This window comes from Oncorhynchus keta, chromosome 21 (genome assembly GCF_023373465.1).
Source record: "Oncorhynchus keta strain PuntledgeMale-10-30-2019 chromosome 21, Oket_V2, whole genome shotgun sequence".
Classification (NCBI taxonomy): domain Eukaryota; kingdom Metazoa; phylum Chordata; class Actinopteri; order Salmoniformes; family Salmonidae; genus Oncorhynchus; species Oncorhynchus keta.
Genome location: NC_068441.1, coordinates 38307637 through 38434106, shown reverse-complemented (window position 1 = coordinate 38434106; position 126470 = coordinate 38307637). Strand labels below are relative to the sequence as shown.

General features: G+C 42.7%; 5 protein-coding genes and 1 pseudogene across 17 annotated transcripts; 4 read left to right on the top strand and 2 right to left on the bottom strand.

The window, feature by feature from the left end:
* Positions 1-14552: 14552 nt before the first annotated feature.
* Positions 14553-18911, top strand: nudt2 (nudix (nucleoside diphosphate linked moiety X)-type motif 2). 6 transcript variants are annotated; one of them, XM_052473869.1, is made up of 3 exons: positions 14553-14612; positions 17486-17615; positions 18138-18911. In XM_052473869.1, exons 1-3 carry the CDS (start codon positions 14604-14606, stop codon positions 18458-18460), a joined length of 462 nt encoding a protein of 153 aa, XP_052329829.1. In that variant the 5' UTR covers positions 14553-14603; the 3' UTR covers positions 18461-18911. The 6 variants fall into 6 exon arrangements, with proteins under 6 accessions (XP_052329829.1, XP_035653397.1, XP_035653396.1 ...); XM_035797504.2 differs by lacking the exon at positions 14553-14612 and adding an exon at positions 15194-15362; XM_035797503.2 differs by lacking the exon at positions 14553-14612 and adding an exon at positions 15194-15362 and having other exon boundaries at positions 17483-17615.
* Positions 18912-22671: 3760 nt separating this feature from the next.
* Positions 22672-36049, bottom strand: LOC118400543 (ubiquitin-conjugating enzyme E2 R2-like). 3 transcript variants are annotated; one of them, XM_035797502.2, is made up of 6 exons: positions 36029-36049; positions 34533-34722; positions 33066-33152; positions 32868-32965; positions 31810-31944; positions 22672-25929 (listed from the first exon to the last, which is right to left on the bottom strand). In XM_035797502.2, the coding sequence occupies exons 2-6, from the start codon at positions 34707-34709 to the stop codon at positions 25638-25640; spliced, it is 789 nt and encodes a 262-aa protein (XP_035653395.1). In that variant the 5' UTR covers positions 34710-34722; positions 36029-36049; the 3' UTR covers positions 22672-25637. The 3 variants fall into 3 exon arrangements, with proteins under 3 accessions (XP_035653395.1, XP_035653393.1, XP_035653394.1); XM_035797500.2 differs by lacking the exon at positions 36029-36049 and adding an exon at positions 35688-36019; XM_035797501.2 differs by lacking the exon at positions 36029-36049 and adding an exon at positions 35382-35681.
* Positions 25041-25194, bottom strand: LOC118400654 (uncharacterized; annotated as a pseudogene).
* Positions 36050-42625: 6576 nt separating the features above from the next.
* On the top strand, positions 42626-59949 carry LOC118400542 (ubiquitin-associated protein 1-like). Of its 2 annotated transcripts, none has more exons than XM_035797497.2 (7): positions 42626-42801; positions 48607-48644; positions 48769-48893; positions 49369-50151; positions 50322-50468; positions 51394-51495; positions 57089-59949. In XM_035797497.2, the coding sequence occupies exons 2-7, from the start codon at positions 48614-48616 to the stop codon at positions 57227-57229; spliced, it is 1329 nt and encodes a 442-aa protein (XP_035653390.1). In that variant the 5' UTR covers positions 42626-42801; positions 48607-48613; the 3' UTR covers positions 57230-59949. The 2 variants fall into 2 exon arrangements, with proteins under 2 accessions (XP_035653390.1, XP_035653391.1); XM_035797498.2 differs by having other exon boundaries at positions 48517-48644.
* Positions 59950-73312: 13363 nt separating this feature from the next.
* LOC118400541 (DDB1- and CUL4-associated factor 12-like) lies at positions 73313-89885 on the top strand. Of its 2 annotated transcripts, XM_035797496.2 has the most exons (9): positions 73314-73764; positions 80135-80425; positions 80614-80889; positions 81011-81071; positions 81196-81389; positions 81518-81583; positions 83887-84049; positions 84884-85062; positions 87548-89885. In XM_035797496.2, exons 1-9 carry the CDS (start codon positions 73702-73704, stop codon positions 87704-87706), a joined length of 1452 nt encoding a protein of 483 aa, XP_035653389.1. In that variant the 5' UTR covers positions 73314-73701; the 3' UTR covers positions 87707-89885. The 2 variants fall into 2 exon arrangements, with proteins under 2 accessions (XP_052329827.1, XP_035653389.1); XM_052473867.1 differs by lacking the exon at positions 87548-89885 and having other exon boundaries at positions 73313-73764; positions 84160-85026.
* Positions 89886-90161: 276 nt separating this feature from the next.
* Positions 90162-123895, top strand: LOC118400540 (ubiquitin-associated protein 2-like). 4 transcript variants are annotated; one of them, XM_052473861.1, is made up of 27 exons: positions 90162-90243; positions 94649-94786; positions 95148-95225; positions 95724-95834; positions 100148-100316; positions 104213-104347; positions 104445-104511; positions 104634-104731; positions 105020-105072; positions 105370-105440; positions 105909-106059; positions 106236-106527; positions 106939-107204; positions 112766-112953; positions 113271-113541; positions 113833-113869; positions 113962-114130; positions 115791-115839; positions 115935-116442; positions 116564-116655; positions 119683-119733; positions 119835-119925; positions 120086-120454; positions 120563-120667; positions 122281-122351; positions 122600-122782; positions 123127-123895. In XM_052473861.1, the coding sequence occupies exons 2-27, from the start codon at positions 94691-94693 to the stop codon at positions 123220-123222; spliced, it is 3867 nt and encodes a 1288-aa protein (XP_052329821.1). In that variant the 5' UTR covers positions 90162-90243; positions 94649-94690; the 3' UTR covers positions 123223-123895. The 4 variants fall into 4 exon arrangements, with proteins under 4 accessions (XP_052329821.1, XP_052329820.1, XP_035653385.2 ...); XM_052473860.1 differs by lacking the exon at positions 90162-90243 and adding an exon at positions 90265-90838; XM_035797492.2 differs by lacking the exon at positions 90162-90243 and having other exon boundaries at positions 94203-94786.
* Positions 123896-126470: the final 2575 nt, after the last annotated feature.

Below are 126470 nucleotides of genomic sequence, written 5' to 3'. Positions count from 1 at the left end.
TTCATATTCATGACTTCAAAAGAAACAGTCGCAAACTTTGCACTGGAATGCTTACCAAATGTGCCCTTGTCTGGAACCAAATAAAGCCTAAGAGCCTATTTAACCTACCTTTCCATGACATGACTCTCCTAAAAAATAACATCTATAATTCAACAATGTTTGATTGTGCATGCCTACGTTTGTGAATTGCATTACTATATTATAATATTTAATTTCTTAGTTATTATTGTGCTCAGCTTTATGTTACCGTGGGCATTTGTCATGTCTTGATGCAATGCAATGCGTCACATAAGGGCTTGTGGCTCTATTCGCGTGCATCAGAGGTTACTGCAGATCAGCAGAAGAAAACAGGATCATTCACGCACGAGAGCATATTAATATGCCCCCCACACAAATTCCCGGACCACTGACTTCTGCTATTCAAAGGCCGATAGAGTACAACTAGGCCGATCACTCTCAACTCCAAGCATAATAATGCTCCTTTGTGGTGAGAAATTGGCTGGTAATATGTGGATTCGATTTTCAAAGGAACTATTTTCTTTTCTTTTAAATAGTACCAGATAGGGGTTATTTGTCTTGTAACCATAGCGGAACTTTTTTGGGTGCTACAGTATATAGATCCCTTTTTTTAAGGTTCAATAAAGAACCATGCTCCCAAGGTTCTAAATGGAAACTGTATGGTGCTATTATAAATAACCCTTTCATAAGGTTCTAGAAAGAAACATTAAAAAAGGTTCTATATAGCACCATAACAGGCTTTCACTATGGTTACAAACATTTTGGGGATATACAGAACCCTTTCTTATGGTACTTTATATAACCTTTATGGAGAAGGGTTCTATAAATAACCTTTCTCAATCTCAAAGGTTCTTTGTAGATCCTTTTGAAGAACCATACAGGGTTTTTTATTCTGGACAGTCATATTATATTGTTAAAATTCCATAGGTGGTATTATTGTGTTAAGGTGAATGAAGTTAGCTACCTCTGGAACAGCTGGGGGTCCCTGAGGAGGTAATTGAGAACCACTGACTGATTTAGTCAACCGTTCACAATTGACACAATTCCATTCACTGGTCATAGTCATATATAATATGTCATGGCATAACACAACAGATTAGATCAACCGGAATGAGCTATGAGTAAACCATGCTCCAAAACATTCTAATGAGCCACCTACCCTACATTTTAATTATCACAAAAAGATTTTAAAACGCTTTGGTGAACTGCAAAGCACCATTGAAGAGCTCAGAGGGTTATTTGAGGCATTATGGTTCCACATTGAACCATCACCCTTCCCAAAGAAACCCAGATTTTTTTGTGTGTACTGTCACCTCTTTAGTTTGAATTTGAAATGGCATTGCATTATTCTATAGACTATAGCTTGGCATTGCACTATTCTATAGGCTATAGCCTGGCAGGGAAATGGAACCCTGGTGTCTTAATCACATCATAGGGCCATTTATTTGGGCTTGAAACTACACTGAACTAAAATATACAGTACCAGTCAAAAGTTTGGACACACTTACTCAATCAAGGGTTTTTCTTTATTTTTACTATTTTCTACATTGTAGAGTAATAGTGAAGACATCAAAACTATGAAATAACACATATGGAATCATCATCATCTTCACTAACCAAAAAAGTATTAAACAAATCCAAATATATTCTTCAAAGTAGCCACCCTTTGCCTTGATGACAGCATTCTCTCAACCAGCTTCATAAGATTTTTTTATTTTTATTTTACCTTTATTTAACCAGGCAAGTCAGTTAAGAACATATTCTTATTTTCAATAAGAACAGTGGGTTAACTGCCTGTTCAGGGGCAGAATGACAGATTTGTACCTTGTCAGCTCGGGGGTTTGAACTCACAACCTTCCGGTTACTAGTCCAACGCTCTAACCACTAGGCTACGTTGCCGCCCCAGATAGTCACCTGGAATGCATTTCACCTGGAATGCATTACCAGGTGTGCCTTGTTAAAAGTTATTGTGTGGAATTTATTTCCTTATTAATGTGTTTCAGCCAATCAGTTATGTTTTGACAAGGTAGGGGTGGTGTACAGAAGATAGCCCTATTTGGTAAAAGACCAAGTCCATATAATGGCAAGAAAAGCTCAAATAAGCAAAGAGAAACAACAGTCCATCATTACTTTAAGACATGAAGGTCAATCAATCTGGAACATTTCAAGAACTGAAAGTTTCTTCAAGTACAGTTGCAAAAACCATTAAGCGCTATGATGAAACTGGCTCTCATGAGGACTGCCACAGCTAAGGAACCACCAGAGTTACCTCTGCAGCAGAGGATAGGTTTATTAGAGTTAACTGCACCTCAGATTGCAGCCCAAATAAATGCATCACAGAGTTCAAGTAACAGACACATCTCAACATCAACTGTGCAGAGGAGACTGCGTGAATCAGGCCTTCATGGTTGAATTGCTGCCAAGAAACCACTACTAAAGGACAACAATAAGAAGAGGAGACTTGCTTGGGCCAAGAAATACGAGCAATGAACATAAGACCTGTGGAGATCTGTCCTTTGCTCTGATGAGTCCAAATTTGAGATTTTTGGTTCCAACCGCCGTGTCTTTGTGTGACGCAGAGTAGGTGAACAGATGATCGCCGCATGGCAGCATTCGCGCAAACTGAAAGCGTGAACCACTGCATTTAACAATGGAAAGGTGACTGGGAATATGGCCGAATACAAACAGTGTAGTTATTCCCTCCACTGTCCCCACATGTTTCAAGATGGCCACCATTGTTCCTGTACCCAAGAAGGCAAAGGTAACTGAACTAAATTACTATCGCCCTGTAGCACTCACTTCTGTCATCATGAAGTGCTTTGAGAGACTAGTCAAGGATCATATCACCTCCACCTTACCTTTCACCAGAGACCCACTTCAATTTGCTTACCGCCCCAATAGGTCCACAGACGATGCAATCGCCATCACACTGCACACTGCCCTATCCCATCTGGACAAGAGGAATACCTATGTAAGAATGCTGTTCTATGACCATAGCTCAGCATTCAACACCCTCCATGCTCATCATTAAGCTTGAGGCCCTGGGTCTCAACCCCGCCCTGTGCAAGTGGGTCCTGGACTTCCTGACGGGCCGCCCCCAGGTGATGAAGGTAGGAAACAACATATCCACTTCACTGATCCTCAACACTGGGGCCCCACAAGGGTGCGTGCTCATCCCCCTCCTGTACTCCCTGTTCACCCATGACTGCATGGTCTTGCACTCCTCCAACTCAATCATCAAGTTTGCAGACGGCACAACAGTAGTAGGCTTGGGGGTGCTGGTGAGCAGCAACATGTGAAGGGCGAACAATATACTATTAATACTTGACCAACATCTCCGTCACCATGTTCATTTTGTAACATTTCATTTGGAATCGAACCCAATTTACTAATCAGGCTTTTTATCTGACATTTTTGGCCTTTTAATCGTAAAATGTCGAGACAACAACGGCTGCTAGCCACAAAGGAGCAGGTCTCTGCTGAAGTCTCGGGCTCACCTGACACGGACTCTGATCCCCCCGACCTAGCCATGGTAATGGCGGCTATCATTAAATCTGAACAGACTGCTGACTAAGGTGGAGTCACTATTCACTGACATATCCACACAAATAGCTATTCTCGCCACCGAGGTCTACATAAAGATTGACTCTGCTAAGGAAGCGAGACGTGACACTCCGTCTGAATAGCCTGAAAGATGGCGCAAATATTTTCCGAATAAGTGGTGACACTGGAAGAGCAAGTCACCCGGCTATCATCAGATGTCGTCAAACTCACTTCCAAGGTTGAGGACCTTGAGAACAGACAGCACCGGGGGAACGGTCACATTTTCGGCATGAGAGAGGGACTCGAGACTGTAGGCGGAATGCGGCCTAGCCTGTCCATAGCTAAACTTTTACAGGAAAGTCTCGGCCTCGATTACACCCCCACCCTTGACCATGCGCACAGAAGCATACAGTCCGCACTGAAGAATGGGGAGCTGTCCAGACCCATAGTAGTTAAATGCCACTATCTTCAAGAGAAGGAGGATGTCTTCCATAAGCAGCGGAAGCGGCTCCATCACCCACGACGGTAATCAAGGCCAAAAAGATCATCAAGGACAACAACCACCCAAGCCACTGCCTGTTTACCCAGCTATTATTCAGAAATCAAGGTCAGTACAGGTGCATCAAAGCTTGGACCGAGAGACTGAAAAACAGCTTCTATCTCGAAGCCATCAGACTGTTAAACAGCCATCACTAACACAGAGAGGCTGCTGCCTACATACAGACTTGAAATCATTGGCCACTTTATTTAATGGATCACTAGTCACTTTAATAATGCCACTTTAATCATGTTTACATACAGTGCCTTGTGAAAGTATTCGGTCCCCTTGAACTTTGCGACCTTTTGCCACATTTCAGGCTTCAAACATAAAGATATAAAACTGTATTTTTTACTGAAGAATCAACAACAAGTGGGACACAATCATGAAGTGGAACGACATTTATTGGATATTTCAAACTTTTTTAACAAATCAAAAACTGAAAAATTGGACGTGCAAAATTATTCAGCCCCTTTACTTTCAGTGCAGCAAACTCTCTCCAGAAGTTCAGTGAGGATCTCTGAATGATCCAATGTTGACCTAAAAGACTAATGATGATAAATACAATCCACCTGTGTGTAATCAAGTCTCTGTATGAATGCACTGTGATTGTCTCAGAGGTCCATTAAAAGCGCAGAGAGCATCATGAAGAACAAGGAACACACCAGGCAGGTCCGAGATACTGTTGTGAAGAGGTTTAAAGCCGGATTTGGATACAAAAAGATTTCCCAAGCTTTAAACATCCCAAGGAGCACTGTGCAAGCGATAATATTGAAAGGAGGAAGGAGTATCAGACCACTGCAGACCACTGCAAATCAAATCAAATCAAATCACATTTTATTTGTCACATACACATGGTTAGCAGATGTTAATGCGAGTGTAGCGAAATGCTTGTGCTTCTAGTTCCGACAATGCAGTGATAACCAACAAGTAATCTAACTAACAATTCCAAAACTACTGTCTTATACACAGTGTAAGGGGATAAAGAATATGTACATAAGGATATATGAATGAGTGATGGTACAGAGCAGCATACAGTAGATGGTATCGAGTACAGTATATACATATGAGATGAGTATGTAGACAAAGTAAACAAAGTGGCATAGTTAAAGTGGCTAGTGATACATGTATTACATAAGGATGCAGTCGATGATGTAGAGTACAGTATATACGTATGCATATGAGATGAATAATGTAGGGTAAGTAACATTATATAAGGTAGCATTGTTTAAAGTGGCTAGTGATATATTTACATCATTTCCCATCAATTCCCATTATTAAAGTGGCTGGAGTTGGGTCAGTGTCAATGACATTGTGTTGGCAGCAGCCACTCAATGTTAGTGGTGGCTGTTTAACAGTCTGATGGCCTTGAGATAGAAGCTGTTTTCAGTCTCTCGGTCCCAGCTTTGATGCACCTGTACTGACCTCGCCTTCTGGATGATAGCGGGGTGAACAGGCAGTGGTTCGGGTGGTTGATGTCCTTGATGATCTTTATGGCCTTCCTGTAACATCGGGTGGTGTAGGTGTCCTGGAGGGCAGGTAGTTTGCCCCCGGTGATGCGTTGTGCAGACCTCACTACCCTCTGGAGAGCCTTACGGTTGAGGGCGGAGCAGTTGCCGTACCAGGCGGGGATAAAGAAAATCTACCAAGACCTGGCCGTTCCTCTAAACTTTCAGCTCATACAAGGAGAAGACTGATCAGAGATGCAGCCAAGAGGCCCATGATCACTCTGGATGAACTGCAGAGATCTACAGCTGAGGTGGGACACTCTGTCCACAGGATATTGCACAAATCTGGCCTTTATGGAAGAGTGGCAAGAAGAAAGCCATTTCTTAAATATATCCATAAAAAGTGTCATTCAAAGTTTGCCACAAGCCACCTGGGAGACACACCAAACATGTGGAAGAAGGTGCTCTGGTCAGATGAAACCAAAATTGAACTTTTTGGCAACAATGCAAAACGTTATGTTTGGCGTAAAAGCAACACAGCTCATCACCCTGAACATACCTGAACATACCCACTGTCAAACATGGTGGTGGCAGCATCATGGTTTGGGCCTGCTTTTCTTCAGCAGGGACAGGGAAGATGGTTAAAATTGATGGGAAGATGGATGGAGCCAAATACAGGACCATTCTGGAAGAAAACCTGATGGAGTCTGCAAAAGACCTGAGACTGGGACAGAGATTTGTCTTCCAACAAGACAATGATCCAAAACATAAAGCAAAATCTACAATGGAATGGTTCAAAAATAAACATATCCAGGTGTTAGAATGGCCAAGTCAAAGTCCAGACCTGAATCCAATCGAGAATCTGTGGAAAGAACTGAAAACTGCTGTTCACAAATGCTCTCCATCCAACCTCACTGAGCTCGAGCTATTTTGCAAGGAGGAATGGGAAAAAATGTCAGTCTCTCGATGTGCAAAACTGATAGAGACATACCCCAAGCGACTTACAGCTGTAATCGCAGCAAACAAAGTATTAAGTATTACAAAGTATTAAGTTAAGGGGGGTGAATAATTTTGCACGCCCAATTTTTCAGTTTTTGATTTGTTAAAAAAGTTTGAAATATCCAATAAATGTCATTCCACTTCATGATTGTGTCCCACTTGTTGTTGATTCTTCACAAAAAAATCCAGTTTTATATCTTTATGTTTGAAGCCTGAAATGTGGCAAAAGGTCGCAAAGTTCAAGGGGGCCGAATACTTTCGCAAGGCACTGTATCTTGCATTACTCATCTCATATGTACACTACCATTCAAAAGTTTGGGGTCAAATGCTATTTTTTATTGAAAGAAAAGCACATTAAGAAAAGATTAAGATGGGCAAAAGAACACAGACACTGGGCAGAGGAACTCTGTGTTCTTTTGCTCATCTTAATCTTTTATTTTTATTGAGACATGGCTTTTTCTTTGCAACTCTGCCTAGAAGGCCAGCATCCCGGAGTCGCCTCTTCACTGTTGACGTCGAGACTGGTGTTTTGCGGGTACTATTTAATGAAGCTGCCAGTTGAGGACGTGTGAGGCGTCTGTTTCTCAAACCAGACACTCTAATGTACTTGACCTCTTGCTCAGTTGCAGGAATGTCCAACAGAGCTGTTGCCAGATAATTGAGGGGGTGAGGAGTATTTCTGTCTGTAATAAAGCCCTTTTGTGGTGAAAAACCTCATTCTGAATGGCTGGGCCTGACTCCGCATGGGTTAGGCCTGGGTTCCCAGTGGGTGGGCCTATGACCTCCCGGGCCCACCCACAGCTGCGCCCCTGCCCAGTCATGTGAAATCCATAGATTTCAATTGACTGATTTCCCTCTATGAAATGTAATTCAGTAAAATCTTTGAAATAGTTGCGTTTCTATTTTTGTTCAGTGTAGATTGCCAAAAAACATCCTTTATTTAAGCATGTAGCTGCCAGGAGGGCTGCAACAGCAGTTTACTAGCCCCAGGCACAAACATTCAGTAGCCTACCATGGACAGTGCCTTGATCAGTGCAAACTAAAATAACATCTCCATGACCATGCAACAATGGGTGGGGCTAGGGCTGTAGGAAGCTTGGCCTGCTGACAGACTCTGCCACGGATTTGCTATTGTTCCCATTCCCCTGACAAATTAAATTGTGAAATAAATAGGCTAAAAATCTATTGCAATATTGCTATTGGACTCTTTTTGGTAGACTCATCCCACTACTAAACATGAGTAGACCTACACATTGCGTAGGTCCACTAAGCTTACTGTCCACTATGACATCTAGATAGACATCATCTCTTTATATTATGTGAGTTGTTTTTCTTCTTCTGGTGTTGAACACCCGGGACACACTCTAGACCGTAGGCGGAATGCGGCCTAGCCTGTCCATAGGAGGAAAACAAGCCATCAGCACTCATTTTACTATCTGAACCACAGGAGTCTTGTGCTAATCAGGCAGTGGAAGCCGCTGAGGGGAGGATGGCTCATAACATAGGCACATGCACATGCACAAGCACACGCACACACACGATAACATATGCACTATACACACACGTACATGTGGATTTTGTATTGTAGATATGTGGTAGTGGTAGGGGCCTGAGGGCACACAGTGTGTTGTGAAATCTGTGAATGTATTGTAATGTTTTTAAAATAAGTGCCTTAATAAGTGCCTTAATTTTGCTGGACCCCAGGAAGAGTAGTGCTGCCTTGGCAGGAACTAATAGAGATCCTTAATACATATAAATAATAATGGACATTTGATAATGAAATACAAATAATAATTCACATTTGACTTGTAGCTCCTTCTCAAGTTGGATGAGTTAAGTCTACCTGGAAACACAGGAAGTTGGTGGCACCTTAATTGGGGAGGGCAGGCTCGTGAAATTGGCTGGACATTAACACCTGTTAATGATTTTCCATGGCGGTATAATGATGATTTAAATGATTTTACCATCTACAGTGGGGCAAAAAAGTATTTAGTCAGCCACCAATTGTGCAAGTTCTCCCACTTAAAAAGATGAGAGAGGCCTGTAAGTTTCATCATAGGTACACTTCAACTATGACAGACAAAATGAGGGAAAAAATCCAGAAAATCACATTGTAGGATTTTTAATGAATTTATTTGCAAATTATGGTGGAAAATAAGTGTTTGGTCACCTACAAACAAGCAAGATTTCTGGCTCTCACAGACCTGTAACTTCTTCTTTAAGAGGCTCCTCTGTCCTCCACTCGTTACCTGTATTAATGGCACCTGTTTGAACTTGTTATCAGTATAAAAGACACCCTGTCCACAACCTCAAACAGTCACATTCCAAACTCCACTATGGCCAAGACCAAAGAGCTGTCAAAGGACACCAGAAACAAAATTGTAGACCTGCACCAGGCTGGGAAGACTGAATCTGCAATAGGTAAGCAGCTTGGTTTGAAGAAATCAACTGTGGGAGCAATTATTAGGAAATGGAAGACATACAAAACCACTGATAATCTCCGTCGATCTGGGGCTCCACACAAAATCTCACCCTGTGGGGTCAAAATGATCACAAGAACGGTGAGCAAAAATCCCAGAACCACACGGGGGGACCTAGTGAATGACCTGCAGAGAGCTGGGACCAAAGTAACAAAGCCTGCCATCAGTAACACACTACGCCGCCAGGGACTCAAATCCTGCAGTGCCAGACGTGTCCCCCTGCTTAAGCCAGTACATGTCCAGGCCCGTCTGAAGTTTGCTAGAGAGCATTTGGATGATCCAGAAGAAGATTGGGAGAATGGCATATGGTCAGATGAAACCAATATATAACTTTTTGGTAAAAACTCAACTCGTCGTGTTTGGAGGACAAAGAATGCTGAGTTGCATCCAAAGAACACCATACCTACTGTGAAGCATGGGGGTGGAAACATCATGCTTTGGGGCTGTTTCTCTGCAAAGGGACCAGGACGACTGATCCGTGTAAAGGAAAGAATGAATGGGGCCATGTATCTTGAGATTTTGAGTGAAAAACTCCTTCCATCAGCAAGGGCATTGAAGATTAAACGTGGCTGGGTCTTTCAGCATGACAATGATCCCAAACACACCGTCCGGGCAACGAAGGAGTGGCTTCGTAAGAAGCATTTCAAGGTCCTGGAGTGGCCGAGCCAGTCTCCAAATCTCAACCCCATAGAAAATCTTTGGAGGGAGTTGAAAGTCCGTGTTGCCCAGCAACAGCCCCAAAACATCACTGCTCTAGAGATCTGCATGGAGGAATGGGCCAAAATACCAGCAACAGTGTGTGAAAACCTTGTGAAGACTTACAGAAAACTTCTGACCTCTGTCATTGCCAACAAAGGGTATATAACAAAGTATTGAGATAAACTTTTGTTATTGACCAAATACTTCATTTCCACCATAATTTGCAAATAAATTAATTAAAAATCCTACATAGTGATTTTCTGGATTTTTTTCTTCTCATTTTGTCTGTCTTAGTTGAAGTGTACCTATGATGAAAATTACAGGCCTCTCTCATCTTTTTAAGTGGGAGAACTTGCACAATTGGTGGCTGACTAAATACTTTTTTGCCCCACTGTATATCTTTTTACACTTTTAAAATATCCAGATACAATGAGTCCCTGACTACCTCCAGAGGTAGACTGGAAGATCACAATTAGATCATTATGCGTCTTTTAATCGTCTACACGTCTAAAAATGTAAGCACAATCATAATGGGGTCAAGATGAGGACAAAGGATGTATGTTAGCTCATGTATAGGGGGTTAATGACAAAGGAGTTGTAATGACAAGACGCACAAACAGATCTGGTACTCAGGCACATGAAGGAACAGTTACTCTACGGTAGCAGTGGAAGTCCAGAGCGTAGAATGTCTCCTGGTGATAGAGCACAAGTATGTCTCGCTTGGCTTTTAACAGGTCCTCCTTCTTGCCCACAAAGTGCAAACCTGTTGCAGGCTCTTGTCTTTCTTCCCTCTCCTCCATGGATATGCTGATATTCCAAACACTGCTTACATATTGTAGAATAACATGGGAGATTTTTAGCATAGTTTTCAACTGTCCTAACAGAGTTTAAACAAAGTTCAATATTTCATGGTGAGTATATAAACACTAACAAAATGCTTTGGCCTAAAAGGCAGATGCAATACATAAAGTATTTGATTTCTCACATCTTCAAAACATGAATTACAAAGTGATGACTTTGTGACGAATATGTTGTGTCTGTGAGTATGTCCATATAATTTAAGTGACAGTGTAGAAAATCTCTCATGGCTACTTGATGGAATCTGACCCTTAAGTATTTGATGTATTACAGAGCGGAATAATGAGTATATTCAATTTCAAGTTGAGTTATTTCTGAGAGTACATAAATAGTAAGAGCAGCAGGAGTCTGTGCCACATGTCCAACACCCTCTGGCAAAACCATGCCATGTAGTAAGCTGCATATTTCATGTTGCAAAAATATTAATCGCCTGATGCATTCTAAATAATATAGGCCTATTTATAGTGTCTTCAGAATGTATTAACACCCCTTGACTTTTTCCACATTTTGTTGTGAATTTAAAATGTATTAAATTGAGATTTTTTTGTCACTGATCTACACACAATACCCCATAATGTCAAAGTGGAATTGTGTTTTTAGAAGTGTTTACAAATTAATTAAAAATTAAAAGCTGAATAAGTATTCTTCCCTTATGTTATGGCAAGTCTTAATAAGTTCAGAAGTAAAAACGTGCTTAACAAGTCACATAATAGGTTGTATGGACTCACTCTGTGTGCACTAATAGTGTTTAACATGATTTTAAAATGACTTCCCCATCTCTGTAGCCCACACATACAAGTATCTGTAAGGTCCCTCAGTTGAGCAATGAATTTCAAGCACAGATTCCACTACAAAGACCAGTGAGGTTTTCAATGGTTCGCAAAGAAGGGCACCTATTTGTAGATGCTTAAAAAAACAGACATTGAATATCCTTTTGAGCATGGTGCAGTTATTAATTACACTTTGGATGGTGTATCAGTACACCCTGTCACAACAAAGATACAGGCATCCTTCCTAACTCAGTTGCCGGAGAGGAAGGAAACCACTCAGGGATTTCACCATGAGGCCAATGGTGATTGGTATGCTTGTCATCGGCAAGGACTATGGAGTTTTTTAGGATAAATAGAAACAGAATAGAGCTAAGCACAGGCAAAATCCTTCCTTACAAAAAGTCCTACGAAATCTTGCAGGATTGTATTCCTGAAGGACTACCGGCATGATTCCTACAGGATCCTGCAGGGATTGTCCAATAGGAAAGTGGCCCCAAAAATCCCGTGCGATATCCTGCAGGACTTCTTATTCTTGCAGTATATATATTCTGCAGGATTCCTGTAGGACTTTTTGTAAGGGCTAGAGGAAAACTTGGTTCAGTCCTTACAAAAATACTGTGCGATATCAAATCAAATCAAATTGATTTATATAGCCCTTCGTACATCAGCTGATATCTCAAAGTGCTGTACAGAAACCCAGCCTAAAACCCCAAACAGCAAGCAATGCAGGTGTAGAAGCACGGTGGCTAGGAAAAACTCCATAGAAAGGCCAAAACCTAGGAAGAAACCTAGAGAGGAACCAGGCTATGTGGGGTGGCCAGTCCTCTTCTGGCTGTGCTGGGTGGAGATTATAACAGAACATTGTCAAGATGTTCAAATGTTCATAAATTACCAGCATGGTCCAATAATAATAAGGCAGAACAGTTGAAACTGGAGCAGCAGCACGGCCAGGTGGACTGGGGACAGCAAGGAGTCATCATGTCAGGTAGTCCTGAGGCATGGTCCTAGGGCTCAGGTCCTCCGAGAGAGAGAAAGAAAGAGAGAAAGAGAGAATTAGAGAGCACACTTAAATTCACACAACACCGGATTGACAGGAGAAGCACTCCAGATATAACAAACTGACCCTAGCCCCCGACACACAAACTACTACAGCATAAATACTGGAGGCTGAGACAGGAGGGGTCAGGAGACACTGTGACCCCATCCGAGAACACCCCGGACAGGGCCAAACAGGAAGGATATAACCCCACCCACTTTGCCAAAGCACAGCCCCCACACCACTAGAGGGACATCTTCAACCACCAACTTACCATCCTGAGACGAGACAAGGCTGAGCCCACAAAGAACTCCGCCACGGCACAACCCAGGGGGGCCAACCCAGACAGGATGACCACATCAGTGAATGAGCCCACTCAGGTGACACACCCCTCCAAGGACAGTATGAGAGAGCCCCAGTAAGCCAGTGACTCAGCCCCTGTAATAGGGTTAGAGGCAGAGAATCCCAGTGGAAAGAGGGGAACCGGCCAGGCAGAGACAGCAAGGGCGGTTCGTTGCTCCAGAGCCTTTCCGTTCACCTTCCCACTCCTGGGCCAGACTACACTCAATCATATGACCCACTGAAGAGATGAGTCTTCAGTAAAGACTTAAAGGTTGAGACCGAGTTTGCGTCTCTGACATGGGTAGGCAGACCATTTGTTAGTGGAATTTCCAAATTCCTATATGTTTTATAGCCAAAATCAATTTCGCACTCTCTCTAGTTCATTAATGAGGTGTAAGTTCATTAATTATGCATGAAGTAGATCGAGACCCGTCTTAAAAGCCAGGTAAGAGCGTTTAATTCCAGAGAGTACTAACCACATACACATATTTCCACAGGTTATAAACTGAAAAATGACATCATCAGTTTCCCACACTCTCTCCGATTCCCACAATAGCCCAGTGTTTTCAGGTCCGGAGATGTCTTCTACTCCTCTCATAAACCAGACATTCCAATCTGTCTAAAAGATATCTTCTCCTCCACAAATGGTACATCAAGGACCATTCTTATCTGTCAGAAAAGATACATCATCCCTCTCCCTTAAACTTCCCGCAAGGTACAGACAATTAATTTGTTTTCCTTACATTTTCAGTAACAGCTTAACCAAGAGCCCATACATTTCATATCATAACATAATAGTATCAGAATAAATGGTTCTAATTGAAATGTATACATTATTAATCATTTCAACTATAATTTCCTCCAACACCATTCCATAAAAATGGAGCTCTATAGGAGAAAGCCCTGCCTCCAGCTGTTTGCTTAGAAATTCTAGGGACAATTAGGAGGCCTGCGTCTTGCGTCTTAATTCCTAATCCTGCAGTATATATATTCTACGGGATTCCTGTAGGACTTTTTGTAAGGGTTAGAGGAAAACTGGGTTCAGTCTGCTTTCCAACAGACACTGGGAACCAAATTCAACTTTCAGCAGGACAATTACCTAAAACACAAGTCCAAATATGCACTGGAGTTGCTTAGCAAGACTACATTGAATGTTCCTGAGTGGCCTAGTTACAGTTTTGACTTAAATCAGCTTTACGATGTATGGCCAGGCTTGAAAATGGCTGTCTAGCAATGATCAACAATGAACTTGACAGAGATGGAATCATTTTGTTAAAAACAATGGACAAATATTGTACAATCTAGGTTACCCAGAAAGACTCACAGCTGTAATCGCTGCCAAAGGTGATTCTATTTTACATAAATAAAAATGTAATATATATATTTATTCCACTTTGACTAGAGTATTTTGTGATTGTTGACAACAAAAAATGCTATTAAATCCAAGTTAAGGGGTGTGAATACTTTCTGAAGTATTCAGGCCCATAATCATTTGACCCAGAGAAGATGCATTTTATTTTTAAAACAAGATTTTTTTATTTAAAAACGACCCCTCCTCCTCTCCCCCTTACTCTCTACTCCCTTTTCTCTTTAATAAAGTAAAAACACATTTCCATTTTTTAATTTTATTATGTCATATAGTGTTTTCTTTTTACCTTGGTAGCAGCTTGTTCTCCTCTCTTACTGAAGTTGTAATGAACTCATTTTAGATGCACCCAGTGGCCTGGTCTAATAAGGAGGTACCCTGTCGTTATCTTGTCCCACCGGCCCATTTCCGTTGGTCATATCTACCCATCTCACTCTCCCAAGTGGGCACGTTGTTTAAAAAAAAAATCTCTAACAAAAGGTGGATATTCGCACAGAGAGACTAGAATGTTTGATGTAAGACCATTTTTTTAATACATCGAATGTTATCAGTATTATTTAGTCAATTGATTAATTGTTATCAGTCATTGCATGAATTCCGTGATAGCCTGCTAAATATTTCATAATACAAATAACATCTTAGCTATCACAATGTTATCTTTGAGATATGCGCTGTCATTTTTGTTTTTGTTAATTAAGTTTTTTTATTTTTTTTTTTATCCAACGAAATGATAACATGCCCTTTTTCCTCGAAAATACTGTAATGAAACAGGCAGGGAGCAGGTCTCGAACCCTCGACCTTCTAGCCCGAGGTCCGGCGCGCTATCGACTGTGCCGCAAAAGCATGCTCGAGCGGCAGCGTCGATTTCCGCGCTTATAAACCCAGGGTCGTTACAATACGTAATGTCACGATTCCAAAGCTATGCGATATTACAGCGAACAAGTTAATCATCTCACATCTCTGAAAATATTTGTAATGTTGTGCTTCTTGTTCACAAAATTAATGCTAATGTTTGGTTTTTGAGCTAGCGCCCAATAGACTACCATTCACGCCTTGAAGGAATGCTCCCCTTGTCCCCAAATCGCCCAAAATGCAACGCGCGGCCCATTGTGTATGCTGCCCATGCGTCGTCAATGTGCGTTAATAGTAATCAATGCAGTTTCCTATTTCCTCAAAAGTATCTTTGGACATTCAGCCTACTTTCACGCTATCCTCGAGTTGGGACATCCCTGCCCCCTTTGAAGTTACCATTTAATTTGGTTAAGGTAAGAGGTGTAGAGGTAGGAGCGTCCCAGGAATAGCACGAACTATTCAGTCAATGGGAACGCGAAATTACAATAAGGAAAGCTACGTTCAAGAGTGTCTGAAATCAAGAAATGTTCATCAACACCCGGGCTTCTTACAAGTATTTCTGATGTAACTTGAGTAATCTCACAGTAAGTTAGTGTAGTGAATGATATAACTTATTTCGGAAACATGGTTGACTAATGTGAGACCAAGCTAGCGAGCAATAGGCTAAATTCAATTTTCCCAGCGACAAGAGAACATGTCATGCTAACGCTAGTTTTACCGCATTCAGTGTTAACAGTTTACGGTTATGGCGAGACGATGTGGAATTATTGTCTTGCGTTGTCTATGTTTATTTGGGGACATTTCTAAAATCCTGTAAATTTAGTTATATAGCTTGCTGCATTTTAGAGAGGCTACTGTATGTACAGTAACCACGAACTCATAGACTAGTTTCAGTAGCCTATGATTCAACAACAGTCTTTCAAATCAATGTGCGCTCTACTAGGCCTAGTACAGCCTGCCTTAATTGTTAAATAACAAAATCATTGGAGTGTCATGAAGTAAGTCATCATGGAGTTAATGTTTGAGTGATCATAAATGCATTTGAATGTACAGTGCATTCGGAAAGTATTCAGACCCCTTCACTTTTTCCTCATTTAGTTACGTTACAGCCATATTCTAAAATGCATGTAATGATTGTTTTTCCTCATCAATCTACACACAATACCCAATAATAACAGGTTTTTAGAAATTTTAGCAAATGTATTAAAAATAACAAATAAATACTTTATTTACATAAGTATTCAGACCCTTTGCTATGAGACTCTAAATTGAGCTCAGGTGCATCCTGTTTCCAATGATCATCCTTGATATTTCTACAATTTGATTGTAGTCCACCTGTGGCAAGGCACACACCTGTCTATATAAGGTCCCACCGTTGACAGTGCATGTCAGAGCGAAAACCAAGCCATGAGGTAGAAGGAATTGTCCGTAGAGCACTGAGACAGGATTGTGTCCAGGCACTGATCTGGGGTAGGGTACCAAAAAAATGTCTGCAGTGGCCTCCACCAAGACTCTTCCGAGAGCTGGCCACCCGGCCAAACTGAGCAATCAGGGGAGAAGGGCTTTGGTCAGGGAGGTGACCAAGAACCCGATGGTCACTCTGACAGAGCTCCAGAGTCTCTGTGGAGATGGGAGAACCTTCCAGAAGGACAACCATCTCTGCAGCACTTCACCAATCAGGCCTTTATGGTAGTGTGGCCAGACAGAAGCCACTCCTCAGTAAAAAGCACATGACTTCCCACTTGGAGTTTGCCAACAGGCACCGAAAGGACTCAGACCATGAGAAACAAGATTCTCTGGTCTGACAAAACCAATATTGAACTCTTTGGCCTGAATGCCAAGCACCACATCTGGAGAAAACCAGGCACTGCTTGTCACCTGGGCAATACAATCCCTACGGTGAAGCATGGTGGTGGTGGTCTCCCAGGGACTGGGAGACTAGTCGGGATCGAGGGAAGGATGAACGGAGCAAAGTACAGCGAGGTCCTTGATGAAAACCTGTTCTATGAGTGTTCAGGACCTCAGACTGGGGTGAAGGTTCTCCTTCCAACAGGACAACGACCCTAAGCACACAGCCAAGACAATGTAGGAGCGGCTTCGGGCCAAGTCTCGGAATGACCTTGAGTGGCCAAGCCAGAGCCCGGACTTGAACTTGATCGAACATCTCTGGAGAGACCTGAAAATAGCTGTGCAGCGACGCTCCCCATCCAACCTGACAGCTTGCGAGGATCTGCAGAGAAAAATGGGAGGACCTCCCCAACTACAGGTGTGCCAAGCTTGTAGCGTCATACCGACGAAGACTTGAGGCTGTAATCGCTGCCAAAGGTGCTTCAACAAAGTACTGAGTAAAAGGTCAGAAAATTAAAAAATGTTTTTAATACATTTGCAAACATTTCTAAAAACCTGTTTTTTCTTTGTCATTAGGGGTATTGTGTGTAGATTAATGAGGGGGGGGGAAACAATTTAATCCATTTTAGAATAAGGCTTTAAAAATGTGGGAAAAGTGAAGGTCTTCACTATTTCTGTGCTTCAGCAGGTGATGGCCTTGCGTGCGTGTGGATTCATTGTGTTTCGTCGGCTGGCACAGTCTTCACCTCCCCCTGACAACATTGAGTACCTCCTCCTACAGACTTCATATGGCAAGCACCACTGGACCCCACCCAAAGGTATGGTGCATATCAGTGGCATATTAGTGTTCATACCCTTTCGGCCTGTTATAAATAACAGGCATAATATCACTCTTATGGGGGTCATAAGGGTCTATTGACAGCAGGCTACATATTTTAGTAGCTAACACTTTACTTGAGGTGTAGCCTACTGTCAATCGTCCCCTTGTGGGTTTTATAACTATGACATTACATTACGCCTGTTAAAACCGACCTGGAGTATGAAAATCAACATGCCATTCATGGCATCTGACCCATGTCATGTTTTGTGACACATGTTCTCTAATTTGCAGAATAAGGTGTAGAATACATGCTCTATTCTAGCTTGCACTATCTTTGGTCCCATATCAAATCTAGAAACACACAAATGCCTTTTGTTATGTCATTTGGGCACACTGTAGCAAAACATTTTGCAACAGAAAACAAAAAGGTTCTGATTGATCAAGGCCAGGAAGTGCCTCCCTGTTTGTCCGTTTTCTTTTGTTTGGTGCATAATGAACATAACCCTGTGCTGGTCTCTAGGCCACGTGGACCCTGGGGAGGATGATCTCACCACCGCTCTGAGGGAGACGCAGGAAGAAGCAGGGCTGCGTGAGGAGCATCTGCAGGTGGTTGATGGCTTTCTCCAGGAGCTGCGCTACGAGGTGAGAGGGCGGCCCAAGACGGTTCTGTACTGGCTCGCGGAGCTGAGGGACCCCAAGATGGCAGTCACGTTGTCGAAGGAGCACCAGGACTACCGCTGGGCCAAGCTGGAGGAGGCCTGCTCCCTGGCCCAGCATAAAGACCTACAGGACAGCCTGAGGGCAGCACAGCAACACCTAGACACAGAGCAAGGGAAACATTAAGACACTACTACACACAATGTTGTGCTAGGAATTGTGAAGAGCAAGCTGCAAAAGCAAGTCTCTAGCTTTAAAAAACGTGTTTGTAACCTCGTCCCCAGGCTATTGGGCACAGATGCGTGAGACTAGTGTCTGTGGGACTGCACAGCCTTGATAATTAATGGAACAGAAAGTGTGAATCTAAAGTGAGTTAGAATTCCTAATTCTATGGTGGTAATTTGGTCCAAGCAAGTCATTGAACCCCCGTGTCACATACTTATACCCCCAAGGAATTGCCACCAAACTAAGGGTCAGAAAAGGATAACCTCTGTACTTTATTGACTACCCCTGTGCTTGGGAATCAGTGGCCAAATCATTCAATAGACACAATAAGTGTTTTATGTGTTAACATTGTGTGATGACCAATAACCTTTTTGTCTTGCACTTTAAACAAGATTAAAAACCATCCCTTAAATATGGACCTCTCAATATGCAACTTCAGAATTGACTAACCAATCTTTCACCTTTACTCCTGAGATATATGGAAAATATACAGTAATATGATTTATGATCACAATGAGTGGGCAAATCTATACACAACTATGTGATAGTTAATTGGACAAGGCAACTACTGCTGAGAATTGCACACTCACCTATAATGTACTGCAATCCTGCAACACATCACCACCAGGGGGAGACAAAAACAAGTTGAATTTAACAGGAGGTGCACCAATTCATTCTCCGGTCAGCCAGGGCACAATTCAACCAGTGGCTCATTTCATGCTTGAGAAACCAGATGGGAGGTACTTTTGACAATAAAGAATTTAGATCAATATTTCAGGTCAAATGAGCAGCCCAACATCCAATGGGAACTCATTGAGTCCTCAGACCTACCAGTTCCAATGGCATCCTAAACAAGTTCCAGTGAATGCAAAAGGATATGGTTAAATTCACCTGAAGTAAATTCTGTTAAACTGTGTGTCCTTTTAAAGTTGCAGTAAACTCATTGTGGCATTTGATCTTTTCCTACACCAGAACCTTCACTCTTCTTTCCATAATCGCATAGCCTAGCAGCTCATTAAACTTTCATTAGGAATTGCATTAAAATGGTGAGAAGGAAACAGAGAGAGAGAGAGAGCTTGAGACCAGGACTGGCTATGTGTCCAACTAATGTTGCCTAACAATGATTGAACCAGGAATGAAAATACTTAATTTCCCCCTTTTCCAAGTCCAAAGATTGAAACCTGAACACATTTTTAAATAAGAGGGTTTTTTCAGTGCAAGGCAAACAAAGAAACATCTGATCCTCAGGTGAGAGAGAATATGATTTTGGGTAATGAAAGGAGAAAGGATGTCCAAGTGAACAAAAAATACCTACTGTAGAAAAAATGTCTTGTCCACTGACTTTGCTGATTGAGCTTTAAATTAAGATTTTAGTTACAGAAAAATGCTTTGACGGATTACCATGTGAGGGTTAAATTTAGACTCAGGAATCTGTTTTTTGCCAACCCATCCTACTTCAGGGTTCATGCAGCGTCAGGTCAGGATACCCTTCAACCCTCTGAAGAACTAAGTAATATCCTGACTGCATAATCGTAGAAAAGGGCTACATACTCTGAACTATGCAGATGTAAGAGTGCATTTTGTGCTGCCTGAACAGAGATCGAACGAGTAACCTATACAACACCACATGTAAATCAAAGCCAACCATTTTAGGCAACAGAGCAAGAGATAATCCGGTCACTTTCGATCTCATGGTGAAGGTCACTGATTCACTCCAGCCAACATGCTACTGGTGAGTTCAAATCCACTTTCACATCCACTACACAGACTGTTTTGTTCTAACCAATATTATTCTTATAAAGTTCATGTTTAACTCAGGTTGGCAGAAATCCACATGCATGGAACTGCAATGAGGTAGGAGTGAAGACAGCCTGTCTCATAGATTAGACATAACAAAGTAAATGTAAATCCGGGAAACTCAAATTACTATGATATGTTTGGTATGGTTACATAATACAGATGGTTGGGGCAAAAACTTAAGGAGCTACTTTGTGACTACTTAGCACGTTAACTAATCCTTCCCCTAAACCTACCCTTAGCCTAGATAACATTAGCCATCTAGCCAGAATTCGTAACATATTGTACGTTTTGCAAATTTGTAACATAAAAAGGAATGTGTGATGGAGATCCACAAATTAATACACACCATTCAAAGCATAACATATACTCAATGGAGTGTCTCTGCTTTACGTACAGAAAATACAATTCTTTGAGACCAGGTTGGTGAAGAATATTTATCGCATGGGGCTTTCCCTTATTCACCTGATGCAAATTAATCAAAACTTCCTCCAGCCTTGCGATCTCAAGGATCCTGTTGAAAACCTATTTAAAGCAGCCAGTCAAGACTCGGCTCTAGTCTACTCCACAAACTGGTATCAGCATCTGAACTTTTATCTCAGTGGAATAGTCTTCATGCAGGTGATGATGAGGGTGTTTATGCCAACGCATCGCTCTTCTCTTCTCTCCTGTGATCTCATGTGGTGGAGAGGTTCAGTGACGTTTCAGAGTGCCAAGGATTCTTCATGGAGGAAACTTCAAAAATCTCAAGTATTTTGGTTGATGGGAACATCCAGGACCAGAACCACTTCATGCCAATTTGTACAAGAACTACAGGTATGCAACCCTCTACGACACAAAAAAACATCCCTGTGTTCTCAGCCTACACCTTCACTGGTGCTACAAAAGGCAGACCAAATGTAACATGGATGATAGAACCTCAGCTTGAAGGGGGAAACGAGACAATGAGTCTGGAGTCAAAATGTGTAAATTACACACATCAGGCTGTGAACAAGGACTATAGGAACTCACTGAACACAACAGGGGTGAACAGAGGTCCTGTTCCTCAGGTAGAGAGTCCAACAGTGGGAGCTGGTGTCGAATGGAGTGAAAAGTCAAAGGCTTTTGGATAACTGCAATGATAACACAATAACATTTACATTACATTTAAGTCATTTAGCAGACGCTCTTATCCAGAGCGACTTACAAATTGGTGCATTCACCTTATGACATCCAGTGGAACAGCCACTTTACAATAGTGCATCTAAATCTTTAGGGGGGTGAGAAGGATTACTTATCCTATCCTAGGTATTCCTTAAAGAGGTGGGGTTTCAGGTGTCTCCGGAAGGTGGTGATTGACTCCGCTGTCCTGGTGTCGTGAGGGAGTTTGTTCCACCATTGGGGGGCCAGAGCAGCGAACAGTTTTGACTGGGCTGAGCGGGAACTGTACTTCCTCAGTGGTAGGGAGGCGAGCAGGCCAGAGGTGGATGAACGCAGTGCCCTTGTTTGGGTGTAGGGCCTGATCAGAGCCTGGAGGTACTGAGGTGCCGTTCCCCTCACAGCTCCGTAGGCAAGCACCATGGTCTTGTAGCGGATGCGAGCTTCAACTGGAAGCCAGTGGAGAGAGCGGAGGATCGGGGTGACGTGAGAGAACTTGGGAAGGTTGAACACCAGACGGGCTGCGGCGTTCTGGATGAGTTGTAGGGGTTTAATGGCACAGGCAGGGAGCCCAGCCAACAGCGAGTTGCAGTAATCCAGACGGGAGATGACAAGTGCCTGGATTAGGACCTGCGCCGCTTCCTGTGTGAGGCAGGGTCGTACTCTGCGGATGTTGTAGAGCATGAACCTACAGGAACGGGCCACCGCCTTGATGTTAGTTGAGAACGACAGGGTGTTGTTGTCCAGGATCACGCCAAGGTTCTTAGCGCTCTGGGAGGGGGACACAATGGAGTTGTCAACCGTGATGGCGAGATCATGGAACGGGCAGTCCTTCCCCGGGAGGAAGAGCAGCTCCGTCTTGTGCTTGAGTTAAGTTGATCAACCTCATTCAGAAAATATTTCAATATGGGGGGGGGGTCTAAATGTATATTCCGATACACCAACATCAGTGAAATGTTTCTTGGGATTGAGAAACGTGGGCATTTGGATACTTCCAACCTGTTCATCTCAGATCAATGTTTACCATGTAGTGGAACCCCTGCATTCACCTATACAATTGTGTTAGACCAGATATTATAGTTTAAGGAAGAAATATGCACTTAAACGTCCTGCTTTTCAAAATGATTTGTTCTTCCATTTCTTAAAGTATGTCAAAGTACAGCAGCTGCTTTCTAAGAAACAGAAATGAGTTCAATACAAACTGGTACCATTGACAACACTCCAGACAATTCTGTCAATTCAACATTTTTAGAATATAAATTTAATAGGTGACATTTGCATCCTCACAACACAATAGGAAGATATAATTAAATGAAAAACTACAAAACAAAGGAGGACTGCATCATCCATATCACTGGCTGTGGAAACAGTGAAGTAGTTTGTCCAAACGTGACCGTTTTCAGCCACAGAGGGAAAAGCTCCTCAAACACTAGTACACACACTTCGCAATAGTGAGATTTTGACAGCCTAGCATGTGGTCCTTCTAAACGAGTGTCATTTTGATCTAGGATTCAGAACCAGGTAAACGCTGTTCCAACTGCCTGCTCCACGTCAACACAGAAGGCAAAAGTCAGTGAGAATAAGAACGCTGGGTCTCAATACTCAATGGCTTCCTTCCTAGTGGAAATGTATCCATTCCTTTCACCTATCAGTGATCATGAAGAAAAAGGCGGCGAAGAGAGGAAGCCATTTAAAGAGTATTGAGACATGGTTCGTCCCGATCGTTGACATCATATCCCTGAAAGTCCAGTGGCTGAGGAGAAGAACAATCTATTTGTGATCCATCAGTCAACTATTTTTTTGACATGAAGCCAGCCCCAGTGAGGGCATAAGTTCAACAGAGCAAGGGAGGAGAAAAGTTTATTTTGATTCTGTTAGTCTTCCTCAGACTGATTTGTCAAGTCTCTCCCTTATAGTTGTTAAAAACAGGACATATTTCACACATATCCATAACTGACTGATGGTTGTGGCGTTACTGGAAGTGGTCATGAAACATTTCCTTGGCATAGAATCCAGGCCAGCACCTCCTTGTGAATGCGAGGTGTAACAGGTTCTGTGTTCCATTGAATGGGGTCATGGTAAAACACACGCACGGAAACGTGAAAACTGCAGGCCTAATGAGCACAGATGATAGGTTGACTTGTCTGTGATGTCACCTCACTTACACAACCCAAGTATTTGCAGCAGAATTCCAAGAAGCATCATTTTTTCCCACCCAAAAAATGCAATTGTGCTCCATGTGTAACTCTGAATCACCAATGCAGCATGTGCTCAGTCACGAATTAGCAAAATCTACTTTCCTGGCCGATACATGTTGTTGATGACTAAATGTGCTCTTTCAGCTATATATGTGCTAAATAACATAAACAATGGCTAATGCCTTTTGGCATGTGTAAATAGTTGATTAAAATACAGAATACCACTTATTCAATTTCACTTTCCATTTTGACCACTTGACTGGCTCGCATAGAATTCCAGGAGTTTGCGCCAATTCCAAGAAAGCATATCAAGAACACGACAAAGAACCTGGTCTGGTTTAGTTTTGTGAAGCATGGCCAACGGAACAGGGCAACACAGAAATAACAAAGAGAAGGAAACCCTGAATGGAGGTGAAAAATGTAGGAGACATGGGGATCGATAGTGCTGTTGGAGATTTGAAGTTCCCTCTGTAAACACACAACCACAAAAAAGAAAAAAAAGAATTTAAACAATACCAAGCTCAAGCTGAGGAGCAGTTTGAGTGAGCCCTCTCCAGGGATGTAGTAGTAAAGACATAAGGTGGGTAAACGCTGAATGAGTGCCAACAACACTTTTCACAACATATAGAGGTGCGTAGCTGGCGTTAAGGTGCGTTTATTCTCCACTACATCCCTGGTTCTTTCCCAGTGAGAGTCTATGGAGGCCCTGCGGCAGGGAAAGGATGGATGGAAAGAGTGAAGGAGGATGTAACTCTCCTGTGGTTCTGTGCCCGAGACGGCATATCCTCTCAGTATCTTATAAAGGCTCAGTCATAACATTTTGCTACAGAAAACAAAAATGAGCATTTCTTACTGGACAATTGAAGATGGTAGTCCATCCCTGTTTCCGTCCATTTTGGTACCTAATGAAGACCCCCCAGTTCTACAGGGATCAGAGTTCAGAGGTGAAACAGGAAGTGTGGTGTGAAGGTGGAGTCAGTCAGGGCAGAGTTTGTGTTGTGTCTGTAGGTTAAAGTTGATCGCCTTAAGAGTGAACAAACACACAAACGGACAGAACGACTGAGGCTGGCTGGCTGACAAAGCAGTGAGGGTGATGAGACAGAAAGAGGGAAACATTGACAGAACAAGACAGCATGCCACACAAAACAGAGATTCAGCCATCCAGACAGTAAGACAGACTGAGAGAAAGCGCCAGACAGCCAGACGCACAACACAAAATGAAAGATTAACATGGTATGAAGGGGCCAAGAGTGGACCCCAAAAAATTAAGATTTAAGCCCAGAACATTCTTCTAGCAAATACATCTAGTGACATGACAAAAAGCACAGTTGTTGGACATAAACAAAAGCAACCGCACCCAATGCTGTAAAGCAATACAAACACCACATTTCATTTAGCTGCATCTTTCTTGTGTGTGCTCCGTTACCAGAGAAACTGCAATACCGGGTGGTTCCGTAGAGCAGACAGATTAAGCCCATTTTCCCGTTCTAAAATTTTGTTCAGATTTTAAATTGACAATAACAGATACTACACTTGATCTTAGCCTAAAGGCAGAGATTATCTGCACATTTTGCAACAAACTAGCTCCCCTGGGGTTTGGATGTTTGTTTGTTTATGTTCAACAACTATCAGACCAGGGAGGCAGGCTTTGACTATATGACCATTGAGTAAGGAAACCAAATGCATGCGTTAAAGTCACATTTCAAAAGGAGAAATTAAAACATTTCTGACTCCATCTGTGCTAAAAATATAATTTTAACTACACAAATTATATTTCGCTGAGATATTCAATATTTGTCATTTTGTACGCGCCTTTAATTGGAATCCACTCAAATTGAGGTGTCCTATTTGTCCAGTTATTACTTGACTATCAATGTACCAGACAAAGTACATGTGTTATTCTTAGGGGATGTTCTAAGCTTAACAGGATCAGAAGGGAGGCTAGGATTGGACGTAGCAGGGTGTAAGGCGTCAATTTAGGGCGTCCATCATCATCATCATCATCATCAAGAGTCCTCGTTCCCAGAATCCTCCTGGTCGTCGTCATAGCAGCGGGTAGAGACGCCTCCTCCTTCACTTGTCCCACCTGCCTCTCCTCCTGACTCCATGTCATTATCTTCCTCCTCTTCATCCTCTTCTTCCTCCTCCTCCATGTCATCGTCGTAGAGGTCGTCATAGAGTAGGTCTGAGCTGCTGTCCTGGGAGGGAACTCGGGTCTGGACGCAGTACTCTGCCAGCGTGGTGGGTACCTTGACACCATCGCGCTCCGCCTCCGCCACTGTGGACACCACCTGCTTCCTGTGGGAGGGGAAGAGAAGTCATAAAGGTCTTACTCACTGTGTGTGTGTGTGTGTGGTAGGGCTGTCCCCGGCAAAAAAAAATATTGGTCAACCGAGAGTCATCCTGTTCTTTCGACCAATCGTTTGGTCAAAATATTTAAACTTATTGACAGACACCCTGTGTTTGAATAAAACCAACTACATACGCACTGAGCTTGTCTGATGCTTTAAGCACATTGTTTGATTAAATAATTAAGACACAAATGGCTCAAGAAAGAGTCCAATGGTCACATTGTGTTAAAAAAATGTTTTACAGTGAGAGCCTGTGTGACTGACACAAGTTGTCGCGCTCTCCTCCCTAATGCAGCAAAAGGGCACCACAGCACAGCAAGTGTGCATTGCGCAGTCCGTGCTGAAACTGCAACACTCATTACAGCCATTTAGTTGATTATTTTAACTGAAAAAAAGTCATTACCGAAAACCCTAATTTGTTTATAAACAACATTCCCTAAACGCTTGCTCTCTTTACATGCAACATGTAAGCATTGCATGCATGTGACCAATAGGCTATAGGGTCAGGCCCTATCATGATCACATTAATAAATTGTTTATAAAAAAAACTCAGAACAGTAACAGGTGAAAATGTAAAGGATGTGAAAAAGAACACCGAAACAGGCAAATGTTTACTGGTTGCTCAGGAGGGAAAATCAGATCGGTGGAAAATATTCAGTATTGTTGTAATTGTCATTTACAAATATGTTTAAAAAAAATAAAAATAAAAAAAATAAAAAAATCTGCCGATTAAACGGTATCGGTGTTGAGAAATCATAATCTGTCGACCGATTATGATTTGTCAACACCGATAACCAATTATTGGTGGACAAAAAAGCCGATTACATATTTAAACCAAATTGAACATGTTCAACAATACTGAATGAACACTTATTTTAACTTAATATAATACAGCAATAAAAATCCATTTAGCCTCAAATAAATAATGAAACATCTTCAATTTGGTTTAAATAATGCAAAAACTAAGTGTTGGAGAAGAAAGTAAAAGTGCAATATGTGCAATGTAAAAAAGCTAACGCTCAGAACATGGGAACATATGAAACTTCAATATTCCAAGGTAAGAGGTATTCCAAGGTAAGAGGTTTTAGGTTGTAGTTAATATAGTATTTATAGGACTATTTCTCTCTATACCATTTGTATTTCATATACCTTTGTCTATTGGATGTTCTTATTAGGCACTTTAGTATTGCCAGTGTAACAGTATAGCTTCCGTACCTCTCCTCACTCCTACCTGGGCTCGAACCAGGAACACATCGACAACAGACACCCTCGAAGCAGGGTTACCCATGCAGAGCAAGGGGAACAACTCCAAGAGCGAGTGACGTTTGAAACGATATTAACGCGCACCCCGCTAACTAGCTAGCCATTTCACATTGGTTACACCAACCTAATCTCGGGAGTTGATAGGCTTGAAGTCATAAACAGTTCAATGCTTGAAGCACAGCAAAGAGCTGCTGGCAAAACGCACAAAAGTGCTCTTTGAATGAATGCTTACGAGCCTGCTGGTGCCTACCATCGCTCAGTCAGATTGCTCTATCAAATCATTGACTTAATTATAACATAATAACAAACAGAAATATGAGCCTTTGGTCATTAACATGGTCGAATCCGGAAACTATCATTTCGAAAACAAAATGTTTATTATTTCAGTGAAATACAGAACCGTTTCGTATTTTATCTAACGGGTGGCATCCCTAAGTCTAAATATTGCTGTTACATTGCACAACCTTCAGTGTTGTCATAATTACGTAAATGTTTGTCATATTAGTTCGCAACGAGCCAGGCGGCCCAAACTGTTGCATATACCCTGACTCTGCGTGCAATGAACGCAAGAGAAGTGACAATTTCACCTGGTTAATATTGCCTGCTAACCTGGATTTCTTTTAGCTAAATATGCAGGTTTAAAGATATATACTTGTGTATTGATTTTAAGAAAGGCATTGGTGTTTATGGTTAGGTACAGTCGTGCAAATATTGTGCTTTTTTCGCAAATGCACTTTTGTTAAATCCTCCCGTTTGGCGAAGTTGGCCGTCTTTGTTAGGAAATAGTCTTCACAGTTCGCAACGAGCCAGGCCGCCCAAACCGCTGCATATACCCTGACTCTGTTGCAAGAGTAGTGACACAATTTACCTAGTTAAAATAAATTCATGTTAGCAGGCAATATTAACTAAATATGCAGGTTTAAAAATATATACTTGTGTATTGATTTTAAGAAAGGCATTGATGTTTATGGTTAGGTACACGTTGGAGCAATGACAGTCCTTTTTCGCAAATGCGCACCGCATCAATTATATGCAACGCAGGACACGCTAGATAAACTAGTAATATCATCAACCATGTGTAGTTAACTACTCATTATGATTGATTGTTTTTTATAAGATAAGTTTAATGCTAGCAAGCAACTTCCCTTGGCTTCTTACTGGATTCGCTTAACAGGCAGGCTCCTCGTGGAGTGCAATGAGAGGCAGGTGGTTAGAGCGTTGGACTAGTTAATTAACTGTAAGGTTGCAAGATTGAATCCTCGAGCTGATAAGGTAAAAATCTGTCGTTCTGCCCCTGAACAAGGCAGTTAAACCCACCGTTCCTAGGCTGTCATTGAAAATAAGAATGTGTTCTTAACTGACTTGCCTAGTTAAATAAAGGTGTAAAAAAAATGTTTTAAACAATCTGCCAAATTAAATCTTTTTTAAAAATCTGCCAAATCAGTGTCCAAAAATACCGATATGCGATTGTAATGAAAACTTGAAATCGTCCCTAATTAAATCGGCCATTCCGATTCCTCGGTCAACCTCATGCATGTATGTATGCATGTTTGTATATATTGCTCAAAAAAATAAAGGGAACACTAAAATAACACATCCAAGATCTGAATGAATGAAATATTCCTATTAAATACTTTTCTGTACATAGTTGAATATGCTGACAACAAAATCAAGTATTATCAATGGAAATCAAATTTATCAACCAATGGAGGTCTGGATTTGGAGTCACACTCAAAATTAAAGTGGAAAACCACACTACAGGCTGATCCAACTTTGATGTAATGTCCTTAAAACAAGTCAAAATGAGGCTCAGTAGTGTGTGTGGCCTCCACGTGCCTGTATGACCTCCCTACAACACCTGGGCATGCTCCTGATGAGGTGGCAGTTGGTCTCCTGAGGGATCTCCTCCCAGACCTGGACTAAAGCACCCGCCAACTCCTGGACAGTCTGTGGTGCAACGTGGCATTGGTGGATGGAGCGAGACATGATGTCCCAGATGTGCTCAATTGGATTCAGGCGGGCCAGTCCATAGCATCAATGCCTTCCTCTTGCAAGAACTGCTGACACACTCCAGCCACATGAGGTCTAGCATTGTCTTGCATTAGGAGGAACCCAGGGCCTACCGCACCAGCATATGGTCTCACAAGGGGTCTGAAGATCTCATCTCGGTACCTAATGGCAGTCAGGCTACCTCCGGCGAGCACATGGAGGGCTGTGCGGGCCCCCCAAAGAAATGCCACCCCACACCATGACTGACCCACCACCAAACCATTCATGCTGGAGGATGTTGCAGGCAGCAGAACGTTCTCCATGGTGTCTCCAGACTCTCACGTCTGTCATATGTGCTCAGTGTGAACCCGCTTTCATCTGTAAAGAGCACAGGGTGCCAGTGGCGAATTTGCCAATCTTGGTGTTCTCTGGCAAATGCCAAACGTCCTGCACGGTGTTGGGCTGTAAGCACAACCCCCACCTGTGGACGTCGGGCCTTCATACCACCCTCATGGAGTCTGTTTCTGACCGTTTGAGCAGACACATGCACATTGGTGGCCTGCTGGAGGTCATTTTGCAGGGCTCTGGCAGTGCTCCTCCTGCTCCTCCTTGCACAAAGGCGGAGGTAGCGGTCCTGCTGCTGGGTTGTTGCCCTCCTACGGCCTCCTCCACGTCTCCTGATGTACTGGCCTGTCTCCTGGTAGCGCCTCCATGCTCTGGACACTACGCTGACAGACACAGCAAACCTTCTTGCCACAGCTCGCATTGATGTACCATCCTGGATGAGCTGCACTACCTGAACCACTTGTGTGGGTTGTAGACTCCGTCTCATGCTACCACTAGAGTGAAAGCACCGCCAGCATTCAAAAGTGACCAAAACATCAGCCAGGAAGCATAGGAACTGAGAAGTGGTCTGTGGTCACCACCTGCAGAACCACTCCTTTATTGGGCGTGTCTTGCTAATTGCCTATAATTTCCACCTGTTGTCTATTCCATTTTCACAACAGCATGTGAAATGTATTGTCAATCAGTGTTGCTTCCCAAGTGGACAGTTTAATTTCACAGAAGTGTGATTGACTTGGAGTTACATTGTGTTGTTTAAGTGTTCCCTTTATTTCTTTGAGCAGTGTATATAGCCTTTATTACAGCATACTAATTATTCAAAGCTCCCCTTATTTGATTTCAAAACTAAAATGATTGATTGCATTTCAAAACATGAATGTCTTGTATGCTGTGTGATGACATGAACAAATTAATAATCGATTCGCCGATAAATTTTGAATTATAGGCCTAAGTAAATTACAGTATTAAGACTAAACAGGATGCGTTCTTAGGCCTAAGGCTCGATGGTGGTTATACAAGGCTGCTATACTAAGCCTACTAATGATAATGACATTAGTTATTATAATGATGATCATAATAATTGTAATAATAACAATAAGGAGATCAAGAAAAAGGAGAGTATAGCAGCGAGACCTGGGTGCATATTATGTGTGACAAATAGGTGCTGTTAAATTACAATATTATTGTTCTGCCTGTTTGGAACAGTATAAACAGTAAATAAATAAGTAATACCCGTCTGTTCTAACAAAAACAAATTGTAAAGCCTTTATTACAGCATAGCAAGGATTAAAAACAGCAGAATCTGTGAAATTGCTTTATGTGATATTTTGCATGAGGCTTGGTGCTCACGGAATAAGTAGGCTACTAAACGAGGCGGCAGGTAGCCTAGTGGTTCGAGCGTTGGACTAGTAACCGAAAGGTTGCAAGCTCGAATCCCCGAGCTGACAAGGTGAAAATCTGTGGTTCTGCCCCTGAACAAGGCAGTTAACCCACTGTGCCCATCATTGTAATTAAGAATTTGTTCTTAAATGAACTTAACTGACTTGCCTAGTTAAATAAAGGTTTTTAAAAATGTATGAAATAAATAACACTCAAACAGGCAACAGAAGCAGGATCTGTCTTACTTATCTAGACATACATATGGATGATTTATAAAGCCAGGCTATTGATTATAGACCTAATTAAGTTGGGGTTTCTTCTTCTCTCCTCAATTATCTTAGACAATTAGGATGAGGAAAAGGCTGTCTTGTCCCTGCTGCGGCAGCTGCCTCCGCTGCATTGTTCTCAATCACAATATGATGGTTAACTTTGTTATGATGCATGTAGCAACATAGGGAAAGGCTCCAATTCTACAGGGAACTGAAGATTATGTTTCAGAACAGCAGACAGCGACCGTATCCAACGCGAGAGAAAGGGCATTTGTTATAAAATCATATTTGATTTATTAGTGTTTCACCAACATTTTTACATAATATAGCCATATACAATTTCCATATCACGTCTTAGAGTGATGGACTGTGCCATCCCCACAGCCTCCACAATGGGTTAATCCACTGAGACAGGCGTCTTGTGCACCATGAAAGAAAATGAAATATTGGTTGACCAACAGCCTATCGACCAAACAATCCACCAGTAGACTAAATGAGGTCAGCCCTAGTGTGTGGGTAAGCCAACTTGTTTGTTGTGAAAAAGGTACTCAATGGTTGGGTTTGTGTGCATATGTTCTTCCTACCTGATAATCTCTGCGTACTCCTTGTCCTTGCCCTTGCTGTCTCTCCACTTGCGGAACATAACTGAGGCATCCACGTTGGCCGGGGAGAAGGTGTTGGGCTCATTCAGCAGAGAGATCACACTCAGCAAGATGGTCCTGTACACACACACACGTCACTAATATGACTTTATGTCCTCTAAAACATACCCATTACCTGAACATTACCTTAAAGTACACAATTTACCTTAGCTTACCTTCTAAGTAATGTGGCCTTCATTTTCCTTGAGTAGGTGAGTTATCTGACCTGACTTCCTCTGTGAGAGCAGTGTTACCTCACCATCCCGCAGTGTTACCTGACCATCCCCCAGTGTTGCTCCATTTGATGCAACTTCCTCTGGGTGGTTGGTTTTAACACACACTCAGAACTTTCAACCTGCCCCGGGGGTTGAGGAATTGTCCCACGAAGGGTAATGTGGTCTTTGACACTTTTACTGCTGTTAGGGACTGTGTCTATTCCTAAGCTCTGCATTTTAAACATTTGACACATATTTGAGCAGTTATGATGACACACCATATTGCATTTGTCTCCCCCAAGTAGCCAGTAAGTTGTGAAGTCAATGGCTCTTTCTGCCGATGTAATCCAGTGTCACTTGTATCTACTTATATTGTAAATGTTGATTGTCTTTTTGTGGAAAACTGCTAAAAATTGGTAAAAGTCAAATCAAATATTATTTGTCACATGCGCCGAATACAACTGGTGTAGAATTTAGCGTGAAATGCTTGCTTACGAGTCCTTCACAATGATGCAGAGTTTAAAAATAAAATAGTAACACAAAAACACAAGAATGGAGCTATACACAGGGAGCACCAATGAAGTGACCAACCTACATCAAATACATCTAATAAATAATTTCAAATAGATAAACACACTTTGGTTTTATAGCTTGACCCGCATGCAAGGTGGGGGGGACTTTTTACTTTTAAGACTATTCCATTGGTTCAGTTGTTCCATTGAGCTAAATTAAGCAAACCTCAAGTATTTATACATGTTGAACCAGGTTTGGAGCTAGGTGAGGTACCTGACATTCTGAGTGGGGTTCCACCTCTCTGAGGGGAGCTCCCCGCTCTGGGGGTCGTCGACGGGAGGGTGAAGGATGGAGATACACACGTCGCCGTTCTGTTGGAACACGACCTGTCAACTTCTGGATGGAGAAAACTCTTCAAATATGTTTGAATTCATATACATTGGGAATACATTAACTGGGCTTAACTCTTACCTCATAGATGTTGGGATGCCACATCTTTGTTAAAAAACGGAAGGTCGGAGGAGAGTAGGGGTAGTCAATGGGGAACTTGATGTGAGACTGATAGAGACACAGAAATTGCCATCAGCTTCAAACATTTAATTGACAGCCAAATAACCCTTAACCCTAATTACAGTTAGATACAATTCAGCATGAGAATGATCCTGGTTTGTAGGTCATTTTAGTGTGTATTGGATGCCATGTGTGTGTGTCTGCATGTGTACATGTACAGGAGTATGTGCATGCACGTGTGACTAAATGTACTTCTCTATCGCTACCTCCCACGATATGAATTGTGCCAATTCAGCAAAATCCAATCACACACAGTGCTTGTTATATGTGCACCATTCCAGGCCTGTGCCATCTAGACACACTACCATAGCCATTCAATTTGACACAAATATACTGTCTCTCTCCACTGTGTGTAATCCACTATATAAATGAATCCACTATCAAAATTAAACCAAAGAGAAGTGTGAGAACATTCTGTCCAGCAGCCCCAGCCCTTTGGGGAGCACTGCTCTGCTTCCAGATAGCATTAGCACCATTTCAAAACATGCCCTGTGTAGACATGTTGAGGTCAGTGTGAACTTCACCTTTGACACTTCACTACACTCCCCTTTTGGATCAGTTCCCTCTACAGCACCTATATTTTAAACCTATAACAGGTGCAAACAGTAGCTTACATGTTATAGGCATACCTCTGCCTCAACCACTAGCTGAAAACCTAGTCTACAAATCCAGAAAAAGTTGGAATGTGATAATGACATTTAATGATTCTCATTCTAACTGGATTTATGGTGGAGAAAGCATCATATAAAAGCATATTTTTGTTATCTGTAAGACAGTTTATCTGGTCCGATAGCCAGACGAAAACATATGTGGTAGCCAAAAAAACATTTACACAACCAGTATACAACCTGACCATGAGATCACTCACAAAATATGTTATAATGATCATTGCATCTCTGTCAATGCAATCAGTTTTGCCTTCTTGGAAGAGTTTGCATGCCCTGGGCTGGATGTGAACTCACACACCAAACTGATATGCTAATGTGGAGGACTAGCCACACTGAATAAGTTATACAGGGAAAAAGGAGAAGAGCCTCATCATGCCCTTCTCTCTCTACCTCTATGCTGAGATGCCATTTATATCCGTCCACAGCTAAAAATAGGAGTCTGGAGCATAACGATCACACTGCAAGGGGGAAAGAGGCCGGGTGAGTAGGGGGGGTGAGGATGAGCCCAGGGAGGAAGGGGGTGAGAAGCTGGATAGGAAAGGAGAGAGTGGGAGAATGAAAGACTGAAATAGTGACAGGGAGTGAGAAAGGAGGGAGAAACACCTGAACACGTCATACACGCACAAACATGCTACACAACTATGCGTTGTGCATCGAATGAATGACCCCTCCCCTCCCCATCCCTCCACAGTTGCCTCACCTTAAAGTAGCCTCCCTCATACAGTGTGTTAGGGGGGCCAAAGATGGCCACCTCCCAGTTGTAAAGGTCTGACTCCTCCACCAGGCCGATGCGGAAGCCCTCCACCGGCTGATCCTGCAGGGACTTGAGTTCCATCATCAGGGCCTTCTGGGAGCTGGGCGTCGAATGGTGGGCCATGGCTATCCCACTTCTGACACATAAAGAGAGGGAGAGTGGTAAATTAGGGGAAAGGAGAGAGGCGAAAGGGGTGTTCAGGTAACTTTAAGTGTACAACACTCAAATTTCAGAATTTCCTCCTTGTGGGTTGGCTAATTGAATTACGTTTTAATAATGCCACAACCAAATCAAACAATGCCAAGTTCACGTGTTAGTCAGAACTAGGAAACTCGTAAATGTCAGACTTGCTAAGTGGTTCTAGTTATACACGTGCTGCGTTCAACCAGTTAGCAAGTCAGAAATGTTCCTAGTTCAGGCAAGCAAATCAACGCGGCACAATAACTGGGCCTTGTTGGCTACAATAAATACATAGGCCTGTAACAATATTATACATGCATATACGGGAGGGGGTTAAGCTGGAAACTTCCGGGACCTAATGAGCAATATAAACAAACAATAGTTTAAGTTCGAAAAGATTTATGAGTTATGGCTATTAAGGAAAAGTTGCATGCCGTTTGAGTACAGAGGGGGCAATGACGAGACTAGCAAACGGCAACATCATATGTAATCATTAGTTACTAACTCAAAGCAGGACAAGCTCGGTCTGTATTCGTGTAGCAAAGCCTGGCGTTGACTGCAACGATTAGGCCTTTGACAACTCATACGGATTCAAGTTAATGACACACGAATTACCTCTATCCACTCAGCGTTTGTACTATATTGTACCGTTTCAATGGGATAAAGCAATACGTTTCTTTTGTTGCTAACTGCTGAAGCAAGCACAGTCAAATCAATGGTACATATCAAGTTGTTGACAGTGTTCGTTCTATCAAGCTAGGCGACAGGAACACAGTGAAATAATGTTGTCCTCGCGTGGTATTTTTCTTCTTTGTGCCACTCTTTGAACTTGGCGTGTGGGTAAACACCAACGTTAGAACACTATTTTAGCCATTATTGGGTCAAAAACTCTAGCGACGATTTGATCTCGCTGACATTTACCCAGTCTCGCCTGGTTAACGTTAGCCCCGGTTTGGACAGGCAGGCGCTCAGCTGACTCCCTGCTTGTTTGTTTATCTGCTCTTTTCTGGCAGCTCGAACTTCTCCACACGTCAGCTCAACCCCCACCAAGTAACTTGAAAAAATAAACGGCCTTCTCTCTCCACAACATTTCCTCCACCGCCACGTCAAGAGGTCTGTAATTTATCGAGCTAACTTTTCGTGGAAAAGGCAGTCCGTCGAAGCTTTGCACTTAGGAACTACACTGAATTTGATCGATTTCTATTTTCATCCTATCGATGCTTCCGGCTTTCATTGCGCGTGTCTGTCTCTCCACTACGTACTTGCGTAGATAGACTCACGTCCGACATGCGCGGTCCTCTCAGATGTGCAATTTTTTTATTGTCTGATAGGTTTTGTAATGCAATGACAGTTTACATAATTTAACGTAGTTTAGGCCTATACTTGTTGTATGTATAATTTACAGATAGAGTTGAGACTATGGACTGTCAATAGTGACATCAAAATATGGTGAATTGGAACCCATGCACAGATTCTAATCGAGGGCATGGTTACCCACACTTGGTCCTGGGGCCTCTACTGGGTGTACGTTTTGTTTTTTGCCTTAGCACTACACAGCTGATTCAAATAACCAACTCATCATCAAGCTTTGATTATTTAAATCAGCTGTGTAGTGCCTGGGCCAACACCCAAACTTGCACCCAGGGGGCTCCAGGACCAAGTTTGGGAAACCCTGATCTAGGGTATATAACCCTCAATGATAATTGGTCTGTGTAAGCCTACTCATTGTCAAACTAATACCATTAAAGCAAAAACAAGTTAGTCACTCTAGAACATGTTAGAATGCTTACGCTAGTCTTGTCACCAATGAGAGGTGCGTGTGTGATTATTTTTGGTGTGCCGGAGAGAGCATTATCGAATCCAAGAGATGGTGCATGCTCGACCCTTCAGAAAGTATTCATACCCCGTGACTCATTACACATTTTATTGTTACAGCCTGAATTCAAAATTGATTAAATAGTTTTTTCCCCTCACCCATCTACACACAATAACCCATAATAACATGATTGTGGACTTCAGGAAACAGCAGAGGGAACACCCCCCTATCCACATTGATGGAACGGTAGTGGAGGGGGTAGCAAGTTTTAAGTTCCTCGGCATACACATCACAGACAAACTGAATTGGTCCACTCACACAGACAGCATCGTGAAGAAGGCGCAGCAGCGCCTCTTCAACCTCAGGAGGCTGAAGAAATTCGGCTTGTCACCAAAAGCATTCACAAACTTCTACAGATGCACAATCGAGAGCATCCTGGCAGGCTGTATCACCGCCTGGTACGGCAACTGCTCCGCCCACAACCGTAAGTAAGGCTCTCCAGAGGGTAGTGAGGTCTGCACAACGCATCACCGGGGGCAAACTACCTGCCCTCCAGGACACCTACACCACCCGATGTTACAGGAAGGTCATAAAGATCATCAAGGACAACAACCATCCGAGCCACTGCCTGTTCACCCCGCTATCATCCAGAAGGCGAGGTCAGTACAGGTGCATCAAAGCTGGGACCGAGAGACTGAAAAACAGCTTCTATCTCAAGGCCATCAGACTGTTAAACAGCCACCACTAACATTGAGTGGCTGCTGCCAACACATTGACTCAACTCCAGCCACTTTAATAATGGGAATTGATGGGAAATTATGTAAAATATATCACTAGCCACTTTAAACAATGCTACCTAATATAATGTTTACATACCCTACATTATTAATCTCATATGTATGTATGTATGTATGTATGTATGTATGTATGTATGTATGTATGTATGTATGTATGTATGTATGTATGTACGTATATACTGTACTCTATATCATCTACTGCATCTTTATGTAATACATGTATCACTAGCCACTTTAACTATGCCACTTTGTTTACATACTCATCTCATATGTATATACTGTACTCGATACCATCTGCTGTATCTTGCCTATGCCGCTCTGTACCATCACTCATTCATATATCTTTATGTACATATTCTTTATCCCATTACACTTGTGTGTATAAGACAGTAGTTTTGGAATTGTTAGTTAGATTACTTGTTGGTTATTACTGCATTGTCGGAACTAGAAGCACAAGCATTTCGCTACACTCGCATTAACATCTGCTAACCATGTGTATGTGACAAATACAATTGGATTTGATTTGATTTGATTTGAAAACATGTTTTTAGAAATGTTTGCAAATTTATGGAAAAATTAAATACAGAAATATTGAATTTACATAAGTATTCACGTCCCTGAGTCAATACTTTGTAGAAGCACCTTTAGGCAGCAATTACATCTGTCAGTCTTTCTGAGTCTGTAAGAGCTTTCCACATTTGGATTGTGCAACATTTCCTTTGTTATTTTCAATATTCTTCAAGCTCTGTCAAATTGGTTGTTGATCATTGCTAGACAAGCATTTTCAGGTCTTCCCATAGATTTTCAAGTAGATTTAAGTCAAATCTTGGCCACTCAGGAACATTCACTTTCTTTTTGGTAGGCAACTCCAGTGAAGATTTGGCCTTTTGTTTTAGGTTATTGTCCTGCTGAAAAGTTTTTATCTCCCAGTGTCTGGTGGAAAGCAGACTGAACCAGGTTTTCCTCCAGGATTTTGCCTGTGCTTAGCTCCCTTCTGTTTATTTTTTATCCTGAACAATTCCTCAGGCCTTAACGATTACAAGCATACCCATAACATGATGCAGCCACCGCTATGCTTGAAAATATGGAGAGTGGTACTCAGTAATGTGTTGGATTGGATTTGCCCCAAACATAACACTTTGTATTCAGGACAAAAAGTTAATTGCTTTGCGACAATTTTTGCAATATTACTTCAGTGCCTTGTTTCAATCAGGATGCATGTTTTGAAATATTCGTATTATGTACAAGCTTCCTTCTTTTCACTCTGTCAATTAGGTTGGTATTGTGGAGTAACTACAATGTTGTTCATCCATCCTCAGTTTTCCCCTATCACAGCCATTAAAGTGTGTATCAGTTTTAGTCACCATTGGTCTTATGATGAAATCGTCGCCGTCAACTGAGTTAGGAAGGACACATGTATCTTTGTAGTGACTGGGTGTATTGATACACCATCCAAAGTGTAATTAATAACTTCACTATGCGCAAAGGGATATTCAATGTCTGCTTTATTGTTCTTTTTTTACCCATCTAGCAATAGGTGCCCTTCTTTACGAGGCATTGGAAAACCTTACTGGTGTTTGTGGTTGAGTTTGTGTTTGAAATTCACAGCTCGACTGAGGGACCTTACAGATAATAGTGTTTTTTTACAAATCAAATCAAATGTTATTTGTCACATGCGCCAAATACAACAGGTGTAGTAGACCTTACAGTGAAATGCTTACTTACAAGCCATTAACCAACAATGCAAGAAAAATACATCTTGAATAAAAAAATAAAGATTTATTTAAAGAGCAGTAGTAAAATAACAGTACAGGGGGTACCGGTACATAGTCAGTGTGTGGTGGCACAGGTTAGTTGAGGTGATTGAGGTAATATGTACATATAAGTAGAGTTAAAGTGACTATGCATAGATAATAAACAGAGAGTATTGGCGCTCCGGTACCGCTTGCCGTGCGGTAGCAGAGAGAACAGTCTTTGATGATTTTTAGGGCCTTCCTCTGACACCGCCTGGTATACAGGTCCTGGATGGCAGGAAGCTTGGCCCCGGTGATGTACTGGGTCGGACGCACTACCCTCTGTAGTGCCTTACAGTCGGAGGCCAAGCAGTTGCCATACCAGGCAGTGATGGTAGTGATGCAACCACAGACACATCGATGAGAATGGGGGCATCATTTAAAAATCATGTTAAACACCATAAATGCACACGGAGTGAGTCCATGCAACTTATTATGCAACTTATTATGTGACTTGTTAATCACCTTTTTACTCCTGATCATATTTAGGCTCACCATAACAAAGGGTTTGAATACTTATTGACTCAAGACATTTCAGCTTTTCATGTTTAATTAATGAATTAAAAAACATATATCAACTTTGATACAATGGGGTGTGTAGGCCAAAAAAAACAACATTTAATCTATTTCAAATTCAAGCTGTAACACAACAAAATGTGAAAAAAGTAGAGGTGTGAACACTTTCTGAAGTACATTCGTAAAGTATTCAGACCCCTTCACTATTTCCACATTTTGTTATTTTACAGCCTTATTCTAATTTTTTTTAAAAAATCCTCATCAATCTACAAACAATACCACATAATAACAAAATGAAAACATTTAAAAAAAAGTTTTACATAAGTATTTAGATCCTTCGCTATGAGACTCTAAATTGAGCTCAGGTGCATCCTTTTTTCCATTGATCATCCTTGAAATGTTTCTACAACATCATTGGGGTCCACCTGTCGTAAATTCAATTGATTGGACATGATTTGGAAAGGCACAGACCTGCTTATATAAGGTCCCACAGTTGACAGTAAATGTCAAAGAAAAAACCAAACCATGATGTCGAAGGGATTGTCTGTAGAGCTCCGAGACAGGATTGTGTCGAGGCACAGATCTGGGAAAGGGTGCCAAAAAATATCTGCAGCATTGAAGGTCCCCAAGAACACAATTGCCTCCATCATTCTTAAATGGAAGAAGTTTGGAACCACCTAGACTCTTCCTAGAGCTGGCTACCCCACCAATCTGAGCAATTGGGGGAGAAGGGCCTTGGTCAGGGAGGTGACCAAGAACCCGATGGTCACTCTGACAGAGCACCAGATATTCCACTGTAGAGAGGAGAACCTTCCAGAAGGACAACCATCTCGGCAGCACTCCACCAATCAGACCTTTATGGTAGAATGGCCAGATGGAAGCCACTCCTCAGTAAAAGTCACATGACATCCCGCTTGGAGTTTGCCAAAAGGCACCTCATGACTCTCAGACCATGAGGAACAAGATTCTCTGGTCTGATGAAACCAGGATTGGTTCAGCGTCACGTCTGAAACCTGGCATGACTACTACAGTGAATCATGGTGGTGGCAGCATCATGCAGTGGGGATGTTTTTCAGCAGCAGGGAGACTAGTCACGATCGAGGGAAAGATGAACGGAGCAAAGTACAGAGAGATCCTTGATGAAAACCTGCTCCAGCCAAGACAACGTTGGAGTGTATTTGGATCAAGTCTCTGAATGTCTTTGAGTGGCCCAGCCAGAGTCCGGACTTGAACCCGATCAAACATATCTGGAGAGACCTGAAAATAGCTGTGCAGCAAAGCTCTCCATCCAACCTGAAAGAGCTTGAGAGGATCTGCAGAGAAGAATGGGAGAAACTCCCCAAATACAGGTGTGAGAAGCATGTAGCGTCATACCCAAGAAGACTCGAGGCTGTAATCACTGCCAAACGTGCTTCAACAAAGTACTGATTAAAGGGCCTGAATACCTATGTGAATGTGAAATTTGCATTTTACATTTTTTATAATTTTGCAAACATTTCTCAAAAACTGTTTTTGCTTTGTCTTTATATGGTATTGTGTGTAGATTGGTGAGGGGAAAAAAAGCATGTAATACATTTTAGAATAAGGCTGTAACGTAACAATATGGAAAAAGTCAAGGGTTCTGAATACTTCACGAGTGCACTGTATATGGCTCTAAAGCATGCTACACAAATTAATGGGAAGGATAGACAATCCAAAATGATGATAATCTAGATCTCTCAATCATTAGGTATTGAGGCATTTTCCTAAACTGGATCTTTGCATCATAAAGGCTACTGTGGTACAGTACACTTGCATTTGACTGTTGATGATGATGACATCACTATTGATTTGATAATGTCAGTTCTGATGTTATCCTTGATCAATGCATTGGATTGGATGCAATGATTGGAAGGAATATAAGTGTGTGGCTGATCTTAGTTTCATTCAAGGCACAATCTGGGATATTACCTGCTGTTCAATTGTCATTTCAATTAGCATATCATATTGTAGGGAACATAGACTAACACCCAGCCATCTCGTCAAGAGACTCAGGATTGAGTTGGGCTACCCCCCGAATTCGTTATATTGGTGTGGGGACATGTTTTTAGAATGAAGGGTGTTGATTAGTGACCTTGGTACAACACCTTACCTGGACCTATTTATGTAATGCATAAGGTGTGGGACTAACAGTCACATGGACCTGGGTTTGGATTTGAGAGTGGTTACATTTCCCCAGCACCATCCCTTAACTTTATACCAAACCAAACCTTAGGATTGTGGCTTTAAAGAGATTTGTAGCCGTGAGCAGATGAAGCTTTAGTGCTATTTTGTTCTGAAAGGTCTTCATGCATAATGCTGATGTATCTCATGGTGATAAGCTTTTGGGCAATATCATACCAACATTGGACACCAAGCTCGTCACTATTTTATGAAAATTATCAATAAACTCAACGACATTGGCATGGTTATGGTTCTCAAGGGAACACTAACCATGTTTCCATGTAAAAACTTGATTGACTAGCCATCATGATCTCCTGATCCCTATTCAGTTCAGACAATATTCGAGGGGATTAAATAATGAATGAATCCAGAGTAGGGTGACAAAAATCTTATAAAGAAAATGTCTGGGAACATCTCTTCAGTGTTGCCAAAGGATGATAGACAAAAAAATACAATACATTGCACTGGCATGTGCCATTGTTTTATGTAATTGTTTTATGTTTTTTAAATTACATTTTGTGTTTTCTGAGAGAAATTACATTTAGTTGTCCAATTTCTGTTATGGTTGTGTCCAAAAGTGTATAATTTTCCATTTTTTATGAATAAAAATATTACAAAAACGTACACAACAAACTATTATGTGCAATTCAATGTGATGAGAGAATGCTGTGAATAAAATTACATTGCACCCTGTATGTTTATTTATCTACACTTGTGTCGTCATCAAGTGAAAACGTGACTTCAAACAGGAACCATAGGAAGGAAGGCGAATCAAGATGGCGTTCCACTATGAAGCATGAAAGAGATTTCGATTCCAATAACATTCATTTTAACATAACGTTTGAAGAAGGTGTCTTTGATTTGAGGTGTACGTACGTTTTTGGAGAAGCAAGACGGAGCAGATAATACGGGTAAGGGGGTTAATGGAAGATGTTATCTCTATTTCTTTCAGGGGCGGTGGCGGAGAGGGAGTGAACTAGCCAGCAGGCCACCAAACTAACATTAGCTAGCTAACGTTATCTAAAATGTCCACATCGGATATTCTTTATTTCTGATTGTCTTCCTAGCTAGCTAGCTATGTTCCAGACTTTGAGTTAACTTGTGAGTTATTTTGTGTCAGCTATCAAGCTAACGTTAGCTGGTCATGAAAAAGTTAGTTAGCTCATTTGTAGCTAACGTATTAACGTTAAGCTGACTAAATTACCGTCCTATGCTATGTTAGTCTGCTATCTTTCTCCTCCTGAATTATCTTAATCTAACAGTTACTCGCCAATTGTTTTCCAAGGATAAATCACTCAAAATACCAGCTAACTATGTAGATGGTCACAAGCTGAGACAACCCAGCTAGCAGTCTACAGTCAGTAAAGTATGACTCGTTCAATGTTTCCAAGATGAGATTACAGTTGGCTAGCTATAGCTGCTTGAAAATGTCACGTGTTTTTGTTGATTATGGTTTGAGTAAAGTGCACTAAAATATGTTGCTACGGACGGGTGGCCATTGCATCGACTGTCACTGCATCGACATTCTGACTGATCGAGCTATATTTTGCTCCATGGTACGCTAATAAGTCCACCCATTACTTTTTAAATGTATTTTTTATTTAACCTTTATTTACATTTACAAGTGCGACCTGGTCAAGATAAAGTAAAGCATTGCGACACAAACAACATCAGAGTTACACATGAAATTAACAAGTTTACAGTCAATATCACAATCGGGGGGAAAAAGTCTATATACAAGTGTGTGCAAATGGCGTGAGGAGGTAAGGCAATGAATAGGCCATAGTAGCGAAGTAATTACAATTTAGCAAATGAACACTGGAGTGATAGATGAGCATGTATAAATACTGGTGTGCAAAAGAGCAGAAAAGTAAATAAAAACAATATGGGGAGGAGGCAGGTAGATTGGATGGACTATTTACAGATGGGCTATGTACAGCTGCAGCGATCGGTGAGCTGCTCAGATAGCTGATGTTTAGAGTTAGTGAGGGAAATATAAGTCTCCAGCTTCAGCGATTTTTGCAATTCGTTACCGTCATTGGCAGCAGAGAACTGGAAGGAAAGGTGGCCAAATTAGGTTTTTGCTTTGGGGATGACCAGTGAGATATACATGCTGGAGCTCATGTTACGGGTGGGTGTTATCTGACCAGTGAGCTAAGGCGGCGCTTTACTTAGCATAGACTTATCAATGACCTGGAGCCAGTGGGTCTGGCGACGAATATGTAGCGAGGGCCAGCCGACGAGAGCATATACAGGTCGCAGTGGTGGGTGGTATATGGGGCTTTGGTGACGAAATTGATGGCCCTGTGATAGACTGCATCCAGTTTGGAAGCTATTTTGTAAATGACATAGCTGAAGTCGAGGATCGGTAGGATAGTCAGTTTTACGAGGGTATGTTTGGTGGCGTGAGTGAAGGAGGCTTTGTTGCAAAATAGAAAGCTGATTTGATTTTGGATTGGAGATGTTTAATATGAGTCTGGAAGGAGAGTTTAGTCTAGCCAAACACCTAGGTATTTGTAGTTGTCCACATATTCAGTCAGAACCGTCCAGAGTAGTGATGCTGGTCGGGCGGGCAGATGCAGGCAGCAAATGGTTGAAGAGCATGCATTTGGTTTTACTAGCGTTTAAGAGCAGTTGGAGGCCACAGAAGGAGAGTTGTGTGTCATTGAAGCTCGTTTAGAGGTTTGTTAACTCTAGTGTCCAGGGAAGGGCCAGAAGTATACAGAAGGGTGTCGTCTGCGTAGAGGTGGATCAGGGAATCACCCGCAGCAAGAGCGACATCTTTGATATATATACAGAGAAACGAGTCGGCCCAAAAATGGAACCCTGTGGTACCTCCCTATAGAGACTGCCAGAGGTCTGGACAACAGGCCCTCCGATTTGACACACTGAACTCTGAGAAGTAGTTGGTGAACCAGGCGAGGCTGTCATTAGAGAAAACAAGGCTGTTGAGTCTGCTGATAAGAATACGGTGATTAACAGAGTTGAAAGCCTTGGCCAGGTCGATGAAGACAGCTGCACAGTACTGTCTTTTATCGATGGCGATTATGATATCGTTTAGTACCTTGAGCGTGTCTGAGGTGCACCAGCTCGAAAACCGGATTGCATAGCAGAGAAGGTGCGGTGGGATTCGAAATGGGCAGTGATCTGTTCATTAACTTGGCTTTCGAAGACTTTAGAAAGTTAGGGCAGGATGGATATAGGTTTATAACCGTTTGGGTCTAGAGTGTCACCCCCATCGAAGAGGGGGATGACCGCGGCAGCTTTCCAATCTTTAGGGATCTCAGACTACTTGCCTAAAAAGTGTTGTGATCCCGAAGTATGATCTGCTTCTGGGGGGGCCGTCTTACATATAAGTAAACAGTGTTTTAAAAATGTGTGCAGTCTGGTTTTCTTAATATAAGGAATTTGTGTACCTTTTACATAGTACTTTTCCCACCATTGTATGTTTTAAACCAGCTGCTTTTAGACTTACTCAAGTAGAATTTTACCGGGTGACTTAAACTTTTAATTGAGTCATTTTAGGGCACTGAGTGGTGCAGTGGTCTAAGGCACCACAGTGCTAGAGGCGTCACTACACACCCGGGTTCGATCCCGGGCTGTATTACCACTGGCCGGTACCGGGAGTCCCATAGAGCGGCGCACAATTGGGCAAGCATTGTCTGGGTTAGGGGAGGGTTTGGCTGGGGTATTCCGTCATTGTAAATTAGAATTTGTTCTTAATTGACTTGCCTAGTTTAAATAAGTAAAAATACATATATGGGGTACTAGTACAGAGTGGATTTTTCCTGGGGTATGAGGAAATTGGGCTAAATATTTACATTTACAGTGCCTTCAGAAAGTATTCACACACCTTGACTTTTTCCACATTTCTTTGTTACAAATTGGTATTAATGTATTGTTATTCTTTTTCATCAATCTACACACTTCTCTGTCAGTGGAAGAAATATTAATATTTGTATAACATCTATTGAAAAAAAAATTGTATTAGGTAAGTGTCCAAACCTGTGAGTGTTAGAATGACCTTTCGCAGTGATTACAGCTGTGGGTCTTTCTGGGTAAGTCGCAAAGAGCTTCCCGCATCTTGATTGTGCAACATTGGCCAATTTTATTTTGATTATTTTTTAAATTCTACAAGGTCTGACAAATTTGATGTTGATCATTGCTAGACAATCATTTTCAGATTTTCAAGCAGATTAATATGAGCTAACTTTTAAAAATAAATAAATTTAACCAAGAACAAATTCTTATTTACAATGATGGCCTACCAGGGAACAGTGGTTTAACTGCCTTGTTAACACCCGGGTTAACTGCTTTGTTCAGGGGCAGAACAACAGATTTCTTTACCTTGTCAGCTCAGGGATTCGAGCTGGCCCAACGCTCTAACCACTAGGCTACCTGCCACCCCAGGTAACTAGGCCACTCGAACATTCACTGTCTTGGAAAGCAACTCATGTAGATTTGGCCTTGTGTTTTAGGTTGTCCTGCTGAAAGGTGAATTCATATCAGTGTCTAGTGGAAAGCAGACTGATCCCGGTTTCCACTAGGATTTTGCCTGTGCTTAGCTTCATTCCGTTTTTTTATTTTTATCATGAACAATTCCCCAGTCCATAATGATTACATGCATACCCATAATATGATAGACTGTTCTCTCTGCTACCACAAGGCAAATGGTACTGGAGCGCTAAGTACTGGACCAAAAGGCTCCTGAACAGCTTCTACCCCCCAAGTCATAAGACTGCTAAATTATTAGCCAAATATGTTACATGACCAAATGTATGTGGACACGTGATTGTCGAACATCTCATTCCAAAATCATGGGCATTAACGTGGAGTTGGTCCTCCCCTTTGCTGCTATAACAGCCTAAGGCTTTCTACTAGATGTTGGAACATTGCTACGGGGACTTGCTTCCATTCAGCCACGAGTATTAGTGAGGTCGGTAACTGATGTTGGGAAATTAGGTCTGGCTCGCAGTCAGCGTTCCAATTCATCCCAAAGGTGTTTGATAGGGTTGAGGTCAGGGCTTTGTGCAGGCTAATCATGTTCTTCCACACCGATCTCGACAAACCATTTCTGTGTGGAACTCACTTTTTGCACAGGGGCATTGTCATTCTGAAACAGGAAAGGGCCTTCCCCAAACTGTTGACAATTCTGTGCTTCCAACTTTGTGGCTAGAATGTCATTGTATGCTGTAGCATTAAGATTTCCCTTCACTGGTACTAAGGGGTCTAGCCCGAACCATGAAAAACAGCACCAGACCATTATTCCTCATCCACCAAACTTTACAGTTGACACGGCATTGGGACTGGTAGCATTCTCCTGGCATCAGATCGGATGGTGAAGCGTGATTCATCACTCCCAAGAACGCGTTTTCTCTGCTCCAGAATATAATTGTGGCGAGCTTTACACCACTCCAGCCAATGCTTGGCATTGTTCATGGTACTCTTAGGCTTGTGTGTGGCTGCTCAGCCATAGACACCCAATTTTTGAAGCTCCCGATGAACTGTTCTTGTGCTGACATTGCTTCCAGAGGCAGGTTGGAACTCGGTAGTGAGTGTTGCAACGAGGACTGATGATTTTTGCATGCTACAGCACTTGGCTATCCCGTTCTGTGAGCTTGTGTGGCCTACCACTTCACGCTGAGGTGTTGTTGCTCCTGTTCTGTGAGCTTGTTTCCATTTCACAATAACAGCACTTAGTTGACAGGGGCAGCTTTAGCAGGGCAGAAATTTGTCAGACTTGTTGGAAAGGTGGCATCCTAAGACTGCACCACATTGAAAGTCACTGAGCTCTTCAGTAAGGCCATTCTACTGTCCATGTTTTTCTATGGAGATTGCATGGCTGTGTGCCACATTTTTATATACTCGTCAGCCACAGTTGAAATATCAGAATCCACTCATTTGAATAAGTGTCCACATAGTTTTGTGTGTATAGATAGTCCAGGTAGTTACATTCTACTGTCTGCATCGACTCCTTTTTGACTCTGCACACATAATGGACACATACACAATGCACACTAGTCACACACAATACAAACATGCTTTTCTTCAAAAACAAGGACATTTCTAAGTAACCACAAACTTTTGAACGGTACTGTATAATCTGTTTTTGCTTTGTCATTATGGGGTATTGTGTGTAGATTGAGGGGATTATAAAAATAAAACATTTTAGAATAAAGCTGAAATGTAACAATGTCTAAAAAATTCTAAATAAAGTCAAGGGGTCTGTACTTCCAAATGCTCTGCATAATGGTGAATCTGGTGTTGATGTTTTGTCTTGTGTTTTAACACTTCTGTTACCAATCAAATGCAAATATTAATAGCATCTTCTGATTGCAATTCTGTCTCATATTTTAACTAAATGCTGTCAATGTATTAGCGTACAAAATGTATAGCTAGCTGTCCAATAACGCTTTCTGATTGAATGGCTTGTTCTACACATTGTAAAAACCCAGAGGCATGTTGGAAAGAGATATTAGTTCCTTTCTTAACATAGCAATGTGAATGCAAAGAGGACCACAAAATAGTTGAAGTGAACTGGCAAAAGAGTTGAGTCCTCATTCAAAGGCAAGGGCAGTGTGAATACAAAGAGAACTGACTTCTTTTGCTCTTTGTTTTTACCCCAGAGTTCACTTTAAATAGGACTGTGTGAAAACACCCTCACTGCTTCCTCTAAGGCATCTCTCGTTCATTCAAGAGCCCTTTGTGTTTTACAGACTCTAAATGGCTGCGAGGAAGTCTGATAACCACAATGGTGAGTGTGTGTCTTTCGGCCTCTTCCTCTGTTCTCCATCTGCTCATTTTGTTTTAAAATATTCCTGCATTTGCATCATGGTGTCATTTTTCATTTAGGCCATTCATTCATCCTGTTTTTTCAGGACCCATCAGCTACCTTGATGACGTTCCATTTAAAATCAACGATAAGTTCCGCTGCCCTGCCAAAGTGGGTCTTCCTGTTGGCTTCTGCCTGCCCGACTGTCTCTCTGTGCTTGCAGACCTGCAGGTAAGCCTTCTGATTTATGTCACTGTTGCATCAAGCGTTTCAATGATGGGGTGCTTGGTCATTTTTATAGCTTCCCTGTAATAATCTGTATTAGGCGGCAGGGTAGCCTAGTGGTTAGAGCGTTGGACTAGTAACCGGAAGGTTGCGAAGTCAAACCCCTGAGCTGACAAGGTACAAATCTGTCGTTCTGCCCCTGAACAGGCAGTTAACCCACTGTTCCCAGGCCGTCATTGAAAATAAGAATTTGTTCTTAACTGACTTGCCTGGTTAAATAAAGGTAAAAAAAATATATATATATATAAATATATAAATAAATATTTTTTTTTAATTAGGGGGGCACCTCTGTAAATGTTGAAAATAAGATCTCATGACTCAACCAGATTCACCTGGGTTGATTAGTCTCCATTCCTTTAGTCCTTTGTCTGCTGCGCCGCTCTAACTAGTCATGCTGGTTGTCTGTCTTTGGGCACTGCAGTATGACTTCTCCCTGGAGAGGAGGAGTGTGCGCTGGGGGGCGGAGCTGGCCGAAGCCAGGGCGGCGGAGGCCCGAGCTGCAGAGTTGGCCAGGGTGGAGTTGGAGAGCAGGGAGCACTCACCCCCCGCACAAGACCCTGATGGGGGATTGGCCGGCGGGGGCAAGAGGCCTCGCCCCGCCGAGGAGCAGGATGCTCTCCCGCCCGCATTGAATCCGCTGATGGCTGCACTGCGCCACAACGCCATCCTCACCCCGCTGCCCGCGCCCGCCAGGCAGACCACTCCCAGCATCCCGGAGCCCCAGTACCTTAACCTGGCTGACTTTGAGCGCGAGGAGGACCCCTTCGACAAGCTGGAGCTGAAAACGCTGGACGATAGAGAGGAGCTGCGCAACATCCTCCAGAGCCAGCCACAGCCCCAGCAGCAGTCTGTATCCCCACCTGGGGAACCCCAGCCCGAGCTGGCATCGCGAGGCAGCACGCCTCCACCCCAACTCTCCGCCACCAGCCTTCCGGCAAAAACTGCCTTTTCCCTCAACGGGCTGGTGGCGCAACTGGACATGGACAGAGCTGGGAGTCTGGCCCAGGGACGGACAATGGACCCAGACCGGCCCTGCAACATCCGCTCGCTGACCTTCCCCAAGCTGTCGGACCAAGGGGACTTGTTATTTGACTCCTACTCTCCAGCCCCTGTACCACCTAGCCTATCCACCGGCAGCCCACCGGCACCCCAGCAGAAGACAGAGGAGCTACCCAGGCACACTCAAAATGGGGCACCAAAGCAGGTAAGCTTACACAAAGAAGGTGAAGTGGGCTTTGCTTCGTTTCAATGACTAAATGTATTGCTTAATTATTTCAAACTTCTGAAAATCTTAGAGGTTTTGTGGACCAGATGAAGATGCTTTTTTTTGGACTCTTATACAGATGTGATGCTATAAAAACTCTCTCTGCAAAGATAAATGCAGGTCCTCTCCCGCGCGGCGCGGCACTGCTCAACCTGTCTCCCAGTGGGCTGCAATGTGTGGAGACCATCGTGTCCATGGGGTACTCCTACGAGGGGGTCCTGCGGGCCATGCAGAGGCGAGGCAAGAATGTGGAGCAGGTACGCCCCTCCGCTCTCCCTCCCGATCACAGCACGCTAGGCCCATTTTCTTTACACAGATCTGTTACAAAGAAATGTTCTATTTGATTCTGTGCTGTCATTCACTCACTGCCCATTGCGCCCAGAGAATTTTCTGTGTCATGGTTGACTGTGAAGTCATCAGGTGTCTACGTTATGTGATTGTCTGTCTTCACAAAAAAGTCCACCAGGCAACAAGTTGAGGATGGTTTTTGTGAATAAATGAATTGCATTTACGCAGTGTTTTCTTTGGTCTCAAAACACACCATCCATCACCTTTGTTTGATGCCTCAACACTATGATGGCATTGCAGTGATTGATTACAGTAGTACTGTAGGAGACACTCGTTAGGGGCTAGTTAACTCCAGAGTGGTGCAGTGGTCTAAGGCACTGCATCTCAGTGCAAGACGCGAATCCAGGCTGTATCACATCTGGCTGTGATTGGGTGTCCCATAGGGCATCGCACAATTGGCCCATCGTCATCCAGGTTGGGCTGGGGCAGGCCATCATTGTAAATAAGAATTTGTTCTTAACTGACTTGCCTAGTTAAATAAAGGTTACAAAAACACATTTGAATAAACATTAGCTAACAATGGAATGACACAGTGGTAGTTGATATGTTTGACAGCTAGCTTCCAAAATGAAAGTGTCCTCAAGCATCACGCAAGTACAATATTTTATCATGTGAATTTAGCTATCCCTCTAATCAACAATGAATATTCATGTATTTCTATTAAATGCCAACATTAGCTATTTCATAGATTCACCTCCAAGAATTTGGTCATCATATTTGCAGTCATAATTATCTTGCTCTCAGCTTGTAAAACCACCTAGCAAATAGACAGTCTGGACTTGCACACGAAGCCATCACCAAAAGATCAACAATGTCTGTCATCCTGTGACCCAGGTGCTGGAGTACCTGTTTACTCATACGCGTCTTTGTGAGCGGGGATTTGAGCCCAGTGCTGTAGAGGAGGGCTTAGAGATGTACCAGTGCTCTGAAGAGAAGGTGAGTCCACCCACAGTCTCTACCGTCACACACTAATATGCACGTTTATACAGATGAACTCAGCATGCAGAACCAAAGATGGTTAAGATGACTAGCCAGCCAACTCCATTATCTCTGTTTCAATACACAAATGTTGAGTGGCCTAAGGTAAGGTTCACTTCCAGTTTTCCCTGAACTTAGATACACCAAGCATGTTCCGTTCTCCTCCCTCCACCTTTCTTCTCAAATGTGTGGTGGCCTAGGGAAATCCTTCACATCAGGATATTGACTATTTCTGAAAATTGCAAACTGTCCCAAATCCAGATATATTTCTGACCCTGAGGACAAAATAATAAAGAATTACAACTGCATTCTAAGATAGTTATTTTTTTTAAATTCCATTAACACTTGAGAGAAGAACACCAACACTGATTGTTTCAAAATATTTGTCACTATTTATTCTGAACAAAAATATAGACACAACATTTCAAGTGTTGGTTTGTTTTTTAATGAGCTGAAGTAAAATATCCCTGATTTTTTTCCATACACACAAAGCTAATTTCTCTCAAATGTTGTGTAGAAATGTATTTACATCCATGCCAGTGAACATTAATTACTTTGGCAAGATAATCCATCCACCTGACAGGTGTGGCATATCAAGAAGCTAATTAAACAGCATGATCATTACACAGGTGCATCTTGTACTGGGGGACAAAAGGCCACTCTAAAACTTGCAGTTTTGTCACATGTGCAATTGTCATGCTCACTGTATGAATGTCCACCAGAGCTGTTGCCAGAGAATTTAATGTTAGTTTCTCGACCATAGGAGAAATGTTGTTTTTAGAGAATTTAACAGTAAGTCCAACCGGCCTCACAATTGCAGACCACGTAACTACGCCAGCCCAGGACCTTTGCATCCGCAGTGGTGGGAAAAAGTACAGTGGTCAAAGTAAAGATGCCTTCATAGAAAATGACTCAAGTAAAAGTATTGTTTTAAATATGCTTAAGTATTAAAAGTGTAAATCATTTAAAATTCCTTATATTATGCAAACCAGACCGGCACTATATATATATATATAACACACACACATCGGGGAGAACAAGTATTTGATACACTGCCGATTTAGCAGATTTTCCTACTTACGAAGCATGTAGAGGTCTGATTTTTATCATAGGTACACTTCAACTGTGAGAGACGGAATCTAAAACAAAAATCCAGAAAATCACATTGTATGATTAAGTAATTAATTTATATTTTATTGCATGACATACGTATTTGATACATCAGAAAAGCAGAACTTAATATTTGGTACCGAAACCTTTATTTGCAATTAGAGAGAATACGTTTCCTGTCATTCTTGACCATGTTTGCACACACTGCAGCAGGGATTTTGGCCCGCTCCTCCATACAGACCTTCTCCAGATCCTTCAGGTTTCGGGGCTGTCGCTGGGCAGTACGGACTTTCAGCTCCCTCCAAAGATTTTCTATTGGGTTCAGGTCTGGAGACTGGCTAGGCCACTCCAGGACCTTGAGATGCTTCTTACGGAGCCACTCCTTAGTTGCCCTGCCTGTGTGTTTCAGGTCGTTGTCATGCTGGAAGACCCAGCCACGACCCATCTTCAATGCTTTTACTGAGGGAAGGAGGTTGTTGGCCAAGATCTTGCGATACATGGCCCCATCCATCCTCCCCTCAATACGGTGCAGTCGTCCTGTCCCCTTTGCAGAAAAGCATCCACAAAGAATTAGGTTTCCACCTCCCATGCTTCACGTTTGGGATGGTGTTCTTGGGGTTGTACTCATACCTCTTCCTCCAAACACGGCGAGTGGAGTTTAGACCAAAAAGCTTTTTATTTTTGTCTCATCAGACCACATGACCTTTTCCCATTCCTCCTCTGGATCATCCAGATGGTCATTGGCAAACTTCAGACAGGCCTGGACATGCGCTGGCTTGAGCAGGGGGACCTTGCGTGCGCTGCAGGATTTTGATCCATGATGGCGTAGTGTGTTACTAATGGTTTTCTTTGAGACTGTGGTCCCAGCTCTCTTCAGGTCATTGACCAGGTCCTGCCGTGTAGTTCTGGGCTGATCCCTCACCTTCCTCATGAGCATTGATGCCCCACAAGGTGAGATCTTGCATGGAGCCCCAGACCGAGGGTGATTGACCATCATCTTGAACTTATTCCATTTTCTAATAATTGCGCCAACAGTTGTTGCCTTCTCACCAAGCTGCTTGCCTATTGTCCTGTAGCCCATCCCAGCCTTGTGCTGGTCTACAATTTTATCCCTGATGTCCTTACACAGCTCTCTGGTCTTGGCCATTGTGGAGAGGTTGGAGTCTGTTTGATTGAGTGTGTGGACAGGTGTCTTTTATACAGGTAACGAGTTCAAACAGGTGCAGTTAATACAGGTTATGAGTGGAGAACAGGAGGGCTTCTTAAAGAAAAACAGGTCTGTGAGAGCTGGAATTCTTACTGGTTGGTAGGTGATCAAATACTTATGTCATGCAATAAAATGCAAATTAATTAATTAAAAATCATACAATGTGATTTTCTGGATTTTTGTTTTAGATTCTGTCTCTCGCAGTTGAAGTGTACCTATGATACAAATTACAGACCTCTACATGCTTTGTAAGTAGGAAACACTGCCAATTTTGCAGGTTATCAAATACTTGTTCTCCCCACTGTGTGTGTGTGTGTGTGTGTATTTTTTATTTATTTAACACCAATAGCCAGTGGCCCCCTCCAGCATTGACATATTTTACAAACAAAGCATGTGTTTAGTGACTGCCAGATCAGAGTTGGATTGGAATTGGACCCTTTTACATTCAAAATGTAATCATTTTGGGTGTCAGGGAAAACATATGGAGTAAAACGTACATTATTTTTAAAAAAGAAACTAAAAGTACATTAAGTTAGTTGTCAAAAATATAAATAGTAATGTACAGATACCCCAAAAAACAACTTAAGTAAATATACTTGAAAGTACTACTTAAGTACATTACACCACTGCACATCCAGCTTCTTCACGTGCGGGATCGATTGAGACCAGTCACTTGGACAGCTGATGAAACTGAGGAGTATTTCTGCCTGTAATAAAGCCCTTTTGTGGTGGAAAGACTCATTTTATTTGCTGGGCATAGCTCCCAGTGGGTGGGCCTATACCCACCCATGGCTGCCCTCTAGCCCAGTCATGTGAAATCCATAAATTCCTTAACTAACTCAGTAAAATCGTTGAAATTGTTACATGCTGCGTTTTATTTACACAAGTGTAAAGGAATTAATAAGAATATGTACATAAAAAAAATATGAATGTGCGATGGCCGAACGGCGTATACAATATGCAGTAGATGCTATAGAGTACAGTATATACATATGAGATGAGTAATGTATGTAAACATTATATAAAGTGGCATTGTTTAAAGTGGCTAGTGATACATTTATTACCTACATTTTTTCATTGTTAAAGTGGCTAGAGATGAGTCAGTATGTTGGCAGCAGCCATGCAATGTTAGTAATGGCTATTTCTGATGGCCTTGAGATAGTATTTGTATTTATTTCGTTACCCGCTTTGCACACCCATCTGATGACGAAGTGTAAACATGTTTTTAGAAATGTTAACAAATTTATTAAATCACAAATTTCAAATTTTCGTAAGTATTCACACACATGAGTCAATACATGGTAGAATCCCCTTTCTCTCTAAGAGCATTGCACACCTGGATTGTACAATATTTGCCCATTGCTAACTCGGCCACTCGGGAATGTTTACTGTCTTGGTAAGCAACTTGTGTAGATTTGGCCTTGAATTTTAGGTTATTGTCCTGCCGAAAGGTGAATTAATCTCCCTGTGCCTGGTGGAAAGCAGACTGAACCAGGTTTTCATCTAGGATTTTGCCTGTGCTTAGCTCCATTCTGTTTTATTTTTTTTTAATCTTAAACTCCCCAGTCCAAAGCATACCCATAACATGATGCAGCTACCACTATGCTTGAAAATATGGAGAGTGGAACTCAGTAATGTTATATTTGACATAGCATTTTGTATTCAGTACAAAATGTTTTTGCAGTATTACTTATTTGCAAACAGAATGCATGTTTTGGAATATTTTATTCTGTACAGGCTTCCTTTTCACTCTGTCATTTCAGTTAGAATTGTAGAGTAACTACAATGTTGTTGATCCATCCTCAATTTTCTCCTATCACAGGCATTAAACTCTAACTGTTTTAATGTCGCCATTGGCCTCATGGTGAAATCCCTGAGTTGTTTCCTTACTCTCCGGCAATTGAGTTAGGAAGGACGCCTGTATCTTCGTAGTGACTGGGTGTATTGCTACACCATCCAAAAGTGTAATTAATAACTTCAAGTAATCTAACGGGTACTGGAAAGTGCTGCTGACGTCTCCATGGCGAGGAGGAACAATCTTGTCTGCTGAGATATTACATTTTTGTTTTTCATACATGCAAAGTAAAAACAAAAATACTACAAGACAATTGCACAAAGCATAAATATAACAGTAGAGGCAAATAAAATAGTACAGTACTAGTGTGTAAAAGCAGATAGGGACTGGGTAGTGCATGTAACTACGACCTGGTGTTGTTGAAGGCCCAGATGGCAGTGGGTAAGAAGGATTGAATTCATATTGATATTCATTAATTTGACACTCTCTGACAAACACACAGAGATTTCTAACAAACACACAAACCACTAGGTTGACATTCTTACCTTAGCCAAGTGCTCCATGGTGAAGACTACCATGTACCCAGTGCTGACAATCAGATCTTTGAGCCTGCCCATGATTTTATCAGTCTTATTTATTTGGGTCCATATTAAAGTAAATTGTCATGGAGACCATGTTGAAACCACTCAAAGTAATCCTTGATTAGCGGTTATTCAGAGCTCGAAGTAATGACAACTAACTACCTAATCAAACAAAACAACATCACTATTTATCTGAGAAGTCCGCTTCAACGATGATTGATGACTAGGTTGAAAGCGGAAAGACTGCGTGCGTTTCTTACTACTAGGCTGAATGGAGCCCAATCCCATATTGCACCCCTCACCTGCGCACTCATTCACACCGCCTCAAAGATTTAAAGCATTGGATTGGTGTAGCTGTGTTGGTAGGCAGTGAAGACAAGTGGCTAGGGCTAGCATGATGCGGCTCAAAATGACATGGCTAACGAATAACAGTAAGATGCCTCTCGCTTCCAACCAGTTTAGGATAGGGCATCGGTTGCATTGCTACCTATTTTATTTTTGAACTGCAGAAATTGCTGCAATACTGTTAATATATTTGTATCACTTAATGTCATTTTGGCCCGCTGATAGGCCTACCAACCGATCAAGCAACATTAGAAGGTGTGAAACTCATGAACGTTAGCTCCTGCGTAAGGCCACTCGAAGACAAAATGAAAAATAAATAACGACCTTATACTACTACGTTACTAACCAGATAGCTAATTATTGTCTAAACCAGCCTAATATCATTGATCTGTTCAGGTTCTCATAGATCGCCTTGCAAATGTTTAAAAAATAAAAATAAAAATCTAGTTACATTTTAAACAATACGTAACAAGAATTCCCAATTACAATGTATGTTTTTCATGATTTCTTCAGGCCTTAGAGTTCCTGTCGCTGATGACGCGGTTCGGCGAGATGGGCTTTGAAAGGGACACCATCAAGGAGGTGCTACTGGTGCACAACAACGACCAGGAAAAGGCTCTGGAGGACCTCATGTCCCGTGCCGCAGCCAGCTGAGCCCCCCCCTTCAACCATCCACCCACATGCTCCTTGCTGGCTTCCTCCCACCCCACCCACACACACACACACACACACGCACAACCCCCATGTTTCAACAGTGTTGCAGCACAGAGGGGTGAACTCCGACCCAACGCAGCTCATGACTTCCACTCATGATCCCACTCTGTTCCACTCTCACACAGTGACTCTAAGTGAGCAAATACGTACACTTCCATAGTCTATTCTTCTGTTCTTAGAGTGTGGGGGGGTAAATGGAAGAATATGAGGAGCACCTGCGAGTTGAGGTGGTTGGTTTGTGCTGACCACACCAGGGAAACTTGCCTGTTTTTTTTTCTTTTACATTTCCTAGCATGTCAGTTGACGTGTGTGCACCGTGATGGTTGGAAAGGAGGCATGAACAAAGGAGCATAGAGGAGGAGACCCAATGCTGCACAGCACTTTGGTGAGTGTGTCTGTGGATGGGGACAATGGGCCCCAAACTAGGAGGAACCACTAGCCAGGCTCTACTTTCTACAGATGCACAGTTAACACTCCCAGCTAACTAAGCTGCCATCTTCCGCTGCCCAACATAGGCCTACAAAATGGTAGAGTGGAGGGGACGCCAAGTGGCCCATGTGTGACTAACTGACCGACTGACGCCAGAACCTAAAAACACAACTGGCATCGTCACAGAACAGAGAACTGAGTTCAAGAAGTGCCCCCTCTGTTCCCGCGACTGGCGTTCACCGATCTTCCTCATCTTTTCTCTGCTGTCGTTTTGCTTGTTAATTTGTCAGTTTGTTCAAAAGGACACACATTGTTATTGTTTCCCGAGTCCTTGTATGGAGATTCTTTCTTTGCTTTCTGTTCTAGGAACTGCATTAACAAACCTTAAAAGTAATAATAACATAACTGCTACTACTGCCCGTTGGCTCGTCTGCACTGGAACGGACTGCAAGACCAGTGGAGAAGAGGTGGTCAAATTATTTTGCAGGAAATATGTCCAAACACATACTCACTGGCACAGAGAAGTGTGACAAACTGTGCAGACACACACACACCTCGCCAACATAGATATAGACTTATTTAAAATTACACTGACATTTAGTAATAAAGAGATGAAATATGATCTAAAATGAGAACCTTGTATGAGAAGCAAGAACTAGGATGCAAGCGGTGCTTTGAAATGGTCCCTTTTGGTTTTGATTCAGACTGGACAGACAGCTGGGCAAAAATAATTGTTTTTGCAAACTAAACTTTTGTGCAATATGTTTTATGATGTGTGACTGACTGGCATATTTTTGGGACCCAGTAAACCTTGGGTCTAAGCAGTGAGCAACTCCCAAAATGACAGATTGCCTTTGCTGGAGACACACTCACTGGAGGAGGAAATCTATAAAAAAAAAACATTTGATTTAATTGTCTGCTGTCATTTACTCCCCTCATTACTGAAGATCAGGCTCTGCTATCAACTATGATTGTGATCTTTGTAACACACATTCATGCTGATCTGAAAGTGTTTGCCTCTTTGCTTGGTGTCATGCATAGGAATCGGACTGGCAAATCTTCCAAGAACGGGTCAAAAGATCAAACAGCTTGTCAGTTAAATTATTAACCAAATTCATTAAGGTGATTTATTTGATTTTATAATTGTATTTCATATAGCTATGTTTTCACCTTGCATCAACCCTTTTTTATTGACCTGTGTGTATGAGTCTACAGGTGATTTTGAAGTGCCATGATGCTCTCCATTTCATGTGTGAATCTTGTGTGCAGAAAGCTGCTTTCCTCTCCCAACCAAGCAGCCAGTCGATTCAAGCTTCATGATTACTTTCCTAGTGTAATGACCAATGTCTTTAGAATACAACAGTCTTGACCTCTCTGGTAATCAAGAGGATCTTGTGACAAATTACAACAACATTTGATTTTAAGATTCAGAGTTGAGAAGTTGAATGCAGTACATGGGAATGTGACTGAAAATTGGCACTTACCTCTGAAGTTGTACCTAGTTCTACCAGAAGACATGCACAAATCATTTGTTGCAGATTTACATTATCACATAGGCCTACTATTGTAAGAAGGATCTGTTATTGAGAACATACGGTTTGTGGAGTTTGATCTTTGTATTGATAATATGTTGGCAATACGTGTGTGTGCGTCTATCTGAGAGTGGTAGAGGAGAGCAGACCAAAGAGGCTTTCTGGTATTATAAGACACTGGACCCTACGGTGTTCAGAGCGCTTTGTACACAAATGTGAACCGGTCTAGAACTTCCCCTAAATAGCTGTCTTAACGTCTAAGAGATTAAAACACCCCAGATTCCATTCTGAATTATTAGACTTGAGTATAGTGTCTAAATGCAAGACCACCTCCAGATCTTGCTCTGAACTAAGGTAAACATTTTTCCTCCTGATAACTGGGGGCACGGGGCACACAAGATGCCAAGCCACATGGAACATGGTGATGGTTGAGGGAAAATAAATTGCTGGCCTGCTTTCTGTATTGTGGACATTATTGGGTCTAATCTTAACTTGAGATCTTGGTTTTGTGTACAAGACTCGGAGTCAGTGAGAGACTTGAAGTGTGGGTCTGATATGACATCTGGATTTTGATGTCTTAATTATAAAAATAAGGAGTTGTGTTCCTGGTAGCCCCTGAAATGTGATTTAAAAAATGTCAGTTTACTCCTGAATCATTTGGCAATTCTTCAATGTGATTAAATGTACACATTTTTTCAATGGTGTGGCTGTTACTATTTATAAGGTGTATGGGTTGTTTTGTCCATGGTTATTGGAAAACTATGAATTTGTTAGTACTCAAGTAGATTAGAAATTATCACTATTTCATAGATTGGTGTTTCTTACTTAGTGTGTACAGCAGCACAATTGTGAAGAGACAATGCAAAGAGATGATTGTTCCCTGAGCATTATGGGTAATGGCAAAAAACTTTCAGTGGTGTGGTCAGCAGAAAGCAGAAATATGGCTCCATTATTGCTTTTGTCTGTCAAAGCAGATGAGCTGTTCTGTTCATATACCATTACTGTGACATCACAGAGCATATAATGGTTTTGTTCCCATGCCTGGTTCCATTTTGAACATGCCAGAGTGTAAAATTACTTTTTGTGTTCACAGAGATCTCTAAGCTGTATAGGTGAAAGCAATATGGTTACAGCTAGACTTTGCCTATTGAGCAGCTGAGTCGAGTAATAACCATACTGCTTACAACTAAGTAACCAGTCTTCTAGGACCTGTGAACACCACAAGTACTGTAGCCTGGTCTCAGATCTGTTTTTGTTATATTGCCAACTCCAATGCTGTCATTGGCAAGCCAAACATTAGGCATGATAATGAGTGACGATGAGTTTGTTTGACAGCACCGACAGACTGTGACTCAGGAAACACCAAAGAGAACTAGACTTAAATGGAACTAAGCTGAACGTGGGCTAAAAGCCATGGCATGACAATGTAGGCCATGACCTATATTTGTATTTCCTGTGTGCTTCCTTAATATACCATGTTTACTTTACTATTCCTGATCTTGACACTGTTGGGAATATAGACTTTGGTGATCAGACTAGATGATGTATTTTATTTGCAGATCGTGACCAGTTGCTCAACTGTTCCAAGGCAGCAGAGGTTGCCTCAGACTGATCACCTTTCCCAACCCTGACCCCTGTATGGTTTAGTCACTATTCTCTTGTGTAACGTAGCCTAATGTTGGACTAAAGGAGCCTAACATGACTCCTTATAGTCCAAGGACCTTACATATTCTGTTTAAAGACGAAATGGCTCTGGAAGCCAAAGCATCCAAATACTCCCTCTAAACATGAATCGATTCTCAATTGCGGTACTCTTCTATTAACATAAATCCCTCTTTCATATCACATCAAAATTATATTTGCAAAATGCACAACTACTGCAGACTGTTTTTAACCACGTTCAACACAGTTGCAGCTGACAGTATTTTTCAGTGACAACACGTTTGTGGCATCCTAACGCTTACACACAGCTGTCCGGAGATAGCTAATTAGCACAGGTAGTGCACTCTTCAGTCTGTTTTCGGTAAACAAGCGCTGGAACATGGAAATATGGCTGTATGGGAACACTAGCCATAACCTTAAAGTGTGTAGGTCTTTATATTTTTTTGAAAATTATTTCTCGCTAATATGAAAGATACAGTGTTTATGCTTCTAAAACCGTACCGCAAGCAACGCGTGTTAACATTGAGACAGAATGTCGGGGCTCTTAACACAACTCCCCCATACAGAAGATGCCTTCGTCCAATGTTTTATGTGTAATGTAATGGTTCTGAGAGTCCTAATCAAGGGCTTGTGTAACGTTGCAGTGACATGAACAGGCAAGAACCAGGGGTTCGGAACCCCATTCGCTTTTGCAGCAGCTGCTCTTCCTGGGGTGCACAAAACACACATGACAAGTAACAAAACATTGGTACACTTGTAGACATGGACATTCAAACAAATGTAAAATACAATGATATTTAAACAATACAAAAACAAAAATATAATAAACAAAACAACAAAACATGTCCCATCACAGTCCCTCCTAATTTTGTTGTTTGAAATTGGAGATGGAATGGAGTTCCATGCGATCATCATGGCTCTGTATAATACTGTGCATTGCCGTGAATTTGTTTTGGACTTGGGGACTGTAAAGAGTCTCATAGTGACAACTCCAGTGTCCCCATCCCAGAGTACAAAGAATCAAGGTGTGACCTTGGACAACACCCTGCCGTTCTCTACCAAAATCAAAGCAGTGACTCGTTCATGCTTTACAACATTCGCAGAGTACGACCCTACCTCACACAGGAAGCGCCGCAAGTCCTAATCCAGACACTTATCTCCCATCTGGACTACTGCAACTCGCTGTTGGCTGGGCACCCTGCTTGTGCCATCAAACCCCTGCAATTTATTCAGAATGCTGCAGCCTGCCTGGGGTTCAACTTACCCAAATTCTCCCATGTCACCCCGCTCCTCTGCACATTCAGCTGGATTCCAGTCAAAATTTGCATACACTAGAAGACCATTGGAACTTGCTTATGGAGCAGCAAGAGGAACTGCCCCTCCCTACCTTCAGGCTCTGCTCAAAACCTACCCGAGTACTCTGTTCTGCCACCTCTGGTCTCTTGACCCCCTCACCCCTTTGGGAGGGCAGCTCCCACTCAATCCAGTTCAAGCTCCTCTTTGTCCTCTTTTCCCAATGGTGGAACCAGCTTCCCCCTGAAGCTAGGACAGAAGAGTCCCTGTCTATCTCTTCAAAGAGTATCTTAAATAATCCCACAGAACCTCCCAAAAAAAACATGTATTCTGAACAAATATATAAATGCAACAGGTCGGTTTCATGAGCTGAAATGTAAGATCCCAGAAATGTTCCATGCGCATCAAAAGCTTATTTCTCTCTGTCTGTGAACAATTCTCCTTTGCTTAGATAATCCATGCACCTGACAGGGGTGGCATATCAAGAAGCTGATTAAACTGCATGATCATTAGACAGGTGCACCTTGTGCTGGGGACAATGGAAGGCCACTCTAAAATGTGCAGTTTTGTCACACAACACATTGCCACAGATATGTTGAGGGAGTGTGCAATTGACATGCTGACTACAGGAATGTCCACCAGAGCTGTTGCCAGAGAACTTACTGTTCATTTCTAGACCATAAACTGCCTCCAATGCGGTTTTAGAGAATTTGGCAGTATATCCAACCGGCATCACAACTGCAGACCACATGTAACCACGCCAGCCCACAACCTCCACATCCGGCTTCTTCACCTGCGGGTTCGTTTGAGACAGCAACCAGAATTTTTGCACAAGCTGTCAGAAACCGTCTCAGGGAAGCTCCTTTGCATGCTCGTTGTCCTCCACCAGGGTCTTGACCTAACTGCAGTTCGGTGTCGTAACTGACTTCAATGGTCAAATGCTCACCTTCGAAGGCCACTGGCATGCTGGAGAAGTGTGCTCTTCACGGATGAATCCCGGTTTCAACTGTACCAGGCAGATGGTGTCGTATGGGCAAGCAGCTTGCTGATGTCAACGTTGTGCACAGAGTTCCCTAAGGTAGCGGTGGAGTTATGGTATGGGAAGGCATAAGCTATGGACAACGAACACAATTGCTTTTTATCGATGGCAATTTGATTGCACAGAAATACTGTGATGTGATCCTGAGGCCCTTTGTGAAGCCCCTTTTTTATTAAGGTATCTGTGACCAACATATGCATATCTGTAGAAAGAGGGAGGGAAGCGCTACTAAGGTACACGACAGTACATTTTGGTAGATAGGTGCTCTTTGGTAAAAGGGGTAAATTGGTCATAAAAAAGGAGGACCAAGGCACTCTTCATATAATTGATTAAAATGCCTTTATTAAATGCCTTTATTAGTATGGCACGTTCAATAGAAACAAAGTTTTTTTTTTTTTTTTTTTAAACCGACGCGTTTCAGCTGCATGGCCTTCTTCAGGGAGTACAAAAAAAAAAGGAATACAAGGTCCTCTTTTTAACATCTTTTCAATTAGCCCTAATTGGAAGAGGGAGTGGTTACACAATTGATTGGACACTCCTAGTAAGCAATACTATACACATTAAAAGGTTAAATACTGTAGCTATGTTATCATAAAAATACAAGCTATGGGTATTGATCATATTCCGGCCTCTATTATAAAAGGGGACCGTCTTAAACAGTTAAACCAAAGGGAAAGTTTTGGGATTTACAAACTACAGGCCACTAAATACCCTGGTTTAAATGAAGATATGGATTTACAAACTACAGGCCACTAAATACCCTGGTTTAAATGAAGATATGGATTTCTCACCCTTCCTGTAGGGTTGTGATGGGTCCATTTGCTGTCATCTAGTGGACATTTTGCTCAATTTCCCTCAGCTATGGTTCGACTGTTGTTCATGTTTTGCTGTGTACTATGGAATATATAGCTTTCTTTTTCTTGACACTTCTCCCAGTCATATTTAAGGTTAGAACTACCCTTTAGTGTTCTGATACTTCTAGTTTGGAGTTGTATTTTTATGATAACATAGCTACAGTATTTCACCTTTTAATGTGTATAGTATTGCTTACTAGGTGTGTCCAATCAATTGTGTAACCACTCCCTCTTCCAATTAGGGCTAATTGAAAAGCTTTGTATTCCGTTTTTTGGTACTCCCCGACGAAGGCCATGCAGCCGAAACGTGTCGGTTTAAAAAAAAAAACTGTTTCTATTGAACATGCCATACTAATAAAGGCATTTTAATAAAGTATATATATATATATGAAGAGTGCCTTGGTCCTCCTTTCTTTTTTATGTGCATACGTGCATATCTGTATTCCCATCCATTGATTAGGGCCTAATGAATTTGTTTCAATTGACTGATTTCCTTATATGAACTGTAACTTAGTAAAATCTTTGAAGTTGTTGCGTTTTTATATTTTTGTTGAGTGTTATATTTCCAAAAGCCTTTTGTGAACTAACACGCACTTGAATCTTTCCCCCTTACTATATCTGACTTTGCTGATAGATACTTCATTGTGTACTTACTAGTGACTGTGATATGTGGTTGTCTCACCCAGCTATTTTAAGATGAATGCTATAAATCCTTCTGGACAAGAGTGTCTGCTAAATTACTTAAATGTAAATATCTTGTGGATAATATATGGGTGTCTGAGCTGAATTTTATTTCATTATGCAGACAATCTGGAATAATCATTACATCTCATAACCAGTAGAGAAGCACTTAATCTCTCATTAACCCTCAACCAGGAAAGACTGGCATGCATGTTGTTGATGTTAGTTCTGTATGTGCAGTTAACGGAAAGGTGTGCTGCTCTGTTATGAGTCAGCAGTAGCTTTTCGAGATCTTTCTTTTGCTGCACTTTACCATATTAACGGACAGTAATTAAGATGGGACAAGACCAGAGCCTGAACAGCTAGTACAAGTTATTGTTGTGCCAAAAAACAGAACATAAATATATATATTTTTAAACAACTTCAGAACCACTTTGTCAATATGACTTGACCATGATAATTGAGCTTCCAATGTTATACCTAGGAATTTAGCTTCCTCAACTTGCTCAATGGTTGAGGTGTAGGTCTTAGAATGTTTTAAACCAAATACAATGCTTTTAGTTGTATTTGAGACCCGTTTATTATTATCACCCATTCTGTGACTGGCTGTAATTCCTTATTTAGAATGTCAATGAGCTCACTGGGTGATGAAATGTAATGGAATCATCCACATACATAGTCATTCTAGCTTTGTGTAAGACCAGTGGCAAATCAATTGTAAAAATAGATAGGACAGTTGCCTTTGGCTGTTACTCTTAATGGACATCGCACTGTATATATCTGCTGTTAGAGAAGCTTCCATTGAAGAACACTGGGTTCTATTGCATAAATAATTCTCCCAACTATTTGATGTAAAGCCATAGCAAGTGAGTTTCTTCAATAACAATTTATGATCATTAACATCAAAAGCTGCACTTAAATCTAACAATACAGCTCCAACTATCATCTTATTATCCATGTATTTTAACCAATTAACTGTCATCTGAGTCAGAACAGTACAAGTTGAGTGCCCTTCTCTATATGCATACTGAAAGTCAGTTAATTTGTTCTCTGAAAAATAGCAAACACAATTCTCTCCATCAGTTTACTAAGAGCAGGCAGCTGTTAGAGCCAGCAAATTGGGCTTTACTATTTTTAGGCAGTGGAATTACTTTAGCTTCCTTCCACGCCTGTGGACACACACACATTTAAGCTTTAGCCAAAGATATAGCAAATATGGTTGGAAATTCAGTCTGCTACCATTTTCAATAGTATCCCATCAATGTTGTCTATACCTGGCAGCTTATGGATAACAATTGTTTTTCCACCTCCCACATTAACTTGACCAAATTCATTCATTATTAGATATTTTATACAAAAATAAAATGTTGTCATTTCACTTTCCTAGTGAAATAGTAATTGAAATATATACATTCTTATTTACAATGACAGCCTACCCCGGCCAACGCTGGGACAATTGTGCACCGCCCTACGGGACTCAAAATTAGAGCCGGATGTGATGCAGCCTGGATTCGAACCAGGGACTGCATTGACTTAGACTGCTGCACCACTCTGGTGATTGGTAATATTGAAAGATTTTGTTAGAAATGACCCATCAACTTCAATGAACGATGGAGATTAATTTGGCTTTCTGCCCATGGTATCAGGTACTCAAGTCTTTTTCCAATGTGTTTTATGTCATTTATCTTGGTTTTGTAATAGAATTTCTTTTTTTTTGTTAAGTTTAGTCAACATTTCTCAATTTAAGTTATGTCAACCAATCAGCTGAGCAGCCTGACTTCTTTGCCACCTTTTAGGCATAATTTCTTTGAACCATGCAGTTTTTCAATTCATCATCAATCCAGAGGGCTCTAACAGTTTTTTTAAATTTTATTAGGATCTCACATTCCCATTACCTATACATAATACGAGTTATACATAATACACCCCCCGACCCCCCAGAACCTCATGTGCATATATGAATTTAAACATAACATATTACAATATCCTCAAAGACCAACTCCAGTTATTGAAGACATTTGTGAATTTATCTCTTAAAACAACTATTTGGCAAGTTTTTGGAACATTCTGGCAAGACGTTCCAGGTCTTTACTGCCCTGAAACTAAAAGCTATCTTGCCCAGCTCTAATTTGGCGTTTGGTGGTCTAAAGGAGGCCACGGTTCTGCTCTGTGTTACGACAGCGTTTGTCTTTCACCATATTCAGTTTATCCTATATACCGGTTGGTGGTTAATTTTATGAAAAAGGATTTGTGTATTTTCTGTCAGTTCCTTGACAGTCGGCCATTTGAGTGCATTATGTAACTCTTTGGAAGACCTCTTGTAACCACATTATAGAACCATTCTGGCTGCCTTATTTTGCGCTATCTGCAGTCTGTTTAGGTCACCAACACTTGCATTACTCCAGATGACAGAGCAGTACAGTAGTTAATTTGACTTTGGATGAGAGCTTGAGGTTTGTTTTAAAATTTGCTCTGGCATATATTTCACAATCCTGTGAATACACGAGGTTCTGATTTTGTTGCAGAGCTGTGAAATGTGTGATGAATAAGAGAGACTGTGTGCTGCTAAACAACAAACAGCCCTGTCTCTAAATCCTCTTCTATGGGTGTCCCGCCAACTGTCAGCTGTAAGGAGGGTAGCGTCTTCCTTCTCCTCTTCGTACATATTAGCATTGCCTTGGTTTCCTTTTATATTTAGCACTAATTTGTTCTGGGTTATCCAATTATAAATACTTATGTCAGCTTCAAGAGCCTCTTTCAGCTGCCCTACAGAATTGCCTGTTACATAGACAGTGGTATCATCAGCAAACATGGTTGCCATATATTTGGATAGCAATAGAGGGAAAACAATTCTATACAGCAAGTACAACATTTTACAGCTAATTTACCTCTTAAATTAAGTGGAAAATGTTAAGGATGCCCATGAGGTCCCTTAAGTGCTTCATTCAGTATGGGTGTCAATTTAAATATCATTTTTGGAGTTGAATGTTGCTTTCCTCTGCCCTGGTTGCAAATGGAAAATATCTACCAGAAAGCTAGGTGTATAGCTGGCTAGCTACTTAGCTAAACAATGGAATGTGCACAATCCATGGCTACCTGGCTAGCTTGCAAGCTACCTACTATGTAAGCTCACCTGACATGCTAGAAAGTAATAGAAACTTGTTGAGAAAAAAGTAACTCCAAGAAACATCCTGTCTTGAATGTAGAAGTTCTATTTTGTGATCTCCTAAAATAAATGTGATTTTATTTGACGAGATCACCTTCATACAGTGAATCGTGGTAACCAGACAATTTCTGCCATACATGCCTTCAAACTACAGTAAAACCCCTTAAGTATGCCATTACCTAAGGAAAACGTTTGCGCGGCCCTATGCAACCGCCTTAAACAATTCCCCTAGGTAAGGGGAAATTATTCCTTGAGGTAAATCCTTAAGGGATACACTGAAGATGTTTCATGCAACCAGGCCCTAAGTTATTGAGTTAAGTTAAGTTAAGTTATTGCCCTAAGTTATTGATCTGTTAAATCAACAGTCGAGTGATCCGTACGGTATGCATGCTGGTAGGCTTTGAGCATTTTCATTTGTTCTATATACTCCCATACATGGTTACTGACAATTGCTTCCAAAATCTTACTAAATGACGACAGTAGGCTACTTTTTGATACACTAAAAAGTATTTTTTTTGTCTTTTGGAATTGGACACAATTTTGCATGCTTCCAATCATTTCGGAAACCTTCCCTTGAGTAATGGGAGTAAAAAATAAGCTTAATTAGCGCTGCAATATAGGGTGCTGCTAGTCAGTCATTTTTTGTCAATGAGATCGAGCCCAGGTGACTTTTCCTCAGGTAAGCACATGAACTCTTTGAGCACTTCATCAGTTGATACCTGTGGTAATGTGAAATTGCAGGCTTTTGATGCCATGATTGTTTATTCTATTGACCAAATATCCCTTTCATTGACAGAATGACTCATATTCTGCCTAACATGCTGACCAGACCGCTCGCATGTGCAAATTAATTACTTAAAAATCATACAATGTGATTTTCTGAATTTTTGTTTTAGATTCCATCTCTCACAGTTGAAGTGTACCTATGATAACAATTACAGACCTCTACATGCTTTGTAAGTAGGAAAACCTGCTAAATCGGCAGTGTATCAAATACTTGTTCTCCCCACTGTATTACTTTAGGCCAAACCTTAGGCACTTTGGCTTTCCCTTGTTATTGCCACAATGTTATGGTCACTACAGCCAGTGGGAACTGATATTTCTTTGGAGCAAAGCTCAGCAGCATTAGTGAAGATATGATCAATACAACTGGATTTCACATCTAACACTATTGGTATGCACTCTTGTTGGTTGTGCGATAACCTGGATCATATTACATACATTAGTCACAGTTAGAAGCTTCGTCTTGAGAGGACAGATAGTAGCTAATCAGTCAATTTTCAGGTCACCCAGAAAATAGACCTGTCTGTTAACATCAAACACACAATCAAGCATTGCTGCACACAAACAGTGCCTTCAGAAAGTATTCACACCCCTTGACTTTTTTTTCACATGTTGTGTTACAAGGTGGGGTTAAAATAGATTTTTTAATTTAAAAAAAATTGTCAACGATCTACACAATGCTTTGTCAAAGTGGAAAAAAAGTCTAACATTTGTAAGAAATTCATTAAAAAAAAACAAGTGTACAAAACATTATGAACACCTGCTGTTTCCATGACATACTGACCAAGTGAATCCAGGTGAAAGCTACGATCCCTTATTGATGTTACTTTTTAAATCAACTTCAATCAGTGTAGATGAAGGGGAGGAGACAGGCTAAATATGTATTTTTAAGCCTTGAGACAATTGAGACATGGATTGTGTGTGTGCCATTCAAAGGAGGAATGGGCAAGACAAAAACTGTAAGTGCCTTTAAACAGGGTATGGTAGTCAGTGCCTTTAAACAGGGTATGGTAGTAAGTGCCAGACGCACCAGTTTGTGTCAAGAACTGCAATGCTGCTTTTTTAATTGTTTTACTCTTAACGGTTTCCTGTGTATATCAAGAATGGTCCACCACCCAAAGGACATCCAGCCAACTTGACACAACTGTGGGAGTCAACATGGGCCATCATCCCTGTGGAATGCTTTTGACACCTTGTAGAGTCCATGCCCCCATGATTTGAGGCTGTTCTGAGGGCAAAAGGGGGGTTCAACACAATATTAGGAAGGTGTTCTTAATGTTTTGTACACTCAGTGTATCTTCATTAGATAAGTATTGAACTCTCTGAGTCAATCAATACATGTTAGACCTTTTGTCTTTCTGGGTAGGTCTGCAAATGATTATTTTAAAAATTGTTCAAGCTCTGTCAAGTTCGTTGTTGATCACTGCTTGTCAGCCATTTCCAAGTCTTGCTATAGATTTTCAAGCCAATTTAAATAAACTTTAACAAGGCCACTCAGGAACATTCTATGTTGTTTTGGTAAGCAACTCCAGTGTATATTTAGCCTTGTGTTTCAAGTTATAGTCCTGCTGAAAAGGTGAATTTGTCTCCCAGTGTCTGTTGGAAAGCAGACAGAACCAAGTGTTCCTTTTAAGATTTAGTCTGTGCTTGGTGCTATTCACTTTATTTTACCATAACATGATGCAGCCACCACCATGCTTGAAAATATGTAGAGTGGGACTCAGTGATGTGTTGGATTTGCTCCAAACATAACACATTGTATTCAGGACATGAAGTCAATTTCTATCCCACATTCTTTGAAGGTTAATGTTAGTGCCTTATTGCAAACAGGATGCATGTTTTGGAATATTTGCACTCTGTACAGGCTTACATCGTTTCACTCTGTCAATCAGGTTAGGATTGTGGAGTAACTACAATGTTTTCATCCATCCTTAGTTTTCTCCTATCACATCCATTAAACTCTGTAACTGTTTTAAAGTCACCGTTGTTGTTGGCCTCATGGTGAAATCCCAGAGCGGTTTCCATACTTTCCAGCAACTGAGTTAGGAAGGACGCCTGAATCTTTGTAGTGACTGGGTGTATTGATACATCTTCCAAAAGTGTAATTAATAACTTATCCATTCTCAAAGGGAATAGGCCCACACACTTTGGAACCAGGTCCAGCCAATCAGAATGAGGTTTTAACCACAGACAGAAATACGATGATCCCGCAGGTGAAGAAGCCGAATGTGGAGGTCCTGGACAGACATGGTTACACGTGGTCTGAGGTTGTGAGGGTGGTTGGACGTACAGCCAAATTCTCTAAAATGACGTTGGAAGCGGCATATGGTCGAGAAATGAACATTCAATTCTATGGCAACAGCGCTGGTGGACATTCCTGCAGTCAGCATGACAACTGCACGCTCCCTCAAAACTTGAGACATCTGTGGCATTGTGTTGTATGACAAAACTACACATTTTAGAGTGGCCTTTTATTGTCCCCAGCACCAGATGCACCTTTGTAATGGCCTTGCTGTTAAATCAGCTTCTTGTTCTCGGAGGACCTGAGCCCTAGGACCATGCCCCAGGACTACCTGACATGATGGCTCCTTGCTGTCCCCAGTCCACCTGACTGTGCTGCTGCTCCAGTTTCAACTGTTCTGCCTTGTTATTATTCGACCATGCTGGTCATTTATGAACATTTGAACATCTTGGCCATGTTCTGTTATAATCTCCACCCGGCACAGCCAGAAGAGGACTGGCCACCCCACATAGCCTGGTTCCTCTCTAGGTTTCTTCCTAGGTTTTGGCCTTTCTAGGGAGTTTTTCCTAGCCACCGTGCTTCTACACCTGCATTGCTTGCTGTTTGGGGTTTTAGGCTGGGTTTCTGTACAGCACTTTGAGATATCCTCCTCTCCACCCTCTCCGAGTTGGGCATCTCCGGCACGGCCCACGCTTGGATTGCGTCCTACCTGACAGGTCGCTCCTACCAGGTGGCGTGGCGAGAATCTGTCTCCTCACCACGCGCTCTCACCACTGGTGTCCCCCAGGGCTCTGTTCTAGGCCCTCTCCTATTCTCGCTATACACCAAGTCACTTGGCTCTGTCATAACCTCACATGGTCTCTCCTATCATCGCTATGCAGACGACACACAATTAATCTTCTCCTTTCCCCCTTCTGATGACCAGGTGGCGAATCGCATCTCTGCATGTCTGGCAGACATATCAGTGTGGATGACGGATCACCACCTCAAGCTGAACCTCGGCAAGACGGAGCTGAAACGGTGTGCGAGCGTGTGCGAGCGTTGCAAAATCTATTTCGATATCTATGTTATTCAAATATTGCACCCACACTGCTCGCACGTGCCAACTAGCGTCTGCGTTTCCAAGGGCTAAAATAGATGTCAGTTCTATTTCTGAAGCAGATCGCGCTGCAAGTCCTGCCTCTCCCATCTCCTCATTGGTTTATAGAAGCAGGTACCCACGTGCCATCTCCTCATTGGTTATACCCATGTGGGCAACTGAAAGACAAACAAAGTCAGTGGTGGTAATTCACCTAATTTATGAAAGTTGCCAATCGCAATTTTTAATTTTTACCTTTATTTTACTAGGCAAGTCAGTTAAGAACAAATTCTTATTTTCAATGACGGCCTAGGAACAGTGGGTTAACTGCCTGTTCAGGGGCAGATAGATTTGTACCTTGTCAGCTCAGGGATTTGAATTTGCAACCTTTCGGTTACTAGTCCAATGCTCTAACCACTAGGCTACCCTGCCTCCCCGCAATATAAAGTCAAGAGAAGAAAAAGCCTGGAAGGAGGAGAGATGACTAGAAACGATTCAGTTAACCGTTTTATGTGTGGATTAATTGGCAGATTAGAGGACCTTGTGCATTTCAGGTAAAATAACAACTCAGTGTTTATATCCCAGGACAAATTAGCTAGCAACAGCAAGCTAGCTAAAAATAACAAATTAGTTCGTGCAAGCTAGCTAGCTGAATTGCCATAAATGTTTCGTGCTTTTTGACCTGTCCCTGAATTAATATAATTGGTTCAGAGTTTGTTTTGATATTTTAACCTGCGTGTAGTGATTGCGTTTGGTGGGGGGACAAAATACATTTGTGCACGATGGCGCACAGGCACAGCTGGTTTGGGTTAGTGGAATAGTGTTAGCCCTTGGCAACGCAGATGTTCGTTGGCGCAATAATTGAATAATATTAGAATGTATGCACACATGACTGTAAGTCGCTTTGGATAAAAGCGTCTGCTAAATGGCATATATATATATATATAATATAGATTTCTAAATTTATGTTGCAACGCTCGCGCATGCGACGCGAGGGGTGCTGTCAGCCTGTTACAGAGTGACTTCTCTATAGTGTTTTGGGGGGATTCCCTGTCCAGGAAATATTACAATATATTCTATGTGATGCACATTTATTTTGGCACGATCAATGTAATCTGTTAGTATCATACATTTGATGTTTGCATGAACTCTTAATTGAAAAAATATTGTGCTTTTTCAATAAATCATTGGAGCAATGATATGACGCAAATGACAAATGGTTCGTGAACGCGTACGTTTTATCGTAAACATGCACGTTCGACCTTGTTTTTGTTGATGTTTAACTTGACTGCGGCTGCGCGCGGCAGAATGTTGTTGCCGTTGGTGACGCGATTTGTAAAGAAAGAACAATTGGATAAAATATAAAAATCGATTTGTACTGTAGGGGAGTCTCATATCTTGGCTCCTCGACCGAAACACATTTGAGTAGGTTACAAGCTAATCTACGCGCGTAGCTAGAGTTTGAGTTTCGGAGGCCGGAGTGGAAGGGAAGCTCGCTCGTCAACCTCACCCTTATGTGATCGTCCTTCCACGTCGCCGGGCGCTGCTACACTCGGAGCAAGACAACAAAATAGCTTATCGCCATTATATGACCCAGTACTTAGCGTCATTATTTGGCCTCCATGTGGGTGAGGGATTTGTGTGTGTCAGATTATGGCGAGAAAAACAGTTAGCAGGAAAAGGAAGGCAGGGGAGTCCAAGGACCAACAACAACAGGTATGAGGAAACAGACTGGTGTTTGAGTCAATTGCCGTTAGCCATTCGAGCAAATCTTGGTTAGCCTAGTTGGCTAGCTAACGTTACCACTTTGCCTTGACTGGTTGAGCTAGCTAACTACTAACATATTCGTAGCGAATTTAGCTCGATAGCTAACGCCACGCAGATAAAAAAAACCACGTCCATTTTTTAAGTGTAACCTTACAGTAACTAGATAACTAGTAACATTAACGTTAGCTTCCTAAGGAACTCAATCCGTGTTACTAGCTAGAATGCCATGACTAACGTTAGCTAGCTCACTGGCCAGTGTGCTTAGCTTATGCTAGTTCATGTTTCTATTTTAAAAGTTTTGTCGTTTGACTGTCTTTTTTCATTACATGAACCGTGTCTCTAACTGGTTAGTTATCAAGCTAATTTAGTTAGCTAGTTAAATTGGACGAGTGTTTCTGGTTAGGCCCTAGGCCTACAACCATTAATGCTTTTTCCTAAACACGGGATGTAATATTGGATCGTAGTTGATGGATGGAAAAATATATAGAATAATCATTCTGAGAATGGAATACAATTTCAGTAGCTGTGTAAAATCATATGAATTTTAGCTAGGTTATGTCCTATTCGACTGGATAAGGGTGGTTAAGCCATATGTTGTATACCGAATGCAGTTGCGTTAAACTCTATTTCAGTTCTTATTTTAGACTATATCCATGTGGTTGGTTAGGCAAACATTTTTGTGAATTAAAGTGTATGTAAAAGAGTTGTTAAATTATTGCCCCCAAATTCAGTGCCACATCCGGCATCGTGTTCCCATGTTGATGTACCACGACCACATACAAAGCCCATACTGCATTAATGTCCAAGTAATAACACTGTTAGTTCCTATGTTACAACAATGTAAGTATGAATTGACGACCAAGAAGTTGGCCTGCACGAATGACACCTGTTTTTATTGAATTTTTTAAACATCTATTTAACTAGGCATGTCAGTTATGAACAAATTCTTATTTACGATTACGGCCAAACCCAGACGACGCTGGGCCAATTGTGTGCTGCCCTATGGGACTCAAACTCACGGCCAATTGTGATGCAGCCTGGATTCGAACAAAGGACTGTAGTGACTCCTCTTGCACTGAGATGCAGTGCCATAGACTGCACCACTTGGGAGCCAGAAGGAGCTAGCAAGTTTAATAGATAGCTACAGTAGTTGTCAAGGTAACCAAAACAGACTTGCTCGTTTTGCTAACCAAACCATCTGTCCTAGCCTGCCATTGTTGAATTCGATTTTTAATAATGTCAGTAATGTTTTCAATTTTACTTTTGCTTTTAAAAACAGCTTAAAATAGAACATGTAAGAATGAACTATAGCTATTGAATTCTACCATGTAAATATACAGTGTGTTTATAGGGGAATAATCCGTCCTCTAAAATACTCAAGACAATCAGGAACAAGTATTCAACAATGCTATGGTATAAAGACAATTATAAACAGTGTGGTTCAAGCCCTGAATGCTGAGTTGCTGAAAGCTGTGGTATATTAGACCGTATACTATGGGTATGACAACGTGTATTTTTTTACTAGGGATGAACCGATATTAAAGTTTTGGCCGATATACGTTTTCCTTGCCAAAAAGTTACGATAACGATATTTTTTCATTTTTACCAGCCTTTTAAGCATTCTAGTACAGTTAAATAGTTGACACACACAATGACCAAAAAGTTATTTTGTTGGCATTTGCGTTTTTTAAAACTTAAATATATTTAAGTAACCTTTTATTTAACTAGGCAAGTCAGGTAAGAACAAATTCTTGTTTACAATGACCGCGTACCCTGGGCCAAACCCGGAAGACGCTAAGCCAATTGTGCGCCGCACTATGGGACTCCCAATCACTGCGGATGTGATGCAGCCTGCAGCTATGTCCCCATTTTTTATTATTTAAAAATATATATATATATTTCACCTTTATTTAACCAGGTAGGCTAGTTGAGAACAGGTTCTCATTTGCAACTGCGACCTGGCCAAGGTAAAGCATAGCAGTGTGAACAGACAACACAGAGTTACACATGGAGTAAACAATTAACAAGTCAGTAACACAGAGAAAAAAGGGGAGTCTATATACAATGTGTGCAAAAGGCATGGGGGGAGGTAGGTGAATAATTACAATATTGCAGATTAACACTGGAGTGATAAATGATCAGATGATCATGTACAGGTAGAGATATTGGTGTGCAAAAGAGCAGAAAAGTAAATAAATAAAAACTGTGGGGATGAGGTAGGTGAAAATGGGTGTGCTATTTACCAATAGATTATGTACAGCTGCAGCGATCGGTTAGCTGCTCAGCTAGCTGATGTTTGAAGTTGGTGAGGGAGTATTACCAGTAAAACATAATCAAAACCTATTTATTTCACTTACTTGCTGTGCTGTTTCGTTGTTCATTTGTTTAGTCTCAACCAGGATTTCATCATGCATGTCAAGCAGTGAAGTTTCAGCTCTGTCCGTGTCCTCTTCGTCGGTACATACACGCTGTCACTGTGTCCGTTTCCATCTTGTCCAGCTGTGTCTTTAACATTTCACGTAAACTCTGTTTCTTGTCTGCATCGAAGTAGCGGTCCTTGTACCTGGCATCGACTATGGTGGTGACACAATAGAGGCTCAGAGAGAATGCCACCTCATCGCTTTTTCAGTCTCTTTCGACTTAACCTGATGGTCTGTTGGCATTTTTGTTGAGCAGGCATTTCAATGCCATGACATGGTATGACGCCTGCTGCAGATGCAGTTGAGCTTATTTCTCGAGTCAGTTGTTCGAATGGAGCTCGGAGTGTTCATGTTTCAAACATGTTCTCAAATGCCATTGAAATGGCTGCAGCAGTATGAGAACCGGCACATTCTTGAGCATGCAATACGGCTTACCTCAGTACAAAATCCTAGTCGACCCACTGTGCTATCAGACTCATAATGCTCATGGGGCTGACATCGCTGTAACTCCAGTAGAGCAGCATCTGAAAAATAGCGCCTACTTGGTAAGGTGTACCAGTGCTCGTCCAGTCGGCAAAAGCCAACATCTTCCACGACAGAATATGGTTAATTTTCAAGGGCAATGAATTCCATTATTTTGGCTTTAATGGATTTCACCATTAAGTTGTCTCGCTGAAATTTTCTTACTCTTTCGAATGACTGCTTGACTTGTTGACTGCTCGATCCACACCGCAGACATTGTGGGCTAGGTTAGGAATGCTGTGTAGAGCTATAGTTTTTTTTTGTGTTGTCATTACGTCATCTACCTACGGTATATACAGCTTTGACATCGGTTTTGCATATCTCCGTTGAATTAGACATCGGGCTGATGCCGATGTTGGCATTTTTAGCTAATATCGCCCGATTCCGATATGCTTACCAATATATCGTGCATCCCTAATTTTTACTGCTCTACATTGGTAACCAGTTCATAATAGCAATAAGTCACCTCGGGTGTTTGTGGTATATGGCCAATATACTATGGCTAAGAGCTGTTTCCAGGCACTCCGCATTGCGTCGCCTTATTGCTTAATTAACACAGGTCTCATAAACTATCTCAAGCACAAGCCCACATGCTCGTGGGTTGCCAGGTAATCATTATATTTCAAGTTTAGCCAACTAGGATCTATTTTGTAGCTTACAAGGCAGAACAGTTGAATTGTTATGAACACACCCGTCTGTCCGTTTCCAACTGTTTGAACAGCATGCTAGCCTGTCCGTGTTGAAGTCGAGTAGCATACCTTATTTCTCAGAACGAGAACGAGTTGACAATTCCTTATATAATTGTGCTTTATGGTTATTTTAAAAACGCAGACTAAACAGCAAGTATAGCAGTCTTTGGCTAAAATGCTTCTATTGGTATCGCAATGCAGAGTGCGACAAACTGAGGAATTATTTCCCAGAATCAATGTTCATTGATACTCACATTTTTGTAGTCTGCTCTGCTCACAATTCGAGTTGAGATATAAGAAGTGTATCGTTAGAAAGGTTAACTTCTCAATAGCTAGGTTTCCATCCAATTGGTGACAGATTTTCATGCGAATATTCTCAAATCTGCATCAAATCAACATGCACAGTTTCCCACCAGAGATGTTTCCATTAAATAGTTGTTGCAGGTAAACGGCAGTGCGTGATGACATAGTGCACATAAAAATACCCTTTGAGGTTCAAATCCCATCTACTGAATAAGGAATACAAATTCAATGGGTTTCCATTGCATTTTTAACTCTACTGATCTAAAAAAGAAAGAAGCTTTATATAGCATGTGTCCCCTCTGGTATTGGCACGTGTGCTCTAGCTGAAAGCGCGCAGATGAGGTACTGTATCGGCACACTGTTGACTAGAGTGCATGTATAGCCTACATGAGGAGATTAAAAAGAGCAAGATTGTTTATTTGTCAAAAGGCAGCCAAGCACCGATGTCACCAGAATAAGTCCCTCGATATTTATTGGAAAGGAGCATCAAGCTCATCACCTTGCACTTTCACCACCGTGTGATGATAACTTATTTAATCTGTAGCCTAATAAACTGCATGCTTTCCTGGCGAGTTGTAGTGGGAGGACCACACGTGATATCAATAGGAAGGTATAAAAGTTCCAGTATATAGTGTATGAGGTCATAGAAGTTTTGTAGTGATTCGTTTGTTTTTTGATGTAATTCATATTTGTTGGTCTGTAGTGTGTAATGAGGAGCAAGCAGACACTGCACTTGACATATTTATTACATTTCTTATTCCAGTTACTAATAAGCATGCACCCATTTAAGAAATGACTATTGATGAGCAATTGAAAAATTGTATGGTTGAGAGGGATGAGGCAAATAAGTCTGGCAGCACAACCGATTGGCAAACATAATTTCTCAATTTGCAGTATGTGACTAAGGTGAATAGAAATAATTAACTATTCTATGAAACAAAGATGAATGGTAGTAAAAGCTTTGGAGCACCTTAAATCAAATGTTGGGCAAAAGGGCAAACTCAGCTCTGTCATTCATTAAATTAGATGGCTCATTCATCACAAAACCCACTGATATTGCCAATTACTTTTAATATTTTTTTTTCATTGGCAAGATTAGCAAATTTAGGCATGATTTAATGCGGCTTTTGACATTATGATCAATAATCTGCTGATGGAAAAACGTATGTGTTATGGCTTTATACCACCTGCTATATTGTGGATAAATAGTTAACTGTCTAACAGTACACAGAGGGTGTTCTTTAATGGAAGCCTCCAACATAATCCAGGTAGAATCAGGAATTCCTCAGGGCAGCTGTCTCGGCACCTTACTTTTTTCAATCTTTACTAACGACATGCCACTGGCTTTGAGCAAAGTGTAAAGTTTATGAATGTGGCTGACTCAACACTACACATCAGCTACTACAGCGAGTGAAATCTCTGCAACACCTAGCAAAGAGCTGCAGTTAGTTTCAGAATGGGTGGAAAGAATAAGTTAGTCCTAACTATTTCTAAAAAATAAAAGCATTGTATTTGGGACAAATCATTCACTAAATCCTAAACCTAAACTAATTATAATAAATGTGGTAATCCTGGATTGTTAACTGTCATGCTCAAAGCATGTTGATACAACAGTAACTAAGATGGGGAGAAGTCTCTCCATAATAAATGGTTTCTTTGTCTTTTTAACAACCGCAAGGCAGGTCCTACATGCTATATATTTGTCACACCTGGACTCCTGTTCAGTTGTGTGGTCAAGTGCCACAGAAGGAATTACAATTGGGTCAGAACAGGGCACCACGTCTGGCCCTTAAATGAACACGCAGAGCTAACATTAATGATATGCATATAAACCTCTCATGGCTCAAATTGAAGCACAGATTGACTTCCTCACTAGTTGTTTTTGTAAGAAGTGTTGACATGCTGAATGTACCGAGGTGTCTGTTTAAACTACTAGCACGTAGCTCGGACACGCATGCATATCACACAAGAAATGCCACCAAAGGTCTCTTCACAATCCCCTAGCCAAGAACAGACTATCGGAGTCGCACAGTACTACATAGAGCCATGGTTATGTGGAACTCTATTCCTCATCAGGAAACTGATGCAAGCAGTAGAATCGGATTTAAAAAACAGATAAAAATACACCATATGGAACAGCAGGGACTGTGAAGCGACACAGACACATGCACATAAAGTCAAACTGTCAAAGATACGTTCTCTAGCCTAAAATACAACTTTGTTTATTGAATTGCAGGAGCATGGCAAATGTAATGAAAATGTTGTTCCATATTCACTTGGAATGACCTTGTTCTAAATAGTCAGTGTTCTTGATTGACTTGATGCTGTTCATGTAATTTAAACCTTGTACTAACCTTTCTCCTCTCTTTCTCTCTCCTCCGTCAGGTGGCCTGGTGCCAGTCGGCGAGCAAGCGGACGCGTGTGTCCTCCTCGTCCCGGCACGCTCAACAGTGGTGGCGTAGTCAGTGCTCGGTGGTGTGTGCGCTCCGGGGCCGAGAGTTTCGGCCGCAGCAGCAGCATGAGTGGCGGCTCCAGCGTAGCCTGCGGGGCTTTGCTGCTGGCCGCCTCCCGGGCATCCTCAAGGAGCGGGAGTTCTCCCTTGGCCGCCTCAACAAGGTGTTTGCCTCCCAGTGGCTCAACCACCGCCAGGTGGTGTGTGGAACCAAGTGCAATACGGTGAGACATTGGCCTCTTGTTTTACTCTACTCTGCTTTCTTCTTTCAAAATGGAAAAAAGTGTATAAACATTTGCTGTTAACTGGAAAACCTTGAACTGACCTATTATGAACCAAAAAAATGTGACCCCCAATGAATCCAGACCATTTAACTTTTTCTCTTACCAGATTTCTTTCTTCCTCTCCCCAGCTATTTGTGGCAGATGTTCTGACAGGGCAGATCACCCGTATCCCAATGCTGAAGGACCGACACGGCGGAGGAGGGGCCCCCGGGGGGGTTGCGGGTACAATAGGGGCCCCCTTCCTCCCTGGTAGTGGCTCAGTGTCTGGGCTGGACCAGCAAGGCTGTGGGATCCACGCCATCGAGCTTAACCCCTCCGGCTCTCTGTTGGCCACCGGCGGAGACAACCCTAACAGCCTGGCCGTCTACCGGCTTCCTACCCTGGATCCCGTCTGCGTGGGGGATGTGAGTGGTTCCCCTCTCTTCTTGGTGTGTTGGTACTGAGCTACACAAAGTGGGACAGCACTGGTGGCTGAGACAGCCTAAGCAAGCCTGATCATACATTGAAACAAGTTCTGTTTTTCAGGATGGCCATAAAGATTGGATCTTCTCCATTGCGTGGATCAGCGACAGAATGGCTGTGTCAGGTGACACACTGCTAAGCCATAGGAAAACCTTCACACTATTGTTCATCTGCGATAGTTTTTTTATGTGTGTAATATTGTGTCTGTATAAAATCACCCAACCAATCAATGTGCTGCTGTTCTTCAGGGTCCCGGGACGGTTCAATGGGGCTGTGGGAGGTGTCTGAGGTGGTTCTGAGCCACTCCATGAGACAGCAGGACGAAGAGGGGGTCCCCTGCTACTCCCACATCTCCCACCGTGCCCTGGAGGACATCCCCAAGGAATACACCAACCCCTACAACTGCAAAGTGCGTGCCCTGGCCTTCAACAACAACCACAAGGTCAGACATACCTCCCTCCTAGACCTCTGAGGCAAACCACAGCCTGTGTTCTCTAGTAAGAATCTGTGTTGTACTATAGCCCTGTACTTACGGGGACCTACACACTATCTTGTTTTGCCTTCTCTCAGGAGCTCGGTGCAGTGTCCCTGGATGGCTATTTCCACCTTTGGAAGGCAGAGCAAAACTTGAGCAAGGTCTGTTTGAGTATATCTGTTTACGCTTTGCATAGCAATGCTTGTTTGGTTCAGTGACTGTGTACTTGTTTGGGGACATATGAGATTATGAAGACTTGGCTGGTGTCGTCATGAGTCAATATTAAACAGTACTGCATTTTTGTTGAATGTCCTTGCATACCAAACATTTCTGGTCAAGACGATTGTGCAAATAAGAAATTTCTGTTTTTTTATTTGAATTTCTTAAAGGATGTTTTCATTTTGTCATTATAGAGTATTGTGTGCAGATTGATGAGGATTTGTATTTATTTAATCAATTTTAGAATAAGGCTGTAATGTAACAAAATGTAGGTTATGCATGCCAAAGCAAAGGAATAGGACATTTGGCAGGGCCTGCTGTGGGCTGCCCGGTCAGCTCTTTACTGTGTGTTACAGACTATTTGAAATCGACGATGGCTGTCAATCGTCTTCGATATCTGATACCATTGTAACATCGCCAAACCCTAGCGCACATAGTTGTTCAGTCCCTTTGTTATAAGACTTGAATTTGAGCTCCGGTACATCCTATTTCCATTGATCATCCTTGAAATGTTTGTTCAACTTGATTGGAGTACACCTGTGGTAGATTCAATTGTTTGGACATGATTTGGAAAGAAACATACCTGTCTAAATAAGGTCCCACAGTTGACAGTGCATGTCAAAGCAAAAACCAAGCCATGAGGTCTAAGAAATCAGTGGAGGCACAGATCTGGGAAAGATACCAGAACACAGTGGCCTCCATTTTTAAAAGGAAGAAGATCGGAACCACCAAGACATCCTAGAGTTGTCTGAAAGCCCAAACTGAGCAATCTGGGGAGAAGAGCCTTGGTTGGAGCCTTGGTTGGGGAGGTGACCAAGAACCCGATGGTTACTCTGACAGAGCTCCAGAGTTCTTCTGTGTAGATGGGAGAACCTTTCAGAAGGACAACCATCTCTGCAGCACTCCAACAATCAGACCTTTATGGTAGTGGCCAGATGGAAGCCTCAGTAAAAAGGCACATGACAGCCTGCTTGGTGTTTGCCAAAAGGGCATCTAAAGGCCATGTGTGGTCTGATGAACCCAAGATTGGACTCTTTGGCCTGAATGCCAAGCATCATGTCTGGAGGAACCTAGGCACCACCCCCCATTTTTGATCAATAGAAGAATAAGTCTGTAACATAACAAAATGTGGGAAAAGTCCAGGGGTCTGAATACTTTCCGAATGTACTGTATTTAAAAATGTTATAACAATTTACAGAATGCAACTTAACAATGTAGACAGAGATAAGATTTTCACCAAAGCAGCGCAGAATGTCCAGTCAAATGTTTTTATCTTTCTCTCAATGTCAGTTCATCTGAAGCCTATTTTAGTTTTTATAGAGGACACTCTGGTGTCTTAATTATTTTAAAATCCACATTTGGTATTTTCTCTCCATTTGATATATATATGACTTAATTTTTTATGCATGCTGTCTTTCTTCCGCCGTGCTATTTCATTATTAAACTATTAATTTATCAAGCTGAGTTCTAGGCTCTCTAAGTTTGAAGTTGTTTTTGAATAGCCTGAAAACATGATAGGCCTAAGGAAATAATTAGAGGTAGAACAAACAATAGCGAGATAGAAAAATCAAACTAGTCGTTTGAACAAACCTTAGTTGGGCAAGGCTTAGTCTATTATAAAATAAAGGATGCATGCATCCCTCCTTCCCGTTGCCAACCAAACGGCCAAAAGCCAAATCCTATTGATAGCCTATCAAAACCATTAAGACAAGTTATTTATTTAGAGTATTTCCCAAATAGGCTAATAGTGTCATGTCCAAACATTGCAGCTTTCAAATGGGAACAATTAGAAAATTGCCTATAGACTGACTTTACATCACAGCTCTATTTTGAATGGAAAATATTAGAGGGAACAATAAGTGAAATTTAGCAAACGATATCAAGATGGAACATTTTTATGAGAAGTCAAAAGAACTTACAGCTGAACAAATCTTATGAAAGCAGCAACATGTAGAGTAGGCCTATTTACATAGGCTATTATTAGAAATGTGGCCTACAACACACTGAGTATACCAAAGATTAGGAACACTTTCCTAATATTGAGTTGCACATATTGAGTTTCCCGGTTGCTGTCGGCTGGAACACCGCCTGGGATTGAACCAGGATCTGTAGTGACGCAGCTAGCACTGCGATTCAGTGCCTTAGACCGCTGCACCACTCGGGAGGCCCCGGTGTGTGCAAACTTTTGACTGGTACTGTACATGTCTATCCCTGTCTAACAAGCCTGTGTATATGTTGTTCATAGCTGCTGTCCACAAAGCTGCCTCACTGCAAGGAGAATGTATGTCTGGCATACGGTCAGGACTGGTCGGTGTATGCGGTGGGCTCTCAGGCCCATGTGTCCTTCCTAGACCCCCGGCAGCCCACTCACAACATCAAATCAGTCAGCTCTCGGGAGAGGGGAAGTGGTAAGGAATTGACACCACACTACAATGTTTGACACACACAGGGTATATAGAACACTATAGCATACATTCTGTAAACTTTCTGTAACTTTCATTTCATTCCATTTTTCCAGAGGCAACACGAGGTACTACAAACACATTCCACCAAGAAGCAAAACAAAATCCAAACATTCGCCAAGACCCGCTCTGCACTTATGCTGCCTTCAAGTGGTGTCGGAATTATCGGAAATAGGAGTTACCAACTCTGAAATTTCACTTGAATGGCCCTCCATGTCGGGATTACGAGTTGGAAAGGCGGGAGAAAATAATGAAACCCGAATTTACGAGTTGTGCCGTTTCATCACTGTCCTTTTCAACCAAAAGATGATTAAACAAATCCATTTACATTATTTGTACATTATTTTAATGTGAATAATGTAGTTAGTTTGGCTATATTGTCAACGTTAGCCAGCTAGCTAAAATATTATTAGGAACGTTAGCTAGCTAGATTTATTATTAGCAACATTAGCCAGCTAGCTAAATTATTATTATTAGCAACGTTAGTCAGCTTGCTAAATTATTATTATTATTATTATTATTATTAGCAACGTTAGCTAACTAGCTAAAATATCATTGGTTGAAGAGTTGTTCCGAATTCAAAAGCACTTGGACACACTGATGTCGTATTTACGACTTCACCAACTGGGAAATGCGAGTTTCCGAGTAGCATTTGAACGCAGCATTACAATGAAGTGCAGAGGCAGTACTTTTGAAATACATTTATTACAGCTTTTTTAAAGACGTTTATAAAGCTATTAAAGGCAAGGTATTAACTTGTTTGTGTGTGCTCGTTCACAGGCATCCGCTCGGTGAGTTTCTATGAACACATAGTGACTGTGGGCACAGGCCAGGGCTCCCTGCTGTTCTATGACATCAGAGCCCAGAGGTTCCTGGAGGACCCTTCCAGCCCGGCCGGCGGGTTCCGGCAGCGCCCAGGAGAGGGCATCCTCAAACTCACCACAGGGAAGGGCTGGCTGGTATGATTATTTTATTTATTATTCCCCTTTTGTATACCCATCTCAGGAACTTTTAACTTGAAGTGTCCTGCTATTACTATTTACGCTACATGGCCAAAATATCTGGACACCTCTTCTCATTCCAAAATCATGGGCATTCATATGAAGTTGCTCCCCCATTTGCTGCTAATACAGCCTCCACTCTTCTGGGAACATACTGGGTATACATACTGGACCTCTGAGACCCTGAAGTGACATTTGTCTGGATTTAGTTTGAGATTAAGAGCTTTTATCCTGTCTATCATCTGCCAGAACCAAAACTTGGCATCCAACATGAAGAATAGCTTTACATCAGGCACGTCTGAGATCCCCTGCTCCACTGTTTTCATGGGATGATGTGGCCTGAGGAGTGCTTTGTTGAGATGGACTGGATCAATGCATATTCTCACTCTTCTATCCTTTTTCTTTACAGCCACCATGGCTGAGACCAATTCCATGGCCTCTTCTCTCGTGATGAGATCTTGTCCTTCCATTTGGTTTATCTCCTTGATCACTTTTTCCTTCAAATCAAATGTACATATTTTTACCAGTTGTTATTGCGTGTGTAGCAAAATGCTTGTGTTCCTAGCTCCAACAGTGCAGTAGTATCTTCATGGAGAGTGGCATACTTCTGGGAGCCCACACTGTGGGGTAAACAGTCATCCAACCGCATGTGGTAAATGGCTGGTAGCTTACCCACTGTGCTACAGTCAAACAGGTATTCAGTCTGCTCAGGGGCCTCATGCTGGACTGCATGCACTTCAGGTTGGAGATTAACTAAGCCCAGTCTGATACTGTCAGGGGGCAATGAGTGGTTTGACTTCACGATACACCACATGGAATTGTAATTTTCCATATGTGAAGTACAGAGTGGCAGTAAAAGTCATAATCACCTGTCCTCCATAAGCCGTGCTTGGGTCAACGTGTTGTAGCCCCAGTGTACATTTTTTTTTAACGTTCTCACTGCTATTGATGGCTGAGAGATCTGTGAATATCTCTCCCCTCTCTGATGTTATATCCACATTTTCACAGTTTAGTAGATCTGCTGGTTCAGGTGTCCCCAGTTCATTAACCCTGTGTGAATACCTGCCTCTGCATGGATTGGGAGGAGCAGCCTGTGCTGGTCTGTTTGTAGTACACTACATGACCAAACGTATGTGGACGCCTGCTCTTCACAAATCTCATTCCAAAATCATGGGTATTAATATGGAGTTGGTCTATAACAGCCTCCACAATTCTGGGAAGGCTTTCCACTAGATGTTGGAACATTGCTGCAGGGACTTGCCACATGCATTCTTGAGGTCGGGAACTGATGTTGGGTGATTAGGCATGGCTCGCAGTCGGCGTTCCAATTCATCCCAAAGATGTTCAATGAGGTTGAGGTCAGGGCTCTGTGCAGGCCAGTCAAGTTCTTTCACATTGATCCCCACTAGCCATTTCTGTATGAACATTGTCATGCTGAAACATGAAAGGGCTTTCCCCAAACTGTTGCCACAAAGTTGGAAGCACAGAATCGTCTAGAATGTCATTGGATGTTGTAGTGTTCCTTCTCTGGAACTAATGGGGCCTAGCCTGAACCATGAAAAACAGCCCCAGGCCATTATTCCTTCCCCACCAAACTTTACAGTTGGCACTGCATTCGGTAGTGAGTGTTGCAACCGAGGACAGACGATTTTTACACATGCTACGAGCTTCAGCACTTGACGGTCCCATTCTGTGAGCTTGTGTGGCCTACCACTTCGCGGCTGAGCCGTTGTTACTCCTAGAAGTTTTCACTTCACAATAACAGGGCAGAAATTTGACGGATTGACTTTTTGGAAATGTGGCGCCCTGTAACGGTGCCACGTTGAAAGTCACTGAGCTCTTCTGTAAGGCCAATCTACTGCTAATGTTTGTCTATGGAGATTGCATGACTGTGTGCTCGATTTTATACACCTGTCAGCAACTGGTGTGGCTGAAAGTGTGCACACACTTTTGTATATAAAGTGCATCTCCTTAATGCTGTTGTAAGAATGGCATGAAATACTGGTTACTCCAGCATTTCTAGATTGTGACTATTGACAATACTATCATGACACGGAACATATTTATGAACAGCTGACTTTAGGGTACACTAAAAGAAACTATAATTCAGTGACTCCTGACCTCATGTGTTTATAGTCTATCTTGGACCTGCCTTGACAAGATGCTAGCACAAGACGACAAGAACCATTTCCCCCTCAGTGTTCTTTCACCCTTGTTTTCAGCAGCAGTCTCAAAAAGGATCTTTAAAAAAAATATATATTGCTCCGTTATAATTTTTCTACATGCTTTATATCTGGTTGAAGTTTACACTGGAATACTTTTTACCATCCTGGAAATATATCCCCCTCCATCCCCCCCAGTGGAGGCCACAATTTAAATGCATATAGGGGAAACATTGATGTCATCCCCTCCCCTCACACCTGTTTCTCTCGTTCTCCCTCAGAATCATGACGAGACGTGGAGGAGCTACTTCTCGGACATCAACTCATTTCCCAACGCCGTGTACACACACTGCTACGACGACTCCGGCACCAAGCTGTTTGTGGCCGGCGGACCGCTGTGTTCGGGCCTTCACGGCAACTACGCAGCCCTCTGGAGCTAGCCTTCCCTTCTCCTCTATTCTCCTCCGCTATTCTCTCCTTACCCCACTACCCAGCCCCCCTCTCTCCTCTTCCTCCTTTTAGCGTTTCACTCACTGGTGTCCCTCCTTAGTGGACTCAGGAGCATGATCTTGGACCCCCTCTTTTCTTATCACGGCTTCCATATTGCCAATGTGTATCTCGTCAACAGCACCTTGTTGCATCCCTCCATCCTCCCTTGCACTTTGCCCTGTTTATATTCAGTTCTTTCATCTCTGCTCCCTGTTTTTTTATATAGATGATTAACCAGTGATGTTGTAATGAGATGAGAGGTCCGCTTTTGAAAAACTCAAATGAAAGTTTAACGTTTTATTACAATTTTTTTGTCTGTTTTTGGGAGTATGTCATACTGGCATAGACCGTTTCCTTGTGCGGACATTGGAGACACACTCCTTACTGTTCCCCTTCTCTCTCTCCGAAACTGATGGCAATATAAAATATTGAGGATGGGGGGAACATAAGAGACAAAGTTCTGAAAGAAGGAACAGGAGTATAGTTAAACTTTTCTAAGAAACTGAAAAAGGACATGGTCATTGGTTGGTAGCGTACCACCCTGTGCCATGGCAACCAATAAGAGCCGTAGCGATGGAAAAACTACCCAAACAGACACAAGGTGAGAAGAAGCAGAGGATGAGTACAACAATCAGACAGCGGCATCCACTTGTTTTTTTGTTTTTCCCTGACCGATGATGTAAAGGAGTGATGACTGTAGATGCTAAATGCCATAGGTATTCTGCAATGAATAATAATCCTGAAGAATCCTTATTTTATTTTGATTCTGACTGTGTGATTTGACATAAACGTACACTTGTTGATATTACTACTATCTTTATTATAATTTATTTATCCCCTTTCACTATCACCCTAAGTTATGGTTTACGGCCAGGGCATTCAACGTCAGGGCCGTGCGGAACGCAGTGTCTGCTGGTTCTCTTTCTTCCCAGTTACTGGTCCATTCATGTCAGTGGTTGTGTATATCACAAAGCATTATCATTAAGTCAGCTAGCTAACTTGGATAAACATTCATACATGGCTGTTGATGTTATGGATTATCCCTTACTTGGACCCTTTCAAATTCAACACCCTCTTGCTTTTTGAACTAGGAAATATGGAGTTGTTTGAGGACATTTTTGAAACATTATCTTGCTACCTCTTTGATCCTGCTTTGTGACATAACCCAATGGTTTCCATGTTCTAAACCAGCTGCTGATATAAAAACGAGGATGAAAACCTGCAGACAGTGCTGACCTTAAGCGCCTGAATCCCAAATGAGACCCTTGCCCTTTCCTCCTAGGCACTTGTGTAGATTTGAGAGAATTTAATAGGTGTAAACAATATGGTGACTGCTCCATCAATGCCCTCTGATAGCCAGATGGCATTGTTGCCATTTTGCCAAGACTTTACCAATATTAACAGATCTGAGGTGTTTTCACTAGAAGCCAACAGAAGCAAGCAGAATGAAGCAGGGAGAGACTTACCTGAATTGGTCCAATAGAAACTCTTGTTTTCATTGGAAAGGATTTTCGTTTGGAGTAAACGGTTTCCATGCAAAACGGTTTGCTACGGTCATGGTCTGAATGAGTACATCCCTGGACAAGCGCATAGGATGTAGGGGGAAGGGGTTGGAGTTGAATACATCTGGAGGCACCATTGTTTTTGTCACTTCTTTTTTTCTATCAAGGGATGAGTGTAGCTGCTCTTTTCCTTGTGTGCAAAGGCAGGGTATATTTGAGTGACTTTGTTGCCTTTCTATAGTCTTTCTGTGAAAGACTTGTAGGCTGACATAGTTTTGCTTTTTGGAACTTTGAGAGTTTTCATGATAATGCGAGAACAAAAAGAGACCCAATTACGACCATAAGTTGAACAAATAACCACTTTTAAAGTGTATTTTATAAATGTGTATGTGTGAAATGCATAGGGACAAATGCATACCTTTTTATGTATATGTTCCAGGAAGTGTGTGAACTGACCCGTCTTTACTTTGGTGGTGACCTATTTTATACCTTTACACACCTCATGAATGTTTTTAGAAATTACTGAACCTGGGGATATTGTATGATGTCAACAACAGCCGAAACCAACCTATAAATCTTTAAAATGAAAATAATGATAAATTAAAAATGTAATATTTCTCTTATTTCATATTGATGTTTGTGTGTGGTTTATTTCATTATATTTGTGCTGGACTTACTCAAATTGCTCATTGGGTGATATTGTAGCCCTACAGTACTTACAAAGTTAAATTCATTGTACGGACAGGGTTTCTGTGTTACTGACAAATTACTGATACATTATTCATACACATCATAGGTGACCCTGGCTATACTCTAAAACTTTTACTTATATCAACGACCCTTTATGGCTTGCTGTGAATATCAATGACCCCCGAGGACGACGCGCGCATGCGCACTTGTCTCCCACTGAGGAAAGCAACGACAGCAGCTACGCCGTATATCACGTGACCTTGTCTGCTGCTGACTTGAGTAGAGCGTGTTAGCAGGTAATACAAAAAACAAATCTCGTTCAGGCACTCAATATTTATCTTTATACTTGAGCTAATTTAAACCCTTGTATAGTATTGTCCCTCTTGAAGTGTAATATCACCGATTCATTCGTCTCTTTAAACCCTCTTTTCACTCTTTATTTCGTTATTTTCTATTGGCTTGTTCCCTGGCAAGTAATGTCGGAGCTTGGATCATACGCTGTGGCCATTTTCGTCAGAATTGAATTGATAAAGCTTTGTGGTTAGCTAGCAAACTAGCATGATTTGATACCTGAAGAACGGTTGTTTGTTATTGTCACTTGGGGAGAACCCCCGTTGGTCAACATTCAATAATGTTTGAACAGGAATGTCCGTTCGTCGTGTTTTGGTATATATTTTTGCAATAAATAGCCTAAATTGCATTTCCAGCTAGCTAGCTAGCTACTTAGCTAACTAGGACAAAGGGGTCCCACTGTCTGTCACTGTTGTGTATTATTTGTCAGCTAGGACTAGAATCCACATTCGTGTATTTGAAACGCTCGCGCTTGCATTTGAGTTAACGTATCGAACGTGTGAAGACGAACGGACTTTATTATAAATGTCATTTATATAGGTATGCATTATTTTTTAATTCTAACTTAATTATGGTAAGCTATAAATAATAATAATTGTTTGCGTTGCACCCATTTGATGGCCGTGATTATATTGGCTAACACTTCTATATTTTTACCGTTCGAGTGTGTTTATTTCATATATTGTGTAGCTAGATTAATGATTTATGAGTAGCCAGCTACTATTAGAGGTGATGAGGCCAAATTCGATAGCTACGGTAACTTGTTTTGTTGTTGCACAACAGCAGTGAAACCTCTTGGCGAGTGATATGATCCAATAGCTCATTAGCTTTCATGATAATGAACTCGCTTTGTAAATACAAATATATTTCCAAGTCCACTGCTTTCGCAAAGGCAAACTGGTGTTGCTGCTCTAAATAATCATATTTTAGAGCCAGTGTTTTTGGATGCATTACTGCAAGTTGCCAATGGTAGCCACTGACCTGCAGCTGCATTGTCCGATATGAACCAAGCAGTGTAATGTGTGAAGATCTCACTATTCAATCTCCGTATTCAACGCTCTGTTTATACAGTCTAGTTTATAAAGTATGTCTAGGGATACTGTTCACCGTAGATGTATGCCAATATAGTCAAATCACTGTGTGTGTTTAGACCGATCTGCGGCCAACAAGGCAGAGTTCATCTCAGCCTATGCCTCCCTCCAGTCCCTCGACTTCTTGGCACTGACAGAAACATGGATCACCACAGATAACACTGCTACTCCTGCTCTCTCCTCGCCCGCCCACGTGTTCTCGCACACCCCGAGAGCTTCTGGTCAGCGGGGTGGTGGCACCGGGATCCTCATCTCTCCCAAGTGGTCATTCTCTCTTTCTCCCCTTACCCATCTGTCTATCGCCTCCTTTGAATTCCATGCTGTCACAGTTACCAGCCCTTTCAAGCTTAACATCCTTATCATTTATCGCCCTCCAGGTTCCCTCGGAGAATTCATCAATGAGCTTGATGCCTTGATAAGCTCCTTTCCTGAGGACGGCTCACCTCTCACAGTTATGGGCGACTTTAACCTCCCCACGTCTACCTTTGACTCATTCCTCTCTGCCTCCTTCTTTCCACTCCTCTCCTCTTTTGACCTCACCCTCTCACCTTCCCCCCCTACTCACAAGGCAGGCAATACGCTTGACCTCATCTTTACTAGATGCTGTTCTTCCACTAACCTCATTGCAACTCCCCTCCAAGTCTCCGACCACTACCTTGTATCCTTTTCCCTCTCGCTCTCATCCAACACTTCCCACACTGCCCCTACTCGGATGGTATCGCGCCGTCCCAACCTTCGCTCTCTCTCCCCCGCTACTCTCTCCTCTTCCATCCTATCATCTCTTCCCTCTGCTCAAACCTTCTCCAACCTATCTCCTGATTCTGCCTCCTCAACCCTCCTCTCCTCCCTTTCTGCATCCTTTGACTCTCTATGTCCCCTATCCTCCAGGCCGGCTCGGTCCTCCCCTCCCGCTCCGTGGCTCGACGACTCATTGCGAGCTCACAGAACAGGGCTCCGGGCAGCCGAGCGGAAATGGAGGAAAACTCGCCTCCCTGCGGACCTGGCATCCTTTCACTCCCTCCTCTCTACATTTTCCTCCTCTGTCTCTGCTGCTAAAGCCACTTTCTACCACTCTAAATTCCAAGCATCTGCCTCTAACCCTAGGAAGCTCTTTGCCACCTTCTCCTCCCTCCTGAATCCTCCTCCCCCTCCCCCTCCTCCCTCTCTGCAGATGACTTCGTCAACCATTTTGAAAAGAAGGTCGACGACATCCGATCCTCGTTTGCTAAGTCAAACGACACCGCTGGTTCTGCTCACACTGCCCTACCCTGTGCTCTGACCTCTTTCTCCCCTCTCTCTCCAGATGAAATCTCGCGTCTTGTGACGGCCGGCCGCCCAACAACCTGCCCGCTTGACCCTATCCCCTCCTCTCTTCTCCAGACCATTTCCGGAGACCTTCTCCCTTACCTCACCTCGCTCATCAACTCCTCCCTGACCGCTGGCTACGTCCCTTCCGTCTTCAAGAGAGCGAGAGTTGCACCCCTTCTGAAAAAACCTACACTCGATCCCTCCGATGTCAACAACTACAGACCAGTATCCCTTCTCTCTTTTCTCTCCAAAACTCTTGAGCGTGCCGTCCTTGGCCAGCTCTACCGCTATCTCTCTCAGAATGACCTTCTTGATCCAAATCAGTCAGGTTCTCAAGACTAGTCATTCAACTGAGACTGCTCTTCTCTGCATCACGGAGGCGCTCCGCACTGCTAAAGCTAACTCTCTCTCCTCTGCTCTCATCCTTCTAGACCTATCGGCTGCCTTCGATACTGTGAACCATCAGATCCTCCTTTCCACCCTCTCCGAGTTGGGCATCTCCGGCGCGGCCCACGCTTGGATTGCGTCCTACCTGACAGGTCGCTCCTACCAGGTGGCGTGGCGAGAATCTGTCTCCTCACCACGCGCTCTCACCACTGGTGTCCCCAGGGCTCTGTTCTAGGCCCTCTCCTATTCTCGCTATACACCAAGTCACTTGGCTCTGTCATAACCTCACATGGTCTCTCCTATCATTGCTATGCAGACGACACACAATTAATCTTCTCCTTTCCCCCTTCTGATGACCAGGTGGCGAATCGCATCTCTGCATGTCTGGCAGACATATCAGTGTGGATGACGGATCACCACCTCAAGCTGAACCTCGGCAAGACGGAGCTCCTCTTCCTCCCGGGGAAGGACTGCCCGTTCCATGATCTCGCCATCACGGTTGACAACTCCATTGTGTCCTCCTCCCAGAGCGCTAAGAAACTTGCCGTGATCCTGGACAACATCCTGTCGTTCTCAACTAACATCAAGGCGGTGGCCCGTTCCTGTAGGTTCATGCTCTACAACATCCGCAGAGTACGACCCTGCCTCACACAGGAAGCGGCGCAGGTCTTAATCCAGGCACTTGTCATCTCCCGTCTGGATTACTGCAACTCGCTGTTGGCTGGGCTCCCTGCCTGTGCCATTAAACCCCTACAACTCATCCAGAACGCCGCAGCCCGTCTGGTGTTCAACCTTCCCAAGTTCTCTCACGTCACCCCGCTCCTCCGCTCTCTCCACTGGCTTCCAGTTGAAGCTCGCATCCGCTACAAGACCATGGTGCTTGCCTACGGAGCTGTGAGGGGAACGGCACCTCAGTACCTCCAGGCTCTGATCAGGCCCTACACCCAAACAAGGGCACTGCGTTCATCCACCTCTGGCCTGCTCGCCTCCCTACCACTGAGGAAGTACAGTTCCCGCTCAGCCCAGTCAAAACTGTTCGCTGCTCTGGCCCCCAATGGTGGAACAAACTCCCTCACGACGCCAGGACAGCGGAGTCAATCACCACCTTCCGGAGACACCTGAAACCCCACCTCTTTAAGGAATACCTAGGATAGGATAAGTAATCCTTCTCACCCCCCCCTAAAAGATTTAGATGCACTATTGTAAAGTGGCTGTTCCACTGGATGTCATAAGGTGTATGCACCAATTTGTAAGTCGCTCTGGATAAGAGCGTCTGCTAAATGACTTAAATGTAATGTAAATGTAGACTTGGTGTTGCGCAATCCCATCAGACTTTGTTGACGTGTGGATGTTTGATACAGGTTACTCCTGTCCACGCCCAGGGAATGCATTTCAGCTCAAAATAAACTGCAATAAAATCAGGACTATCCTAACAACCTAGACCTAAATTTAAATAAGTGTTTGGAAGTAGGGAAAATACTGATTGTGTTATTGGTGTGACTTTCTATCCACATTTGACCTTTGTTCCCACCCAATCCCTCTTTCTCTCTGTTTTGTCTTCCAGATTTTTCTATTTTGTACATACATTGTTTTGTATATACTGTATATGATGACATCGTTGGGTGGCGACAAAGCCCGGGGCACTCGGGATAAAGTGCTGCCTGCTGCCACCCACACAACTCAACCACAGAAACAGCTCCAGGTGAGGGACACACACAGTACAATTCACTTGATCATACTTAGCAGGTCTTCAGGTGTTAAGGAATTTCTTCAAAACATTACTTCTCCTTCCTTCCCTTCTCTTTTCCTCCTCCACCACCTTCCTCTTTTCCTCCTCCACCACCTTCCTCTTTTCCTCCACCACCTTCCTCTTTTCCTCCTCCACCACCTTCCTCTTTTCCTCCTCCACCACCTTCCTCTTTTCCTCCTCCACCACCTTCCTCTTTTCATCCTCCACCACCTTCCTCTTTTCATCCTCCACCACCTTCCTCTTTTCATCCTCCACCACCTTCCTCTTTTCCTCCTCATTTATCCTTCCTCGCTCTACCTCTTCTCGCCTGCAGGCGACCGCAGAGCAGATCCGGCTCGCCCAGATGATCTATGACAAGAATGATTCTGATTTTGAGGACAAAGTGAACCAGGTGAATGGGCGGGCATTGCTGAGGCCATTGTGTCAGTGCTGAATGTTGGTGTGTGTCTGTTGGGATGTTTGTTGCCCATTAAGAGGCCTACCTTAATTCCATCTGGAATCAGCAGGAATGAACACACTTAAGCTGTGCTCTCCTGTTAACTTTGGAAACCATTCTAAGCCTGTGAGTGTATGTTTGTGACAGCATGTACTAGAGAAAGAGGGTCTGCACTAATATAATTAAAAAATATATATATATTATGCAATTTTTCAATAAAATGTCCCCCTCCCCCACACACCTACATTCTAAGAGTGCAGACCTTTTCCTTTTCTAATACTGTCTATGCAACTAGAAGTGACAAATATTTCCTTCTGTGATACACACACACAAGCAGTACATATTATCAACATCAGTATACATAGGGTCCTTGTATATTCTGTCATGTTTTGTTGTGGATTCAAATGAAGCACTCGTGTCTATTTGTGTGTGCCCGTGTGTGTATGTCCATAGCTGATGGAGGTGACCGGAAAGAACCAGGACGAGTGCATGGTAGCGCTCCACGACTGCAACGAGGATGTTAACAGAGCCATCAACTTCCTTCTTGAGAGCACCTCTGACACGGTAGGGCACAGGGGACTAATGCTAATGCTACCGTTTCAATTTCCTTCAACCCCTTTCCTTCCCTCTGGGTGATGGGCAGCTAGTCGTAGCGAGCTTAGTTTTGCACAGTCGCCTCAAAGGCTCATTTTTGTTTTCTGGCACAAAACAATGTACTACGTTTTCATATGTTTTGTGCTCTACTGAATATGACCCTGATGTATATGTCTCCTCTGAAACATAACAGCTCAAATCAAATTTTATTGGTCACATACACATGGTTTGCAGATGTTATTGCGAGTGTGGTGAAATGCTTATTCTTCTAGATCTGACAGTGCAGCAGTATCTAACAGGTAATATCTAACAATTCCACAATAAAACCTAATACAAAATCTAGTAATGGAATGGGATAAGAATATATAAGTATAAAATATATGAATGAGCAGTGACAGAGCGGCTAAGATGCAAAAGATAGTAAAGAATATAGTATACACATATGAGATGAGTAATGCGAGATGTGTAAACATTCTTAAAATGGCATTATTGAAGTGACTAGATGTTTATTAAAGTGGCCAGTGATATCAAGTCTGTAGGTAGGTTGCCACCTCTGCTAGTGGTGGCTGTTTACCAATCTGATGGCCTTGAGATTGAAAAACAGCTTCTATCTCTCTGTCCCAGCTTTGATGCACCTGTACTGACCTCGCCTTCTGGATGGAAGCGGGGTGAACAGGCAGTGTGGCTCGGGTGGTTATTGTCCTTGATGATTTGTTTTTGCCTTCCTGTGACATCGGTTGTTGTAGGTGTCCTTCAACAAGTAGTTTACCCCCGGTGATATGTTGTGCAGACCGCACCACCTTCTGGAGAGCCCTGCGGTTGAGGACGGTGCAGTTGCCGTATACAGCCCGACAGGATGCTCTCAATTGTGCACTTGTTAAAGTTAGTGATCGGTGACAAGCCACATTTTTTCAGCCTCCTGAGGTCTGTGTGCGTGCACCATTTCAGTTTGTTGGTGATATGTACACAGAGGAACTTAACACTTTCCACCTTCTCCACTGCTGTCCCATCGATGTGGATAGGGGGATGCTCCCTTTGCTGTTTCCTGAAGTCCACGATCATCTCTTTTGATTTACTGACATTGAGTGAGAGGTTATTTTCCTGACACCACACTCCGAGGGCCCTCACCTCCTCCCTGTTGTTGGTAATCAAGCCTACCACTGTAGTGTCATCTGCAAACTTGATGATTGAGTTGGAGGGGTGCATGCCCACTCAGTCGTAGGTGAACAGGGATTACAGGAGGGGGCTGAGAACGCACCCTTGTGTGGCCGCAGTGTTGAGGATCAGCAAACTGGAGATGTTGTTTCCTACCTTCACCACCTGGGGGTGGCCCATCAGGAAGTCCAGGACCCAGTTGCACAGGGCGAGGTCGAGACCCAGGGTCTCAAGCTTAATGATGAGTTTGGAGGGTACTATGGTGTTGAATGCTAAGCTGTAGTCAATAAACAGCATTCTAACGTAGGCATTCCTCTTGTCCAGATGGGATAGGGCAGTGTGCAGTATGATGGGGATTGCATCGTCTTTGGACCAATTGGGGCGGTAAGCAAATTGGAGTGGGTTTAGGGTGACCGCTAGGGTGGAGGTGATATGATCCTTGATTAGTCTCTCAAAGGACTTCATGATGACAGAAGTGAGTGCTACAGGGTGATAGTCATTTAATTCAGTTACCTTACTTTCTTGGGAACAGGAACAATGGTGGCCATCTTGAAGCATGTGGGGACAGCAGACTGGGATAGGGATTGAGTGTGTCCGTAAACACACCAGCCAGCTGTGCTGCGCATGCTCTGAGGTTGCCGCCTGGGCCGGCAGCTCTGCGAGGGTTGATGTATTTGAATGTTTTACTCACGTCGGCCACGGAGAAGGAGAGCCTACAGTCTTTGGTAGCGGGGCCGTGTCTGTGGCACTGTATTGTCCTCAAAGTGCGCAAAGAAGTTGTTTAGTTTGGCTGGAAGCAAGACGTCGATATCCGCAACAGGGCTTGTTTGCTTTTTGTAATCCATGATTGTCTGTAGACCCTGCCACATACGTCTCGTGTTTGAGCCTTTGAATTGCGACTCCACTTTGTTTCTATACTGATGCTTTGCTTGTTCGATTGCCTTATGGAGGGAATAACTACACTGATTGTATTCTGTCATCTTGCCATGATTAAATGCGGTGGTACATGCTTTCAGTTTTGCGTGAATGCTGCCATCAATCCACGGTTTCTGGTTTTAATAGTCACAGTGGGTACAACATCTCCTATACACTTCCTTATACACTTGCTCACCGAGTCAGAGTATACGTCAATGTTATTGTCTGAGGCTACCCGGAACATATCCCAGTCCACGTGATCGAAGTGATCTTGAAGCGTGGAATCCGATTGGTCAGACAGCGTTGGATAGACCTAAGCACGGACGCTTCCTGTTTTAGTTTCTGCCTATAGGAGGGGAGCAACAAGATGGAGTCATGGTCGGATTTGCCAAAATGAGGGTGGGGGAGGGCCTTGTATGGATTGTAGAAGGTAGAGTAGCAATGGTCGAGCGTGTTACTCGCTCGTGTACTGCAATCGATATGCTGGTAGAATTTAGGTAGCCTTTTTAACAAAGCTGATTTGAGAACATCCCCAGCTACAATATATGCAGCCTCAGGATATATGGTTTCCAGTTTGCGTAGTCCAGTGAAGTTCCTTGATGGCCGTCTTTCTATCCACTTGTGGGGGGATATACACGAATGTCACGATAACGGAGGAGAGTTCCCTTGGGAGATAATAAGGTCGGCATTTGATTGTGAGGAATTCTAGGTCAGGTGAACAAAGGGACTTGAGTTATTGCATGTTGTTACGATTACATCATGAGTTGTTAATCATGAAACATACTCCCCGGACCTTCTTCTTACCGGAGAGATGTTTATTTCTGTCGGTGCGATGTGCTGAAAATCCCATTGTTCCTGTACGGACTCCGACAGCATGTCCCATGCTAGCCATGTTTCCGTGAAACAGAGTATGTTACAATCTCGGATATCTCTTTGGAAAGCAACTCTTGCCCTGATTTCATCGACTTTATATTTGACTTCTACGCACCTGGAACAGACACTTTCAGTAGTAAGGACCTTAAAAGAGAGCAGAAGGCCTCTGATCAGATTAGTGAGTAACATACCATTATAGTGAGTAACATACCATTATATATATGTTTGGGGTAGGGAGTGGTGGTAGTGGTGGGGGGGAATTGATGAAAAGTGCGCAGACTCAGTGTCACTCATTGAGCTATGAAAGTGAGATGTGAACAGATTTTCTCCCTGTGTGATTACTAAATAATGGTATGTTACGTTACTCACATCTGATCAGAGGCCTTCTGCTCTCTTTTAAGGTCCTTACTACTGAAAGTGTCTGTTCCAGGTGCGTAGAAGTCAAAATAACAATACTGGAAGAAATAGAGACCTGCACGCTGTCAAAAAAAGGAATAGCTCCAAAACTGAGGCCTGACGATATTTATTGAAACAACATGGTGCCCAAAGAATATAGCATAGTGCAAACAAGTGCAGAAATAACATGTGAAAACAAAACTCATGTTTCTCATATCGAAATTAATGACACAATGCATCTCTACGTGTCCTACAAATAGAATATGGGAGTTCAGAGCGTGATGTCAGATATGTCATATCAGTATGAGTTCTACATCCAATATCCAAAAAGTGTGAAGTTAAATGTAATGTGTTGTATTGAGGTGTGAATATCAGGGACAGGTTTTTGTGCGGCACATGCAGAAAATTGTGTTTTTGAGTGACAACTGCAAAGTTCAAGGAGTTGGTCTGATGGTGCCCTCTATCATCGGCCTCCCCCCATGCTTGCAGGAACAATAGAGTAGCTACATTTTCTGTAGGCAATGAATCGCTCAACAACCCTTGTCACAGCCCTTCCAATCAAGCCCAATCTACTACTGCTGCTCCCGCAACCCTGTGGTCATGAATCCTTCATGATGTTTTTCTTTGTCAGTGATGTTGTGACACTGCAGTAGGAGGGGTATACAGGGTCACAACCACATGTCGATTACATAAATACATTATCTCACATTGACTATTTTGTACTTTGAAGTTCATGGGAAAGGAAGAAGTTCAAGCAGTTGTAGGATCTGACTTGTAACCTTTTAATCTGTCGTTCTCTTTCCCATCCTCTACTCTTATCACCCCCTCTATTTCTATCCCTCCACCTCTTGTTCCCATTTCCCTATACACCCCCCCCTTTCAAAGCAAGTGAGGATGTGTCAATAAGGAGAGATCAAACTTTTTAAAACCTCTCTTTCTCTCAGACCTCATGGGAGACAGTGGGGAAAAAGAAACCCCTAGCGAAGGAAGGCCCTGTGGAGGGCAAGGAGAACCGGGAGAAGAGAGGAGGAGAGAGGGAGGTCAGCAGGGGCCGCGGGGGAAGCAACCGGAGAGGCAGAGGGGCCAGCAATCGCAGCCGCCAGGGGGAGAGAGGTAGGGGGGCCACGGAGTCTCTCAAATTCTATCCATATGTTAATTAACAAGGCATTATAACACTGCCTAATTGATCACCTAAGAGCCAGGGTGAATGATAAGTCAAATGATTTCAGTTGTTTATTACAGTTCTACACCTTTCAAACCAATATGTTTTCCCGACAACTTTAGCATCCCAGCAACTTTTTCCGCCTTATCTTTATATCTGAATGGTGTTGCCGGTATCAAGGCCTAAACTTTTATTTCCGCGAACCGATCTAGTCATGATTGCGGTAAAGGCCTGCCTTCGGCTTAGTATGAAATGTAGCCGTAATGTTGAGACGAGATTGGCACGCACTATGCTCTTAAGCTCTTGATGGTTGCTAGGCAGCGGACGTTACTACTATCCTCTAAACTTTGCGAGGCATGTCACTTCACCTATTTCTTTGCATAGCCCACCACATGTACTGTTTTCTTAGCCACAACTGGATGGCTCCATAGAGAATAACTGGGAATAACTGACAGAATTACGAAAAATATGGGAATAAAGTAGGCGAATGTCATTGAAGGCATCAAATTGTTGCTTACTGAAACGGTCTTCCAATTATTATAATATATTTGAAGCAATAGTCTGACGTGTGGTCAACTATTTTAGCACGGTTTCCTGCCGCTTTGAGACAAGCGTGGGGACTTGTCTTGATAAATCCATACATTTCAGATTTTTCTTTTCACTCATTCGCTGTTTGGCTCTTGGTTAGGCTACAATTAGGCTGTGGAAATGTTAGTTAAGTTGAGGTGCGTTCTGCTCATGATCATCTTGTCTAGTTGGCTCATTCATTAGCACTGATCAGAACATTTTGCCAGCATGTTATGTAGCTTAACAAGTGGATAATTTTGCTCTTGACTTGCAGTTGTAGCCTAGGTCTACTCCCAACCAAAAGCCTGTGACTTGTCTTAATCAACCAATGGGATTTTGTTTAACTGACTCTCCATATGTATATTTGGTTAATTCTCTGGCTGGGCAAATAACTGGAGGTGGTTTAACTCATCTATTCCTTTGCTCATCTATCACTGATCAGAAACATTTAGCATTCAATAATGTAGCCTAAATAAAGTTTAGACCTAGAGGACCAAAAAAAGCCGATACAATCAATCGATGGATTTAAAAAATATATTTTTTTATTTTATTTTATTTTTATTTGTAATAATGACAATTACAACAATACTGAATGAACACATATTTAACTTAATATAATACATCAATAAAATCAATTTAGCCTCAAATAAATAATGAAACATGTTCAATTTGGTTTAAATAATGCAAAAACAAAGTGTTGGAGAAAGTAAAAGTGCAATATGTGCCATGTAAAAAAGCTAATGTTTAAGTTCCTTGCTCAGAACATGAGAACATATGAAAGTTGGTGGTTCCTTTTAACATGAGACTTCAATATTCCAAGGTAAGAGTTTTTAGGTTGTAGTTATTATAGGAATTATAGGACAATTTCTCTATACGATTTGTATTTCATATACCTTTGACTATTGGATATTCTTATAGGCACTTTAGTATTGCCAGTGTAACAGTATAGCTTCCGTCCCTCTCCTCGCCCCTACCTGGGCTCGAACAAGGAACACATCGACAACAGCCACCCTCGAAGCAGCGTTACCCATCGCTCCACAAAAGCCACAGCCCTTGCAGAGCAAGTGGAACAACCACTCCAAGTCTCGGAGCGAGTGATGTTTGAAAAGCTATTAGCGCGCACCCCGCTAACTAGCTAGCGATTTAACATCGGTTACACCAGCCTAATCTCGGGAGTTGATAGGCTTGAAGTCATAAACAGCTCAATGCTTGAAGCACAGTGACAAGCTGCTGGCAAAACACACAAAAGTTCTGTTTGAATGAATGCTTACGAGCCTGCAGCTGCCTACCATCACTCAGTCAGACTGCTCTATCAAATCATAGACTTAATTATAACATAATAACACACAGAAATACAAGCCTTAGGTCATTAATATGGTAGAATCCGGAAACTATCATCTAAAAAAACAAGGCGTTTATTCATTCAGTGAAATACGGAACCGTTTCGTATTTTATCTAACGGGTGGCATCCATAAGTCTAAATATTCCTGTTACATTGCACAACCTTCAATGTTATGTCATAATTACGTAAAATTCTGGCAAATTAGGTGGCCCAAACTGTTGCATATACACTGACTCTGCGTGCAATGAATACAAGAGAAGTGATACAATTTCACCTGGTTAATATTGCCTGCTAACCTGGATTTCTTTTAGCAAAATATGCAGGTTTAAAAATATATACTTCTGTGTATTGATTTTAAGAAAGGCATTGATGTTTATGATTAGGTACAGTCGCGCAACGATTGTGCTTTTTTCGCAAATGCGCTTTTGTTAAGTCATCGTTTGGCGAAGTTGGCTGTCTTTGTTAGGAAGAAATAGTCTTCAGAGTTCGCAACAAGCCAGGTTAGCAGGCAATATTAACTAATTATGCCGGTTTAAAAATATATACTTGTTTATTGATTTTAAGGAAGGCATTGACGTTTATGGTTAGGTACACTTTGGTGCAAGACAGTCCTTTTTTGTGAACACGCACCGCATCGATTATATGCAACGCAGGACATGCTAGATAAACTAGTAATATCATCAACCTTGTGTAGTTAACTAGTGATTGATTGATTGTTTTTTATAAGATAAGTTTAATGCTAGCTAGCAACTTACCTTGGCTTCTTACTGCATTCGCGTAACAGGCAGTCTCCTCATGGAGTGCAATGTAATCCGGTGGTTAGAGCGTTGGTTGTACTAGTTAAGGTTGCAAGATTGAATCCCCTAGCTGACCAAGTAAAAATCTGTCATTCTGCCCCTGAACAAGGCAGTTAACCCACTGTTCCTAGGCCATCATTGAAAATAAGAACGTGTTCTTGACTGACTTGCCTAGTTAAATAAAGGTGTGTAAAAAATTAAATTAAAAAACGGCTAAATCCCCCAAAAAAGATTTCCGATTTGTTATGAGAACTTGAAATCGGCCCTAATTATTCGGCCATTCCGATTAATTGGTCATCCTCTAATATAGATGACTCCAAAAGCCAGCGGAGGTTGTGAAATGACTCGCATGCTTTTGAAAGTATAGATTGACGATGAAGATACTCTCAATGTAAGACCCTATGCCTGCTCCCGACAAAGCGGAGTGAGGGTAGGAAAGAGATAAAACGTGGATCAAAAAAGTGGAAGTTGTGTGGGGAAATATTATTTGTATTTTTATTCTGTTACATTATGTTCTTATGTGTTGACTGATCAGGGTAGCCTAAGTGAGTCCTCTGTTAAAATAACTATTGATTTCATGAGCATGGCGTAGGCTGTAGGGTGCACAGACCAGTAACATAATTCAACTCAAAATATGCCTATCTATTCTTTTGAAAATACATTTTATTAGTCTTATAATGTTTCTTAGGACCTGCCTAAAACACATTAATAATGGGTTTCTTTGTGATGGCATATATTTAATGGATGTATTAAAATAGACGTCCACCCACATCGCTCATGCCTACTTCCATTCCTGAACTTGCCGGCATGTGCATGGGCGATATAAAAGAATGTGGTAAAAATGGGACTGTATGATTTGGGCTCTATAAAACATTGCCAGCATTTTTTTTATAGCCAACATACCATATAATCTGTCTGTAAAGGGTATTAGTCTGTGTTTATTTCATTGACCATACCTTGGATTAGGTAACACTGCATGGAGCATTTACTAAGAATTTATTGACGGCCTATTTGTCACTAAGCCATTATTAGTCATTGATGCACTATTTAGCAGAATTGGTTAAAAGGCAACACATTTTATCTAGTTACTAAGTCCTGTCCCTTCCCCTCTCTCCCTTTTTCTTTCTGTCTCTCTGAGCAGTGCGGCCAGAGGAGAATGGTGTGGAAGCGGTCCCTGTGGACAGAGGGTCAGAGCAAGGCCGCAGGGGTGGGAGAGGAGGTAGAGGTGAGTGTCATTTAGTGGCACTTTCTCATATGTTCCAGTCAACACTCCCAGGTAACTTGTGGTATCTTAACTAAACACAATTTGTTTGGTTCCATGCTTTCTGTGTGTTGACCTAGTGTGTGTGTCTGTCTGTGTGTGTGTACTACAGTCGGATCTGGAGGCAGAGGAAGGGGCAGGGTGCCAGCGGGAAGCAGGTTCTCAGCCCAGGGAATGGGGTGAGTTATGGAATATACACACCTGCACATACCAACTCTTACACACACACACACACACACACACACCTGTCTGGTTCCTCGTACACTGCTTTTTCTTACACCTAGACCCCTCCTCTCCTTAGGACCTTTAACCCAGCAGACTACACTGCAGAACAGAGGACAGGGACCACACAAGATGACTCCTGGGAGTCAGGAGCCATCAACAGCACAGACGGAACAGGTGAGGCCAGGACCATGAAACACTGGGCTTTTCAAAAAATTGTGTGCACACATCCACCAATTTCCCCAGGTGCAGAGTTGAAAAAATATAAACTCTGGATGTATTCTCAGGATGTATTCATTGGTCAGGATGTGTTCATTGTTTTTAATGTTCCTTGTCGACTGGTGCTAGGGAAATGTCCCTGGACTTCAGTTCATATTCTAACGCCTCTCCATAAAGCCTCTGTTTTTCCCCCTTCATCTCTGACCTTCAATAACCTCTAACCCCTCACTGGTGTTTACCATGCAGTGGCCTGGAGGAGTACTCTGGAGGACTGGGCTGCTGAGGACTGGAGCGAGGATGTGAGTCTGAGTACTGGGGAGTAGTGGTCAGGGGGTGGAGGGAGCTGTGAGTCTTATGTTCACGTTTTTGCGATTTATCTTCAGATGGAACAAATACAATATACTAGTTCTCATACAGCGTTAGTTGTTCGTTGAAAAGGTTTATGCTAGTTGATAAGGAGCTTTCCTTGAAGTGGACAGTGTTAGATTGGCCATTTTGGATTGTAATTTAACAAAACTATAGATTTGCTTGCATCTCACAACTCTGCCTATTGCATTTGTCACCAACTCCGTAACCCTCTCTCTGTCTTCCCTCAGCTCTCTGAGACCAAAGTGTTCACTGCCTCAAGTGCACCGGCACCTCAGAACCACATCACACCTGGGCAAAGGTAACTGCCCTGCTCAACATCCGCACAACCAACTAGGGCACATTTCAACACTGATTTTGATATTGTGTTTGTATATATATATGGGCTCCCGAGTGGAGCAGGGTCTTAGGCACTGCATCTCAGTGCTAGAGGCGTCACTACAGACCCTGGTTCGATCCCAGGCTGTATCACAACCGGCTGCGATTGGGAGTCCCATAGGGCGGCGCACAAAATATAGGACAATACTAGTGCCCAGCGGTGCAGAAAACAACAGTTTTACCTTTTTGCCAGGTTTATTCCATGGAGTGATATGTTTGGCCCAGGTCTATACATGCACAATATCCTGGATGAATGGATCCTTCACCTGTAGACCGGGTCCTCATAGTGGCTGTGATGTGTATCTCTGAAGCAGGTCCCCATTCTGACTGTGTGTATGTGTATAATAGAAATAGTATTATTTTGTAATAATTCTATGTGTATCTCCTGTAGCCTGGACCATGTGTCTATGCTGCAGAAGCCAGCGGGAGGAGAAGAGGCCCCCTCCTCTCAGAGCCTGGTCTTCACAAACTCCCACCATCACCCCGCCCGCAACGGGTCGGCCATCGGCACAGGCAGTACCAGCTACGCACATGCCGCCCTGGTGAGGCATACCCTCCCACACACTCGTTTCCTTTACAGTTTTCAAATACATATTTCCTGTACATGATCACCATATTTTTCTTGTATTATCATAGCGCCCCATTCATTCTGAAAATATGTCTTAAACAATTTGCGAGCACCCCAAGCTAACTCTCTGTCTCGCTCGCTCCCTGCCAGTCGTCAGTGCTGGGGGCAGGTTTTGGGGACCTGGGTCAGTCTAAGAGGAGTCAGTCCAGTCCAGGGGCCCAGATCTTGGAGCAGCTGAAGGGCCCAGGCCTGGGTCCTCTCCCCTCCTCCCAGGCAGCCCCCCCTCCCAGCACACAGGGGACCAGCACCACCTCTCTGGGGAGTAGACTCCCAGGGTTAGGAGTAGCGCCCCCGGTCCTCCCTCCGCCTTCCACTTCCAGCTGGGACATCAAGACCCCAGAGCCTAGCACCACCGCCACCTCACTCACCTCCCATTTCAGCCGTGAGACACACACACATTTTTTTTTCTAATCTCGTGGGGACCTAAACTTTATTTAAATTCAAAATCCTATTTTTCCTAACCTTAACACCTAACTGCTAACCCTAATTGTAGGCCTAACCATAAACCTAACCCCTAAGTTTAAAATAGCCTTTGTCCTAGTGGGGTACGTGGGAAGAATCTTCCTTGTTTTACTGTCCTTGCATGGGATTTCACATCCCCACGAAGATGGAACGGCACCCACCACACACTCAAACACTTTATCAGATTTAATTAGAGATTTATCAAATTCATCTATAATTTCAAATACCTGGCATATGGCTTCAAAACATAAATGACCATATGTCTTCATGTGGTGTTTGTGTCCATATGCCTGGCTGATCTGATCTGTGTTTGTGTGTTTTTGCCCTCCAGGGGAGTTTAGACTGCAGCCTGAGCCGTCCCTGGTGCTGAGCCATCTAGTCCAGAGACACGGCGCCCCCTCTCTGCCCCTGGCGCGCCAGTCCAGCCCCCCGCCAGCCCAATCTCCCTCCCCCAGCCAGGGACCCCCCCTGGCTGCCATCGGTGCCAAGCCTGCCCCCAGCGCAGGGCCGGACCCTCAGGGCAGCAGCTCGCTGCAGCAGCAGCACCGCGTTCCTCAACTAAAGGCTCAGAAACGAAGGATACCTCCCACCTCCAAGGTAAGGAACCAAAGTCAAGTCTTTCCTCGATTCCCTGTGTGAAGTCAAGGAATCAAAGACTGGGGAATCAAGGAAAGACTTCTGAGATTTCACCCAGTGTGCAGGTCAGTAATGGTCAACCTTTGCTATTAAGGCTCTTAGCCTAGTTCTAAATCAAATCAAATATCACATGGGATGAATACACCAGGTGTAGACCTTACAGTGAAATGCTTATTTACGAGCCCCTAACCAACAATGCAGTTTAAAAAAAAAAATACAATAAAGAAATAAAAGTAACAAGTAATTAAAGAGCAGCAGTAAAATAACTATAGCGAGACCATACACGGGAGCACCGGTTAGTCGAGGTAATATGTACATGTAGGTAGAGTTATTAAAGTGACTATGAATAGCTGATGATAACAGAGAGTAGCAGTGGAATAAAGGGGGGGTGCAAATAGTCTGGGTAGTTCAGGAGTCTTATTGCTTAGGGGTAGAAGCTGTTTAGAAACCTCTTGGACCTTGACTTGGCGCTCCGGTACCGCTTGCCGTGCGGGAGCAGCGAGAACAATACATGACTAGGGTGGCTGGAGTCTTGGACAATTTTTAGGGCCTTCCTCTGACATCGCCTGTTATAGAGGTCCTGGATGGCAAGAACTTGGCCCCAGTGATGTACTGGGCCGTACGCAATACCCACTGTCGTGCCTTGCGGTCGGAGGCCGAGCAGTTGCCATACCAGGCAGTGATGCAACCAGTCAGGATGCTCTCGATGGTGCAGCTGTAGAACCTTTTGAGGATCTGAGGACCCATGCCAAATCTTTTCAGTCTCCTGAGGGGGAATAGGTTTTGTCATGTCCGCTTCACGACTGTCTTGGTGTGCTTGGACCATGTTAGTTTGTTGGTGATGTGGACACCAAGGAACTTGAAACTCTCAACCTGCTCCACTACAGCCCTGTCGATGAGAATGGGGGCGTGCTCAGTCCTCTTTTTCCTGTAGTCCACAATCATCTCCTTTGTCTTGATCATGTTGAGGCAGTCTTTGACCTCCTCCCTATAGGCTGTCTCGTTGTGGTCGTTGATCAGGCCTACCACTGTTGTGTCATCTGCAAACTTAATGATGGTGTTGGAGTCGTGCCTGGCCGTGCACCCCTGAGGGGCCCCTGTGTTGAGGATCAGATTAGCGGATGTTGTTACCTACCCTTACCACCTAGGGGTGGCCCGTCAGGAAGTCCATGATCCAGTTGCAGATGAAGGTTTTTATTCCCAGGGTCCTTAGCTTATTGATGAGCTTTGAAGGCACTGTGGTGTTGAATGCTGAGCTGTAATCAATATATAGCATTCTCACATAGGTGTTCCTTTTGTCCAGGTGGGAAAGGGCAGTGTGGAGTGCAATAGATATTGAATCATTTGTTAGGGCGGTATGCAAATTGGAGTGGGTCTAGGGTTTCTGGGATAATGGTGTTGATGCGAGTCATGACTAACCTTTCAAAGCACTTCATGGCTACAGACGTAAGTACTACGGGTCGGTAGTCATTTAGGCAGGTTACCTTAGTGTTCTTGGGCATAGGGATTATGGTGTTCTACTTAAAACATGTTGGTATTACAGACTCAGACAGGGAGAGGTTGAAAATGTCCGTGAAGACACTTGCTAGTTGGTCAGCGCATTCTCGCAGTACATGTCCTGGTAGTCCTTCTGGCCCTGGGGCCTTGTGAATGTTGACCTGTCTACAGGTCTTACTAACATCAGCTGCGGAGAGCGTGATCACACAGTCTTCCGGTACAGCTGGTGCTCTTATGCATGTTTCAGTGTTATTTGCCTCAAAGTGAGCATAAAAGGAATTTAGCTCATCTGGTAGGCTCGTGTCACTGGGCAGCTCTCGGCTGTGCTTCCCTTTATAGTCTGTAATAGTTTGCAAGCCCTGCCACATCCGACGAGCGTCAGAGCCGGTGTAGTACGATTCGATATTAGTCCTGTATTGACGCTTTGGCTGTTTGATGGTTCGTCGGAGGGCATAGCGGGATTTCTTACAAGCTTCCGGGTTAGAGTCCTGCTCCTTGGAAATGGCAGCTCTAACCTTTAGCTCAGTGCGGATGTTTCCTGTACTCCATGGCTTCTGGTTGGGGTATGTACTAGAGGTCGACCGATTAATCGGAATGGCCGATTAATTCGGGCCGATTTCAAGTTTTCATAACAATTGGAAATCTGTATTTTTGGACACCGATTTGGCACTCTTTTTAATTTAACTTTTTTTTTTTACACCTTTATTGAATCTTTTTAACTCGACAAGTCAGTTAAGAACACATTCTTATTTTCAATGACGGCCTAGGAACGGTGGGTTAACTGCCTCGTTCAGGGGCGGAACGACAGATTTTCACCGTGTCAGCTCGGGGGATCCAATCTTACAGTTAACTAGTCCAAGGCAATAACGACCTGCCTCTCTCTCGTTGCACCACTCCACAAGGAGACTGCCTGTTACTCGAATGCAGTAAGCCACGGTAAGTTGCTGGTAAAACTGTGCTAACTTATCTTATAAAAAATAATCAATCATAATCACTAGTTAACCTCTTCAACCTATGGGGGAGCTAATTTCATTATTGGATAAAAAAAAACGTGCCCGTTTTAAGCGCAATATTTTGTCACCAAAAGATGCTCGACTATGCATATAATTGACAGCTTTGGAAAGAAAACTCTGACGTTTCCAAAAGTGCAAAGATATTATCTGTGAGTGCCACAGAACTGATGCTACAGGCGAAACCAAGATGAAACTTAAAACGGGAAATGAGCAGAATTTTTGAGGCTCTGTTTTCCATTGTCTCCTTATATGGCTGTGAATGCGCCAGGAATGAGCCTGCCCTTTCTGTCGTTTCCCCAAGATGTCTGCAGAATTGTGACGTGTTTGTAGGCATATCATTGGAAGATTGGCCATAAGAGACTACATTTACCAGGTGTCCGCCCGGTGTCCTTTGTCTAAATTGGTGCATAATCTTCAGCTGCAGGCATTTTCCCATGGGATTCAGGGGAAAGTACACTTCCACGAACGACATATCATCGAAGAGATATGTGAAAAACACCTTGAGGATTTATTCTAAACAACGTTTGCCATGTTTCAGTCGATATTATGGAGTTAATTTGGAAAAAAGTTAGGCGTTTTGATGACTGAATTTTCGTTTTTTTTTTGGTAGCCAAACGTGATGTACCAAACGGAGCGATTTCTCCTATACAAAGAATCTTTTTGGACAAACTGAACATTTGCTATCTAACTGAGAGTCTCCTCATTGAAAACATCTGAAGTTCTTCAAAGGTAAATTATTTTATTTGAATGCTTTTCTGGTTTTTGTGAAAATGTTGCCTGCTGAATGCTAACGCTAAATGCTACGCTAGCTATCAATACTGTTACACAAATGCTTGTTTTGCTATGGTTGAGAAGCATATTTTGAAAATCTGAGATGACAGTGTCGTTAACAAAAGGCTAAGCTTGAGAGCTAGCATATTGATTTCATTTAATTTGCGATTTTCATGAATAGTTAACGTTGCGTTATGGTAATGAGCTTGAGGCTGTATTCACCATCCCGGATCCGGGATGGCTTGTCGCAACAGGTTAACTGCACATTGTTGATGATATTACTAGATATTATCTAGCGTGTCCTGCGTTTCATATAATCTGACTGAGCATATAAGTATCTAAGTATCTGACTGAGCTATGGTAGGCAGAAGCAGGTGCGTAAACATTCATTCAAACAGCACTTTTGTGCATTTTGCCAGCAGCTCTTCGTTGTGCTTCAAGTATTGCGCTGTTTATGACTTCAAGCTTATCATCTCCCGAGATGAGGCTGGTGTAACCGAAGTGAAATGGCTGGCTAGTTAGAGCGCGCTAATAGCGTTTAAAACGTCACTCGCTCTGAGTCCGTGGTTGTTTCCCTTGCTCTGCATGGGTAATGCTGCTTCGAGGGTGGCTGTTATCGTTGTGTTGCTGGTTCGAGCCCAGGGAGGAGCGAGGAGAGGGACAGAAGCTATACTGTTACACTGGTAATACTAAAGTGCCTATAAGAACATTCAATAGTCAAAGGTTAATGAAATACAAATGGTATAGAGGGAAATAGTCCTATAATTCCAATAATAACTACAACCTAAAACTTCTTACCTGGGAATATTGAAGACTCCTTTTAAAAGGAACCACCAGCTTTCACATGTTCTCATGTTCTGAGCAAGGAATTTAAAAGTTAGCTTTCTTACATAGCACATATTGCACTTTTACTTTCTTCTCCAACACTTTGTTTTTGCATTATTTAAACCAAATTGAACATGTTTCATTATTTATTTGAGGCTAAATTGAATTTATTGATGTATTGTATTAAGTTAAAATAAGTGTTCATTCAGTATTGTTGTAATTGTCATTTTTACAAATAAAAAAATTAAAACATGTTTAAAAAATTGGCCGATTTTAATCGGTATCTGCGTTGAAAAATCATAATCGGTCGACCTCCAGTATGTACGTACGGTCACTGAAGCCAATGACTGATGTGTTGTAAATACCATCGGAGGAATCCCGGAACATATTCCAGTCTGTGCTAGCAAAACAGTCCTGTAGCTTAGCATCTTCTTCATCTGACCACTTTTTTTAAATTGATTTAGTCACTGGTGCTTCCTGCTTTAATTTTTGCTTGTAAGCAGGAGTCAGGAGGATAGAATTGTGTTCAGATTTGCCAAATGGAGGGCGAGGGAGAGCTTTGTGTGTGGAGTATAGGTGGTCCAGAGTTTTGTACACCAGCTGTTATTTACAAAAAATACCTTGTCCGCCGCCCCTTGTCTTACTAGACACCGCTATTCTATCCTACCGGTGCAGTGTATGACCAGCTAGCTGTATGTTGATAACGTCGTCGTTCAGCCACGACTCCGTGAAGCGTAAGATATTGGTTTTGAATGTCCCGCTGGTAGTTTAATCTTCCGTGTAGGTCATTGATTTTATTTTCCAAAGATTTCACATTTGCTAGCAGAATGGAAGGAGGTGGGGGTTTATTCAATCGCATACGAATTCTCAGAAGGCAAACCGCCCTCCGGCCCCTTTTTCTCCGCCTTCTCTTCATGCAAATGAGTGGATCTGGACCTGTTCCCGGGAAAGCAGTATATCATTCGCATCGAGCTCGTCACTCGTTAAAGGAAAAAAAGGATTCTGCCAGTCCTTGGTAAGTAATTTCAGTCCTGATCTCCAGAAGTTATTTTCGATCATAAGAGACGGTAACAGCAACATTATGTACAAAATAAGTTACAAACAATGCCAAGAAACGAACAAAAAAACACAATTGGATAGGAACACGTAAAACGTCAGCCTTCTTCTCCGGCGCCATCTAACACACCTGATTGATCTAATCAATGTCTTGATGCTTAATTTGACCAATGCCCAGCATTGTAGCGCACTGCTCTAAACTAAGAAGCTAAGGGCGTTTGAGGGTATTGGGGATCAAGATAAGCAAATCTTTGCAGATCCTTACACAGGCTGATCTTCTCAGATGCAAGGATTGTAAATGATAATGTTACCGACAGTATGCCCACTCTGAGTGAGAGCTTTCCCTCCTCTCCTGTCCAGATCCCTTCATCGGCGGTGGAAATGCCCGGCTCTGCCGACATCCCCGGTCTCAACGTTCAGTTCGGAGCGCTGGACTTTGGCACGGAGGCCGCCCTGCCGGACTTTGGCCCCGTGGAGACATGTGTCAGCGTGGCCTCCAGGGCCCCCGCCCCACAGAGCCAGACCAACCTCTACTCCAAACCCCTCAGGTGGGTCACAATTTCCACCACATGTGTATTCAGTTAGGTTAAATGTTGCAGATAGAAGAGTATTGAGTTTACGTGATTCCCCTTTGTGCCTGATAGGATTGTCTATCTGTTCTGCACAACATTTCTATGTTATTCTATGTCTAGCTATATGTATTCTGTTATGTTGCACTCTCCTGAACAGATCAAAGGGGTGGCCAACAGACTGAAGACCATGCAACCACACCCCTTGGACTAGAAGTCTATTTGAATACTTTATACTATGTACTTGTACTTATGGCATGTTTATAACTAAAACCTTCTTCTCTGTTTGTCACCAGTGAATCTATGGGCACCCCTCTTTCTATTCCCCTCCCTCTGTCCTCCTCTGAGCCCATCTACCACTCCCCGTCGGTGGCCATGCCCAGCCTCGCCCCCTCCGCTATGGGTATGGTCAGCTCCTCCACTCCCTCCTCCTCCATTTCCTCCTCAGTGCCCTCCTCCTCCACTTCTCCCTTCGTCTCACTGGGAAGCGGTTATGACTGTGGGCCTGTGGCCCCTCACTCACGCCTGGCCTTCTCCCAGAGCAAAGAGGCCCCCGGACCAATCATGGTGAGTCTATCTATCTAACATTGAAGGCCACCGTAGTCGTTCGGCACCAAACGGACTGAAACATGGAGGAACGACCTGAACTTGTCCAATAAGAAGAGTTTGTTTTTATTTTCCTTTGCAAAACGTTTTGCTACGGTGTGCACTAATGAATAGGACCCTTCCACACTGTCATGGCTTGTGTGAGACGCACCAGTTGTTGTTGTATGATAAAATAATTTCCCACTGTCGGATAATAAAGATAAGTTGACTTGAGTGAAGAATACAAACTTGGTTGTTTGCTCGTCTCAACAGAACGGTCTGAACAGTGTGAGGACGTCTGCGATGGACAGTAAGTAACACATTTAATTAAATCAATCATTCATTCAGTGCTGCTACTTTTGTAGTTAAATTGTGATTGTTTCTCCCTCTCTTTCTTCCCAGCTTCATCAGCCTCCTCCACTCCAAAGCCAGAATCTCCCTCTCCGAGCATCAGTACCAGCAGTGCTCCTGCCCCCTCTGCCCTCATGCCCTCCTCCATACCCCCCCACAGCTCAGCACTTCCCAGTCTGCCACACGACATGCCCTCTGCCAGCTTGGCAACACTGAGCAGGTAACACACACATCTACTCACTTTTCCCTTGACGTCTTTGGATGTGTGCTTGTATTGACATGAGTGAGAGGCAATTTATGCATACAGAGTTCAAGTTTGCCACTATAGGCTACAAATGCAGTTAACTTCTAGTATCTATTGAGATGAATATACTTGATTGTTAATATATCTAAATCAAGAGCAGAAGGCAAGTGGTGTGTATATATGAATGAATGAATGTCCTTTATACAGTGCATTCGGAAAGTATTCAGACCCCTTCCCTTTTTCCACATTTTGTTACGTTACAACCTAATTCCAAAACTGATTAAATACTTTTTCCCCCTTATCTATCTACACACCATACCCCATAATGACAAAGCAAAAACAGGCTTTTAGACATTTTTGCAAATGTGGAAAAAATGTTAAACTGATATCACATTTACATAAGGTTTCAGACCCTTTACAGAGTACTTTGTTGAAGCACCTTTGGCAGCGATTACAGCCTTGAGGATTTTTGGATATGACGCTAGAAGCTTGGCACACCTATATTTGGGGAGTTTCAATCTTCTCTGCAGATCCTCTCAAGCTCGGTCAGGTTGGATGGGGAGTGTGGCTGCACAGCTATTTTCAGGTCTCTGTTTGATCGGGTTCAAGTCCGGGCTCTGGCTGGGCCACTCAAGGATATTCAGAGACTTGTTCCGAAGCCACTCCTGCATTGTCTTGGCTGTGTGCTTAGGGTCGTTGTCCTGTTGGAAGGTGAAGCTTCACCCCAGTCTGAGGTCCTGAGCAATCTGGAACAGGTTTTCATCAAGGATCTCTCTGTACTTTGCTCTGTTCATCTTTGCCTTAATCCTGACTAGTCTCCCAGTCCCTGCTCCTGAAAAACATCCCCACAGAATGATGCTGCCACCGCCATGCTTCACCATATGGATGGTGCCAGGTTTTCTCCGGGTGTAACGCTTGGCATTCAGGCCAAGGAGTTCAATCTTTGTTTCATCAGACCAGAGGATTTTGTTTCTCATGGTCTGAGTCCTTTAGATGCCTTTTGGCAAACTCCAAGTGGGCAGTTATGTTCCTTTTACTGAGGAGTGGCATCCATCTGGCCACTCTACCATAAAGGCCTGATTGGTGGAGTGCTGCAGAGATGGTTGTCCTTCTGAAAGGTTCTCCCATCTACACAGAAGAACTCTGGAGCTCTGTCAGAAATTTCCCTGACCAAGGCTGTTCTCCCTCGATTGCTCAGTTTGGCTGTGCGGCCAGCTCTAGGATGATTCTTTGTGGTTCTAAACTTCTTCCATTTAAGAATGATGGAGGCCACTGTGTTCTTGGGGACCTTCAATGCTGCAGACATTTTTTGGTACCCTTCCCCAGATTTGTGCCTCCACGCAATCTTGTCTCGGAGCTCTACAGACAATTCCTTTGACCTCATGGCTTGGTTTTTGCTCTGACATGCACTGTCAACTGTGGGACTTTTTATAGACAGGCGTGTGCCTTTCCAAATCATGAATTCTGTTTTTTATTTTTAATCAATTTGCAAGAAATTCTAAAAACCTGTTTTCGCTTCGTCATTATGGAATATTCTGTTTAGATTGGGGGGGGAATCATTTAATCCATTTTAGAATAAGGCTGTAACGTAACAAAATGTCTAAAGTTAAGGGGTCTTCTTCTCTCTACCTTGTAGTCATGGCAGCAGTAGTCATTCCTCAGTGCTCGGCTCCAGCTCTCTCACTGTGAGTATGGCTTAACACACACTCACACGTACATTTATTTTAGAGAGATCTATGCAATCTCCTCCTTAACTATCTCTCTATCCCTCTCTTTGTAGTACACCAGTGTGGACAGTAGTGTGAGCTCTCTGGCGCCCTCGTCTGGCTCCTACTCAACTGGCCAGGCCCCGGCCCAGTCGCTGCATCAGGCCCAGGCCCAGTCGCTGCATCAGGCCCAGGCCCAGTCGCTGCATCAGGCCCAGGCCCAGTCGCTGCATCAGGCCCAGGCCCAGTCGCTGCATCAGGCCCAGGCCCAGTCGCTGCACCAGGCCCAGGCTCAGTCGCTGCACCAGGCCCAGGCTCAGTCGCTGCACCAGGCCCAGGCTCAGTCGCTGCACCAGGCTCAGTCGCTGCACCAGGCCCCGGCCCAGTCTCTGCACCAGGTCAACAGCAGCATGGCTCACATCATGGGCACCATGAGCCACATGAACAGTATGGTCAGTAGCATGGGTGGCACCAGCGGGCTACACGCCAGCCAAGCACTGGGGCTCAGCGCCAATGGAACCACAGCCCAATCAAACCTCTCCTCGGCCCCCAGGACCGCACCGCTGCTCTCCTCCTCAACTGGTACTCACAAATATATTCGTACACACACACACATACACACACACAGAGTTAGCCAGAAACATGAAGCATACAAGTGAAACTGTAGTTGTCTAGAAGCAGTGTGTATCCTTGTATTATCCAGGTAAAGCTCATCCTAACCTGTCCCAGGGAGGGCCCCCACTACTGCCCAACCAGTACATCATGGGCCCAGGAGGCCTGCTGCCAGCCTACCCGGTAATGAGTGAGTGTGTGTGTGTGCATTAGTGTTGCACGGTATACCACAACTTTGGTACTTTTTCAATACTACAACATAAAAAACAGTTTGGAACTAGATTATTTTTACTTTCGGTACTTCTGTCAAATGTGTCTCCCGTCATATATGGATCGAGAGGATCGTGTCTGTCTAGTAATTTGTCTGAATCTTCTTAAGGGGGCAGAAGTAAGCTAGTCAGTCTTCTTGCAAATGTGCCACTTTTGAAAAGCAAGCGACAGCATGCCTTCTAATGAAAACATCATACCTCCACTTCCCACAACTTAACAGAACTGGCTCCAGTTCCATTTATGTCCAAATGGCCACTTGTTGTTAGCGTGTTCAGCCCAGTAATCCATCTTCATGAGGCGCAGGCACTTCATCCAGACAAAAACTCTAAAAGTTCCATTAGTCCTTTAGAAACATGTCAAACGATGTATGGAATCAATCGCTAGGATGTTTTTAACATAAATAAAACAATCACAATGTTCCAACCGGAGAATTCCTTTTGTCTTCAGAAAAGCATTGGAACGAGAGGTAACTCTGTCGGGAGCGCGCCGTCATGAAACCGAGGCTCTGCCAGACCACTGACTCAGAGGTCTCATGAGCCCCTCCTTTATAGTAGAATCCTCAAACCAGTTTCTAAAGACGGTTGACATCTAGTGGAAGCCCTAGGAAGTGCAACCTCATCCATATCTCAATGTGTATTCAGTAGGCCAAGCTTTGAAAAACTACAAACCTCATATGTCCCACTTCCTGGTTGGATTTTTCGCAGGTTTTCGCCTGCCATATGAGTTCTGTTATACTCACAGACATCATTCAAACAGTTTTCGAAACTTCCGAGTGTTTTCTATCCAATACTACTACTAATATGCATATATTAGCATCTGGGACAGAGTAGGAGGCAGTTCACTCTGGGTACACTATTCATCCAAAAGTGAAAATGCTGCCCCCTATCCCAAAAAGGTTAAAGATAAAATTCTTGTTAATCCAGCCAGTGTCTGATTTAAAAAATGCTTTACAGCCAAACCACCACAAACGATTGTTAGGTCACCACCAACTCACAGAAAAACACAGCCATTTTTCCTGCCAAAGAGAGGTGTCACAAAAAGCACAAATGGCGGTAAAATTAATCACTAACCTTTGATCTTCATCAGATGACACTCATAGGACTTCATGTTACACAATACATGTTTTGTTTGATAACGTGCATATTTATATTAAAAAAATCAAATTTTACATTGGCGCGTTACATTCAGTAGTTCTAAAACATGCGGTGATTGTGCAGAGAGCCACATCTATTTACAGAAATACTCATTATAAATGTTGATTAAAATACAAGTGTCACATATGGAATTAGAGATATACTTCTCCTTAATGCAACCGCTGTGTCAGATTTCAAAGAAACTTTAAGGAAAAAGCAAACCATGCAATAATCTGTGAGTACAGCTTTCAGACAACAAAGCAGCCAAAAATATATCTGCCATATTCGGTAGTCAACAATAGTCATAAATAGCATTATAAATATTCTCTTACCTTTGATGATCTTTATCAGAATGCACTCCCATGAATCGCAGTTCCACAATAAATGTTTGTTTTGTTCGATAATGTCCATCATTTATGTCCAAATAGCTTCTTTTGTTCGGGCGTTTGGTAAACAAATCCAAAAGCGCGTCCCAGTCCCGCCGAACATCGGACGAAAAGTTCAAAAAGTTCCGTTACAGCCCGTAGAAACTTGTCAAACTAAGTATAGAATCAATCTTTAGGATGTTTTTATCATAAATCTTCAATAATGTTCCAACTGGAGAATTCCTATGTCTGTAGAAAAGCAATCGAACGAGAGCGAACTCTCTCGTGACTGCGCCTCAGAGCCTGTGGCAATCTTCCAGAAACCTGACTCATTCCTCTCTCATCTGGCCCCCCTTCACAGTAGAATCCTCAAACAAAGTTCTAAAGACTGTTGACATCTAGTGGAAGCCTTAGGAAGTGTAACATAACCAATATCCCACTGTGTCTACAATAGGGGCTGAGTTTTTTTTTTAACTACAAGCCTCAAAATTCCTACTTCCCTGTTGGATTTTTCTCAGGTTTCTACCTGCCATATGAGTTCTGTTATACTCACAGACATCATTCAAACAATTTTAGAAACTTCAGAGTGTTTTCTATCCAATACTACTAATAATATGCAATATTAGCATCTGGGACAGAGTAGCGGGTAGTTTACTCTGGGCACCTTATTCATCCAAGCTACTCAATACTACTCCCCTGTCACCAAGAAGTGACAGGGAGTCATTTTTTGGGGTATCTGTACTTTATTATTTATATTTTTGCCAACTTTTACTTTCACTACATTCCTAAAGAAAATAATGTACTTTTGACTCCATACTTGGCTGTATATGTATTATAAGTGTCCCTGACACCCAAAAGTACTTGTTACATTTTGAATGTTTAGCAGGACTGGAAAAGGGTCCAATTCCCACACGTATCAAGAGAACACGTGGTCATCCCTACTGCCTTACTATACACAAATGCATCATTTGTAAATGATGTCTGAGTGATGGAGTGTGCCCCTGGCTATCCCTAAAATGTAAAATCAAGTATATTTAAATAAATAAATAAAAAAAATTGTATACTTAAGTGTGTTTTAGCAATTAGATTTTCTTTTCATACTTAAGTATATTTAAAACCAAACACTTTTAGACTTTTATTCAAGTAGTATTTTATTGGGTGACTAACTTTTACATGAGTAACTTTTTATTAAGGTATCTATACTTTTACTCAAGTATCACAATTTTTTCACCACTGACTAAGTTTACATCTGTTGTTTACGAAGCATGTGACGAATAACATTTGATTTGAATATTGTGATACTACATCTGGTTTCAGTAACACTAGTGTGCGTGCGTGCAACTGTCTCACCTGTCCCATAAACTACTTTCAAAGCATCTGTCTTTTGTTATCTGGACTTACGATTCCTCCAATTGACTGTACTTGCCCTGTGTATTCTACAGCAGATCTATGGCTATGAGGACCTCCACATGCTGCAGTCCAGACTGCCTATGGTGAGTCTCAACCCTTTACCCTTCACTAAATCAATGAAAGTGTTTGTGAAAAGACAGGACAAGCATTAGGGTGTCCTTTCTGATCCTGTCTCTGTGTAAAGCCCTCTTTGCAGGATTATTACGGAATCACATTCCCTGGCCCCACAGCACTCTCTGGCAGAGATGGGAGCCTCGCCAATAACCCCTACTCAGGTAAGCAACTCTGGCAGCGCTACTCTCAAACTCGTCGGTCAACTTATTGGAATCAGCCTATTGAAACAAGTTCCTGTAATTTTTTTGGTTTGTTTGAAAATAGCATCCGACACAATCAGACACTTAGCGGACACCTCCATGTCTCCCACCCCTTCTGCAGGTGAAGTCACAAAGTTTGGCAGGGGTGACTCCACCTCCCCTGCACCCCCCAGCAACTTGTCAGCCCAACAGCAGCCCCAACAAGGCCAGACCCAGGCCCAGCCTCAACCCCCTCAGCCTCAAGGCCAGCCCCAGCCTCAGGGCCACCACAGCAGCCAGCAGCAGCAGGCCTTCCTCCCGCCGGGCTACAGCTACACGGGCCTGCCCTACTATCCCGGGATGCCCGGCGCTGCCTTCCAGTACGGCCACACCATGTTCATGCCCCAGGGACAAGGGCCAGCCAAACAGCACGGTGTGGGTCTGGGTAACCCCTCAGCAAGCCCCTTCCAGCAGCAGCCCAGTGGCTACGGCCAGCACACTTTCAGCTCAGGTCGGTTACAGTGAGATAGCGAGTAAGACGCACACAAACACCAACAATCTAGTCGACCTCTGAGGAAAGGACAGAGTTGATGTCAGTATGTTGTTGTGGTGTCCTCAGGGTATGAGGACCTGACCCAGGGCCAAGCAGGAGTGGACTACAGCAAAGGCTACAGCAACTCATCCCAGAGTCAGGCCAAATCTGCTGCTACAGGTGCTGGTAAAGGTACATCACCCATCATCACTTCACTGTCATCTTACCTACCATCTGTCCCCCCATTGTTACCATGCTTGAACTATTTTGTCTCTTGAGTTGTCCATGTTTCTGTCTTTTTAATTTTTGAAAATTGTAACTGGTTCTCAGCTGACTTGCCTGGTTAAATGAAGGTTAAATAAATACATAATATTGTCAGTAACTTGTCATTTCAATAATATTTGATACATTATTTTGAAAGTATAGTGTCATAAGCTGTCCTGGCATGCTTTATGAGGCATTATAAACTAGGTGGTTCAAGCCCTGATTGGCTGAAAGCTTTCGTATATCAGACTATACCATGGGTACGACAAAAATTACTTTTTACTGTTCTAATTAAGTTGGTAACCAGTTTATAATAGCAATAAGGGGGGTATTCAGACCCTTTGCTATGAGACTTGAAATTGAGCTCAGGTGCATCCTGTTTCCATTGATCATCCGTGAGATGTTTCTACAACGTGATTGTAGTTGTGGTAAATCTAGCCATGAAGTCGAAGGAATTATCTGTAGAGTTTCGAGACACAATTGTCTCGAGGTACAGATCTGGGGAAGAGTACCAAAAAATGTATGCAGCATTGGCGGTCCCCAAGAACACATTCTTAAAAGGAAGAAGTTTGGAACCACCAAGACTCTTCTTAGAGCTGGCCGCCCAGCCAAACTGAGCAATCAGGGGAGAATGGCCTTGGTCAGGGAGATGACCAAGAACCCGATGGTCACTCTGACAGGGCTCCAGAGTTCCTCTGTGGAGAAGAGAGAACCTTCCAGAATGACAACCATCTTTGCAGCACTCCACCAATCAGGCCTTTTTATGGTAGAGTGGCCATACGAAATCCACTCCTCAGTAAAAGGCACATGACCACACACTTGGGGTTTGTCGAAAGACTTTCAGACCATAAGAAACCATATTATCTGGTCTGATGAAACCAAGTACAGAGAGATCCTTGATGAACCTGCTTCAGAGTGCTCAGGACCTCAGACTGGCACGCTGTTTCACCTTCCAACAGGACAATGACCCTAAGCACACAGACCAGACAACACGGGTGGCTTTGCGACAAGTCTGAATGTCCTTGAGTGGTCCAGCCAGAGCCCGGACTTGAACCCGATCGAATATCTTTGGAGAGACCTGAAAATAGCTGTGCAGCAATTCTTCCCATCCAATCTGACAGAGCTTGAGAGGATCTGCAGAGAAGAATGGGAAATACAGGTGTGCCACGCTTGTAGCGTCATACCCAATAAGACTCGGGGCTGTAATTGCTGTCGAAGGTGCTTCAACAAAGTACTGAGTAAAGGGTCTGAATACTTATGTAAATGTAGTATTTCAGGTTTTAATTTCCTTTTTATAAATCAGCAAACATTTCTTAACCTGTTTTTGCTTTGTCATTATGGGTTATTGTGTGTAGATTGAGGGAAACTATTTCATAATAGCCTTTTAGACTAAGGCTGTAACTTAACAAAATGTGGAAAAGGTCAAGGTGTCTTAATACTTTCCGGAGGCACTACCACACCTCAGGACTTATTGCTTAAGTAATTCTGTGATTTGAATGTTTTTTTTCAACTATAGTATCTTATATTTTGTCGTACGCTAGGCGGCATCTCTGTGACGTCAGGCAACACCGGGATCCCAGAAATCAGTGGCAGTGTTTACAACAAGACCCAGGTGAGATCTTTGATGTAGTCATGTTTGTATTTCTAATTTTGTTTAGTTCATTACAATACCAATTAGTCCACCAGGGCTTATTTTCCTAGGATAAGATACACAATAATAATAATCTCTTGTCAATTACAATTGAAATTCAAGTCCTTGACAGGGCTTAACAGTGATGGTATTTGTTTCTCCATGTTTGTTTTCCACCAGAGAAACCTAATCGCTGACCTCTACTTTGCTCTCCTTCCGTCTTTCTCCAGTCCTTTGATAAGCAGGGTTTCCATACGGGGACTCCCCCTCCCTTCAACCTGCCCTCAGCTCTGGGGGGTCCTGGAGGGGCCCCAGGGGGCTATGCTCCTGCCCCCTTCCTCCACATCCTGCAGCCTGCCCACCAGCAACCCCACTCCCAGATGCTGCATCATCACCTGGCTCAGGACGGACAGGTAACACACACTCCTCTCATCTGCCTGTAGTGTACAAGGTACTGTATAAACTTGCTTTAACATGCCACACAACGGCACTGGTTAGATGGTGGTGGACAATCCTACAATGCGCTGGTGCGGTTGCACCAGCCAAGCAGTATCACCTACCCGTCAAGTCTTCAATCAAGACTGATTTAGGTGAATCAGATATATTGCTGCTTGAACAAAAGTCTGCACTCATACAAGCCATCACATAGCCCACCTTTGGTTTATATTCCCATTACGTCTTTGTTGTGTATCAGTGTGGTACCTTACTTGTGATGGTCATGTCCAGTTTGTGACGGTGTCCTCATCTCCGTTTGCAGGGCGGTCCTAGCCAGCGAGGCCAGTCTAGCAGCATCCAGCAGAAGAGCCAGGTCAACAAGTCCAGCTACGGCAGCTCCCCATACTGGGGCAACTGACAGGGTTGTGTGTCTGAGTGTATATACTGCAGCGTGCCCACCTATCTTGACTGATCAGACCATCGAAGGACAAACCATTTTACAGCACCGAGCTAAAACACACTACCACCCCCCCACCCCCCCTACTCAATATTCCCCTTTTCAAATTTATGGCTGTTGTATGTAAAATATATTTATGTATGTATTTATACAGTATATATGTATTGGTAGGACATGAAATGTGGTTTTCTGCATTTGTTTTATTTTTTTGAAGGATGTTTTGTTTTATTTCAAAATGTCAGGAAGATGAGCATCAAAGATCATGAGAAGTAATTATGAAGTTGATGGTGAATATACTTGAACCAGAACAAGCATCATGTGGCGTGGATGATTTTTGTATGCATACATGACCCTGATGTACATTACTGCTAAGCATCATTTTTCATGGTGAAGCCTTTTTTAAAAGCTTTTTATTTTTTTGTAACTTCGGTCTCTCCCATCTGAACTCTTTTCTATTGAGGGTGACTTAAGTTGTTGATAGCTTGAGTTTTTTTATTTTTCGCCCCTTTATTCCAACATTTGATTCCCACCTTTAGTTGGCTGACGTGTGACAGCCAGGCATTGGATGTCAATAACATTGGTTTAATCTTCATTGTCCAACAAATAAAAGTTCTGAACAGTTATGAAATATAAACGTATTTTATTGGATTATTATACAAAACATTGCAAGTCCACATGATACCGTACTGTAAACCAGTCACTCAGCATATTCTTGTGATTCAACACATGTACTCAACCATTGGTTTAGTCACTCAACTCACAGGGTGAAATAAACTCCTTTCCCACTTTGAAACTAAGATACAAAGGTTTGAGCTTTGAAAGCTTGCTTACATGTAGTCACAACATGCCTTGTACTTTGTTTAGTTATTCAAAGTTCACGAAAGTTCCATTAGCTCTGTTCGGGAATTGTCTACTCCGCATGACACCCCGTTTTATGGGCAACAATCTCAAGGACAAGCAAGCAGGGACTGTCCATGATTTGATTCATACATTTTTTTCCCTTAAATTTGCAATCTGCAGTTTCATGAATAATATGTATAACCATTTATGCAGAAGACAGGCTCTTAAACTGTATATTTCCAGTTGTAAACTATTGTACACAACCCAATTACAGAAAAGCAACTATACAGATTGTTAGGGATTTGAGTTGACATGATAAAATCAAATTTATTTATATAGCCCTTTGTACATCAGCTGATATCTCAAAGTGCTGTACAGAAACCCAGCCTAAAACCCCAAACAGCAAGCAATGCAGATGTAGAAGCACGGTGGCAAGGAAAAACTCCCAAGAAAGGCCAAAACCTAGAGAGGAACCAGGCTATGAGGGGTGGCCAGTCCTCTTCTGGCTGTGCCGGGTGGAGATTAATAACAGAACATGGCCAAGATGTTCAAATGTTCATAAATGACCAGCATGGTCAAATAATAGGTCTGGGACAGGTAGCACGTCCGGTGAACAGGTCAGGATTCCATAGCCGCAGGCAGAACAGCTGAAACTGGAGCAGCAGCACGACCAGGTGGACTGGGGACAGCAAGGAGTCACCGTGACAGGTAGTCCTGAGGCGTCCTCCGAGAGAAAGAATTCGAGAGAGCATAAATTCACAGGACACCGGATAAGACGGGAGAAGTACTCCAGATAAAACAAACGGACCCTAGCCCCCCGACACAAACTACTGCAGCATAAATACTGGAGGCTGAGACAGGAGGGGTCAGGAGACACTGGCCCCATCCAATGATACCGCCGGACAGGGCCAAACGGGACGGATATAACCCCACCCACTTTGCCAAAGCACAGCCTCCACACCACTGGAGGGATATCTTCAACCACCAACTTACCACCCTGACACAAGGCAGAGTATAGCCCACAAAGATCTCTGCCATGGCACAAACCAAGGTGGGGGGGCAACCCATACAGGAAGATCACGTCAGTGACTCAACCCACTCAAGTGACGCACCCTTCCTAGGGACGGCAGGAAAGAGCACCAGTAAGCCAGTGACTCAGTCCCTGTAATAGAGCTAGAGGCAGAGAATCCCAGTGGAGAGAGTGGAACCGGCCAGGCAGAGACAGCAAGGGCGGTTCGTTGCTCCAGAGCCTTTCCGTTCACCTTCACACTCCTGGGCCAGACGACACTCTCAATAATATGACCCACTGAAGAGATGAGTCTTCTGTAAAGACTGAAAGGTTGAGACCGAGTCTGCGTCTCTGACATGGGTAGGCAGACCATTCCATAAAAATGGAACTCTATAGGAGAAAGCCCTGCCTCCAGCTGTTTGCTTAGAAATTCTAGGGACAATTAGGAGGCCTGCGTCTTGTGACCGTAGCGTACGTGTAGGTATGTACGGCAGGACCAAATCAGAGAGATAGGTAGGAGCAAGCCCATGTAATGCTTTGTCGGTTAGCAGTAAAACCTTGAAATCAGCCCTTGCCTTAAACAGGAAGCCAGTGTAGGGAGGCTCGAGTCAGGATTCTTGCAGCCGTATTTAGCACTAACTGAAGTTTGCTTAGTGCTTTATCCGGGTAGCCGGAAAGTAGAGCATTGCAGTAGTCTAACTTAGAAGTAACAAAAGCATGGATTCATTTTGGACAGAAAGTTTTTGATTTTTTGCAATGTTACGTAGATGGAAAAAAGCTGTCCTTGAAACAGTCTTGATATGTTCGTCAAAAGAGAGATCAGGGTCCAGAGTAACGCCGAGGTCCTTCACAGTTTTATTTGAGACGACTGTACAACCATTAAGATTAATTGTCAGATTCAACAGAAGATCTCTTTGTTTCTTAGGACCTAGAACAAGCATCTCTGTTTTGTCCGAGTTTAAAAGTAGAAAGTTTGCAGCCATCCACTTCCTTATGTCTGAAACACAGGCTTCTAGCGAGGGCAATTTTGGGGCTTCACCATGTTTCATTGAAATGTACAGCTGTGTGTCATCCGCATAGCAGTGAAAGTTAACATTATGTTTTCGAATGACATCCCCAAGAGGTAAAATACAGTGGGGCAAAAAAGTATTTAGTCAGCCTCCAATTGTGCAAGTTCTCCCACTTAGAATGATGAGAGACGCCTGTAATTTTCAACATAGGTACACTTCAACTATGACAGACAAAATGAGAAAAAAAATCCAGAAAATCACATTGTAGGATTTTTAATGAATTTATTTGCAAATTATGGTGGAAAATAAGTATTTGGTCACCTACAAACAAGCAAGATTTCTGGCTCTCA

Excerpts from the sequence above, each read along its gene's own strand:
- nudt2 (XM_035797503.2), top strand. The coding sequence starts at position 15,231 with ATGTGCGTTAATAGTAATCAATGCAGTTTCCTATTTCCTCAAAAGTAT. Across the intron at positions 15,363-17,482 it reads TACCATTTAATTTGGTTAAG|CAGGTGATGGCCTTGCGTGC; the intron begins GTAAGAGGTGTA and ends TCTGTGCTTCAG. Across the intron at positions 17,616-18,137 it reads CCACTGGACCCCACCCAAAG|GCCACGTGGACCCTGGGGAG; the intron begins GTATGGTGCATA and ends GCTGGTCTCTAG.
- LOC118400543 (XM_035797502.2), bottom strand. The coding sequence starts at position 34,709 with ATGGCCCACCATTCGACGCCCAGCTCCCAGAAGGCCCTGATGATGGAA. Across the intron at positions 33,153-34,532 it reads ATGAGGGAGGCTACTTTAAG|TCTCACATCAAGTTCCCCAT; the intron begins GTGAGGCAACTG and ends TGTCTCTATCAG. Across the intron at positions 32,966-33,065 it reads GGCATCCCAACATCTATGAG|AACGGCGACGTGTGTATCTC; the intron begins GTAAGAGTTAAG and ends GTGTTCCAACAG.
- LOC118400542 (XM_035797497.2), top strand. The coding sequence starts at position 48,614 with ATGGCTGCGAGGAAGTCTGATAACCACAATG. Across the intron at positions 48,645-48,768 it reads GAAGTCTGATAACCACAATG|GACCCATCAGCTACCTTGAT; the intron begins GTGAGTGTGTGT and ends CTGTTTTTTCAG. Across the intron at positions 48,894-49,368 it reads CTGTGCTTGCAGACCTGCAG|TATGACTTCTCCCTGGAGAG; the intron begins GTAAGCCTTCTG and ends TGGGCACTGCAG.
- LOC118400541 (XM_035797496.2), top strand. The coding sequence starts at position 73,702 with ATGGCGAGAAAAACAGTTAGCAGGAAAAGGAAGGCAGGGGAGTCCAAG. Across the intron at positions 80,426-80,613 it reads GTGGAACCAAGTGCAATACG|CTATTTGTGGCAGATGTTCT; the intron begins GTGAGACATTGG and ends TCCTCTCCCCAG. Across the intron at positions 80,890-81,010 it reads ATCCCGTCTGCGTGGGGGAT|GATGGCCATAAAGATTGGAT; the intron begins GTGAGTGGTTCC and ends TCTGTTTTTCAG.
- LOC118400540 (XM_052473861.1), top strand. The coding sequence starts at position 94,691 with ATGATGACATCGTTGGGTGGCGACAAAGCCCGGGGCACTCGGGATAAA. Across the intron at positions 95,226-95,723 it reads TTGAGGACAAAGTGAACCAG|CTGATGGAGGTGACCGGAAA; the intron begins GTGAATGGGCGG and ends GTATGTCCATAG. Across the intron at positions 105,441-105,908 it reads CACATCACACCTGGGCAAAG|CCTGGACCATGTGTCTATGC; the intron begins GTAACTGCCCTG and ends TATCTCCTGTAG.